Source organism: Typopeltis vanoorti, chromosome 3 (assembly GCF_054136105.1).
Source record: "Typopeltis vanoorti isolate ZY-2024b chromosome 3, IOZ_Tvanoo_1.0, whole genome shotgun sequence".
Taxonomy (NCBI): domain Eukaryota; kingdom Metazoa; phylum Arthropoda; class Arachnida; order Uropygi; family Thelyphonidae; genus Typopeltis; species Typopeltis vanoorti.
The window spans coordinates 15,752,391-15,892,787 of NC_143551.1; the positions used below are offsets into that span (position 1 = coordinate 15,752,391).

General features: G+C 35.7%; 1 protein-coding gene and 1 pseudogene across 1 annotated transcript; both read right to left on the minus strand.

Annotated features, from left to right (window-relative positions):
- Nucleotides 1–2,574: 2,574 nt before the first annotated feature.
- LOC150107944 (uncharacterized) lies at nucleotides 2,575–88,941 on the minus strand. Its single transcript, XM_090415476.1, has 4 exons — nucleotides 88,358–88,941; nucleotides 32,032–32,069; nucleotides 15,377–15,631; nucleotides 2,575–4,537 (listed from the first exon to the last, which is right to left on the minus strand). Exons 1-4 carry the CDS (start codon nucleotides 88,643–88,645, stop codon nucleotides 4,498–4,500), a joined length of 621 nt encoding a protein of 206 aa, XP_090271602.1. The 5' UTR covers nucleotides 88,646–88,941; the 3' UTR covers nucleotides 2,575–4,497.
- A 44,977-nt stretch (nucleotides 88,942–133,918) lies between these two features.
- On the minus strand, nucleotides 133,919–134,031 carry LOC150107945 (U4 spliceosomal RNA; annotated as a pseudogene).
- Nucleotides 134,032–140,397: the final 6,366 nt, after the last annotated feature.

Below are 140,397 nucleotides of genomic sequence, written 5' to 3' on the forward strand. Positions count from 1 at the left end.
TTTTCGTCCTGTAAACTCAAGAAAATCGACTGTAGAACCCACATTATTTCAGACATTAAATATATTGTGTTAGGGTTAGGGACCACGAGATGGCGGCACATTTGAGCCGTCTCTCTTCACTGCGTACCTCTTAATTAGCGATAGCCTTGGGCCATCTGTCTCTGATTGGGTACCAGTGGAGATTGAACTGCCCACTCAGTCTCCAAAAAGTTAGATAGGGCTAAATGGCCTCGCCTACTCCTGTATACGGGAATAAAAAGGCGTTAGCTGATTTTTTTTTATTTCAGATGTCAAATTATCTTCACTTATATTATCAATGTTGCAGCGCTTCTGCTCAGCAGAATAAAGATTCTTTTCAACGGCACCTACATGAACTTATCTTTTTGACATGCTGTTCTGATGAATTTTTGTATCATTTTTAAGGCAATCTTAAACTTACAATATTCCTCCAATTATATTACTAAAGAACAATAAATTATAAAAAATTACAATAATATACCAAAAATGCACCAAATGATCTAAGAAAACACTCAAAGAAGTGCCAGTCTTACAGGGGCCTATGTAATAGTTCCTGCAAGACTGGTGTTAGAGACCAGTCCTGCATGAGCTGTTACATATTATATTCTCTATCATCTATTTACTAAACTGTACTAAGCTGGCATCCACATGGAAGAAAGCTTATATACAACCACTTCCCAAATATGAGATAAATGTTTACTATCAAGCTATTGCTTTTGCATCAGTTTTTTCTAAAGTAATGGAGAAAGTTATCATCAGTGAACTGCTATCTAATTAGTTACTACCAGGTATGGATTTTGCCACTCTGGATCCACAGGAGATCTAATGGCCTACGTCACTCACATTTGGACCCATTCCATGGAAATGTTTGGAGAAACCTGTGCTATTGTTCTTGACATCTCCTAGGCTTTTGATATGGTCTGGCATTGAGGGCTTCTCAACAAGTTACCATCATTAAGACTGCCTTCATCCGTGTGTAAATGGATCACCAGTTTTCTCACAGATTGACCCCTACGTTTAATGACGTCTCTCCTCAGACTTTCCTGTCAATGCCATTGTCCCTCAGGGCTGCGTTTCATCCAACCTCTTTCTGATTTACATAAACAACCTGCTTTCATTTACTTCAAAAATTAGTCATAGTTTTGCCGATGACAGCACACTCCACTCGTCATACTCAAATGTTTGCAGTGCTCAAGCTTGAAGATCATCTATAATAAGTGCCCTGAACATTGATCTGCACATACCCTTGATTGCAGTAAAAGCAACATAGTCAACTTCAATGATTCCAAAATGCAGTTTTGCTCATTTTTCCCATAAAGACCTCGGATCTCTACTGATAATGCTCAGCTTAGCAGTCAAGGCCAAATCTCTCTTCTTGGACTGACTCTTACTCCAAATCTTTCCTGGCACAATCATATCACTTCCGTAGCATCATCAGCTTTCAAAAAACTTGCATGCTTTTTCAGTCAAAACGGTACATCTCTACCAAACAGTTATTACTCTGTATAAATCCCAAATTCAGCCAACACTGAATACTGCTCTCATGTATTATGGGGGGGGGGGGGGGTGATGCACCTAGGACCTCTCTAAAAATTCTTGATGTTGTTCAGAAAAGGACAGTCTGGGTGCTAAATGACACTTCCTACAGACTCTCTTCAGCCACTTTCCCATAGATCACTTTCCGCATTATATCTCTTCTACAGATATTTCCACGGCCACTGTTCAGCTGAACTACCATCCATTATGCCTCCCATTTCTGCATTATCTACAGGAACTCATGATACAGATGCTCAACATCCTATTACAAATTACATGCTCACCAAACCTACTACTCCCAGTCATCATTTATTCCTTCTACCTCAATTTTGTGGAACAGCCTTTCCCATGAAGCATTTTCCAAAGGACTTAAATCTTCAACAGTTCAAGTAGAATATCAACAGATTACTCTATTTCTGACCCTGCCATCACATGGCATCTGTTTTTTGCTACAGGCTCTTCTGCCTTGTGTGGGAAAAAATAAATAAAAAAATAGCACTACACCCAACTGTCATTTATTTCAAAGTAGTAGTACTACTACTACTACTATATCAAAATTATTTGTGTATAAATTCTTAACTTTTTTAAGTTCATAGTTTACTTAATTTCTACACTTATTGCTTCTTCATCCTCAACATTTTTTTCAAATTATATAATATCTGGCTCAATAAGTCCTGTACCAAGTATTATGTTGTCCTTGAAATAGTACCATGACATATTTGAGTTGGTATTGTACAAAGGTTTATTGTTATTGTATACAAATTAAGCTAAGAATTTAATAATTTGACTGCAATTTTGACATTTTTATGAAAAGGTGGGAGAAAAATCAGGAAATCAAGATAATGGATCAAAAAAAAGATTAATTTGGTCTTTTGCCCAAATCAGGAGAAATTACAGGTCTTAGAAAGTTTTAGTATAGTTTTGATAACACATAAAATATGCTTCACATTCTAAAAACAAAAGTGGAATAATACATTGAATAATAATCACAACAAAATGAAGCTTACTCTCCAGTTTGCTTCCAAAATTTTATTCAGCAATGGATGTACAAAACTAGACATTCATTTCTGATCTAGTGATGCAACGTTCTTTGCACAATAAGGAAAAAAAAGCATAAAAAGCTTCAGGTACAAAATAAAAAAAAAATCTCACTGTAACTGACCACAGCAGTAACAATAACAAAAATATCCATCACAATGCTTATTAATATAATAATAATTCTATTTATCACTCTAACAACCAGAATTCTACAACTCAGCAATGTAACTCATACGAAAACAACATATTCATCACGTAAGCAGCACTATTGGCAACAAGCAGGTGTGTGTGAGTGTTAAGTTTGTGGTGATAAAATGTGCATCCTATGAGAACTTTACCATTAATTAATATACTGTATATATATATATATTAATGTATATACACACACACACACACAGAAACCAGTGCACAAAATTTTGTGATTACTTTTGAAGTTAAAAGATGTCTAGAATACATTTAACATGTACATAATTTTATCACGATACATCTGCTAAAGACTACTTATCATTTTTAAAAATGTTAATATTTCATAGATATAATATTCGAGCAACCATTATGAACTTTTAAAAAAGTTTCTAAAATTTCAAAATATACACTTTTTTAATCTTTGTATATATCAGAAAATTCTTTAAAAGGAAGAATCAATATAGATACAAAATGGGGCAGTTTTGTTTTTCAATTTCTTATGATATGTAAACCTCTAAAAATGTGTTATTTTAATTTCAATCAATTTTCTGCATTATTAGGATATTTGAATAGTAAATGCAACTATACAAACACTTTTAACAGTCTCATTTTGTTCTCAAACAATTGACCAACACTGCAAACTTGGCATAGTGTGTTTGAAAACATAAACATGCACATCATTTTGAATAACACTGCACTTAATTAGGACCAGTCACAATTTACACCAAATTATTGCTTTATTTTAAGAAATATGTCACCATTATCCTTATAGAGATATTATCAAAAAAAAAAAAAAAAGATTCCCAGGAATATAAAAATTATTTAGTAGTAATTTTCTTTCTAAATCACAACAAATGTAGTCTACAAAACCATCAGAAATCCAAGAATTAAAAATCTTACATTTTTCTTATTACACTTTTTTTTTTTTAACTCATTGATACAATTTTCAGTCTCTTAACTTTACTGAAGTCTTCATAAACTCACACCTTTCCCAGCTGAGATTCTTTCTAGATTTGTATTTGAAACATGGCACCATCTATTGACAGGACATGAGGGAGAGAAAACCCTGAAATCTTAATGTCAATGAAAAACATTCCAAATAATTCAAATGCTTTTACCCTAGTTATCAAGTAACTGCAGTGCATTAGCACAATCAACTCTCTCTCTCTCTCTCTCACTCACACACACACACACACACAAAATAAAAGAGGAGATCCTTTTACTGAATACATATATTTGACATAACACTCAGGTATTATATCCATAAACTTCCCTCAACAAGAAACAAGCTACCCTATATTTTCCCCATTAAACTCTATAAGCAAAACTATAATACAAATTCATAATACAACATATGGGAAAATTGCCTGGAATGTGAGAATGACTGCAAAAAAAAAAAAAAAAAGTCTGTGCAATATACAACAAGAGAAAATGCAACTTAGTCTTTCTTTCCACCATTCACAAAGCATTAATGGTATCCATACCTCTTTGACATATGCTCCAGAAACAGAATAAAATGAGCCAGAGAAAGAGGGAGACTCATGGGATAAAATGGTACAAAATGTGGTAAAAAAGTTCAGCACCAAAAAAGGTAACAGGGATCTAACAGGCACATTAATGAGAGGCCACATAATTGGCTCAGGAGCTGGTACAGTGGTCTTTTTTTTTCTTCTTTCGACTGGAAGTTTACCGGTAGCATAGTTTCCCAAGCAATGAGATTCAAGAGTCCTTGATAATGCACTGGATGTTATTTCGCTCACTACAGAAAGGAAAAAAAAAGTTGCATTAAATTTCTTATATTTTTAAATATGTACACACATGTAAAAAATATATTTTATGTGTATATTGTGATCTGGTGCTCCCCTTCCATATCAATTTGTGAAAGAAAAAAAAAAAAACTATTAATAATAAAATAGGTATCAAGAGTCAAGCTGATAGATTAATTTTATAAAGAGACTTTTATATAATATAATAACTGATGCAAGTAAGATTTCCCTTGCATCATAATTGATGCAAGGGAAATTGTTACAGGGAACATTCTATTGTTATATGCTAATAATTCATATAACAATAGAATGTCCTGATAGGCAGTGATTTCTTGAGAAGCTATTTCTGTTCAAAATGTTGAATATTCTTATCAAACCCTTTTTTGCATATTCTAGAGAAGTTGTATTGCCCAAAAAAAAAGAGTAAAAACTTCTAATGATACATATGACTATAATCTGCCATTTTGTAGGGTACTTTCATTACAAGATTAAAGCATTTTTTTTTTCATCCAGAATTATACATTATCAATAGAATTAGTTATGGCATACTGATTTTAGTACCTCTATAACAACTAGAAATTTGCAACAAAAAAAAAAAACAAACTATTCAAGATGAAGAAATCATATCTAGGGAGTTGCCTGGATAAACAAGATTCCTGCTATTTCTGTCATGTAAACAGCAACCAATCAGCCATTGAAAACAAAACAAAAAATAAACTTCAGCAGAACTAAAGATGTCAACATTTAAATGTCAAGTATATGGTCAATCAACAGAAAAGAGGTGAATACCACATTGACATAACTAGGATTACTGACAGGAAGATGTCAGTGGGCTACAGGCACCAGCATGCTACATGTTCAGCAACCTCTTGTGTGTGAAACTGATATATGTATGCATATATAAATATATACACATGCACAAAGATATGTTTTACTCAGTCCAACATACCAATTGAAAAATAATTATTTGAATACAATGTGGTCATGATCTATGCATCAGATGCCTTCATGGAATGTGCACATAAACAAAGATTGCACAAAGCAAGATCAATTAGCCCATAGAAATATATTAAAATTTGGGAGGAGGATGCAGCATTTGTCACCAACATTTAAACTTCTACATTCTGAATAATAAAGCACTGTCACAGAATTCTGCATTATTACAAACTGTATAGTATGTTTTCACAAAGGTTAAAATAATGCTTAATAACTAGCTTCATATCTTTTTACAATTTCAATTTTCACTTCTTTAAAACATTTCTTGTCTGGGAGCATCATTTGCACACTAGCAGATAGTTTAGAAGCCATATAAAAATATTTTTCGCTTTTATTACAAAGGGCATCGTTACTATCAACTTTGTTACAAGAGTCAATTAACAATATCTAAATTTAAATATGTTAAATTTACTTTATACACATGAGGAAATAGCACAATTTTATAAAAATTTTATTATTATTACACAGGCATCTCCATGGGATCTGAAGTCTCATTATGGAAGGGCCACATCATTATTCACACAAATTTACTGCCAAATGCTTCTGGAAATTCAGTCTATTCATTCACTTCACTGCTCTCTGAGGAAAAAATCCCGTCTTCACATCGAGAGGGGCAATCCCTGAATACAAGGATAAATGAGGGTGTCCTCTCCACTACCTGGAGGATTCACTAATTAATCAACAACTATCAGACCTCTTATCTGATGACAGTGATCACTGGGCATGTGCTATAGAAAGATTTGGAGAAACGTACTGTCATTGTTCAGGCTACCTTCCATCCTCTATAAATGAGTAGTTAGCCTCTAATCGTTCACTGCTTGTCAAGGTGGATGCTATTCTCTCTTTGGGCTTTTAGATCAATACAGAAGTGTTGTAATAATAATCATAATTTATAATTCTGAATCTTTTTACAATTATTGAGGGTTGACGCCAGGAAGGGCATCCAGTTGTAAAACTTCACTGCCAGCTCTAGCTATGATCAAATGAGTCGAAAAGAAAGTGATACAAGGGCTAGAGTGTACCCCCTTAAGCGACGCGCAGCCACATCGCCCTACAGCTGTGAGAAGTGGATGAGGGCTACTGCATCAAGGGCGGGTGCGGTTAAAGAAGCGAGCCCAGCAAGTGGAGAGAATGTTGCGAGTGGGAACATTGAATGTTGGAAGCATGACTGGAAGGGGAAGAGAGGTGGCAGACATGACGAAGAAGTTGGACATTTTATGTGTGCAGGAGACAAAGTAGAAGGGAGGAAAAGGAGAAGGAACTAGGAGATGGATATAAATTGTTCTACTCTGGAGCAAATAAAGAGGGAAGAAATGATGTCCGAATTGTGGTGTGTGGCAGAATGAAGGGCAAATTACTGGAAGTGGGTAGGAGGAACAACAGGATCATGCAAATGAAACTGGGCTTGGAGAAGAGCAACTGGTCATCTTATGTGCATACGCCCCACAAGTTGGCTGTACAGCAGAAGAGAAAGATGAATTCTGGAACATGCTAGATGAAGAAATGAGGGAACGAACTGGAAGAAAACGAGATGGTGATTGCCAGAGGAGACTTGCATGGACACATAGGGAGACAGAACAGGGACTGTGAAAGGGGTACATGGTGGCCATGGAGTGGGAATGATGAACCAGGAAGTAGAGAGGATTTTGAACTTCGCAGTAGCGTTTGATCTGGCAATTGTGAACTCCTTTTTCTGTAAGAGGGAAGAGCATTTGATAACATTTAGAAGTGGCAACAACAGTTCACAGATTGACTACATTTTGACTAGAAGAAAACATCTTAAGACAGTAACAAACTGTAAGTTAATCCTAACAGATCAAGTGGCACAGCAACACTGGCTGCTGTGTGCAGACTTTAAAATAAGGTCGAAGATAAGAACCTTTGGAAGACAATTAAGTGGTTTCACTTAAAAGAAGAGAGTGTGAGGAACCGTTTTAGGGAGAAGGTGTTAGAGTGGATTTCGGATGGATTAGAAAGTGTACAAGATTGGTGGAGACATAATTCAAAAGCAATTCTAAGCTGTGCAATTGAGGTGCTTGGTGAAACATCTGGAAAGATTAGAGAGCAGAAGGAGGGTTGGTGGTGGAATGATAATGTACAAGAAGCAGTGACGGTTAAGAGGAAGGCAAAGCAGAAGTCGAATGAGTCAAGAGTGGAAGAGGACAGAGATGAGTACAGAGAGAAAAAGCAAGAAGCCAAGAGAGTTGTTGCACAGGTGAAGGCCATGGCATATCAAGACCTTTATGATCAATTAAAAACAAAGGAAGGACAGAGAAAGATTTGTTGATTGGCAAAATGTAGAAATAAGGCATCAAAGGACATTGTACATGTCAGGCAGATCAAAGACTCTGGAGGAAGGGTATTAAGGAGGGATGTGGATATAAGAAACAAATGGAGAATATACTTTGAAGAGCTTTTGAATGAAGAAAATGCAAGGACTCGCAGAGAAGATGGGGAGCCTTATGAGGGGATGTGCAGAACATTAGTAGAGTGGAAGTGAAGGGGGCTATAAAGAGGATGAAGAATGGAAAATCGGTGGGCCCTGATAGGATCCCAGTGGAAGCATGGAAAAAGAGGGAATTGACCTGCTGTAGGCCCTGTTAATAAAAGTTTGTCAACAGGAAAATATACTCGAGGAATGGAGAGAAAGTACTCTTGTCTTCATCTACAAGAGTAAAGGGGATGCACAAGACTGTAAGAATTACAGAGGAATAAAGTTGATGTCCCACACAATGAAAATCCTAGAGAGGGTTCTTGATAGAAGACTGAGGAAGGAGGTGGAGACTGCAAAGGAGCAATTTGGCTTCATTCCTGGTCGATCGACGACAGATGCTATCTTTGGATTACGGCAGATGATGGACAAGTTTTGAGAGAGGCAACGGGAGATACATCTGGTATTTATTGATCTGGAGAAAGCATATGATAGAGTGCCAAGGCAAAAAGAAATGTGAAGACAAGAGTTCGGAACCTGCCTGGGAGAGACAAAGTTTTCCAGTGACAGTTGGCTTGCATCAAGGTTCAGCATTAAGTCCGTTCCTGTTTAATATTATGATGGAGGTGGTGACAGAGGAGGTGAGAGAAGACGTGTCTTGGACTATGTTGTACGCAGATGCCATCGTGCTGTGTGCAGAATCAAGAGAAGAAGAAGCAGCTATACTGGAAAGTTGGAGGAAAGTACTGGAAGAGATGGGTATGAGACTGAGCAGAAGTAAGACAAAGTATATGTGTTGCAAAGTGGATGGCAGCCAGGAGACAGATCTGGAGCTGGAAGGAAATGTCATCAGGAAGGTCAGTGACTTTAGATACTTAGGTTCAACAATGAAAAAGGATGGTGAGGCTGAGAAGGAAGTGGGATGCAGGATTGTAGAACTGGAGAGAGATGGCTGGAGTGCTATGCGATAAGAGGGTGTCGATCAATCTAAAGGGCAAAATCTACAGGACAGTAGTGAGACCAGCTATGTTATGGAAACTGTGGCCCTGAGGAAAAATAACTTCAGCAGGATGGAGGTAGAGGAGATGAGAATGCTTGGGTGGATGTGAAGTGTGACCAGAAAGAATCGTCTGAGAAATGACTATGTAAGGGGAACGGTGAAAGTTACGAACTTAGGAGCAAAGATACAAGAGGCAAGGTTGAGATGGTTTGGTCATGTGATGAGGAGGGAGGAAGAATATGTGGGAAGAAAGGTCATGCAGCTAGATGTGCAGGGGAGGAGGAGGAGGAAGTGCAGGGAGCCAAAGAAGAGACAGAGGAGGAGGACTTGAGGATAAAGAACTTGGATGTGGCTATAGCCCAAGACAGGAGGTTGTGAAGGAGACTCACTACAAACAGCGACCCTACTTAAATGGCACTAGTTGCAGAAGAAGTATATTAATAGTTTTGGCTTTGTAATATTGGCACTTTCAATGTGCCCATTATTGATATTGTTATTGCCAAAATGAAACATAAAACATCATATTCTTGTGAGGATTAGATTTTCACTTTACAACAAATAGTTGAGAAATTGTGGGAATATAACAAAGATCTGTATTTAAGTTTTGTAGATCTGCAAAAGACATGACAAGGTGCCAAGAGAGAAGCTATTCAAAAATGCTACAGTTGTAAGTCAGCAGTTAGAATTGAAGGAAGTACAAGAAGATGGTTTTATGTTAAATCTGGTGTCAGACAAGGATGTACATTATCCCCCTCTGTTATTCATTATCTATATCAATCACATTATGAAGGAAAGTGGTATTAAACCTGATATCAAAATTAGAGATGTTAATGTCAGCTCTTTGCTTTATGATGTTATACTTCTAAACAAATCCACTACAAGTCTGCAAGATTCCATGACTAAATTGAATAACTGTTGTAATAGATATGGTATGAAGGTCAGCAATAACAAGACAAAGACAATGAAAATAAACAGACACAGTGTAAATATCAACTGCATTGTGAATGGAGAACCTATAGAAAAGTAAAACATTTCAGTTACTTAGGCATGATTTTTAATGAAGATGGTAAATTAAATATGAAAATAGACAACAGGAATGGTAGGAAGTCAACTGAATAAATTTATATGGAATAAGAGAGAAATTAGTCAAAACATAAAACTAGCTGTATGCAAGATAATGTTCAAACCAATTTTAACTTACGGATCTAAGAGCTGGATTGGAAGTAAAACATTTGACCAAAGACTAGAGACCACAGATAGAGGCATGAACAGATGGCATCAATGGCAATATCATATTAAAAACGAGGATATTAGGAAAGAACTTGATGGTTAGCATCCAGGAATGTGTTAGCAGAGCTAATCTCAGGTGGTATGATCACTTAAACAGAATGGGAGAGGAAAGATTAGCAAAACAAGTGTTCTCTGCCAGGTTGGCAGGAAAAAGACCCAGAGGAAGACCAAGATATAGGTGGATATCACTCCCTACAATCACTTATTTTATTATAGTATGATTAAGATACATTTTTCAGAGGACCTTAAAACTATCAGAAATAGCTATTTCCCTATTTTTAATTAGGATATCTTTTATGTATTCAAGCTGAAAGTTTTAATTCTCTTCATCATTTGTATTTAGCATATGTTCTATCCTTCAAGGTGCTGCTGCATTTCTCTGTGGCACGATGTAGATGCATATATTTTTCATGTTTGTTTCTACATATTGTATATACTAATGTTGGATTCTGAATATATAGAGATTGGAGTAATTATTATTTGCTTCAGAATCCAACATGATCTTCCATCACAAAGGCTAGACTTGTAAATATTATTTAATGTAAACAACTTATACTATGTTAATATTATAAGAGTTTGTATTTGATAATTTAACTGCGCATTAATTGAAATGTAAATATTCTCTATTTATTCTTGTTGGTAGAAGTTTAACGTTATGCAATAGCTCAATTTGATTTTATTTTGTTTTGTTGTCATGGAAACTTATGTTAGATAGCTTGCATGAGTTTGGAACAGAACGTGAGGAGAAGGTTTATTGAAAAGAGTTTTAGATCACGAGAATAATTTAGGCGGGAAGAACGGATATAAAAAGGAAGAACGCTGAAATTATTAAGAGAGAGAAAGGAGAGGATGAGCATTAGGTTGGAATCGGAGCATTCGGCATTCGGGAATCACAGTGCGATAATAGCGAGTCGGCAAGTCACTCAAGCAGCTAAATAAAGTCTACTAGTTGAGAGGCGGTTAGCTAGTAAGTTGTAGAATAACAATTATAGCTACGGAAGACAGCTGAGTGACTACTAAATAGACTAGCAATAATTGAGTTGAGATTTACTTTCAGGGCCGACCTGTCAAGGACACACAGAATCTTGAAATAAAGCATCGAGTAACTAGAGAATAGTAGAGGCTGTAAAGTTGAAGTTTACCGTTAGCTGTGTTTAGAATTATAGTGCCTAAAGAATTATTTGAATGCAGGAGGAATGAACAACTGTGCATATAAAACCTCAAGTTAAGAATTATTGTGTGTTGCCTTAATTCATGAGTGATCAGTAGTACTTCATGCAAGAACGTTTGTTTATGTGTATAGTGACCGATGATTAATTCAGTTATTGCTTAGAAGATTTATTTAATGAGTGCCGTATACTGTTTAAGTGTTTACAGTTATAAAAAGTGTTTACGTATAAGTAGATGAAGAAAAAAAGATTATCGGTAAGATTATTCCAACCTTTAATATTGCCATATAGAGAAGTGTGCGAGTTTCATCCTAGAATTTCCTTATACTAACAGTAACTATTGCGGAGAATTAACTGAAGTGTAAAATTAAAAGTGTTTATTTGTGAAGAGGTGTTACTGTAATTTTTACTGTATTTGGAATTTAAGGAACTGTGAGAAGACTGTACTAGAGATAACAGATTTACCATTGTCTGAAGTTGAATGATTGTACTTATCAGAGAAGCTAAAATGTTTGTGATATCTTAATTACTGATTTGAAGTTAAGTGTAAAATTTGTGATTGTAATATTAAATGTTTGTTTTTGTATCAAAAGTTGTATTTTGCCTGAATCTCTTTTACTGCACCATTCATAAAATATTCGAACCAAAGCGGGTAAATTAAGTAAGTCAAATATACTCACCCAGTATATATAATAACAACATATAAAGGAAAGGTAGTTGAGAGTTGGTTTTTACTTCAATTCTTGAACTAATTCAGATATAAAGTGGCGCAGTCTTAAAATATAAATTTTCTCTATATTTGCATTAGAAATCAACTAGCAACTATTTTTTTAGGTTAAGAGCATCGTAATAACTAAATGTTGGATCCAAAGTATAGATTGAGACGAAGTAGGATCCAACACTAACCTAGTTGAATTGGAGGCAGCATGTAAGCAATAAGTTCGAATCCCACTGTGGCACAGATGTTTGTGAAAGTTTTTAAGTAGTAGATGATTTTTGTTGTCTAATACGAGACCTTCACTCTGCTTATTAGAGAGTTGATATGGCTTGAAAAAAGTGAATACTGTTTTCTTCCAAGAAAGATTTTGGATTATCTAATCCTTAGTCAATTAGTAGTACTGTTGTGTCCTGAATAATCAAATTATAAGTGGGACAAAACATTAATTTATTCAGGAACAACTATCTTTAATTGTAAGTAGAGAATGTTGTGTTTTGACAATGAACGGCGTTTATATATATATATAAATAACAGAAAGATAGAAGTGAAGAAATAATTAATATGAAAAATATGTGAGACTTAACCTGTTTTGTAGGAAGTCTAATAGAGAAATTTATTTAAAGTATCCCATTTCATGTAGTATAAGAAAGCAAATTGTATAAGCTATGGTCCAAGGGTCACACTTTAGCCGTCCAGAATAATGTATGGCTGGAAGGAAAGTGAAGTTATATGAAAAGGAAGCTAGAATGATTTCTAGGAAAAAGCACCGCACGCACGTGGAAGAGTGCACATAGCACGATAAACAACGTGGTAAAATGCACGACACTCCGAGATTGAAGCGGGCAATATAAACGCCAATCCTCCCCCACACAAGGCTTTTTGGTTCCTGTTTCCTGACCTCGTGGATGTTGGCTCTCGGTCTCCGCCAGCGGAGAAGAGGTCTAGGCTGGCCATAGAAGTTATGAGTCGTCTGCCATACCATGCGAGCTAGGGCTAGCTATTTCCTCAGATCAGGATAGCTATGCTATATCGTGCAACGGTAATCCAGAAGTGTGCCTGCGATACTAGTGAAAGTCCTGAGGCATCACATAGCCTTTCCAATGCGGAGAATCTGGCCGTGCAGCTATTGTATGTGACCCAGAGAATTGTAAACCGTAAAGAAGCCTTGATGTCCAGACAAGGCTGAAGAAAGAACTGAAAGTCATTCCAGGAACGGTAATGTAGATTGTTATATTCTGATTTCCAGTTGAAGATTTGTGTATGAATTCATTAGGATATTTTGTGTAATGGACATATTGTAAAGAACTTTAGGAACTATCCCTATTTTGGCATTGACCTCTCCCTGTTTAAGAAATGTCTCCCTAGAAGGGATTTGTATAAGAGATGATTGTGATATGTTGTGAGATATAACTAGTGACCACGTGAGCGATAAAAGATAGGCTACACAAGCCAGAAGTTTGTTAAATTATATATAGAAGTGATCCAAGTAATTTGTTCTTGTATTGTAATGCTAATATTGAGTTTGAGATCTTGCTAGCAATGCGATATAGTTAACCATGCATTTATATTTTCTCATGTATAAGTTTTTTGATTTAATAAATATGTTTCATAGCATTTGCCTGAGTCCAGCTTGATATACGAATTCAAATAGCCACTCATAAAATTACCACCAAACCTAGCGGGGAGGGACCCACGAGTGTAAGTTAATATTTAGAGCCACGACTGCATGCTAAGATAAAGAGAACAGGAATTAGTCTATTTATTGTTGGAAGTTTATTACTGTGTATTACTCTGAGAGAGCCACCTTGGATAAGAGTCTCGTCTATCCTCAGTATTGGCTGGCGCAGTTAAAAAATAAATTTGTCAATATTCGTCAGGTGAACTGTCTCAGAGGATATGTTTATTGGCAGCGTCCCATACTTGGACAAAGCCCTAATCATAAATTAAATTACACGTGACTAAACTTAAGAGTGGCCTAAATTTAGCTTGTTTAAAGATACAGAAAATTTGTATGAGTGAGTAGGGCATACATAACTAACAAGAGTAGATAAAAATATAAAGGTAAAGGGTTAAAGAATATGATAAAAACATAGAGGGCAGGTACATAACAGTACTAATGTATAATAGGGTGCAACCTTTCCTAGATGGGATTTCTCATAAAAAGAATAAATTTGTTTGTCATTGACATCTTACAAAAGACACACACAGAGAGGAATTGAAGAAAATCCTAAATGGATTTCCTCCACTCTTCTAAACACCATTTTAAAAAAACGTCAAAGCCACTTTATCTGTTGTAAAAGATAGGCGTTTACAGGATATATGGTAGTACATTGTATTTGTCATATAGACTAGATGGTCTACTCAGAATGGATGGAGGAAATATTACAGATGTTCAGAAAAAGAGAGCACATAAATCTGCTTTAATCCTCCACACAAACAGAGAAGAACAACATTATTTGGTAGCAAACCAAACTGTTTTACATCTCATATAACAGTTACCTCTGGGTCAAAAAAATTTCAGTAATTATTTATGTCCACACAATAAGAATCAAAGTTTAATACTCAACTAGTTGTTCACTCTTATAAAACAGTTTAAAGCTAAGATGGGATTATGAAAAGGCGATGCATCAACAATGACAAATGTGTTTGACATTATATATATCAAGTATAATGTATTTTTATAGAGCCTGTGAAACTGGCTGATATAAATTAATTTTGTCGAGATAGCTACTTTACTATGTATATGCAGTGTGATCTCACATTAATGGAAAACAACTCCCAGTAGTTTGTAAATGTTAATAGTTGTTCAGGGGTAAATAAAGATAATAAAGTGTACAATTTCTCTTTACCTAAAATAAAAAAAAAACAAGCCTAGCTTCGGATGCTGAATAGGCATAAGCAATACAATATGCGAAGACCATTTGGAAATTATCTTTTTCAGAAATTGTCAGTATTCTAAAGTAGCATTTCTTAAGCTGTGGTTCAGAGATCACCATTTCATGGACTTGCAACTTTTTAGGAAATTGCATAATTTTTCCAGCAGATTAATAAAGTATATATATATATTCAAACCAGAGAAATGACAAAGGTCTACAGCTTCCACTAGCAATTCAGTGAGGATCTGCAGAAGTTGCAAGGTTAAAAACTGTTGTTCTAGAGATTATCTGTAATTATTAATAATCACATGACAGTTCAAATATTAAACTATATTATAAATATGATTCTCACTTTCTGTCTTGGCGTGAATTATCAGTAGTTACAAGATTGTCCCTACAATGGGGACACCTCACAGAGGTTACTACTGTACAGTTGTTCTGGCATGGTATATTGAGAAGCACAGCTTCTTCATAACTGGGTGGAGGGTCCTCTCTATCACAGGTTTCTTGTTCTTGCTCTTCCACTAGAAGGCGAGTACTCTGTTGGGCACAGTTACTTCCAACCACAGAATCATATGAAGGAGGGAGGGTCATATTACTGGAATTCCTGAAAATAAAGAACTCAATGTCAGTAATTTGAAAGAAATGTTTCCCTATAGGTTTTTTTTTTTTTTTTCAATTATGTTTTGATAGTCTAAGACTGTTGGGTAGCTATTACTAAAATTAGTTATTACTGGTATTAGCTTCAATAAGTAAAAACAGGTGAATAATATGCAATGTTATTCATAATACACAAACTTACATAATCAAATTGCATATGACAAAAGTTAATGTTTTTTGAAGCTATATGACATCTGTTTCATTCCTATGACATTCTGTATATCATGTCCTTTGTGGTATGTCAAAGGCTGATCTTTTTTTTTGTATGCTGTGATATGAAACAAATTCATATCTCACAGAACTAAGGTAGAAAACTACATACTATTAAATATAAGACAAACGTTCTGATGAAACACCTTATGGTCTTTTCACTTTAACAGCTTTCTCAAAAACACAATCGATACAGTAGATGCACTACTATAATGAACTATGGGGACCAAGTCCAGGATCAATGCTACTGCACACAGTAAAAGCACAAAGCCATCATGATAGTGAACTGAATTTTGGAATTTCCTCACAAATAAAATCACAATAAGCATCAAAAAATACAGCTGTGGGAAGTACTACAAAAAATCATTAACATTTTGTATTAGAACTAGCAATAAAAGAAAGAATACTACTGGCTTATCCAGTCATTTGGTATTTCATTATTTCGATAAAAAAAAATTCAAAATTTACCCTTATTTTCAAACACTGCCGTTAACAGAAGCTAGATGAAATTCATATTATGAATAAACTGTAAAGACTTCGATGAGACCAACAAAATTTTTCATTATAACTGACTAATAATGGAATAAAAATAAAAGGGATGAAGACCACTATCAACAGACCATGCTATCCACCAATCAAGAGGTTGAGGAGAGAAGAAAGAATAAAGGAATCACATTATTACTACTTTAAATCTTTTTATTTGTAGAATTTTTAGCTTGTAAGTTTTATTTGTAGAATTTCCTATAATTCTATTTTCAATATAATTATAGGAAAACAATCACAAAAAAGAGAACACAAATTGAATTGAAAGCAGGTGATATTATATGTACTAACGGTTGCAAAATATCTACATCTGTATTAATAGATATCAAAAAATAATAACAATAAAATAAATTAGTTAAATACTAAATGTTATATTCAGGTAATGACAATCAAGTAAAATAAGGAGTAGCTATAGTATTCAACATTAAAGACGAGGATTAAATATTATTGAATGGCAGGCAGTCTCAAAGTACAGTGATGTGGGCAAATATGAGAATGGGGAACTGGACAATGAGATTTATTTGTGTCGGTCCCACAGAAGTTCTACTAAGGTAGAAGTGGAGGAATTTTTTGAGGTTTTAGAGAAAGCAACTGACACAATGAAAAAGGAAAAGTTGGTCCTTGTTGGGGATCTAAATAGCAGATTAGGAAATGACTATCAGACATACAAAAATATTTTGGGAAACTTTGAAGAAAAGAGCAAAGCTAATAATAATGGCAAACACCTGTTGGATTTCTGCTCAGGACATGAACTGGTTATTACTAACACCGTGTTCCAACATAAAAATGTGCACAAATTCACATGGAGAGAAGAGGGAAAGAATAAGAAAAGTCTCATTTACTATGTTATTGTTGATAGTGATGTTTTCTCCCTGGTGCAGGACACCAGAGTGTACAGAGGAATTTTTAGTTTGAAATTGGAAGTGATCACTATTTAGTCTTGAGAAGGATAAAATCGAGTTTCATATTGAAAAGAATAACATGTAAGAAAGTTTTAAAGTGAATAAAAGTTGAGCAGCTCTCAGATGTGAACTGTAGACTAAAATACACAAAGATTATTGAAGAAAAAATGAAAGAGTTTGAGAACAGGAACCAAACCTTGAAGCAACCCTGATTGATTCAGCCAGAGAGGCATGTAGTAAGGTTGTCTGCAAGGATAGAAAAATAAGAACTCCACGGTGAACACAGGAAGTTAAAAAGGCAGTGAAGGAAAAGAAGAAAGTGTATCAAAAGTTCCTGGCAAACAAGTCAGCTTGTGCTCTTAGAGAATACAGAGACAAATGTAAGTAAGCTAAACACTGTGTGAAACTAGCTAAACAAAAGTTATGGGAGGACTTTGGCCAGAACATAGAAAATAAATATCAAGGGGGCAAAATATTCTGGAGGCTGTTGAAGAAGCTCAGAAATGGAGGAAAGAGTGCTGTAAAAGGAGTTAGAGACGATAAAGGTGACATGAAAACGTGAGAAAAAGATATCCTTAAAGTATGGAGTAATTACTTCGAAAAATTGCTAAATGAAACAAGCATCAACGGTAAAAAACACTCAACAGGCATACAGTCAGGAATACATATCTATACTTGAAGTAGAAAAAGCCGTGAAAAGCCTGAAATGTGGAAAGGCAACAGGAGTAGATGATATTCAACCAGAAATGCTCAAGTATGGAGGTATAAAAGTCTTACAGTGGCTGCACTGCATAGTTCAGAAGGCCTGGACGGAGGGACGAATTCCCAAAGATTGGAGTAGAGCTCTCATGGTACCCATATATAAAAAAGGGAAATAAAACTGAATGTGAGAATTACAGATTTATTTCCCTATTGAGTGTTCCTGGTAAGATTTATGCTAGTATACTTGAGAAACGGTTGAGAATTGTGGAAGAAAAGCTTGATGAAGAACAAGCTGGATTTAGGCCAAATAGAGGCTGTCAGGATCAGATCTTCACTTTACAACAAATAGTCAAGAAATCATGGGAATATAACAAAGATCTGTATTTAAGTTTTGTCGATCTGGAAAAGGCATATAACAAGGTGCCAAGAGAGAAGCTATTCAATATACTACAGTTATATGATGTAAATGGGGCATTATATCAAGCAATACTTAGTCTTTATTTGAGTTGTAAATCAGCTCTTAGGATTGAAGGAAGTACAAGAAGATGGTTTAATGTTAAATCTGGTGTGAGACAAGGATGTACATTATCCCCTCTTTTATTCATTATCTATATGGATCATATTATGAAGGAAAGTGGTATTAAACCTGATATCAAAATTGGAGATGTCAATGTCAGCTCTTTGCTTTATGCAGACAAAGTTATACTTCTAAATAAATCCGCTACAAGTTTGCAAGATTCCCTGACTAAATTGAATAACTGTTGTAATAGACATGGTATGAAAGTCATCAATAAAAATAAGCAGAATCGTTGAAAATGTCAACTGCATTGTGAACGGAGAACTTGTGGAACAAATAAAACATTTCAGCTACTTAGGCACGATTTTTAGTGAAGATGGTAAATTAAATATGGAAATAGACAACAGAATCAACAAAGCTGGTATGGTAGGAAGTCAATTGAATAAATTCATATGGAATAAGAGAGAAATTAGTCGGAACACTAAATTAGCTGTATAGAAGCCGGTGTTCAAATCAGTTTTAACTTATCGATCTGAGAGCTGGGTCAGAAGTAAAACACTTGACCAAAGACTAGAGAACACAGATATGAAAGTTCTGAGAAAGATTAGAGGTGTGAACAGATGGCATCAATGGCAATATCATATTTAAAATAAGGATATTAGGAAAGAACCTGACATTGTCAGCATCCAGGAATGCATTAGCAGAGCTAATGCATTCCTGAGGTGCTATGGATTTAAGTGACCATACATTCTCAGGTGGTATGGTCACTTAAACAGAATAGGCGAGGAAAGATTAGCGAAACAAGTGTTCTCCACCAGGTTTGCAGGAAAACGACCTGAAGGAAGACCAAGATATAGATGGATTGATACTGTACAAAGTGCCTTAGATGATAGAAATATAAGATCTGATAATGTTGGAGTCTTGATAAGTAACAGACTGATTTGGCGGAAAATTGTAGATAGGGAGTTAGTAATGATGTAAATTTTTCATGTAGTACTATCATATATTGTACACTCCTTGAGGGTACATGGCAGGAATTTGATGATGATGAAAATCCAGAATCGATACTTAAATTTCAAAATTTCACTGGTGTCCAAAACCTAAAGACGAACACTATATCTGAAGATTACAACCACAAATTGAGACAATCAGCTTGTGGTAATTTGTATAACTGATTTTGAGTAGAAAGCAGGTACACATTCAGATTTTTATATTACGTGCAAAGGGATCACATGGTAGCACTCAACAGAATAAAAGGCAAAAGGCTGCACTAAGTGAACTGTGTTTGAAGGAAGCTTTTTCATGAAGGAATAAAGTTGCTAAGTTGGATGTCTTGTAACGTCTCAAAGATGTCATCTAGATCAGGGCTGTCCAAACTTAGGTAATCCGAGGGCTGCATCACAATGCGTATCTAATAATTTAGTGAGCAGCAGCGACCAACCTCAATAGTTGACTAAACAAACAACACTAATCGCATGCTCACATTCTCCGTGAGAGTCCGGAGCATGCCCGTTGGAACAAAACAGTGTAAGAACGCTTCTTTGACACATCTAATATTTGAAGAACACGTGGGTATATAGTGATGTAAAAACATGAAATAAAATTACCAGCATCAAAATTATTGATTAGTGATAGAATTAAAATATCTAATATACGAATTCAATTCAAACTGTTATTTTATTTTTTTTGCTTGTAAAAATCAAAACCCACAGGAGGGCAGCACAAAATGCACCGTGGGCTGCATGCGGTCCACGGGCAGTGCTTTGAACAGTCCTGATCTAGATGATTTCATGCTAAGAAGAATTATTGGAAAGCTTGAAGAAGGCTGCAGAATTACTAACATTACCAGAGAGTTTGGTATCTCATATAGTGTTGTATCCAGGCTCTGGGCAGCATTTCAAACCAATGGAATGTGTTCCAGACATTTGCTAAGAGGTTGCCCTCACTTTACCATGGAGCATGAATACAGATTTTCATTTATAACAGCAAAACATAATGAACGCACCATGGCAGGTCAGCTTGAAAGTCAGCTCCATTCAAGCTCAGGTATGTGGATATCTCGACAAGCAGTTGCAAGATATCTGTAACAAGTAAGTCTATATGCCCAAAGGCCTGTAGTCTGAGTCCCTTTATCCACAGCTCATCATAGACTATGTTTTCAGTGGTGTTGTATCCATAAAAATTGGACAAGACACCAATAGGCTAATGTACTCTTGATGGATGAGAGTCGTTTTAGGCTTTCTTCCGATCTAGATGCCACTTGATTTGGCATCTTACCATCAACAAGAATGTTCTTGAAAGGGATAGATACAGCAATGCTGAGATCGTGGTATGGGGAGACATTATGCTTAATGGATGCACCAAGCTACAAGTGCTGGAAAAAGGGACTATGACTGGTGAACAATATTGCAAAGAAATTCTTCAACATCATAATAAAATTAGTTTAATCCTTTATCCAAGTGTGAGCAAACAAAGTTTGCGCCTGAAGTATCTTCAGGACTAGGGTAAAGTGATACAACACCAGGGCAACTCGTTGTAAAGGTGGAGAAAGCTACCAACACTCCTAACTCAGTATCTCCTATAATGCAAAACACATCTCCTTGCGGATATGTCTAATGTTATGCATTAAAGGAAGGGCCACTACCCAGACTAGGGCCCTTCCTTTAATGCATAACATTAGACATATCCGCAAGGAGATGTGTTTTGCATTATAGGAGATACTGAGTTAGGAGTGTTGGTAGCTTTCTCCACCTTTACAACGAGTTGCCCTGGTGTTGTATCACTTTACCCTAGTCCTGAAGATACTTCAGGCACAAACTTTGTTTGCTCACACTTGGATAAAGGATTAAACTAATTTTATTATACTCTAACCAAGTGAAAAAATAAACTTTCAACATCTTCAACATCATGTTCGATTGTTCTCTGGTCCTGTAGGTGAAAAATTCATTTTTATGGATGATAATGCCACACCACATCTTACATGAGCAGTGGAGATACTTCTGGAGACCGAGGATATTAATCAAATTGAATGGCCAGCATGCTCTTCAGATCTCAATCCCATAAGAGTCTGGGATGCAATAGGGAGATGCACTGCTGCTTAAAATTCCCCTCCAGAAATCACACAAGGCCTTATCCTTGCTCTGAAGGAGGAATGGGCCAGTTTGTCTCAAGAACTTGTGAATCATTTGGTGCTAACATGATATGATGTTGAAGAGCATTGCAGTTCACGATGGACATATTCTATACTGAATGTCCCTCCGCATAGTTTTCTGTTAGCACCGTACATTAATTCCTTAACCACATTCTTAGGAATTTTGTAACTTTTGCCAAAAATGTATGTAATTTAATTTTTATGAAATTAATAACACATTTTTTGTGTAATATAATTTATTAGTACTGGCAATAAATTTATGTCCACGTTTGGCTGTAGTCATGAAAATATTTTCATATAGAGGTAAAAATGTAGTTTGTCCTTAGCTTTTGGACACCAGTGTATTTATTATGTTTGCTTAAATTAATGTTATTTACTTGAAATATTCATAATGAACTAAATATGTTCAGTCTATACCATTAAAATCACAAATAACCTGAAAACTTCAGTCAGTCAATTTTATAATTGTCCACTGCCAATGACGAGGAAGTAGACAGAAATGACGAACAGCTAACCTGCAACTTAAGGGAGGGAAAAAAGTGATTGGCACTGCTGACCTGGATCTAAATATCCCTTAAGCCCAAATCAGCTTCCTAATTGGACAGAGATCTAATGATGATGGATAACTGGCATAAGTTGATGCTGTTCTTTTAAAACCATAAATTAAACGGTACAGCATGATATACAGTACTTCTTCAATTTGAAGTTTAATTAAAGTTATGAAGTTTGTGATGATAAGATCTCATTTTGTGTTTGGAAAGTTATTTTTTACCTTATGGCTATTAATTTTCCACACTTCATAACTTAATCATTTAAACTTCTAACTTGATTGCCTAACAAAATGCAATGGCCTAATACAGATTGTCTACCCACTAGAACATTGAATAATCCTCACTATCTTCCCAATACGTTTGTTCTTTTTTTTTTTTTTTTTAAATTAAACAAATCTCCTTCACATATATGAATGTTAGTACAAATGAGATGATTTCTGATTATATTCAAAATACCTGATTAGACTGAAATAAATGTTGCTGAAATGAACATTTTCATCCTCATTCCACTCCTAATCCTCTAACCATCCCAGCTTTGTTTCTCTAACAAGTGTTGTAAGGTAGTCAAAAAAAAAAGCACAGCAGAAGCAATTCAAAAAAATAGCAGTTTTGTACTCAGCATAAACCACAGTATACAAAAGCTGTAAAAATACAATAAACGTTACACTTTGAAGGTACAAATGTAGAAAACTTGCCTCCTGTTGAAATCACGGATATGTTGTGATCTCTTGCAAAGTCTACTGGTGAAATTTCTGTCCATTCAAACCTATGCCACTCTGACATCATGATAGCATCCTCCTGCTCTTTCAATTCCTGCATAAATGCCCCAAGGCAAATTTCCTCCTACTATAAAGAACAGTCAATCACATCTTCCTCCCCCTTTTTGACAGAAATACATCAGAATCCTGAATAGTTTGGAGGATACCACTAAGTATTCAGGTTTAATGGTTTCTCTCCAACTGTGTCTAGAATTAACACTAATTCTATAATCAACTTATTATCTACTTCTCTAGAGCAGGGAGTATGTCAATCCATTGCAAAACAAAGGGTAATAAAGCTATCATCTCACTGCTCTCGCTATGGTTCTCTCAAAAATCATTGATAGGTTATCAATAGCCAACTTTTTCACAACTTAGAGGCTTACCAATTAATCAGTGACCACCAGTATGAATTCCACTACTCTCATTCCACAGCAGATATCCTAGGTAACATTACCCATCTTTGGACACAGGCTATGGAAAGGTTTAAAATATCTATGGTTGCTCTTGACATTTCAAAAGACTGTTTGGCAAAGAGGCCTATTATTAAACTGCTATCTTATGATGGTCTGCCTTCCATATTTGTAGCTGAATTACCAATTTCATTTCAGGTCATTCAGTAAGTGTTATGACAGACAGCTTCCTCTTTTCAGCTTTCCCCACTAATGCTGGACTGCACTAAGATGCCATTCTTTTGTAACCCCCCCCCCCCCACACACACATTTCTTTCTGTACATAAATGATCTCATATTAACCTTAAAATCCTATCCATACATCACTGGTAAAAATGCTAGTACATCAGCTGAAAAACTTCCAATGATGGTTTTCAGTAGATGTAGAGTAAGGTGTTGTGAACCAATTAGTTGGACCATATGATGGTTAATAATTAATAATCTTCTCAGTAGGGAAACATACCTTAATTTTTTGGAATGAAAAAATAAACTGGGGACCTTTGGAGAGTGCTCCTTTACTGACATGTCATATTTCCATCATAATGAAGTTCACTGCATTTTTCCAATGTTTCTAGTTATACTGACTGTCACTATCTTGCAGAGATAGTGACAGTCTGAAGAGATCCTTTATCCTTGACCAGACAGAGCTCCTGACCTTAATCCTTTAGATCAAGTTCCCAAACTATTCACTGCAGAATGTTAAGATGCTGCGGCACACAGTTTGGGATTATTAATTAATAATAATAAACAGTTTTGTTTATTGAGTCCTAATAAACAGAACTGCTTGCATTTCTTTTGGCCTAGAGATGCCATGAAAAAATTACTGACACACTAAGGGCACTGTGAACCAAGAAAGTTCAAGAACCTCTAATTCAGACAGTGCAACTGGAGAGGGGGAGGGAAGAGGGGGAAGTGGAGGATGATAATGTTTGTTTTAAAGATTTTCTAACTTAACCATGCTACCGGCCAAGATGTCTATAGACGTCAAAGTTATTATGGATGCGAAGTGCATATTAAAATTATAATACCATTGATATTACATTGAAATATATGATGGATACGAATCATATTAGGATGTGTATTTGATCCATTACGGCCAGTGAAAAACAATATCTTATCAAAAGTCATGGTTAAAAGTAACTTTTAAGATGATATTAAAACACTGCACACTATATTCTCATTTTTTCCCTTTAAACCTAATCTTGATACCACTTAGAAATCACTCATGTCAATATATATATATATATATATATATATTTTTTTTTTTTTGCTAAAAAGCACTCAAGGAATTAAACTCTGAAGTTTGGAAGATTCCTCCTAAGGCACTCTGTATATCAGAGAAATCAGAAAGTGTGAGCATAATATCTTAATGGTCTGGTTTTTATGAATGAGAGTAGTGAATGATGAATGAAGCAGCCAAAGGAAAGCTTAGTTTTTGAGTGATGGTGGACAGAATAGAGATCCAGTAAGATAGAGTGAATAAAGGTAGACAAATGAATGTGATTAATGGGATAAGAGCTGGAAGTGGAGCTGGTGTATTTGAAACATGCAGTAAGAAATAGGATAAATGGTGAATAAAAATAAAAGAGCACAAAAGGATCACAAGAAAGAGGTCATGAATGATTTGAAGGTGGCATTGTATGATAAATCCATTATTATAGATGTGGTGAATAAGAGGACACACAAAATTTGTTTTTCAGGAGAGGAAAACTAATAGAATGATTAAAATTCTGAGAATAAGGAATAAATAAATATGTTAATAGTTGGGATGAAGAAAATGTGAAAATGGATATTAGAAGGTTACTGAGAAGAGCAAAAGAAAATGGTGTGAGAGAAAAAATGATCGGTGCTACCTAATCCAAGTATGATAGTGATATGACTTTAAAAGTGATGGGTTGCATCTCATTGTATTTGGTGAATTATATGTTATGATGGAAGAGTTAAATATGAATGAATGATCTGATGAAGTAAGAGGAAATATAAAAGAAAAATAAAGTGAGAGAGGTGACCATGAAGGAGTGACTGTGAATAAATGTTAAGAACAGAGAGAGAGAGAGAGAGAGAGATCAGTGGGAGGAGCAAGAAGTAGGAATGAGAGAATAAGAATAATGGAATAAATACACCACATATAAATAATTAAACATACATTTAACTAATTCTATATTTTGTCTGAGTCACTGAGACATTATCAGGGAAACAATAGTAAACTTGCACAAAACAATAGGTGGAAAAATTAGACAAAGCTTGAAGTACTATAAGGAGCACCCTCTATGACTGCTGTTGGCCAGCCTTAGCTGCTGAGCAGGAGGCCTAAGAATTACAGTTTCCCAAATCTTGTGCAGTTTAATACAACCGAATTTATTAAGATTACGTTGATTTTTTTTTTTTTTAAACTGCTGCTGATTCTAAAAAAAGTCTTTCAAATTTATATTTGTTGTGGTGAAGGATAGCAGTTTTCTTCCACTTGATTCTGTGCAAAGTATCCATGGAATATACAGCTCATGACTGACCCTACTTATGGTGGCATATATAGGTCTTATGTTGTAGGCAGATGTTACCAGATCTCCCAGTTTGACCATAAGTTGCAAGAACAAGGAACTTTGTAAATACCTAGAGCAGATGAAAGCAGCCAGCTTCAATGAGGTTTGAATGCAGTGGAGAGATTGTACTTTTTTAGAGTTCTATTTTTTCTGAGGTGCCCCAGACATAAAGAACAATGACAGTATTACTATAGTCAGTATGTTGAGAAGGATGTGGAGAGAGGGAGGGAAAAAATTTTTTTTTCTATAGTGAACTGGATTCTGGGGTGCTGTTTGTTGAGATGAAGGGGGAAAGAGCCTAATATATCTGAGCCATGTGGCAAATTAATTTGTTGATCTTCTTTTTGGCACTGTTACCATTGGACAAGAAGATCTGGCAAATAAAAGAGATTTCAGCTGTAAGTTCAGTTTGAGTAGAACAGAGATTGGAGGTGCTATTAATAAGGGTTTTGAATAAGGGAAGATGGGAAAGTTTATGTATGTATTTACCTGTGTGAAAACCTGTTTACAGAAAACCTGTGTGGTTTTCTGTAAACAGAGAAAGAAAGTGTGCCATTGGGTAGGTGTGTGATCAGAGTATCTAGAAAAGGCAGGTTATTATTATTTTCTTTTTCTATAGTGAACTGGATTCTGGGGTGCTATTTGTTAAGATGAAGGGGGAAGAAGTCTAATATGTCTGAGCCATGTGGCAAATAGAGCACACATCATTGATGTATCTTAGATAGAAGGTTTAGCAATATCAAGAGCATGTTTTTCAAAATGCTCCATATAAATGGCTAGAGGAGGAGCCCATGGCTGTACCCTCAATCTGTTTATAAATGGTATCTTTCCAAGTGAAGTAGTTACAATGAATGGTAAAATTAAATAGATCAATGATATTGATTAAAAGAGAGATGACATCACAGCTTACCATGATATCATTATTATCTAAAACTAAATTTTGGATTAAAGATTTGAAATGAGTGGAATTTTTTAAATAAAATGCAAAATGATCTGTAAGCTTCTACCCTCTTAAGAAGATGGTAGAAGAGAGCTGGCATGAAGAAATGAACCTCAACTTTACCAGATCAAGCTGTAAAGCTTGGTCACTATTCTGCTAACTGGGAGGCACAGGCACTCCAAACAGAATTCAAGGAAAAGCAAACCCTAACAATACTGAAAAAAATCTTAACACAAAAAGCTAAATCCAAAATTCCCATAGATACCGAACAAGCGATTCATCATCTTTACAAAAACGTTTTCTTATAATGTCCTACATCTATAGCAAGCTCCAATCCAGTAACTCTAGATGAAATTGATGCAGTATTCAAACTAAAACACGTAAAACTCCTGGTGCTGATAGCATCCTTCCAGACTTTCTTACTCACCTTGGCCTAATGGCAAAATCCGGCTATCTAATTTCTTCTCCTCAATAATAAATGATCAACAGCTCCCAAAACTTTGACATGAATCAAAGATAATAACCTTGCCAAAACCCAAAAAGTCAACTAATAATCCTAATAACTACTGCTTCATAGCATTACTCTACACTCAGAAAGTTTTTGAAAGGATTATCCTCTATAGCAGTGGTTCCCAACCTTTTTCCACTTGTGTACCCCTTTTAAACCCATTTCTATAAATTGTAACCCTTGTTTTTAAAATAGATGTTTTTAAATACTAGCACTTTTGTTCAGTGCCTATCTTAATGTAAAATAGTGGAAATGATGTAATGATTGGTAGAAGAGTGGTTTGGGAGAGGGGTTCATAGCCACACCCTCACCAATCATCATTTGCTAATGTGAGCTAGTTTTGAAGTGTCTCCATTAGAGGTGATTCAAACTTAACATTTGTTGTTCCATAACTAACATTTTAAATTTTGTTTACTTTACTTGTTTTTCCACCATTACTGATTATTTTTCGTGTGTCCCTGAACGGCTCACCATGTACCCCCAGGGGTACGCGTACCACCGGTTGGGAACCGATGCTCTATAGCAGTGGTGGCGAGCCTTTTTATGTGCACGTGCCAAAAATTTACAAATTGAGTTCTTGACGTGCCGGCACATGCCCAAAATTTATCAATCGATTTGCTGACGTGCAGGGAAGTTTTTAATAGGAGAAAAATTAATAGAAAATTAATCTAACTTAAATTATTAATTAATTTATTTATAATGTATATATATAAATTTATAATGTTATTCAGTGTAAAATTGATTATTGTATTATTAAATTGATTTTCATTATGTTCGTTTGAAAAAAAAAAAACCTTAGTGAGGAAAATATTTATGCATTGTAACTTACCATTGATGTTAGCTGCAAGGGATGCAGCAGAAGGATATCTACTTATCGGCGAAACACTTACCATATTTACTCGAAAATAACTTGCCCTCTCGTATAACTGGCATCCCTGATTTTACTTTATGAAAAAATACATTAAAAAGTTTTGCATATGTCTCGCACATGAAAAATGTTTAAACATGTTTATGTCGAGGCGATAGTAACTCGCTCCATGCGGTTAACAACACGCCCTCCCCAACAGCATTATACTGCAGATGCAAGAAAACAGTAGTTTTATTGTATCCCTGATTAAGGTATGGAGGCTTTTACAGTCTGTGTAATATATTTCTCAACAAATAGTGCAGTTAGAGACAGCTTTAATAAAAACGGCGCTAACTAATGAATCACGTCTCCTCTCACAGAAACTACGCTGTACAGACTCAAGCAAAACCATATGTTACACTGAAAACACGGTATATAACTAAAAATTTCTGTCCAATTTTTCAATTACATGAAATAAGTTTGTTTTATTGCATTTGAAATTCTCGATGTCATTATGACAGATCACAAAGGCTAACTTCAAATAAAATTCTACCACGAATTGAAATATGCCATATAATGCATGTGTGAGTTCTTGTGCCAGCTCAAACGAGATAGCTGCTCAAATGAGAGCAGCTGTCTTCATAGCTGCTCTCTGGTGTAAAACTAAATTTAACTTGCACTTATTGTAACAATTAAAAAAAAAAGGTTGAATAATTTATAAGCATATAAGAAGGATATCACCTATAAATTGTTGATGTGCCACCTTTGGCACGGGTGCCATAGGTTCGCCATCTATGTTCTATAGAATTTCTCCAAAAATACAAGCCATCTTACTCAGTGAACAGGCTAGATTTATACCTGGCAAAAGCTGCTGCAACCAGATCTTAGCTCTAACAACCCAAATTTGTTACAACTGTTATTCAGTTTACTTAAGAGAATCCTGGAGACTTTCACTAGATGAATGTAGAAGTATATTATCATCAAGAAAACTGCTAGATTTGATTTTTCTGATTCTAATAATTACTTTGAAAGACTGTTAAACAAATCAAGCAGAGAAGAACTGTACTAGAAAATTTTCAAGAGTAATAAATATCAATACATGAGGTAGAAAAAGCCATCAAAAACTTGAAATGTGGAAAGGCAGCTAGAGTAGATCATATTTGCCCAGAAATACTTAACTGTGGAGGTATAAACATTTTGCAGAGGACCAGGACAGAAGGTCAAATTCCCAATGACTGGAGTAGAGCTCTCATAGTACAGATCTATAAAAAAAAAAGGGAATAAAACTGAATGTGAGAATTTCAGAGGAATTTCTCTACTATGTGTTCCAAGTAAGATTTATGCAAGCATATTTGAAATGATGTTGAGAAGGATTATGGAAGAGAAATTTGGAGAACAAGCTGAGTTCAGGCCAAATAGAGGTTGTCAAGACCAGATTTTCAGTTTAAGACAAATAAATGAGAAATCGTGGGAATATAACAAAAATCTGTACTAAAGTTATACAAATTAAATGGATATTGAATCCAACGTTATTTCAAAGCCGAATATAGAAACTATACATTTTCGGCGGATCCACGCGTAAGCAACTTTTTAGGACAGGGGCAACTCGTGGTAAAGGTGGAGTAAGTTCTGATCACTTTCCTTAGTATTTTCCCTAATGCAAAGCACATCTCCCTGCGAACATATATGATGCTGTGCATTATAGGAAGGGGCCATTACCCAGACTGGTTTCGACCTTTGTTGAGGTCTCGTCAGTAAGAGCCAGACCCAGATGTAAAATACTCAGGTTGAAGTGATGCAGAAGTCATCCTTTTCTATACGAGTTGCCAAAAGGTGTCACATTTTAAAAGGTACCAAGAATTACTGAAATAAAGTAATTCTTGGTACTTTTTAAAATTACTTTATTTCAGTACCTTGGTACCTTTTAAAATGTGACACCTTTTGGCAACTCGTATAGAAAAGGATGACTTCTGCATCACTTCAACCTGAGTATTTTACATCTGGGCCTGGCTCCCACTGACGAGACCTCAACAAAGGTCAAAACAGATCTGGGTAGTGGCCCCTTCCCATGATGCACAGCATCATACATGTCTGCAAGGAGATGTGCTTTGCATTAGGGAAAATACCAAGGAAAGTGATCAGAATTTACTCCACCTTTACCACAAGTTACCCCTGTCCTAAAAGGTTGCTTACGCTTGGATCCGCTGAAACTTTATAGTTTCTATATTCAGCATGAAACTCTTGTAGTTTCTATATATTCGGCTTTGAAATAATAAATAATGTTGAATTCAATATCCACTTAACTTGTATAATTTTGCATCACTGAAGTGGTGATGCAAACGTTTTGCATCACCACTTCATATTTATTTCTGTACTTAAGTTTTGTAGATCTGGAAAAGGCATATGAAGAGGTGACCAGAGAAAAGCTTTTCAAAACACTACAATTATATGGGGTAAATGAAACATTATACAGAGCAATACATAGTCAATATTTATGTTGTCAGACAGCAGTTAGAATTTAAGGAAACACACGAAGATGCTTTGATGTAAAATCAGGGGAAAGACAAGGATGCACATCATCATCTTATTCATCATCTATATGGATAACATTATGAAAGAAAGTGGCACCAAGCCCAATATTAGAATTGGAGATGTCAAATTTAGCTTTTTGGTTTATGCAGATGATGTTGTACTCCTAAACACATCTAGTGCAAGTTTCCAGGATTCACTAACTAAATTGAATAACAGCTGTAACAAATTTGGCATGAAAACCATCCATAAAAAGACCAAAACTATGAAAGAAGTCAGGAGCACAGAAATCTTCAGCTGCATTTGGAATGGAGATCCTATAGAACAATATTTTAGCTATTTAGGCATGGTTTTTAGTGAAGAAGAGGTTGAATCTGGAAATACAAAACAGAATAAGCAAAGCTGGTATGGTAGTAGGTAGCTGAATAACTTTATATGGAATAAGAGAGAAATTAGCCAAAACCCCAATCTAGCACTATACAAGACAGTGTTCAAGTTTTAAGTAAGCATCTGAGAGTTGGGTTATAAATAAAGCACTTGTTCAAAGACTAGAGACTACAGATATGACTGGGGTTCTGAGAAAAATTAGGAGAGTGAACCGGTGGCATCACTGGCAGAACCAGATTAAAAAATGAAGATATTAGAAAGAAACTTGACATTATTATCATTCAAGAATGTGTCAGCAGAGCTAATATAAGTACACTAATATAAATAAGGCCACTTAAATACAATAGATGAAAGGTCAGAAAAATAAGTGTTTGATGCCAAGATGGCAGGAAAGAGACCCAGAGGAAGACCAAGGTCTAGGTGGATTGATTCAGTCAGAAGTATCTTAGAAGCATGAAATGTTAGATATGACAATATTGGAGTACTTACAAGTGACAGACTAATTTGGAGGAAAATTGTGGACAGGAGATTAATAATAATGTAAACTTAATCAAACCTAAACAACCCTTCGGTGTTTAGGTTTGATTAAGTATTGATGATGTTATTAATCCACAAAACTTCAGAAATAAATTAATACATAAAAAAAAAGAAAAAGAAAACACAACTTTCAATTATAATTATCAAATCAGTTTGGGAATTTAAAAAAGTTTATAAAATTATATAAATAATGAAGAACAAATATATAAATAAATAAACAACATAAAATAAAACACACACACACACACACGTGTATATATACATACACCTTACCTTGGAAATGCTATATCCAAAGAAGGATATTGGAGATCCTGAAAAAAAAAAACACTGATAAATAATGACATCCATTTTTAAGGTTTCATGTTTGATCATTAAATATTAATCTTTATAAAAATGCATGTGTGTTTCTCATTAAATAGAATAAACACTAAATATCAAATATTAATAAAAAAATTTTGTGATGCTGATGAATAAAGTAAATTGCATACAAACTGCAGTTTTTCAGTATAGTTATTTTTCTTTCGAGATTATCCAAAATTATTTAGCGCTATTTTTCAAATCTCTAGATCCCGTTACCAAGTTGGAAAAGACTTATTCCCTCCACACACACACTTCAAAATTATTATGCAATTTATGGATAAGTCCTAATTACGTGATTAACATTGTTTATAATGTTTATATACTGCGCACTGGCAGACCTAATTGACTGGAGAGCATCTCTACTTTCCAACCAACTTTGTAATCTGCATGACCAAGCTGAACAACTTTCAGATCCCTGTTTATTAAAGCTTCACTTATACAAACATCTTTGAACATACTTAATAAGTTCAAGCCAGATGAGCACACAATCATTCTAGATTCTCACCATTCCTCCCATCAAAATCTATATAAGCATTACTGATCTCAAAAAAACTTTAATGTATTCATATGGAAAGGCTGTAAAGGAACCTATGAAAGATAGTAAGCTTAGAGAACAGTAGTATCATGGGCAGACTAAATATCAAATAATTTGGCAGCCCTGCTCTAGAGACCAATTATTATTATTATTATTATTCAGGACTCCATGGAGTCAAAAGATTCATTGCAGACGGTCCTTCCTAGGAAACACAAAGTCTATCATACCACTCCTTAAACTCATTGCCTGTCTCGTTCTCACGGTTCAACCACCCTCCATGCAAAGAAACCACTTCTCACCCTCTTGCTCACAGCTTCCTTTCTTAACTACCAGGGATGGCTCCTTGTCATCACTCCTTCCTGCTGTTCAACCAAGAGAAAGAATTTCCCAGTGTCAACCCTGTAACCACCTCTCAACAGTTTAAAAATCTCAATCATATCACCTCTCCTTCTATCTACCAAACCCTGCAGTCCACATTCCCTCAGCCAATCCTCATAACTAACATTGTACAGTCCTAAAACCATCTTTGTTATCCGCCTCTGTACCCTTTCCACAGTTAATTTATCTCCTTCAAATCCTGGGGACCAAATCTGAGAACAATAGTCAAGTGTGGTCTACCACCTCATATTGCATCTCCCATGCAGCAGTTTCTCATCAGCACATTTAATCAAGAATGACTCATCAGCCATAATTGCAATGCTGCATGGCACCCTCAGCCCTGAACTTCACACCAGTAGATTTTTGGTTATGGGGCTATTTAAAAATGTACCCGCATAGCCCATCTTCCTTAGTGGATTTAAAAGATGCCATTCACCGTGAAGTTGCTTGCAACAGCCCGGATATGCTCCACACTTCTGTAAATGGCATTCTCACCTGCTTGCAGCACGTAATTGCTTGTGCCAGCAGACACTTTAACAATTACTGTAGTGATATGTAATGGGTTTCTTGCATATCAATAAATAAGTTTTCAATGCCATTCTGACTGTCATCATTGGGGTCACCCATCAGTGAAATTTTGAACTAAAAAATTTTCCACCAAAAAAATACCCCTCCTTGCAATTCACTTTCATGCAAACCACATTCTAATATCCCAATTTTTCCGATTTTAATGAATTATTGAAATATTTATAAATTTATGGAACACCCTGTATATCAACCGGTGTATGCATTAAGATAATTACTGCTTTGACGCTATTAGGTGTAGAAAGAGGAGACAGAAGTATGTTGACAACAGGAGAAAGTAATTTGCTGATAATAGTCGTCATCTGATTTAGAGCAGCAATACTAAGCTGGATAATGTTGTTGAGAGAGACAACATCTCCAGGCAGGAAAATGAAAATTAGATGGTAGAATTGTCAATTAAACAAATGGGAGAGGTGTGATATGGTGGTATCAGGACTACAGGGGTTACTTTGACTGGAGCAGCAGTCTTGTCGGAAGGAAAGGAGAGGACCAAGGGCAAATTGGTCTCCCTCTCCTTTCCAGAGTGAGATGTGTTAGGAATAAAGGGGCAAAGTCTATGGAAAATGATAAAACTGCCAGCATGTTTGGCTGAGTGGATAGCATATTCACTCTCCAACTCACAGGATGTGAGTTCGAATACACCTGGGACATGAATATTTTTAGGTGGTAGAAAAATTTTGTTGCATATGAGATAATGACCCTACTTAATGGAGGCCTGATATGACTTGTAAATGTTTGGCTTTTGGTCTCTGGAGCAGGATGAATATGGATAATGTAACCTTAACCCACTCACAGTACTAATACTAACGTATTATAGGTTTACAGCCTTTCACTGGTGAGTTACATAAGTTTCTCCCAAAATCCCTTGCATCAGTAAGATGCGATTAACAAAAAATGATATACTGACAGAATGAGAAAATAGGGATATTATTAATGCTCTCTGAAGTGTTGCATCCTATCCACATGGAAAAGTTACTGAAGCAGTAGTAGTGATGACTGTTGCTTTTTTTTTTTAGGCTGTTTGATGTGAGGTTCAGGTAAGCAGGATTTTAGATATTTAATCAGGTGGTGCTACATGTCAGACAATGGAGAGAGAGAGAGAGATGGAAGTGATTCTGAACTATTCAGGATGAGATTGGCAAGTGACAAGCAGATAATTATTGTGAGTGACATTATGCAAGAAGTGATTGAAAGACATGTATGAGAAAGAAAAAATTTCTCAAGTTCTCTAAGAAAGGGTGGAAGGTGGCTAGAAGGTGCAAGTTCAAATGGGGGAAGGGCAACTATTGGACAAGAGACACATAATCAAGGAAAGACACTGTTCACCTAACATGACAACTGAAAGGAAGGAATCAGTAACGGGCAGATCTTGGTTTGAGATCAATTACTGATGGCAATGTCAAACAGTATTCTTAAAATCAGGTGGATAAATAGTTATGGTGAAATAGATGAATCAAAAGAATACTGAAACTGTGGAGGAAGTGATGTTATGGAGGAAGTTTATAAAGCAGGAAGGTGATGCGAGGAGAAATTGGTATATGAAAGGTAACTGGTTGAGGAAGTAAAGCAAAATCTGCCAATCCAAAGCAAAATATAGAGAACTCTACAGTTATTACATGGCTGACAGAAGAAAGGAGGGTATGGAATGAACGTAGCTGCTAGAAATGGCACATGGGTCACATCCATTGAAGATGTACAAGAAATATCCAGAAAGTATTTGGGATTAGAGTGCTGTTGATTGAAAACTGGGAAAGAAGAGGATAGAACAGCAGTTCATGATAGTGAAATGCTCAAAAGTGTACATACGATGTCACCATATATGTTAAGGGTGAATGTGCAAAGAAACACTAACAAATTAAATTTCCTGTGATATTGTTGTTCAATCAAAGTCTAACAAAAGAAATCCCTGAAGAGTGAAACAGTACCGCTGTATAAGAAATGATATAGGCAAATTTGTATATCAGGTGTGTAAAGCAAAAATGGAAGTAAAAGATTCAGAGGAAGACCAAAGATATTTAGTGTAACTGGTCTATTATTTGTCAGAGATCCAGCAAATAAATTTGAAAGTGAGCTGTTAATCGGAAACTAGCCATGCATTTAAGAAGTGTCATACTGTTATAATATCTAATATTATAACAGTATGTACACTAGAAATGATATTTGTTGTTTTTGAAAGAATTACCATGATATCTGAGCATCCAGGATATAAAATCTAACAGATGCTTATTATGTTTTGCAAATGTACCTAAGTTAATTAAACTATAATAACTTCTATATAAAAAAAAAAAAACTGAGTGCATCAAAAATACCATAATTTGATAACTCTCTTTGGAATTCTGTAAATGTGTTGCAAACATGGTAATTCTAAAGAAATATACAGACAGCTCAAACTTAGTCATACTGAGTTATAAATCAACAAAAACCTATCATGCACGTTACCAAACATATACAATAATGTTTATAATGTGACAGTTCTGATGTGCAGTAATTTTCATTGTTACAAATGGCAATAGTGCCTTCTATTCCTCTGCAAAGGCCATCAAGCATAACCACTGCTCATCTGCTGCTTCCACTTCCTTCTTACCTAGATTGCACTACAATAACACCTATAGGTAAAGCAGACTTTCTAGTATCGTTCTTCTCCTAAAACCTCTACATAAACAACCAAGACAAATCACCACCTTCCATAGCAGAAACAGTGCACCACACACCTCCTATGGTACTTTTCTAAAAAGACATCAGAAGAAGAATCTTAACCTAGATACCAAAAAGTCCTCTGGTGGTGCCAATGCCATCTCCTCAGTTATACTCAAAAGTTGTCAGAATTAACCTGTCCTATGTTGTTTCTACTCTTTTATATGCAGCTGGCATCTACCCTAAAAAATGAAAGCAGCCTATATTCACAGTCCATTCCAAATAATAATCAGGGAAATATAAAAGTCTGTCATCAAAGGACCTGCTTTATTTTTTTATTAATCCACTTGTCATATCAGTCCTATCTAAAATGGAGAAAGTCATCAACAGTTAACTTTTTCACTACCAAGCAACTCATCAGTTAATCAATGACTGCCATTCAAGATTCAAGGCAGAAGATCCCCCAACCTTTCCATGCATGTCCTGGATAGGTTGGGGGATCTTTTGAGAAACCTACACTGTTGCTCGACTGACATTTCTAGAGAATTTGATGACAGAATTATAACTTCAAAAAATCAATAGGATCCTTCTATTTAACATCCACCTAAACATGGCAATGGGTGATACTGGCTCATCAAGGACTGCTTGGTAGTTTGCCATCCTCTGGTTTACTTCACCACTATTTGTAACTGGATAACCAGTTTTCTTTCTGGCTGATCACTGCACATCACAACAGATGGCTTCCTCTCTTCAGCTTTCTCTACCAATGCAGGAGTAGTATCCGAGGGCTCTGTTCCATCACCTACTCTCTTTCTCTTATACATAAATGATCATCCCTTATTTTTGCTGATCACAGTACATTAATGCTTCATGCCCATTTTGATAAACTTTGCAGCACCTAAACCTCCCAAACTTCAAGAGCTTAAGTATTAATACAGATCTTCATGCTATTCTCTGAATGGGCAATAATAATAATCTATACACTTTTAATGCCACCAAAGTGCAGTCCTGCCTTTTTCATTCAAAAAGGATCTTCAATTCTCATTTACTCTTGATAATGCACAAATCTCTAGAAAGGATCATTTTCTTCTAAGAATGACATTTACCCCTGACAAAAATACATCACATTCAGTCTTCTCTAAAAAGCCTTTGCATTCTTTTCTATTCAGGATGCTGATTTCATCTACCCATCTACTACCTCTTGTACAAATCTCAAATCTGTTCATCCTTTGAATACTATTCTCATCTTTGGCACAGTGTACTGGCCCAATGAAAGGGCAGCTATCATTCCTCTGGCCCAATAAGTCCAACTTCAGATCCAACAAACATGTTTCCCTTCTTCCTCTTTCATTCCAGCTGCCTTTATTCTCTGGAAAAGCCTTCCTCACAAAGTGTTTGTTAATAATTATAACTTCAAAAAATCAATAGGATCCTTCTATTTAACATTCACCTACACATGGCAATAAGTGATACTGGCTCGTAAGTTCAGCTCTCACATCTAGAGTTTATATATAGAATATCATTACAAACAAGAAAGAATTATCTAAAAACATCTCATGAAATATTTTTTTTAAATAAAATGGATAAACTATAAACCTTAGGGAACTAGCCAAGCTTAATCAAATCATGATTTTACAGACATCCAGGCCATAAGCAGGATGTGAACCTGCAGCCTTTGCAGCAAACACGTAGTGATTTTTACCTACTGAGCAAGTGAGACAGGCATTCAGTGAAGGAGCTAGTGCAGTAAGAGAAATTTAATGAAACATACCTTTTCTTAAAGAGATCAAACAATCTCAAAGCAAAATATAACAAAAGATAAAACTTTTTTCTTTTTTTTTAATTCCATTTTCAAAATCAGTTACTAATATGAAAGTTGCATGCTTGACATATCTTGAACAAGTACCATTCTTGGTCAACTGAGAAGGTGCTCTGCATTATCTAACCTTTAGTAGCACACTCATACTGCTAACATATTATAGGTTTACAACTGCCTTACATGGATGGTATTAAATAAAAAAAAAGTATTTTTTTTATTATTAGGAAAGAAAAAAATGTATTCAGAATAAATAATGCTATTTGTAGTGGACACTCAAGTTTATGGAATTAAAAAAATGAAATAAAGTCTAACATCCCTGATTATATAATAGTGCAAATTATTAAACCAGAAAGTCCAGTTTACATCAGAAGGAGTCAATCAACTACAGAGCCATCAAACCAATTACTAAAAAAAAAAGAAAGACAACAGAAAAGATTAAAGATAATAATACAAATTTGAGGGAAACAGCACTCAGGGACAAATATATTACTTGCACCAACAGAACTCTAGGACAAGGTCTACCTTTTTGTTTGACAATGAACAGGTACTTCAAGGCTAACTGGGATGCAGTAATGCATGTAACATTGCAACATATGGATAGTAATAAAGTATGCTGCTATCAAAAGAAGAACAAAGCTTGATGACTAAGCAGAAAACACTGAGTTGAAAATACTTTCTATAAAACCATATAAGTGAAATTTTAAAGGAGACATTTAAACAAAAAACTATTTTTTTTTCAGTTAATTTATTTTTTTATCAATTATAACAAACTTTTTTTTTAGAAATTTAAGCTCATTTAAATATCTTACATCTTAAAACATTTTACTTTTTATAAACTACAATAAATATTGTACCTAAAATGTCCTGAATGTGAAACTAAAATCAAAAATGAGTTACAAAAAAATAATAATAATAATAATGAAATAAGTAAATAATAATAATCATCAATATCGCTCCATACAGCTGAGAAAGTTTTGGTTAATTTTGAGAAAAGAGGCTTTGCAATATACTTCATACTGCATTTTGGAGTGCAGAAGACTGTGTACCATATTGATGGCACTGCATTAGAAAAAATGGATGAGATTTAAGATCTGGGAGTGAGGCCGAAAGTGTTACAAAGACTGCACATCATAGTGCTGCTATGATAAGCAGTACATTAACATGTGGTGATAAGAAGGTGGATGTGCCACTGTATAAAGCACTGATCAGACTACACTTAAACTATCTTACTTGGATTTGGTCACCTGCTTTTCAATTTGTTTTCGAAACAATGGAAAGAACTAGAAGAAATCTCTAGAATTCATATAGGAAACCATAAAACTGTGGGTGAATAGAATGCATTACCAGAATATGTTGTTAATGAAGGGAGTGTTAAGAATTTTAAGATTCAGTATGATAATCGACTATGTAGACTTATGTACTGGTTCGAACTCAATGTTTAATGAAATAATAAGTAATTAAAGTTTAACAAAGCCTATATTTCTTCTAAGTTATTGAGACACTATCAGGGAAACAATATTAAAACTGCAGAAACACACACAAAAAATGCACAAAACAATAAGTAGAAAAAATAAACCAGAAGGCATAAAGTCTTATGAGGGACACCAGCTACAGGTGCTGTTTGGCTAACCTTAGATGTTGGGTAGTAGGCCTAAGAATTAAAGTTTTCCCAATCTTGAAAAGTTTAATACAACTACATTTATTGAGATTTGGCTTTTTTTTTTTTTTTTTTTAAATCTTACATGGAATCAGTCCTGCTAATGGATGACTTCAATGCACATGTTGGAACAAATGACCAGACATGGAGGGATGTGGTTGGGAAGAACGGCGCCCCAGACCTTAACACGAATGGATTGAAATTATTGGACTTCTGCTGTACTAACAGCTTGTCCATAATGAATACTTTCTTCCAGCACCGAAAAGTCCATAAGTATACCTGGTACAGGTATACTTATGGACTTCAGGGATACACTAGAACAAAGGTTCTCTGATTGACTTCTTTATAGTTTCAGCACCTATTTTCCTCAGTGTTGGACGTTCGTGTGAAAAGAGGAGCAGAACTGTCAACTGACCACCACCTTGTTGTGTGCACTCTATGGCTTCAGAAACCAGATCCTACCATCAATGCTGGTAAGCCTAAGCAGCTATACCGCGTGAAATGGAGGGCATTGGAAAATGAGCCGTGAAAAAGAATTTTCCAGATGACATTTCCTCCAGGATCAAAGAGATTCCCAAGCATACTGCAGATGTTGAGGAGGAGTGGAAGCTGTTCAGAACAGATGGCACTGCCTCTGCACTCTCATGCTGTGGCAGAAAGCAGCTCGGCATGGCAATGGGCAATGAGAAAAGGACACCTTGGTGGAACCAAGAAGTCCAAAAAAATGTCCGGGCAAAAAAGGAGTCCTACCTAACATGGCTTAGGGTCAGGTCACCTGAGATGCGTTTGCAGTATGCTGAGGCAGTAAAGACAGCAAAGCAGAAGGCTTGGGAATCCTTTGGAGAAAGTTTAGACTCATCCTATCCTATGCAAATGTAAACAAAGTATTCTGGCAGACCATCCGCCACCTTCTAGGGAGGAAATTGTGCACAGCAAGGGCAATTAAGGCCTCTGATGGTGCATTTTTAACAACAGAGAAGGATATCCTCCACAGATGGAGGAAATACTTTGAGAGCCTTCTTAACTGGGGTGGCCCATCAGTTGTGGACATCCAAGAGGTGCAGATCAGGGCAATGACTAGTCTCACAGCAGAAGAGGTCCATTTAGCAATAAAATCGCTAAAATCGGGCAAGGCTGCTGGCGATGATGAAATTTAGCCTGAAATACTAAAAGCCTTAAATTGAGATGGTGTTCTCTGGCTGACTCGAGTGTGTCAGGCTGCTTGGATATCTGGGCGAGCACCAAAGCAATGGCAGACAGGCATATTAATAGCAGTCTTCAAGAAGGGAGACCAGAAGGATTGCAGCAACTATCGTGGCATCTCTCTGCTCAGCCTGCCTGGGAAAGTGTGTGCTTGGAAAGACAGTGCAGGAGTATAGTTGAGTCAAAGTTCCAGGACGAACAATATGGCTTTCGTCCTGGTAGAAGCACAACTGACCAAATCTTTACTTTAAGGCAAGTCTTTGAGAAATCTTGAGAATATGCCAAGAATGTCTACACATGTTTTGTGGACTTGGAGAAGGCATATGACCGGGTTCCTCGGGATAAGCTTTGGCAAGTAGTACATGAGTATGGAGTGGATGGCCAACTATTAGCTGCCATCAAGTCCTTGTATGAATGCCCAGAGTTTTGTGTCAGGGTAAACAGCACAAAGTCTGAACTTTTCACAGTCTCTGTTGGCCTCCGCCATGGGTGTGTTCTGTCACCCCTCCTTTTCATAATATTTATGGACTGGATTGATAGGCACAGCCGAGGCAGTGAGTGTGTCAGAATTGGAAGATGTAGCATTGGACGTCTGCTTTTTGCAGATGACCTAGTTCTGCTTAGCTCTTCCACAGATGTGGAAGAGCTAAGACTTTCCACTGGACAGGTTTGTAGCTGTTTGTGCAGATGCCGGAATGAAGATCAGTGTGGCCATGAAACATTTGTGGTCTCAAGACAACCATCCCAGTGCACTCTACATGTAAGTGGAGTCCCAATGAGGCAGATGGAGAAGTTTAAATACCTTGGGTCCATATTCACGAATGATGGAAAATGGGACGTAGAGCTGGATACTTGAATTGGCTTAGCAAGCTCAATATTGTGGGAGCTTGGCCGTTCGGTAGTATTGAAGCGGGAGTTAAGCCAGAAGGCAAAGCTGACTGTCTTCAATACAGTCTATGTCCCCGTCCTCACCTATGGTCATGAGAGTTGGGTAATGACCGAAAGAATGCAGACACGAATCCAAGCGGCTGAAATGAGGTTCCTTCGAGGGGTTGCGGGGCTGACATCACTCAATAGGGTCAGAAGCTCTGCAATTCAAGAAACCCTCAATACTCAACCGCTGCTTCTCCATGTTGAGAGATCACAATTACGTTGGTACGGGCACCTGGTCAGAATGCCACAAGAGGCTCCCTCAGCAGGCCCTCTTTGCCAAGCCAGAGGATGGGAGGCCAAGGACTAACTGGATAGATTATATCCAAAACCTTGGGTAGACACGTTTGGGAATCCCACCAGAACACCTGAGCTTGGTGGCAGAGGATCGTGACCACTGGAAATTCCTCTTGCAGCTGTTGCCCCCACAACCCAATTAGGAAAGGTGGGCCTTGAAGATGTATGTATGTATGTAAATCTGCTGCTGATTCTAAAAAAAAAGCTTTTAAGGTTGTATTTCTTGTGGTGAAGCATAGTAGTTTTCTTATATTTGATTCTTTGCAAGATATCCATACTTATGGTGGTGGCAGATGCATTTCTTATGTTCTACGCAGATTTAGCAGATCTCCCCCATTTGACCATAATATGATAAGTTGAAAGAATAAGGAATTTTGTAAACACCCAAAACAGAGTTGAGGTAGAGGATCCATGGGAGAGTGGATGAGGGCAGCCAGCTTCAGATGAGGTTTGAATGAATTTGCAGAGATTGTACCTTTTTTTTTGTTGTTGTTGTTTTAATTTGTTGATCTTTTTGACAGTAATCATTGGAAATGAAGGTCTATCTAGAGAATAAAGGAGAGTTCAGCTGTAATTTCAGCCTGAGTAGAACAGAGCTTGGATGATAGGTTTGGTTTGGTTGGTTTGTTTTATTGGCACGAAGACTACAGCAATCATACTGAATCAGAACAAAAGTTTGCAGCAGTACACAAGATTTACAGAGTTACAAAAAAATTAAGCAAAAGAATATTTACACAGACAAAATGACAACAAGGCTATAGCTGCACACAGATAGTCAAAGATACATTAGTAAATAAAAATTAAATAAAGATATATACTAAAATATGCAAAGTTAAGTTATACAGTGTCTTCATATAAATAAAATTACAGCAAAAGTAACAGCTGCACATTAGGTCAGAGGCCACAGCAACACACAAAATAATCAAAAATACATCAGTACATAAAAGTATAAATGAAAATATGCATGGTTAAACAATACATTATCTGCACATAAATAAAATTACAGCAAGGGTTACAACAATACACAGGGTTAAAATGTTACAGCTATTCACAGGTAATCAAGGATAAAATCAATGTGTATGTACAAAAGTCAAGTTAAACAATGTGGCTTCCACATATAAACAAAGAAACTACAGCAAAGGGCACAGCAGTTACAACAGTCAAGGTCAATTAGTAGATAATATGCACAAGATTAAATTAAACAATGTGGTATTTACATATGAAGAGAAGTACAGTAGAGGCTACAGCAGCATACAAGTAATTGAGGACAACTTAGTATATATGTACAATTGTATGTACAAAGATTAAGTTAAGCAGTGTAGCATTCACATATAAATAAAGCCACCGTACACAAGGTTGGAGGTTACAGCAGCAGCATATAAATAGTTAAGGTGATTTATTAAATAATATATATATACTAAAACTTAATTGAACAATGTAGTATCTACTTATGAGTAAAATTACAACAAAGTTGTAGCAGTAGATAGTCAAGGATAAGTAATAAGATTATGTGCATGCACAAAATTGATCTACTTATAGATAAATTTACAGTCAAATGTGCTTGTACAGGTTAACTTTTTATAGAAATTTAAAAAATCATACAATTTGTGCAAGTCTGACAGTATTTGGCTGATTGTATAGGTTTCAGCCAGATGAGTAAAGATGTTATTTCTTTCTTGTGTGAAGTGCCAGCCAGCATTCCGCCATAATATGATCAACAGTGAGACAAGTGTTGCATCCCTCGCACATAGATGGGTTATCAGCCCTCAGTAAATATGAGTGGGTCAGATGACTGTAGCCTATACAAAGCCTAGCTAGAACTACTACTACTTCTCTTCTGTTCCTACGTTGACTAGACTGCCAGTGCCTAATTTCAGGTTTAATCTCATGCAGTTTGTTTGTTAGTGCTTCCTGACAGGAGTACTGCCATTAGGCTTTTAACTTTAATTTTTATTATTTGTGTGTAGTCTGTGTATAGAATGGTCAAACAAGATGTTGAGAAGGAATGTCATTTCCCTTAATTCCAATGTGGCTAGGAATCCAGCAAAACTGAACATTGAAATTAAAGATCTTTATTTTTCTTTATTTTGTATAACAGTTGTAACACCTCGCCAAGCACTGGTTGTGGATTATACACCACAGAAGAGATAACATGTAAAGAGTTTAAAGTCTGTATAAATTATGCACTTTTGGTAGGCGTTTTCTATGTGTAATGTATAAGTGTGAGCTGAAGGCATGTAAGTCTGCTGTATAATTACTGCAATAGGATGAAATTTGGATGGAGATCATGATATTAGGAAACACAGCAGCACTGCCAACAGAGATCTCTGATCTTGAACCATCAGTTAGATGAGCAAGAAATCAGAGTTAACTGCTCTGTGGGCATTAAACAGTTGAAGGTAGTCAGATTGGGGTGTATGAGACGTCCGTAGCTGACTGAGTGAGAGGTTGCAAGATGGGGTGTAAGCCTGCAAAGGTGGGAGATGCTGTTTTGTTTCATTCAGGTAGTGTTAATGTTAATGCATATAGCTTCTATAACTTCTTTGATGCTCATACAATGGCAGTCTAATGTATGTGATATTGAGCCTTGTGATGTAGAGAAAAGAGACTGTAGGGTGATCAAGGAATGGACTTTATTTTTAGACTATACAAATATTTTCATCTGAGTGATAAAGGGGGTTCATTTGATTCTACATAAAGACTTTGAATGGGCGATGTGCAAAAGGCACCAGTAGCTATTTGGATACCCTGATGATGGATAAGGTCCAACCACTGGAGTGCGCTCTTCCTTGAGAACTATAAACCTGGGATCCATAATTGAGTTTTGAGCTCACAAGTTCATGATAAAGGTGTAGTAAAGAACTTCGATCGCCAACCCATTCAGTAGAGCAGGGTTTCCCAAACTGTGTTCTGCAGAACACTAGTGTTCCACAGAAGGTGAATAAGTGTTCTGCGAGAAGTTCTGGAATTTGTCATTTTGGTTTTCTAAGCATTATTCATGAATAAATATTTTATAGTGGAAATATTCTAAGGATAATAATATTCATGAATATGTCGAAAAGTTCAGACCCAGAATGCCTAATAACACCTGTGTATCATTAAATTTCACACATCAAACCTTTCAACATTTGGGATATACCGCTGTTTATGACCAGTCATAAAAATGGCCTGCAAGCAGATTATAACAATGGGCAGAGTATCCACTGTTCTCAAAACTGAAGGAAATGACATCTGTGTAGCAAATGTCAGTGACTAAGAGGCATATTTTTAAACATGGAAATATTTGAATTATCGTTAATTTTCACACATCGAAATCTTTCAACAATCGGGAAAGAGAATACCGCTGTTTATGACTGATCATAAATATTGCCTGCAAGCCGATTACAACAATGGGCAGTGTATTCTCTGTTCTCAAAATTGAAAGAAATAACATGTTTTGCAAATGTTAGTGACCAATCAGCAAGGAAGTATAAAGAAAATTTTTCCAGTGAAATTGAAGATCAAGGTAGTCTGTATCTGGTTCTCAAATCTATTAATGCTGAATACTTTCTTCACAAGTTCATATTGCAGTGTGTAAATGCTTGTTCTGAAACCAGAGTGCCGTGATTTTTTTTTAAAGTAATAGGAATACAGATTTAAATTCTAATATGAATAAGAGACAAGCCACTTTGTTTAATTTTAGTGTTAGGAAATCTCTTATTGAAGGTGTTTGTGATGGTACAGATAGTAAGTCATCCACCTCAAGCCTACAAAGATCTCCAGGATGTACAAAAGGAGGGGAAAACTACCAGCACACATATGAAAAAGTCTGCATTCACTAGTAAGTACTTATAATAATATTATAAATATATTTGGTGATCAGAATGGGATATGTCAATGAAAATCAGCACAAATTAATTTAATGATGTTGGCCTGGGAAACTGCAATATGCTACAAGATTTCATTAGTCCAGTGATTCATAACTAATTTAAATGTAATTTTATATTTTTCAACATGCCACACCATATACATAAGTGTACTAATACTCTTTATGATTAGGCCATAATTAATTATTAATACTTATGTTAATGTATGAACTTTAAAAAAAATTGGAAAGGTATTTATGAGTAAATTTGTTGGGATCAGACCCTCGTCTTTTAAAAAAGAATTCTTCTTACTCTTTTAACTAATTTTATAATTAATATATCTGATTTATTTAGAACTGTTTATTTTTTGTTACTGAACATTGCTTTTACATTATTTGACATGGTTCAGGGCCAGTCCGAGAGTAACTGATGCCCCTAGGCAAGCAAATTTAGGTGCCCCTATACGTTGTCTCTCTATATATATTTTGTCATACTCATACAAGCATATTTACACCTACACATGTGGATATTTATAAAAATAAATAATTGCCCCTAGGCGATTGCCTAGGTTCACCTAATGATAAAACCAGTCCTGACATGGTTTAGTACTTTTCTTACAAGTATTGTTACAATTCATATTTACTTTTGTGTTTTGCAGTATTTTTTTACTATTTTGCATTATTCATTTACTTTTATATTATTCGACATTTCTTATTTATGATCTTATTATTTTTCATACTAAAGTTACCTTTACAACACAATTATGTTTGTTTTTATTATAGATCTGACAAATATTGGAATTTGAATATTATTCAAAAATTACCCATGGATACTTGTTTAAAGACAGGAACTTGAACACAAGAGGAGCAAGTACCTCTGCTGACACATCTACTCGTATGATTGGAGAAGATATGGAATTACAAACTGTAGTTTCTTCAAAAGCTAATATTAAAGAACAACAGTCATCTAAGAACAGACCAAAGCAGAAGTACGATGAAAGTTATTTAAATTATGGATTTACGTGTATTGGCAATACACATGCTCCTGATGCAATGCGTGTTTTATGTAATAAAATACTGGTAAACAGTTCTTTGGCTCCAGCTAAACTTCGTAGGCACTTCGAAATGAAACACGCTGATTACAAAGGAAAAGATATACATTTTTTTAAAAGACGATGTGACTAGCTAGAAAAATCTAAACTTCAAATGGTTACAATTGCTACAACTGAAAATGCAACAGAGGCATCTTTTCGCGTGAGTTACTGCATTGCACTTCATGATGAAACTAATACAATTAGTGAGACGCTCATTAAGCCTTGTGTGAAAGTCATTGTATCGTGCATATTAAATGAGCAGGTCGCAAAAAAAAATGGATGCAGTACAATTATCAAATAATACTGTTTCACGCCACATCGAAGATCTTTCTGCTGACATAGAGAGTGCTAATTCATCGACTTAGACTTTGTAGTGAATATTCATTGCAAATGGATGAATCTACAGATGTTGCAGGACTCGCTGTATTACTAGTGTTTGTTCATTACATATTTGATAAAAGTATTGAAGATTTACTCATGTGCAAATATCAAGAAAAAACTACTGGAGAAGATATATTCAAATGTATTAATAATTATATTACAAAACAGGAAATCGGTTGGGAGAAGTGTATTGATATTTGTACAGATGGTGCTCAAGCAATGGTAGGAAAGATGAAGATAGTTGTAACACGTATCCTGCAAGTAGCTGCAAGAGCCACCAAAAATCATTGTGTTTTGCATAGACAAGCACTAGTAACAAAAAGAATTCCTACATATTTAAAAACTATTTTGGATGAAGCCGTAAAAATGATCAACTATGTAAAATCTCAACTACTTCAATCCAGATTATTTAAAATTTTGTGGGGTGAAATGGGTAGCACACATAACGCACTTTTATTACATACTAAAGTGAGATGGCTATTCAAAGGAAAAGCATTATTGAGGCTTTTTGAACTTCATAGTGAGTTAATGGCCTTCTTGGCATCACATAATTTGGGACAAAATTTTATTGAATTATTAAGAAATTCTTCATGGTTGATGAGTCTTGCGTATCTGGCAGATATTTTTACAAAGTGCAATGAAATTAACTTATCATTACAAGGAAAGAATATTACAATTTTTAATACAAGAGATAAAATTGCATCTTTTGATAGGAAGTTGCAATTCTGGATTTCTACAGTTGAACAAAATAAATTTGGTTGTTTTTCCACCTTGCATGAATATTTGACTGAAATAAATTCTAAAGTAAATGTAGTTTCTAACGTAATTTTAGAAAACACTTGCATGACTTACAATCAACCCTTTTGCAATATTTTCCAAAATCCAGTGAGGACAATTCCTAGGTTCTGAATCCATTCACAGTGACAGCTAAGCCAGCAGGCTTCAGCACAAGTGATTATGAAAATCTAATTGACTTAATTAGTGACTCTGATTTAAAACAAAAATACAAGGAACTGCCAATAAATGATTTCTGGACAAATTTAACAGAAGAGTACCCCAGTGTGTCAAAACTAGCTATTCTTGTTTTACTTCCTTTTACAACGACATATTTATGCAAGGCAGGATTTTCATATTATGCTACAACCAAATCAAAGTCCAGGAACAGACTTGATGCTACACCAAATATGAGAATTCAACTTTCTAATATTGTGCCTGATATCAAAAGAATTTGTAATTCAAAGACCCAAAAACATCGGAGTCATTAAGAACTTAATTTGCAATAAACATGTACATACCCTAGTTTATTTTACTATTTTTATGTGTTTTGTTTTTAATAATTAACATTTGAGAATGAATGTTTGTTTAGATTTACTCATTTATTTTACTAATTATATGAAGAGCTAAAGGCTTCAATTTGGCAACATAACTTATTTAAGTTAAAGGGATATTACATCCCATATTGTTTCTTAGCCAAATAAGAAACAATATGGGATGTAATATCCCTTTAACTTAAATAAAAAAAAACATTTATTTTATTTATTATTTATATTTACCTACCCTACAAAACAACCAAGATGTTACATTAAAATTTCAGGATTTGTGAAGTGTTCCGTCGTAGGAAAAGATAAAGAAAATTTTTCCACTAAAATTGAAGATCAAGGTAGTCTGTATCTGGTTCTCAAATCTATTGTAGTAATACTGAATAGTTTCTTCACAAGTTCTTATTGTAGGGTGAAACTTTCAAAACTGTAGTGCCGTGATTTTTTAAAAGTACGGCACTACAGTTTTGAAAGTTTCACCCTACAATAAGAACTTGTGAAGAAACTATTCAGTATTACTACAATAGATTTGAGAACCAGATACAGACTACCTTGACCTTCAATTTTAGTGGAAAAATTTTCTTTATCTTTTCCTACGACGGAACACTTCACAAATCCTGAAATTTTAACGTAACATCTTGGTTGTTTTGTAGGGTAGGTAAATAAAAGGAACACTTCGCAAATATAAATTTTAATATGAATAAGAGACAAGGGACTTTGTTAAATTTTGATATTAAGAAATCTCTTATTGAAGGTGTTTGTGGCACAACAGGTAGTGAGTCATCCACCACCAGCCTATAAAGTGATCTCCAGGATGTACAAAAGGAGGGGAAAACTACCAGCACACAGAGGAGAAAAAGTCTGCATTCACTTGTAAGTACTTATAATAATATAAATTTTTGGTGATCAGAATGGGATATGTCAATGAAAATCAGCACAAATTAATTTAATAATGTTTAATTAATAATTAACGATCAATTATTAATTAATAATAAAAATCAGCTAAATTAACAATTAATTATTAATTAATACATTACAAAATAACCAAGGTGTTCCATGAAAATTTCTGGATTTGTGAAGTGTTCCGTCGTAGAAAAAGTTTGGGAAACCCTGCAGTAGAGGATAGGGTGCAGAGGATATTCAATGTTTTTTTTTGCACTTTTCTCGAAGATGATGAATGTGCGTAGAGAATGTTAGTTTTCTGTCAAAGATGAGTAACAGAAATTTGGCCTCTGTGCTACTGGGATATTAGTTTGTCCCATTCTAAAATCAGGATCAGGGAGCGTTTCTGGCAGAAGTGCACATAGATGGTGGGACAGTCTTCTCTGACAGGAAGAAATGATTGATTGCTTGTTGGAGTTGTTTTTTAATGACTCTCATATTGCAAGAATGACAATAAATTGTGAAGTCATTGACATAAAGGCAATTGCTTATTGTAGGAGGAAGCTGTTCAGTGATTCAGTTCACTTTAACAGCAAAGATGGTCACACTTAAGACCATGAGGAACAGCCTCTTTTTGGCAATATAGCTGAGATAACATACTTCCCACTGACTTGGAAGAATCAGCTGCAAAGAAAGTTTTTAATAAAAATGGGTAGGTGTGTTCCCTCAGATCTAGATTGAACAGTTATTTTAATATACCATATCTCCAGACTGTGTCATAAGCTTTTTCAATGTCAAAGAACACTGAAATCGCATGTTTCAGTAAAGCATCTCTTATACATGTTTCTAAGCAAATCAAATGGCCCAAGGTTCATTGGTGTTTATGAAAGCTACATTGTGTGTTGGAAAGAAGTTTGTTGCTTTCTAGGTACCAGAGAAGCCTTGCATTTACCATTTTTTCCAAGATCTTACATAAACAGCTAGTCAGAGTGAGTGGGTGATAATTATTAGCCTATGTTGAATCCTTACCTGGTTTTGGGATAGCAATGATAACTGACTTATGCCAAGAGTCCAGAAACTCTTCCTCTGTAAATATTGTTATATAATAAGAGTAGGAGATCCATAGAAAATGATGGGAGGTGCTTTATCATCGGGCCTACTGCGCTAAGATGAGATAACAAAAGAGCTCTTTTGAGTTCCTCTTGAATTAATGGTTTGTTATATGGCACTATGTTTTTGGTACAGAAGCTTAATCATTGTTTCACTTGTTGTTCTTTTAGTATAGTTTTGGGATCAGCGATGATACATCCATTATGTTCCAAGATAGACAGCTGATGTGTTCTGTATTTACCTTTCATCTTCTGGATTTATCCCATACATTTTTTGGAATAAATCATTCAATTTGTTTGATTGATCGATGATGAAAATTGGATCCAAGATTGTTTTTGGCTCTGACGTCACACATAACATGCTTTGGCCCATAAAAGCTATTAAGTTTGATGTGGTGGGGTATCTACAAAATATATCCCATGCTCTGTGTTGATCCTTTTCCACTGTCTGGCATTCTGGGTTCCGCTAAGGCTTTTGATAGAGTGGAAATTGAGATGATGTTCTCAGGATGGAGGCTGTTGATGCCTGGACAATACATTCTGTTATATACTTTACTGCTTCGTTGATAGGTGTTGGACTGATGGTATCAGCATTAAATTTTGCAAGATGAGAAAAAGTGTTCCAGTAAGTCTGGTCCATTTTTCATATGGGCACCGATGTCTTCACAGGAACCATGTTCACTGGTTCCTGTGAAGACATTGTGCAAAGAACAGGAAAGTAATCACTTCTATATATCTTCTATATATGTTTTCTTTGATATCCCATGTGAGCAGTGGAAGAATGGAAGGGGAGCAGATTGTAAGACCAAGTGCAGAATATTAGTGGGTAGGCAAATAGAAGAAAGTATTGGATTTATTATTCAAAAGGGAGGTCATCATTGTCAAGGATTCATTGACAATGATTTGACCTCGTCTATTTGTGTTGGTGCTACCCGACAAAGAATTGTGACCATTAAAGTCGCCCATCAGAAGTATGGGTTTAGGTAATTGCAAGATAAGGTTATCAAGATCAATTTCATTTAACTCAGCACTCAGTGGTAAAAAAAAAAAGTGCTGAACATACTGTAATAAAAAATCCCATGGATAAGTGAATCATTACAGCTTCCAGAGCAGTATTAAGTTGGACATTACAGAAAGGAGTATGACTGCTGCCCACTAGGATAGCTGCTCCTCCATAAGCAGGACCACGTCCAGTTCTGTCCTTGTGTACAAAATTTTCCTATTGTTTTGGCTTTACAGACTTGTCAGATTTTCAGAAGGTTGAAGGGTTACCTTTGCCAAGTTTATATTTATCAACTGTTTTTGGAAAGAATGGATGCAGTGTTCATCGCTTCCTCTGGTAAAATATTCAATATGTGTGATATGTAAGGATTAGTTAGCAAATTTAATTTACTTTCAGTGGATACCAAAGTATAAATGTTTTCTGTGGGGATGTCTGGTGGGTTATCTTTAAGTAATATCTTTGCCATAATTTCTTTGACAAGTGGGTTCTCACCAAATAGAGCTATTTTTTGGAGTTGTCTCTGAAGTAAGACCATATATCATGCGATTGATGTACTCAACAGAGCAGCACTTACGATCATAAATATTCAGATATGGGGAAATTATCAGATGGTGGAATAGACATACAGTTTGAGTAGCTGTTGACATTTTCTTAATTGTTACCTTCTCAGCATACGAGGATCTCAGAGCAGGTGTGGTGGTGGCTAGATTCCTTTTTGCATCCTGATATATGTTTTGCTCTGTTTTAAGTTTTTGTATTTCTTTTTCATCTTTCCACTTCTGACATGCACAAGAGTAAGTTAAATGATCTTCCTGACAGTTGACACATTTAGCTTTTTTTTGCAGAGCAAAATTTGTTACTTTACTACCTATGCTCTTTACTGCCACATTGGACACAGGTAGTAGAGCCATGATAGGCAGTTTGAACATACTCATATTTCTGACATTTAAAGCATCTCAGCAGATTAGGGATGTACACTCTAACAGGACAGCTGAGATACCCTGCTTTTACAGATTTTGGAGGCTTAGGCATATCAAAAGTAAGAATGATGTTCCTGGTTGGAATCAGGTAACCATCCCTATGTATCAAGATGCACCTCACACCTGTCAAGCTCTGAACATATTTCCTCATCACGAACATCAAAAAATCCCATTCTGATATCACTCTTTTAGAGGAATTGAGTGCTTTATGGGATGTTACTGTGATTGGTATGCCACCCATTGATGCTGCTCCTAGTAGTTTCTTGGAATGTTACTGACACAATGCTTCCACAAGGATATCACTGAACGTAATTTCTTAACAGTTATGGGAGGTCCTGCAGTCCTTCTAAACCCTATTGAATAAAGAAGGATGACATTTTTCCTATTGGCTTTTCAGCTCTTGCATGGATGATCAAAAAACACTGGTACATTTATATTAGTATCATATATCTTTTGTATTAGTATCATATATCTTTTGTTTCTTACTTCTGATACCAAATACTGTATCTAGGATACCAGTACTTGGTTGGGACTTGTTAGGGCCTCCTAAAACATTTCAGGGTGAAGAAGACATGCTCAAGGAGTTTTTGGTTTGGCACTAGAGCTCCCCACCAACCATGGAGCCACACATGGACACCCACTGACCAGCAAGCAATGACTGTACTTGGATGTGGAACACCAGGGCTACCCTGGATGCTATACGAGCACTACGGCAAGCCTTGGATCCCAACCCCCAGACCATGGGGGTGAGAGACTTACTGCAACACCATTGATCTTTGCAGGCAAGCAGCCAACTAGCTGATTGCTCCTGGCCAGGCCATCCAGGACTGCCCAACTTGCCGAAGCAGAGGCCAAAGTAGTGCAAGACTACCAGGATTCCCCTTTCCGAATTTCCATGGATCGCACTGTATGGCAAACATGGTGGCAGGGTGTTGAATCCCAGTGATGGTGGTCTGGAAAAAAAGATAGTAAAAAAAGATTCAGGAGAAGTAGAGCAAAGAATACAGGAAGAAAAGTAAAGAAAAAGAGGAAGAATGAAAAGGACCAGTACTATCACTAGGAGGTACCCTACCACGAATAGGTGCCCCCACATGAAAGAGAGGGGGTATGATGGGAAAAAAAACTTTTTCTATAGTGAACTGGATTCTGGGGTGCTGTCTGTTCAGATGGCGGAAAAAGGAGCCTATACTTCGACCACAGGTGAGTGAACCCTCGGCACTTCTGTGCTGCGCATGGAAGAAGATGACAAATCCATTCTTATAATAGAGCAATCAATCCATTTCGTGGGATCAGTGTTCATTACAAGTCAGAAAATTTGATTTTCTTTTATGAACATTCTAGGTTTTGAAGTGGTTACTATTTTGCTTATATAACAGTTGGAAAATTTTATGTATAAAGCACGTGATTTTGCATGATGGTAATTAATTAATACATCCCTTATTCCTTTCTCCCCCCTTCAACATGAATTGACTCTTCTTAGCACTCTGCCAGCTACAGTTCTCTCAACTTTGGGTACACTATAAAGTATCTGAGCTATGTCGCCAAAAGACAACATATCATCCAGGGGGCGAATATTCTGGGTGTGCTAGGTGTGTGGTGCTCATCTATGAAATATCAGACCAATATTATATTTTTGTGTTTTATGAAGCATTAATGCTTCATAAAGGGGACACTTTTCAATGTGTAAACATTGCATCACATTCACGTTAATAGCTTGTGTGTGCTTTCAAAACACATACACCTTTGAGCCCTTTGAAAAGATGTAAAGAGCGCATAGTGGGTCAAATTCTTAACGTTCTACTATTTTTAAACCACTCAGAAGGCAGGGCTGGGTGGGCTCAGAGACAATAGCACCTAGAGGCTGTGACTGGTTATTGTGTCAACTAATCCAAGTGAACCCCTTCATAACAAAGATTACACTAAATCTATCACCATTCCCTATATCAGGGGCACTTCTGAAAAGTTAACCAAAATCTTAAATGACCTGACTTCTTGTTACAAACCATATAAAAAAGTGATTTATATTATTTGCATACTTATATATTTTGCATGAAGAATTGCAAATGAAAAAGCTTCGTGCAAGATGGGTGCTGCGCTTGTTCACAGCAGATCAAAAACTTAGTAGCATGAAAATCTCTGAACAGTGCTTGGAGCATTTTAACAAGAATAAAACTGATTTTGTGTGTCAATTTATTACTATGGATGAGACTTGGATTCACCATTACACACCAGAATCCAAACAGTAGTCAAAACAGTGGATAGAAGCCAGTTGTTCAGTGCCAAAGTACCATTACACACCAGAATCCAAACAGTAGTCAAAACAGTGGATAGAAGCCAGTTGTTCAGTGCCAAAGAAGACAAAGTCGGTTCCATCAGCAGGAAAGGTCATGGCATCGGTGTTTTGGGATGCTAAAGCCATATTAATTATCTTGAAGAGGGTCAAACAATAACCAGGGAATATTATTCCGATCTTTTAACCAGGCTAGATGAAAAAATTCGTGAGAAAAGACCCGGTTTGCAGAAGAAAAAAATCATCTTTCATCAGGACAATGCACCTGCCCACAAAAGTGTTTTGGCAATGGGGAAAATTAAGGGATCTGCACTATGAATTGTTGGAACATCCTCCCTATTCCCCAGATTTGGCTCCCTCTGACTTCTATCTCTTCCCAAAACTAAAACTCTTCCTCGCTGGTCAGCGTTTTTCTTCAAATCAAGAGGTGACTGTAGCTGCAGAGAGATATTTTGCAGATCTTACTGAGAACCACTACAGGGATGGGATAATGGCACTGAAGCATCACTGGAATAAATGTATTAGTCTTAAGGGAGATTATGCTTAAAAATAAAAATAATTTCGAAATTATAAATTCGTTTTTCATTGTTAGGCCGAGAACTTTTCACACCACCCTCGTATTATTTTTGAGCACCCCAATATTGTCATATCTAACATTTAGTTCTTCTAAGGCATTTCTGACCAAATCAATCCACCTAGACCTTGGTCTTTGTCTGGGTCTCTTTCCTGCCATCTTGGCATCAAACACTTGAACCTTTCTTCACCCATTCTATTTAAGTGGCCATACCACCTTAGATTTGCTCTGCTGACACATTCTTGAATGCTAATAATGTCGAGTTCCTTTCTAATATCTTCATTTTTAATATGATTCTGCCATTGATACAATTGACAAAATTGCATCAATGGCAGAATTCACTCCCCTAATTTTTCTCAGAACCCTCATATCTGTGGTCCCTAGTCTTTGATCAAGTACTTTATATCTAATCCAATTCTCTGATGCATAACTTACAATGGTTTGAACACTGTCTATGGTATATACTGCTAGTTTGGTGTTTTGGCTAATTTGTTCTGGCTACCCACCATACTAGCTTTGCTTATTCTGTTTCTATTTCCAGATTTAAACTCATCTTCATTAAAAACTGTGCCTAAATAGCTGAAATATTTTACTTGTTCTATAGGATCTCTATTCAGAATGTCAAGTTGAAATTTTCTATACTCCTGCCTATTTTCATAGTTTTGGTCTTTGTATTGCTGATTTTATGCCAAATTTGTTACAGCTGTTATTCAGTTTAGTTAGTGAATCCTGGAGACTTACACTAGATGTGTTTAGGAGTACAACACATCTAGTGTAAGATTTGCATAAAGCAAAGAACTAAGTTTGACATCTCCAATTCTAATATCAAGCTTGATGCCACTTTCATTCATAATGTGATCCATATAGATAATGAATAAGAGTGGAGATAATGTATCTTTGTCTTCCCCCTATATTGACATCAAACCATCTTCCCGTATTTCTTTCAATTCTAACTGCTGACTGGCAACTGAAATATAGACTAGTATTGCCATTCATTCCATATAATTGTACTGTTTTGAAAAGCTTTTCTCTAGGCACCTCTTCATATGCCTTTTCCAGATATACAAAACTTAAATCTCCTTTTCAAGTATGCTTGCATAAATCTTCAGTCATTGGGAATTTGACCTTCTGTCCTGGTCCTCTGCAAAACTTTTATACCTCCATAGTTAAGCATTTCTGGTCGAATATCATCTACTCCAACTGCCTTTCCATATTTCAAGTTTTTGATGGCTTTTTCTACCTGAAGTATTCATACGTACTCCTCTTTGCATTCCTGATGAAAATGTTCTAGTGTGGTTCTGTTAATGCTTGGTTCATTTAAGTCTTTCAATGTAATTACTCCAGACATCTAGGATATTAAACTGATATTAGAATCAAAAATATCAAATCTAGATGTTTTCTTGATGACAATATACTCCTAAATTCATCTAGTGAAAGTTTCCAGGATTCTCTTAACTAAACTGAATAACAGCTGTAACAAATTTGGCATGAGAATTAGCAATAAAAAGACCAAAACTATGAAAATAGGTAGGAACATAGAAAATTTCAGCTGTATTCTCGATGGAGAAACCCATAAAATGTGAAAATATTTCAGCTGTTTAGGTGCAGTTTTTAATAAAGATGGCAAATGAAAGATGGAAATAGACAAAATAAGCAAAGATGATATGGCAGGGCACCTGTTGAATAAATTTATATGAAATAAGAGAGAAATTAGCCAAAACACTAAACTAGCAATAAACAAACTAGTGTTCAAACTAGTTTTAACTTATGGATCTGAGAGTTGGGTTAAAAAAAAAAAAAAAAAAAAAAAAAAAAAAAAAAAAAAACCCACTTGATCAAAGACTAGAGACCACAGATATGAGAGTTCATAGAAAAATTAGGAGAGTGAACATATGAAAGAATCATATTAAAAATGAAGATACAGAAACTTGACATTTGTTAGCATTCAAGAATATGTAAGCAGATCTAATCTAAGATGGTATGATCACTTAAAATAATAAGAGAGGAAAGGTTTAGCAGAGTAGGTGTTTGATGACAAGATTGCAGAAAAAGACCTAGAAGACTAAAATATAGGTAGACTAATTCAGTGAGAAATGTCTTTAAGACCAAAAATGTTAGATATGACAATATTGAAGTGAGTGCTAATAAATAACAGATTAATCTGATGCAAAATTGTTGATAATGGATTATTAATAAATAAACTTAATCATGTACTAACTGTCATTGTTGCTCATACATCCCTTGAGGGTACATATCAAGAAAATGATGACAAATTATATATCTACAACACAAACGTCAAAATGGGATCCCAGACTACATCACGATTCACTATATTAAGCTACATTATTACTCCTCTGGTCAACTGCTAATCCTATATAGATTAGGGCTAATAGAAAAGATAAAAATAACCATAATTATTGAAGTTTTTTTTACTTGATTATGCTATAAATTAAAGATACCAAGAACTTGTATCCTTGGTTTAATCCTTTATCCAAGTATAAGCAAACAAAGTTTGCACCTTAAGTATTTTCAGGACTGGGAAAACTTGTACACAGAAGTTAATGACTTCATCATTTGCCTTAGTATCCCATAATGCAAAGTACATATCCTTATGGGTATGTATAATGCTATGTATTATGGGATGAGTCACTACTCAGACTGGTTTACCTTTATTGAGGTCTCTTCAGTGGGGGTTAGTCATTAGCTTCTATATACCAGTTGCCCCAGTCCTGAAAATACTTCAGGTGCAAACTTTGTTTGCTTACGTTTGGATAAAGAATTAAATTAAGTATATAATTTCTTGGTATCTTTAATTTATAGCATAATCAAGTGAAAAAATTTCCAACATCTTTCTCTAATTCAGAGTAATTTAATAATAAGGTGTGACACCTTTTGGCAACTAGTACATGAAAATGACCTCTGCATTACTTCAACCTTAGTGTCACCTCTGGGTCTGGCTCCCACTGAAGAGACCTCAATAAAGGTTGAAACTGGTTGGTGGTTTGATTCCGGGGGAGCAGAGTTTTTGCTCCCTTAAGGTTTTTGCCTTATGGAGCTTTTGAGCATCCAAGGATTTGGATCCATTGGGGTAGCCTGTATTAGGGCTTACTTGGCTGATGCTTTTCCTGGAATATGCGGTTCTGCTTGGTGGTAGGGGAGCCTGTCACTGAGCAGAGCCACCACTGAGTTAAATGGTTGCTCATTGTTGAGTGATCACACAAGTTTTTGGAGAGGTAACCCCTGCACTTAAACAGGGAAACCGATCTGGGTAGTGACCCTTCCCATAATGCATAGCATTATACATACCCATAAGCAGCGGTGAGCTATAAGGGGCTCGCCCGAGCCCTTTGTTAAATTTTTCTCAAATTTGCTAGCCCCTTCTTCTTGTTTACTTTTTTATTTTTTCAAAAAAAACATCATTTTTTGAAATATATTAAGCGACAAACTCATACGGTAACCTAACAAAGTGATTTTATTAAATAAAATATTATAGTTACTGTTACTACCATTTTACAAATAAGAATTCACTTTTGGTAATCACATATAAATAAATAGGACTCTGAACTAATGCCCCTTGATTGGTACCATTGCTTATCACTTGAAGTATAAAAACTAAAGAGAAATATAACATACTTCAATATTATTGTGTTTAGATAATATTTATTTATTATTTATAGATTGTCATAAAAACTTCTATCGCAAACAAAAGAAATTTATTTTGTTTATAAAAAATGTGGACTATTTCATATGTGCGATTATAAAAGATTTTATTCTTATTATATTTTGATAGTAAAAAATGTTTTTCTTATGTAAGATAAATTAACACAGATGATTGTGTGCAAATATTTCATGTTTAGATCATGAAATATAGGTTTAAAAATGACAGTCTTTATAGGTTGTCCCTTCATATTTTTTGATTGGCATTTGTACACTAGTTGTATTAATAAAAGTTTTTGTGTGAAATACGCCTTTTTTTGGCTCGACGATGCGAGCCCTTTGTTAAAATTTCCATAGCTCACCACTGCCCATAAGGATATGTGCTTTGCATTATGGGATAATAAGGCAAGTGATGTGAAGTCATTAGCTTCTATATAAGAGTTGTCCCAGTCCTGAAAATACTTCAGGCGCAAACTTTGTTTGCTTACACTTGGATAAATGATTAAACCAAGTATATAATTTCTTGGTATCTTTAATTTATAATCATAATTAATTATGATAATCTTTGACAGGTTGCTCATATAAAATATGAGCAAGTAGACTTTGCTAACACATTTCACAGGACACTACATGAGAGGTTGCATCATAAACTGGAGGATATAGCATTGGAATATAAACTATTGAATTAGATAAGAAGATAGAGAGTTTACTGGCCACACTGCTAAACTGATTAAGTTTCTGAATCCATCAGCCACACTGTTAAAGATAACTTGTAGAATAACAAAGTTATTTCCTGAGTTTACAAGGCACTGATAAGGCTACATCTGAACTACTATGCACAAGTAAAGTCATCTGGGTTTTAAAGAAATGAGGAGACAGCTGAAAATATCTCTTTTCAGCTGAATGACACAATCACATCCCATCTTTGCTTCCCAAATTTCAAAATCATATACTATGCAACACAGAACTGGCAAAACCCATTTGCTTGTCCATTCATCCAGTCCATTTGAGTGCTCTAAAGCCACAATATCTACTCTACTCCTCAGTTCTATCCAACTTTGCATCATCTGCAAACAATTGCATATTGCTATTCAAACCCAATGCCATTAACTTAAAAGAGTTAAACAGCATTAGTGCCAAAACAGATGCTTGGGAAATTTGCTATTTATTTCTCACTGAGATACTGCTCCCCCATTCACAACTTGCTGATACATATGACAGCCAAACTCCAATCCAGAGAACTAATCTATTAACCAATCCCATCCTTTCCAATTTAATTACCAGCATGTCATATGGCAATCTGTCAAAGACCTTTGCAAAATCTCTATATAACACTGTACATGCATCTCCCTTGTCTAATTCATTTGCCACCCTGTTATAATAAATAAGTTGATCACTAAAATATGATCTTCCTTTATCACATCTATGCTGTCCATCAAAGAAAATTTTGCTGCTGTCAACCTAATTCTGAATCTTGGCCCTCACTAACCTTTCCAATACTTTAAGCACAACTCCAGATGCATACTGGTCATATAATTCAAAGCCTCAGTCTTATCACTTCCCTAATAAAGTGAACACTTTTGCCCTCTTTCCACTCCTATGGAAGTTGGTCCAATGTAAGACTCATGTTAAACAAATACATGAAAATAGATGTTAACTCCTTGGAACATTCCATCAAAACACATGGCAATATCATCAAGTCCTATGGCCTTATTAACATTTACTTTAATCGATTCCACATATACTTTCTACTCGCTCACCATTAGTCTCTCCTTTTCCCCTTCCCACTGATTGCAAACTCTGGCATGTCACATTCATGAAGACGAAATACCTTTATGAACTTCTCACATAATATCTCAACTAGTTTCTGGAGCAGGGGTTCCCAACCCTATGCCCGTAGGCACCATGGCACCCGTCAACCAATTTGTGTTTGCCCACCGCTGTTCAACCGTGTGCCGAATAGTTTGAAATAATCATGCAACAATTCATGGAATGCTATATGACGCATGTGTTAATGACACATGACGAGTATTAAACGCATACAATGTAAAGTAGACGCACATTCGAAGTTGTTCATTCCAGTTTAAGAACTTGAATATCATCATATTCTCCTAATTATGAAGCACTGGCCAATGAAACGCAATGCCAAAGATCACACTAACTTACATATATATATATATATATATATATATATATACAGGGTGTTCGGGATAAATTTGACATATTTATAATTAATTATATTTTTCCGTAAGTTACATGTATTAACACACACTTCTCTTCATTTAAAAGTTTGGACCCTTCTTCATTCATATACAAGATGTCAGAAAGGATGGATAGCTGGAACCCACCTGAATCATGGAAGAGAATAACTTGTATCATGATGATTCGTGCCCGCCATCAAAATAAGGATATTACGACTGCTTCCCAATGCTCCCTGAATACAGTAAAAACAATCAGGCATGAACTAGAGACTTGCAATGGTGACTACGAGGATGTAGCAAGAAGAAAGATCCCTAGCAGACGATCTGATTGCGTTCGTACAGCAGAATTCCTCGCAAATCTGCAGGAACAGGCATTGAAGAACCCTGGCATTGGAATTCGGGCTTTGTTCGTGGAGTTGCTAACTGTAGTCAAGCCCTGGATAACAAGGGTAGCCAATGGTAGGCCGTATGTATGGCAGCAGGATTCGGCCCCTTGCCACACCTCTGGGAAAAGTCAAAAATGGTTGGCTGAAAATTTCTACGACTTCACCAGTCCAAATGTTTGGCCTCCAAACTCCCCAGACCTTAACCCCATGGATTATTTTGTATGGGGCGCAGTTGAAAAAGACACCAATCGCACTTCCAGTAATACAAAAGCCCAGTTAATGGATAAAATTAAAACAGTTTTGGCGGCCCTTCCCAGGGAGACTGTAGCATCAGCTTGTTCGAGGTTCCGAAGCAGAATTGAAGCTGTGATCGATGCTAATGGTGGTTATTTTGAGTAAATCTTGTTGATAGTATTGTAATTAACTCTGCCTGTAATGTTTTTTTGTCAATTCATTAAATTTAATAGATACAAAGAAGATTTTCTTTTTCCTTACGAAACTGTCAAATTTATCCCGAACACCCTGTATATATTTAAATTTTTATATAATGTAAACTTTTAAGTAATAAAACATTTGATTATAATGTAAACTTTGTATGTATTCATTTAACAAAAGAATTCAAAAAAATTGCTTGAAAAAATAGATGGTGCCCGTCACCCTACCAGTATTTTAGAATGTGCTCTAGGAAACAAAAAGGTTGGGAACTCTGTTCTGGAGTATCATTATACCATTTCTACTAACAATATCATTCTTTTTTCTACTGGCACCACTTATCAAACGTACTCCTGCTTTTGTTTTTTTTTTTTGGCCTCATTAACTAACTACTGCTTATTCTGAACTTTTGCTACTCTTACATTATCTTCCATGCATACTCTTTGTACTCCTAATACTACTGATCATTTCCACTAATCTTAGGCTGCTTCCATAATGCCGCTGCCTTTTTGCAGACTGCATGCTTAACCTTCATTCATTTATTTATCCATTTCACCCCAACCTCATTTATTCTCCTGACCCTTGGTAGCACTAAGAAGGCTCAAACAGCAGTGACCTCCTTTCCATCCAATTCCAAATTTCATGATATGGATACAAACTGTCTCCTGGACTTTCATAATCACCTCCACAGAAGTCCTCATATAGGATCTCCACTACTCAGGTGATCAGCTAGGTTTGGTGGTCACTCTCACCATCTGGAGGTGGATTTGACATCCCATTTATAACAGCATCCTCTGATGAAATGATCAAACTCAAATCCTTCATTCTCGTGTGCCCTCTGTTATATGTTACTGAGGATAGTTGACTCAAAAACTTGAGAAATTAATTCAATCATAATTATCCTTCTTATTAACTAGGATAATTTGTCTATACATTCCCTTCTCATTATCCTCAACATTACTAGATCTATAGCAACCTCAAATTAAACATTTCGTTCTGTCCACCTCTACCTAACACCATACTGCCTAAAGCCACTGCTACTGTTTCTTCCTTGCATCTCCACCTTGGATGGGTATAATTCCTCTACTTCAACAAAACTCCCACTTGTATCTTCATGAAAAACATCATACCTCTCCATCTCTATTCTTTCAGGATGTTGTTCTCATCCAACCACATCTCACTTATTCTGATAATTTTTGGAAAAATGAACGTGACCAATGCAACAATTTCATTCCCATTATGTCATATACTTCTGGCATTTGTGTGTGTGAAAGAGAAGAAAATCAGAGATTTTTCAAAGTCTGTTTTTTTTTTTTTTTTTTTTTTTTTCACCAGAGGTCAAGCTAGGAGCAATGGTTGACTAAAATTAGTAATGCTCTACTTAGTTATGGAAAAGAACTGAACTTACAGCTGCTGTTGGCATGCCTACCATAAATGTAATTTTATTATTATTATTATTATCTAAGACCTCCATGGAGTCAAGGACTCATCAAGAAAGGCTATAAATAAGGGAATTTAAGGGAAGGTATTCACACTAGATACACTCATTATCCCTAAAGGCAAACTATTCCACTCACTCATTGCTCTGTGAGAGAATTTTGCCATTAAAATGGTCCAAATTATAGTGGGCTGTGGAGATTGTTCCTCAGTGTTGAAACTAGGACTAGTTTAAACTAAACTTAGTGTTCAAGTGCATAAACATATGGCTAGACAAACAATTAGGCTCAGCTGGCTCTTATAACTTTCTACATACAACAGTTCAAAATTGTTCAGAAATGTTAATTTTTAATTTTGATATTTCTGTTGTTTTTTTTTGTACAAAATCCAAAAACAGTCTCTGCAAAAATTATGTCATCCAAATGAACTCTTGATTGGTAGTACGTTTCTAAAAATCAAATCAAGCTAATCAGAAAGAAGAAAGCATCTGCAAGAGTGAGAGAGAGAGTGTGAGTAATTGTTTGGCTTATACACTCTACATGAAGAGATGCTAGAAAGGGTCCAGAGGTGACTGACTAAGGTAGTTTTTGATCTCTGGAATATTGAATATGAGGAAAGGTTGAGAAGATGCAATTTACAGAGTGTAGTGGATAGGAGTGATATGATAGAAATATACAAGTTAGTAAAGTATTGTTATAGGATCAATGTTGAAGAGGTTTTACAGAAAACAGTGGGAGAACCAGAGGTTGTCCCTGTAAGCTGTATAAGGAGAGCGCGGGGGGGGCAAGAAGCAGGTTTTTTTGCCTGCAGAGTTGTGAATGATTGGAATGCCTTGCCTGAGAGTGTGGTGTCTGCAGAAAATTTGAGTGTATTTAAGGCGTGGTATGATGAACTATGTGTATGACAAAAGGACCTCCTAGCCTTTGACTCTATGAGGTCTTGAGATAATGATAATAGACAATTTTGTTTTGCCCAATTTTGCCATTACAAATGGTCTAATTCAAATCAAACTTGAAACAATTCAACAAATTAACTGGGATCCTATATACCAAATTTTATTAAATTCTATCCAGCCAGTGTGTCATTATTAATCAGTTTGGATCGTTTGCCATATTTCACAAAAAAAAAATTATTTTAACTGAAACTAAAAAATCGTATCACATAAATACTTTCATATGTTTGTGCCCTAAAATACAAAAGTTTTATTGAATTCCATTCACACATGCAGTTAGTGCAACTGCAATATTTAATTCTGATATATATATATATATATATTGGTCAAATAGTCTAAACCAAAAACTGTCATGCTTGTTTTGTATGGATTTCAAATAATGAATTTCAGCAACATCCATATAGCATGAGTCCTGGAATAACTTGTTTATGGATGCAGAAATAAAACAAATCTAATAGGTTCTTACTTTGCAAATAGACCTAACAACTAAAGCAAAAATGCTTTGTCTTAAAAATTAAGTTTTCCTAGAAAACCAACTTTCTACATCTATCGTCAACTTTCACCTGGATTGTAGATCCAGGTGAAAGTAGACTATGCTGGAAAATGCCTTTAAGAGAATATTATCAATTGAAAACAAATAGCAAGTTGTAAAACAAAAAGGACCATATAACACCATCGCAGAACTGTAACAGACTAAGATGAAGCCTGAAGATGTGGTCACGACAAACAAGAATTACTCATTCAGAATTCTAGAGCTTCTAATTTACCTATCTAATAGATAGGCTTATGTGCTGAATGTTATTCATAACTTATTTTAATGGTATTACAACACCAAACCAACTAAATATAATTATAAGAAAGATATTTATTAACTGACTTATATTTCACTGGAATTTCACCAAGAACTTCATATATAAAGAACAATGATGCTAACTGGTGCTAAGAGTTATGAAGAGATAAAAAGAAGGTCAGGATGTTGTGATGTGCTGCTATATTTACCAATCTTCAGATTGATGCACCAAAGAAGAAGAAGAAGATTTCACTGGATTTCAAACCAGCATCTTCAGAGCAGCACATTACATGTTACAGTTAACATGCAACAATGAGTAAGTGAAACAATTCAAATTGTAACAGACAAAAGATTAAAACTCCTCATTTGGTGCACTCTAATGTAAAAAAGAAGTATTACAGCTATGTAGGAGTTCATCTTAAGATAATTCTCCCAAGTGTTTGTCAAATTAATGCAACCATACTTATTAAGCTTATGAGAATACTTCAGCCATGACTAACTCTAAAAATAATCTTTTTGATCTGTAACCACTTCTATAAAGCATATTAGTTTTCTACCATATAATCCTGTGTGAAGGGGTGGGTGTCCAAAGTGTGGTCTGCCATTTCAGACTTGCCATAATATGGTAGCAAATGTATTTTTTTTTATGTTCTCCAAGGTGGATGTTAACAGATCATCCTGTCTGCCCATAACAGAAGTCGCAGTCACATGGAACTTCATACATTCCAGGGGATGGTGTTTATCCTTAGGAGAGCAGATCAGAGTTGCTAATTTAATACGTGGTTTGGATGTGGTATGAAGGTTTATATTTTATTAGTATGTTGGCATCTTTTCAGATGTACTTTGGACATAGAGAATAGGAATAGTGGTTTTGTTCTTGTGTATTTGAGGAGGGAGAAGTAAAGGGCTATGTATTGGGTTGGCAAATAAGTTCGTTCGGTTTTTCAGAGTGGAATGAAACACATTTTATTTAATATATATAATACATACTAGTCAGTTATATATTGACCCTCTTTATCAATGACCTCTTGCCATCTGTCCACCAACTTCATTATGCCGCATTCATAAAACTCCTGAGGTTTACTGGCAAAAAACTGATTCAGTTGTCTTCTGACAGCCTCCTCATTAGCAAAGGTTTTCCCGTTCAGAGAATTATGCAAATATTGGAATAAGTGGTAATCAGAAGGTGCCAGGTCCAGTGAATACGGAGGATGTGGCAAAACATCCCAGCCAAGACGTAACAATTTACTCAGGGTTGCTAACAATGTGGGGGGGGGTCTGGCGTTGTCGTGGTGAAAGTCAACTCCTTTCCGATTTGCCAATTCAGGACGTTTTGTGCTAATTGCATGGGCCAGTCGTGTTAACTGTGAGAAATAGACAGTTGAATCAATCGTTCTGCATGATGGTAACATCTCGTAGGGACAAGACCTTTATAATCCCACCACACAGAGAGTATGATCTTCTTTGGGTGCAATCCCGTTTTCGAGGTTGTTTGTGGCGGTTCGCTCTTGTGCCCCCATGATCTTTTACATACCACATTATCGTACATGACCCATTTTTCATCTCCCGTAATCATCTGCTTCAAAAATGGATAATTTCTTGGCGACGTTGCAGAAAATCACAGATGGATATGCGAGCAGTCATATTGGCCTCAGTCAATTCATGCGGTACCCAAACATTGAGTTTTGAAACATATCCCAGCTTGTGCAAGTGGTTTTCAATGCTTGTATGGGATATGTTTGGTACTGCAGCAATCTCCTGCACTGTTTGTGACGGATTTTTGTCGACAATATCCTTCACAACACTTGAATCAACCTCGGTTGGGAGACTGGCATATGCGTTCTTTTAAAGGCACCATCCCCATACGCTGCATATTTTTTTATGGGCCTCTGCAGCTCATATGCCTTTTTTGAAATAAAAAATCAAAATATGCTGGTAATGCATGTTATTTCCTTCCATTTCTAAGAAATGTTATACACAAGCAACTGAAGTAGGTCGAACAAAAATTCACTGAAAGGTTATGTGAAATGTCACCTTTCAACTGCGCAACAGCGGTGCGCGGCAGCGCAACAATAGCAACAGAAGAAGCACTGTACACTTGTACTAATGCATAAACCAAACGAACTTATTTGCCAACCCAATAGTATTTAACTATTTTGTAGGAGCTGTAGCCATTGGCCAGGAAAGTATGCAAAAGATATTTAAGTTCGGTGGAAAGAGCTGCTTCATTAGAATGAACAGCCCTAGCCCTGTGGGTAAGTATTTTAAGAATACCATACTGTTGGGCTGGAAAAACACACACACACACAGAGAGGGGGGGGGGAGCCTGCATATACAATCATATCATCATCATCATCATCGTCATCCAGTCATTGCATGTTAACTGTAACATGTGATGTGCTCTGAAGATGCTGGTTTGAAATCCAGTGAAATATAGGCTAGTTAATGATCAACTTTTTTTTTTATAATTTAGTTGATTTGGTGTTGTAATGTCATTACATTAAGTTCTAATTTACCTGTTACTCCAACCACAAAGAACCGTGGACTGATCATGCAATTTTCAAAAATTAGTTTCAACTTATATATTTGTAGTACAAGCAGTAAAATTAGGCATGGGAGTACACATGATACAGAAACAAGCAACAATATTAGGGAAGCTAAGAAAAATCCAAAAGCATTCATAATGGACAATTTCAAAACTGGTGATGCCAAATAGAATGAAACAGTTGGAAATAAAACATGTAGCAAATGCTTAGAGTTGTGAAAGCTTCCCAAAAAACATAAATGGATTCATTAATAACAAAGGAATTAAGAAGAGACATATTTACCTAGAACCATCATCATCATCTTCAGTCATTTTCTGTTCACTGCTGGATAAGACTTCCCCCAAAGTCCTCCATTCAGTCCTATCAACCACTGTCACTTAACCTTGAAAAAGGAACAAATCAACAGAGGCAATGATGCAAAAGCAACAAGGCTTAAATTTTATGGCAATTTTGAGGGTACAGCAACCGGGAATTTAATGGAAGGAATATTAATAGTTAATAGGGTGCAATTTAATATAATTAATATTATTTTCTAAGAATTAAATTTAAAAACATGGCTGGAATTGGTTGGATAAAGAATCCATAAGAAAAATACTGGAAATAACACAGAACAGAAAAATCAGCTAACAAGTATGATAACAAATAAAAATTATTAACCAAATTGTTAAGTAATGATTGTAAATTTTAATTTAAACTACTGAGAAAGTAAAAAAACTAAGATCCACTGTAAAACTTTTTGAAAATATGAACATAGAATCAAATTTAATGTAATGGACTCCATGAGGATGACTTTAAAAGTTTCTAATGAAGTGGAGAAATGATTTTGTTTACAGAGATGAAGGCAACACACTGAATGAGAGAAAGGGTGAGAAGTGTCATGTGCTTTATTACATATTATAGGAGAAATTCTGATATTTTAAAACATCTGGTGACTCATAAGGCTGGTGGCAGAGATAACACATCACAATAAATAAATAAAACTACTCAATTATTTTTAATGAGCCATTAAGATAAGAAATCATCCTTCTAACTGAAAATCTGCAAGAATTATGAAACTTTATAAAGGAAGGTTCACATGCAATACTGCCTTTACATCTAGAAAAGAGGGCCCTACACATCACAAACACATAAAAAATAAATAAAATTTAAATAAGAGGTAAACAATGAAATATTCAGAATCAAACTTATGGAAAAATAAATTTTATGGAATCTGAACATTGATGGCTCATTGATAGAACACCCAGATGTGCAATAATAATTATCTTCAGTCGCTTTCATCTTTTGCCAACTTTCAGTCATAAAAACCATAGCTTTACAACCTATACACATTTTTCAAGTTTTTGTCATTATGAAGGTATATTTGTCCATTGTACACATACAAATATCAGAGAGAGCCTGTTCATGTGAAATGGAGAACTATATTCCAGTTGTTCTTATAAGTGTTATTCACAAAGAAAAAGAAAAATTATTTTTCTTTTTATTTTAATTATAATATATATCATCATCATCATCATCAAATTCTGGAAATGTACCCTCAAATGGGTATACAGGATATTAGGATAGTACTACATGAAAATTTTACATCATTAATAACTTCCTATCAACAATTTTCCTCCAAATCAATCTGTTATCTGTCAAGACTCCAACATTATTATTATATTTCTGTCTTCTTAGGCACTTTTTACTGTATAAATACATCTATATCTTGGTCTTCCTCTCGGTTTTTTCTCTACCAACCTGGCAGAGAACACTTGTTTTGCTAATCTTTATTCTCCCATTCTGTTTAAGTGACCATACCACCTGAGATTAGCTCCACTAAAGTATTCCTGGATGCTGACAACGTCAAGTTCTTTCCTAATATCCTCATTTTTAATATGATATTGTCATTGATGCCATCTGTTCATGCCCCTAATCATTCTCAGGACTCTTATATCTGTGGTCTCTAGTCTCTGGTCAAGTGTTTTGTTTCTAACCCAGCTCTCAGATCCATTAGTTAGAACATGTCTTGTATTACAGCTAATTTAGTGTTCTAATTTCTCTCTTATTCTATATAAATTTATTCACTTGACTTCCTACCATACTGGCTTTGTTGATTCTGTTGTCTAATTCCATATTTAATTTATGATCTTCACTAAAAATTGTGCCTAAGTAGCTGAAATGTTTTACTTGTTCTATAGGTTCTCCATTCACGATGCAGTTGATATTTTCAATTTTTCTACCTATTTTCATTGTCTTTGTTTTGTTATTGCTGATTTTCATACCAAATATATTACAACAGTTATTCGATTTAGTCAGGGAATCTTGCAGACTTGTACTGGATTTATTTAAAATCTAACATCATCCGCATAAAGTAAAGAGTTCAATTAACATCTCAAATTTTGATATTATTATTATTACACCCTCCATGGAGTCGACAGACTCATCATGGAAGGTTCATTCAACTGACAAACATATTTATCATATCGAATCTTCAAGTCCTTAACACTCCTTGCATTAACAACACATTCAGGCATTGTATTCCATTCACTGGCAATTCTCCATGTAAATAATCTACTCCTCACACCCTTCTTCACCACACATTTATATAACTTCCAGGAATGACCTCTGGTTCTTCCCCTCTCACCTTCTACTCTTTTTATAATTCCTCTGGATTAATCTGATAAAATCCTCTCTCTAACTTAAATGTCTCTATCATATCACCTCTCTTCCACCTAACCACCAAACTCTGCAATCCACATCTCTTCAACTTCTCTCTGTAGCCAGCATTCCAAACTCCTGATATTTTCTTAGTCACTCGTCTCTGGGCCCTCTCCAATGTCTCCACATCACACTGAAAACCACGTGACCAGATCAGAGCACAACAGTCCAAGTGTGGTCTGACCAGTGCCTTATACAGTAGCACAATCACTTTCTTACCTCTTATCACAGCAGCACTATGATGTGCAACCTTTGCAACCCTAGCAATATGCCCTCTAAACTTCAGTCTACTATCAACCATCGCTCAAAAATCCCTAATCTTATCCACTTCCTACAGCACAACATCATCAATATAGTACACAGCCTTATATTTCTGCACTCCAAAATTGCACTTATTGATATTAAAACTAACCCCACTCTTTTGCCCAAGTAAAAAGTCTATTTAAATCTTCCTGAAGGTTTTCAGCATCAGCAGTGCTACTTATAATTATCTCAACTTGGCATCATCATCAAATAACTGATCCCCAGTCAGTCCACATGATATATCAGATTAATACTGCTTTCCTTCATAATGTGATCCATATAGATAATGAATAATAGAGGGCAAAATTAATATCCTTGTCTGACACCAGATTTAACATCAAATCATTTTCCTGTACTTCCTTCAATTCTAACTGCTGATTTACAACTCAAATAAAGGTTAAGTATTGCTTGATATAATGCCCCACTGAAAGCATATAATTCTAGCATTTTGAATAGCGTATTTTAGTCTAGTTCACATCTAACAGCTGCACAACTTTTATTTACTTTAAAACTTTCTTACGTGGTCTTCTTTTCAATATGAAATTTAATTTTATCCATTTAATTTGGGATTTATCTGACCAAATTGTATTCTTATTAGCTTAAACCAAAATACAAAATGATGGTACAACATGACAGAATTTCATGATGGTTGGGGCATTGCCCGGTTACACAAGGCCCCTGTTGTTTTCGCCAGGGAACCAGGGCAAACAGCGAAAAGTCAGCTACTTGAATAAATCTGAAAACACATCCCAATTCAACATCACCAGAGTTAAAGATAGGTACTATCAACATAAGAAGCCTGAATGGCAAAGAAATAGAGCTAGCTGAAGAGTTAGATAAGTACCAGATTGACATAATATGGGTGACTGAAACAAAAAAGACAAAACTGGTGAGATCTTTCTGAGCAATAAATACAAACTGTTATATTCAAGCAATGACAATCAAGGAAAAGAAGAAGTAGCCATAGTATTCAACATTAAATACGAGGCTAATCTTCTTGAATGGCAGGCAATTTGAAGTACAGTGATGTGGGTAAATATCAGAATGAGGAACTGGACAATGAAACTTATTTGTGCCTATGGTCCCACAGAAGTTCTACTAAGATAGAAGTGGAGTAATTTTTTGAGGCTTTACAGAAAGCAACTGACACAATGAAAAAGAAAAGTTAGTCCTCGCTGGGGATCTAAATAGCAGAGTAGGAAATGACTGTCAGACATACAAAAATATTTTGGAAAACTTTAGAGAAAAGAGCAAAGCTAATAATAATGGCAAATATCTGTTGGATTTCTGCTCAGGACATGGACTGGTTATTACTAACACAATATTCCAACATAAAAATGTGCACAAATTCACATGGAGAGAAGAGGCAAGAAATAAGAAAAGTCTCATTGACTATGTTATTGTTGATAGTCATGTTTTCTCCCTGGTACAGAGGATTTGAAATTGGAAGTGATCACCATTTAGTCTTGAGCAGGATAAAATTGAACCTCATATTAACAGAAGGACATGTAAGAAAGTTTTAAAGAAAATAAAAGTTGAGAAGCTCTCAGATGTGAACTATAGACTAAAATACACAAACATTATTATGTGACAGCTCCAGGGAGTCCAAAGACTCATTGAGGGAGAATGTACCATTTTGCGAGCGATTAATAGCAGAGGCTCTACCAATCGATCAACCTTCGCTGAAATGAAACAGTTTAAGAACAGGAACCAAACCTTGGAGATTCAGTGAATCTCCAAGAAGAAAAGTGAAGAAAGTGAATTCAGTGAATCGCCTTGAAGAAAACCCTGATAGATTCAGGCAGAAAGGCATGTGGTGAGGTTGTCTGCAAAGGTAGAAAAATCAGAACTCCATGGTGGACACAGGAAGTTAAAGAGGCAGTGAAGGAAAAGAAGAAAGCATATCAAAAGTTCCTGGCAAATAAGTCAGCTATGCTATTAGGTTTTAAAAGAGGTATACTGTGAGTAGACATATCGATACAAAATTAATAATGGAAAAAACTCACGTACAAAGATTATTTAATAGTATAATTTTCAAAAAAAAAAAAAAAATCAATACAATAAAAAGTTAGGAAAGATTAGCTGATTTGTAAAGTACCATCTCCCATAAAGGGGATGGACGTAAGCGGTCATATCTGTTTAAGTTAGGAGAATGAAGTAGAGTTTCACATGTTTCTTTATAAAGGCGTTCCATGAGGAACTGACTTTTGTGAAGAACTCTTGTCTTTCTCCAATTTGTTTTTCTCCTTTCTCTATTCGGCTAGAAGAACACCAATCTTATATTGAACCTGAAAAGTCTGGACTTGCAGAACATGCCATCTTCACTAGACATAGAGTTCACTGGAGAAAGACAAGAGTTCATCACAAAAGTCAGTTCCTCAAGGAACGCCTTTATAAAGAAACATGCGAAACTCTACTTCATTCTCCTAACTTAAACAGATCCGACGACTTACATCTATCCCCTTTATGGGAGATAGTACTTTCCAAATCAGCTAATCTTTCTTAACTTTTTATTGCATTGATTTTTTTTTTTTTAAGGAAATTTATTGACCTTTTGTAGTATCTTACACCAGCTACTTAGGTGGTGCTTTTTGGAATTATCAGTGATTGTTTAATTTGAGCTTAATATGTACTGAAGATGCCTGTGACACACAGACGAAAATTATACTATTAAATAATCTATGTACATGAGTTTTTTCTGTTATTAATTTTGTATAGCTATACTATTAGAGAATACAGAGACAAATGTAAGAAAACTAAACACTGTGTAACACTGGCTAAACAAAAGTAATAGGGAGACTTTGGTACGAACAAAGAAAATAAATATCAAGAAGGTGGCAAGATATTCTGGAGGTTTTTTAAGAAGCTCAGAAATGGAGGAAAAAGTGTTGTATAAGGAATTAGAAATGATAAAGTTGACATGAAAACTTGAGAAAAATATATCCTTGAAGTATGGAGTAATTATTTCGAAAAATTGCTAGAAACAAGCAGTGATAGCACATTGGTAAGAAACACTCAACAGGCATACAGTCAGGAATAAATATCCATACTTGAAGTAGAAAAAGCCAAAGGTTTAAAATGTGGAAAGGCAGCAGGAGTAGATGATATTCGACCAGAAATGCTGAAGTATGGAGGTATAAAAGTCTTACAGTGGCTGCACTACATAGGTCAAAAGGCCTGGACAGAGGGACAAATTCCCGATGATTGGAGTACAGCTCTCATAGCACCAATATATAAAAAGAGAAATAAAACTGAATGCGAAAATTACAGAGGTATTTCCTGACTGAGTATTCCTGGTAAGATTTATGAAAGTGTAATTGAGAAATGGTTGAGAAGAATTGTGGAAGAAAAGCTTGGTGATGAACAAGCTGGATTCAGGCCAAATAGAGGATGTCAGGATCAGATCTTCACTTTACAACAAATAATTAAGAAATCATGGGAATATATAGCAAAGATCTTTCTTTAAGTTTTGTAGATCTGGAAAAGGCATATGACAAGGTGCCAAGGGAGAAGCTATTCAATACGCTAGTTATATGGTGTCAATGGGGCATTAAAGCAAGCAATACTTAGCTTTATTTGAGTTGTAAGTCAGCAGTTAGAATTGAAGGAAGTACAGGAAGATGGTTTACTGTTAAATCTGGTGTCAGACAAGGATGTACATTAACCCCTCTGTTATTCATTACGTATATGGATCACATTATGCAGGAAAGTGGTATTAAACCTAATATCAAAATTGGAGATGTTAATGTCAGCTCTTTGCTTTATGTGGACGATGTTATACTTCTAAATAAATCTGCTACAAGTCTGCAAGATTCCCTGACTACATTGAATAACTATTTGTAATAAATATGGTATCAAGGTCAGCAATAACAAGACAAAGACAATCTGGCATTTTAGGAAGGCAACTGAATAAATTAATATGGAATAAGAGAGAAATTAGTCAGAACACTAAATTAGCTATATACAAGACAGTGTTCAAAACAATTTTAACTTATGGATCTGAGATTTGGGTCAGAAGTAAAATACTTGACCAAAGACTAGAGACTGCAGATATGAGATTCCTGAGAAAGATTAGGGGCACGAAAAAATGGCATCAATGGCAATATCATATTAAAAACAAGGATATTAGGTAAGAAGTTGACATTGTCAGCATCCAGGAATGCGTTAGCAGAGTTAATCTCAGGTGGTATGGTCACTTAAACAGAATGGGTGAGGAAAGATTATTATTATTCTTATTATTCTTCATGACACCTCCAAGGAATCCGAAGACTCATCACGGGAGGACACCTACTATTTATACAACTGTCTCAACCACCACACCAAACCTCCACTGCTAATCATCTCCATCAATGCCATCTACCACTTACCTCCACAACTAGTATTTTTTTGTCTGTAAATTGCGGGTGTTCTGATCATCCTGCATACAGATTTGTCTGTATGCAGGATGAAAAACCCGAGTTTCCTGGAGAAAAAACCCTTCTATCTCCATATGAGATCGGCTAACTCGCCTTCGATTGAAAATCGTCCATATAAAGATTCCTCCCATCGCGACAAGAATCGAACTTAGGCCTACTCCAATCGAAGGGCGCACTGTATCGTCGTTCTTCCGATTGCGCTAAGGAGGTGCTTAAGATTAGCAAAACAAGTGCTCTCCAGCAGGTTGGCAGGAAAACGACGGAGAGGAAGACTAAGATATAGGTGGAATGATATGGTAAAAAGTGCCTTAGATGATAGAAATATAGAATCTGATAATGATAAGGTGGAGCCTTGAAAAGTAACAGACTGATTTGAAGTTAAATTGTAGATAGGAAGTTAGTAACAATGTAAATTTTTCATGTAGTACTATTATATCCTGAACACTCCCTTGAGAGTACATGGTAGGAATTTGATGATGATAATGATTTTATCCTTCTCAAGATGAAATGATGATCCCTTCCAATTTCAAATCCTCCAGTGTTCTGCACTAGAAAGAAAACATGATTATCAATAATAACATTGTCAATGAGACTTTTCTTATTTCTTGCCTCCTCTCTCCATGTGAATTTGTGCACATTTTTATGTTGGAATATTGTGTTAGTAATAACCAGTCAATGTTCTGAGGAGCCTTCCAACAGGTATTTGCCATTATTATTAGCTTTGATCTTTTCTCCAAATTTCCCCAAAATATTTCTGTATGTCTGCCATATTGACGGTATAATACATATACCGTCCCTATACTCAAAAAGGGCAGTCTTAATAGAATGGAATAACTACAGAGGCATTACTTTGCTATCAACCACAGTTAAAATCTAAAATAGGACGATACTCAATAGAATAGAACCTTACTTAATGCCACTTTTAAGAAAAAACCAAGCTGAATTTCTAAAAAAACAATGTATAATAGAACAGCCATATTGCATCAGAAGAATCATAGAAGGTTCACGTGATAAAAACTTTCCACTTATTTTAACCTTTATAGACTTCTTCTTCTTCTTCTTATTGTGCTATCTTCTATCGAAGGTCAGCGACCATCTTGGCGAACAAACTGCGCTCTTGTGCTAATCTGAGCAGTTGTGCACTGCTCTTTCCTGTCCACGTCTTGATGTTGTCAAACCATGATATTCTTTTTCTTCCTCTAGTTCCTTTGCCATCAATTCTTCTTACCAAAATAGTTTGTAGAAGTTGGTATTTGCTGTTTCTCATGATGTGTCCAAGATATGATGTTTTTCGTTTCTTGATTATTTGTACAAGATGTTTAGCTTTGCCAATGGATTTTAAGACATCTTCATTGGTAATTTTTTCTGTCCATGATATCTTTAGCATTCTTCTGTATAGCCACATCTCAAAGGCTTCGATTTTCTTGATGGTTGTCGCCTTCAATGTCCATGTTTCAACTTCATAGAGCAGAATAGACCACACGTAACATTTCAGCATTCGGCATCTGACTTCCATGTTTAGGTCTTTATTGCAGAATAGTGTTCTCATTTTCATGAAGGACTGCCGTGCAACTTCAATCCTTGTCTTTATATCTATTTCTGGATCCCACCGTTCATTAAGCCAGCAACCAAGATATTTATATCTTGACACTTGATCAATATTTTTCCCATTGAGTGTCAGTTTCATTGATGAGGCTGGATGTTTGCTGATGATCATGTATTTTGTCTTGTTGATGTTTATATTTATTCCCATTCTTTGGCTTTCTATGTATACTCTGTCAGCGAGTTTTTGGAGATCCATAATGTTATCTGCAATTAGCACGGTGTCATCTGCATATCGTAGGTTGTTAGCAATCTTTCCATTTATTGTGATTCCCTCTGGACATTCTTCCAATGCTTTTTTAAAGATTACCTCTGCATATGTGTTGAACAGGAGTGGTGAGAGCACACATCCTTGTCTCACTCCTCTTTTGATGTTAATATCACTGGTGGTAATGTTGTCTAATTGAACGGTAGCTGACTGATTCCAATACAGATTTGTTATTAGTCTTATGTCTTGTTCGTCTAGCCTTATTTGTTGAAGGATTTCTATTAAGTTAGTGTGTCTGACCTTTGTCGAATGTTTTTTCAAAATCTATGAAACACATAAAGACAGATTTCTGTTTTTCTATGCATTTTTGTATCAATATTTGGGTACAGAAAAGGGCCTCTCTAGTACCAAAACCATTCCGAAAGCCGAATTGTGTTTCACTTAGAGTTTCTTCACTTTTTCTATAAATGCGATTCTGAATTACTTTCAAAAATATTTTTAATGTTTGGCTCATTAGACTAATAAGTCTGAAGTCACCACAGGAATTCGCTTTGGGTTTCTTTGGGATAGTGATAAATGTAGATTTGAGCCAATCTGATGGAAATTCATCACTTTCATATATCTTATTAAATAGTTTTTCAAGAAGTTTGATGTTATCTGGTTCGATTAATTTTAAAAATTCTGTTTGCACACCATCTGGTCCACTGGCTTTTCCTGTTTTACTTGTTTGTATAGCATTCTCTATTTCGCATTTCATGATTGCTGGTCCTTGAATGTTATCTTTTATATGTATTATATTTTATATTTTATTATAGACTTCAAAAAAGCCTTTGACTCCATTAATAGAGAAACAATGTTTAAAATACTCAGCTTCTATGGTCTACCCTCAAAACTCATACAAGCAATCTCAGCACCTTATAAAGATTAGAATGCTACCGTAATCTTTAAAAAAGAAACATCTGAATCATTTCCAGTGACAACAGGAGTCCTGCAAGGTGATGTACTAGCACCTTATTTGTTTTTAATATGCTTGGACTACATCTTCCGGACCATCAACACATAAAATCTTGGTTTTAACATTAAAACATCCATCTACACCATGCAAATAACTGATCTTAGCTTTGCTGACGATGTCGTACTTATTGATACAGAACCAACAAATGCACAAAAACATCTCAGTCTACTAGAGGCACAGGCTAAACTTATTGGTCTGCAGATCAACATCCAAAAGTCCAAAGTATTCTCAATAGGTTATGAAAACTTTATACTTCATATCAACAATAAACCCTTAGAAAGAGTAAAGGAAAATTTCAATACCTTGGATCGTACATCAGTAATACAGAAAATGATATCAGAAAATGTAAACAGCTGGCTTTAGTCTTCCATAACAAACTCTGCCCTCTGGAAATCATCATTAGTATCATTAAAGACAAAATTAAGACTACACCATGCAACCAGTAGATCCATCTTCTTGTATGGTTCTCAAACCTGGACAATAAGCACCAAAAAAACTACAGATCTAATTAACTCCTTTGGAACTACATGTCTCAGACTGATCCTTGGATATATCTGGATGGACAACGTCACTAACTCTGCTGTGCTAAATCTGGCTAAGCAAGAATCACTTGTCAGTATAGTAAAAAAACTACAATTCGGATGGCTTGGGCATCAACTCAGACATCCTGAAGTCTCGCCCTTTTTGGAATCCCTCATTCTGTACAAACCAGAAAATGGCAAATGCAGTAGAGGAAAACCATACAAACAATTTTGGCAATACATATGTGAAACCATTAGTAGGCTGAACTGCAAAATTTCATCTGACATCTACCAGTTAGCTCAAGATAAAAAGATTTGGAAGACCATAATTTGCAATATTTAATTTTTAATATAAATCTCTTTTCCCTTTTCACATTGTATCATATTGTGAATAAACTATGTATGTATGTATGTATGTATGTCAGTTAATCATTTCCTACTCTGCTCTTTAGATCTCCAACAAAGACCAACTTTTCATTTTTCATTGTGTCAGTTTGCTTTCTCTAAAGTCTCAAAAAATTTCTCCTAGAATCTTCTGTGGGATCATAGGCACAAATAAGTCTCATTGTCCTGTTCCTTATTCTGCTTATTGCTTAGAAAGATGTCACCAGTTTTTGTTTCAGTCATCCCTATTATGTCAATCTTATACTTACCCAATCTTCTGTTAGTTCCATTTCTTTTCCATTCAAGCTTCTTATGTTGACAGATTATAATACATATTATAATATTATAATTATTATTTATTATATATTATTTAATCAGATTTAATTAATTTCCATACAGAGTATCCTTCATAAGAATCACATATTGCCAACATACAAGATGGTTTCATTAAGGGGCAATCAACTTTGATAAATCTATTAATCTTTTGTGTAAAGGTAATAAGAGATATCAATTATAGCAATGGTTATGATGCAATTTATTTAGATTTCAGCAAAGCCTGACAATGTTTTTGCAGGTGAACTTGCTCATTATAGATTTAGTGAAATGGATAAGGTTGATAGGAAGACTTCTAACAGTCAATGCATTAATTGCAAAATATTCCAAGGTTTGGTTTTAAGGGACGTGTTTATTATATTCATTAACCACAGTACTGGTCTTGACATGCTTACACATCAATAAATGCATGGATGCAAGATATACATAAAAGTAAAAAAAAAAAAAATTTTTCATTTTTTAAAATCTGCTAATGCCTTTTTATTCCTGTATAGGCAAGGCCATTTTAGCCCTATCTAACTTTCTGAGACTAGTGAGCAGTTCAATCTCCACTGGTAGCTATCCGAGATAACTGGCCCAAGACTATCACTTATTAAGCAGCCCACAGTGAAAATACAGCTCAGCAAGTGCTGCCATCTTGTGGTACCTAACCCTAACACAATATTTTTAATGTCTGAAATAGTGTGGGTTCTAAGGTTAATTTTCTTGAGTTTATGGGATGAAAAACCCATATGTCTGTTCCAGAGATCGACTAACTCAGGAACCAGTTGAAAAATGACTTATTAAAAGTTCCTCTAGTGGGTGACTAGACTTGAACTTAAAGTCTATCTTTGGGTGGTTTACTGCTAAGGAGTGTAAATGCCACTTCTACTGAGGTACATAGGCTCTTCCCAAAATTCCCATTAAAACTGAAATAACATTTGGATAGTACTGTGGACAGGAAGCATAAATTCATATCTTTCATCCACATGGCTTTGGATGAGATTGGGATTTAGGTTTAAATATTAAGAGCAAATCTTTCTTTCTCTCTCTCTTTTTGATGATGCTGTGAAACTGATTAAAGTCTTGATTCAATACACTTCAGGATGCTTTTTAAACATTTGGAAAGCTGAACAGAAAAGTGAGGATTAAAATTTAATGTGAAGAAATGTATATGAGATGTGGTAGAATAGATGGCAAGGTGAATGGAAAGAGCCACTGAATACAAAAATTTAGTTGATTCTAAACTGAGGAATCACAATGGAAAAACAAACTAGTTAAGCTCAGAACATTTATTCAATTAAAAGAAACTTCACTTGCAAAAAGGAAAGAAGTTTTGATGCCCTTATATATGTCAATTCTATTGATGTAATACTGTAAAATTAGTTTGCTTGGTAATGCTCATAGGTTAAGGGCTAGATATTCTAGAAATTACTCAGGATATCAAAAATGAAGCTTTCTTTAAGTTATTTTAAGAGAATTGCAAGGATGGTAATTTCAAAGTGGGTAATGAAAATCATCTATCAGATAAATTGCTTGTCAAGGCAATTTTTTTTTTTTTTTTTTTTTTTTATTATAACTATCAGATTTAGTTACTGGAGCTTACCTAGCAGTAGAAAGAGTGAAGAGTTAATTGTATTTTATAAAATTAATTAAAAAGTCAAAATTAATAAATTAATTTCTGATTACGTACTGATCATCCATATTATAGTTATTATTTACCATAATTACCTCCATCCATAACATTTTTTATGTCAATCTCACTGATGAAACATTACAAACCTATCATACAAGACTCCATGTAACTAGTTTCCCCACTCTAGCAGAGCAATTACAGATTATATGACAAAGACAGCCAAATACTAAGAAGATGTAATAAGAAGTTCACAAAGATGGAGTGGATGGGTTAGAAATTATGGAAAGAGTCCACTTTTTAGAGTGGGGGAATATGTGGAATAACCTTCAACAAAATATTTTGGATGCTGATGTTTCAAACAGTTTGAAGAACAGATTAGAGTTTACCAGCTCTGCTGGATAAGTAATGCCTCCACCTGTCCAAATATCAAACTGTAGGATTTGAATCCTACTGTGGCATGGTTATATGTAAATAACTTTAGGTGGTGTGATTTTTATATGCTCAATGTGAGAAGACCATTCTGCTTATTGGAGAGCTGAAGTGGCTTGAAAAAGTGCCTTGTTTCTTATTGCTCTGCTAGAGTAGTGGAAATTAGTTACAGTGGAGTACTGTATGATAGGTTTGTAATGTTTCATCAGTGAGATTCACATAAAAAATGTTATGGATGAAAGTAATTATGGTAAATAATAACTACAATATGGATGATCAGTACATAATCAGAAATTAATTTATTAACTTTGATTTAACAGATTTATTTTAGTCTATCATAAGCTTGTAAATGTAGTCCTTCATATTTATAGATTTAGGGACGCAAAAACACGTGTGTTGAAAAGATTATTTTATTAATTATTAATAAAATACCACTTAACGTTTTAACCCCTGTATTGAAGTTATCATCAGAAGGATACATGCATATAGGGAAGCAAGCTACATGTTCTAGCCTTGTATACCGGTAAACTGAATCTACGTTGTTAATTAATCTTTTTTCTAGCCTGACCTCTAGCGATAATTAAATAAAATAACATCAAAAATAAAATAATTAAATAAAATAACATCAAAAATAAAATAAATAAATAAAAATAAATAAAAATAAAAAATACAATTAAAAAAATAAATGAATAAAAAATTATAAAAAATAAAAATAAGTAAATAAATAATAAAATAAAATACAACTACAATAAACTGCTAAAGTCCTCGTGTATTAATATTCTTCTGGATTCGTACAGTTCTGATTGTTATAATATGATTTCCTTCAGCTACTGTTGAATGTTAAAAAGAAAAAAAAAACACTTCACCAAGAATTCTTGTAGTGGGATTTTTCTTCGGCTTGTTTTGGTTGTTATACAGGTTGTAGATGGGTCCTCCACATTCTTGGAATGATTAGGCCATCATTTTTGTTTAGATTTGGGTTATGTTTGAACATTTCACAAGCTTCTTTAAAATTTCCTCTCGAACCAGGTTTTGGTGCAGTGTAGGGACTTGGTATTTTTCCAATCAATTCTGTGGTATGTTTGGAGCGCGTGGTCAGAAAGGCCGGTTTTTTCAAAATGGAGGTATTTAATGTGTTGTTTGTGTTCATCTTTCCTAATTGGGATAGTTCGTCCTGTTTCCCCTATGTATGGTATGTTACACGTGCACTGTATTTTGTATACCCCTGGGTGGGCTAGGTGTGGAAGAGGATCTTTAGAAGAACTGAGTAGGTGTCTCAACTTAGTCGGGGGTTTAAAGGTGGTTTTGATGTATTTGTGTAGTGTTCTGTCTATATTTTCAGAAATGCCTCTAACATAAGGAATGGCAATAGCATTCTTGGAATCTTTTTTGTTCTTATTGGTATCTCTGTGGTGGATCTTGTGAATAGTTTTTTTGCTGTATCCATTTTTTATAAATGTTTGGTTGATGATCTTGTATTCCTGGTTTAGAGTACTGGCCTGTCTGTGTGTGTGTAGGTCTGCAGTAGATTGAGAAGGAGAGACGGTCAGAGGGATGAGGTATGATGAGTGTGTCTAGGAAAGGAAGAGAGGTGTTTTTTTTCCATTTCAATGGTGAATTGGATAGGTGTGTGTTGTTTGTTTAGGTGGCTAAGGAATGTATTTAGTGCTTTGCGGCCGTGGGGCCAAATGGCAAAAATATTGTCGATGTATCTGAGCCAAATTTTGGGCTTTAGACATGCTGCCTCTACAGCACGTTGCTCAAAGTCTTCCATATAAAAGCTAGCTATTGGGAGAGAAAGTGGTGAGCCCATGGCTGTACCCTGTTTTTGAAGGTAAAAATAGTTTTGCCACACGAAATATCCGGAGCAGAGTACATGGGCAAAGAGGGTCATTGTCGTGTGGAAATATGTTCTGTAAGAGCAAGATAGTATCGTTGATCGGGACACTGGTGAAAAGGGAAGTTATGTCAAAGCTGACTAATAAATCTTGGTCGTTGAGTGTGATGTTTTTAATTTTATTTATGAAATGTTGTGTATTTTTTATGTAGGAAGAGGATTGACCTACCAGTTCTTTGAGTGTGGCTGCTAATTTTTTTGACTAAGTGATAATTTGGGCTGTCGATTCCTTCAACAATCGGACTTAATAGTGTGTCTGCTTTGTGTATTTTTGGCAGGTCATAAATTCTGGGCGTGCAGGCATAATGAGGTATTAATTTTTTTTGTTTAAATTATACAGTTTTGGTCATTTTATAATAGAAATAAAATTTTATTAATACAGACCAGTTTACAATAAAAACATTTATTAAAACCTACCAGTTTCACCAGCAAACTGTCTGGCTTTTTCAAGGCGTTACGGAGATATGAAAGCTAGTAAATGCAAATTAAAAGGAACCATAAAAAAGTTGTAAACCAAACTAGTAGCTATGGTTACACGCTTCGCGTGACAGAGATGACTTATTGTTCTTATTCATTATCACGCATGCGTGTTTGTTGTAGACTTGTAATGTGATTACTGGCTAGCTGTAGTTCAGATTGATTGAGAGAGAGGATCAAGTTTTTCCACGAACTGTTTAGAATTGCACCCTGATTTCTGTTGAGGTTTCTGCTGGTTATTAATTCTATCGTGTGGTTAGACGTGCAGAAATGATGTGCTAAGCCGGAAGATATGCTTCTGTTGTGGTTTACATCACCAACATGTTCTTTTTGTCTAATTTCTAAACTTCGTGAAGTTTGTCCGATGTAGGCAAGACCACAGGAGCAGGGAATGTAATATACTCCTGGATATTTGTAGAACGGAACTTTATCTTTCGGAGATCCTAAAACTTGTCTGATGTCGGTGGTTGGTTTGAAGACCACTCTGATGTTGTGGGCTCTTAGTATTCTTGCTATTTGATAAGAAATTGACTTGATGAAAGGTATCACTACTGTAGAAATGTGCTGACAGCGGGATTCTTCTTGTCTGGGGTTGTCACTGTATAGATATTTTTTCATGATGTTTTGAGGATATCCATTATCCTCAAAACACGCATGCGTGATAATGAATAAGACAAGAAGAATCCCACTGTCAGCACATTTCTACAGTAGTGATACCGTTCATCAAGTCAATTTCTTATCAAATAGCAAGAATACTAAGAGCCCACAACATCAGAGTGGTCTTCAAACCAACCACCGACATCAGACAAGTTTTAGGATCTCCAAAAGATAAAGTTCCATTCTACAAATATCCAGGAGTATATTACATTCCCTGCTCCTGTGGTCTTGCCTACATCAGACAAACTTCACGAAGTTTAGAAATTAGACAAAAAGAACATGTTGGTGATGTAAACCACAACAGAAGCATATCTTCCGGCTTAGCACATCATTTCTGCACGTCTAACCACACGATAGAATTAATAACCAGCAGAAACCTCAACAGAAATCAGGATGCAATTCTAAACAGTTCGTGGAAAAACTTGATCCTCTCTCTCAATCAATCTGAACTACAGCTAGCCAGTAATCACATTACAAGTCTACAACAAACACGCATGCGTGATAATGAATAAGAACAATAAGTCATCTCTGTCACGCGAAACGTGTAACCATAACTACTAGTTTGGTTTACAACGTTTTTTATGTTCCTTTTAATTTGCATTTACTAGCTTTCATATCTCCGTAACGCCTTGAAAATGCCAGACAGTTTGCTGGCGAAACTGGTAGGTTTTAATAAATGTTTTTATTGTAAACTGGTCTGTATTAATAAAATTGTACTTCAATTTTTTTTTGTTGTTTCTTCTGGCCAAGTGCGAACGGATTTTATTAATTCAATTGTTTTCTTTTTTATACGTTTTGTGGGGTTGTAGTTTACCATTTGGTAGGTGTCGCAGTCTGATATCAAATGGTTTATTTTTTCTATGTATGTTATCTAGTCTAAAACGACAGTGGCATTACCTTTATCTGCTTTGGTGATTATAATGTCTTGGTTATTTTTTAAGGATTTATGGGCCAGATTTTCAATTTTGTTTAGGTTGCTGCTTAGTTTTTTGTTTGAATTTAGTATACACGATGTTTCCATGCGTATTTTATCGGCTAGATTGGTGGGGAGGGATCTTAAATCTCTCTCGATGTGATAAATGATATCGAGTTTGTTCACCGACCTCGGAGCAATGGCATAGTTTGGCCCATTCTTCAGCAGTGAGAGTTCACCTTGGGTGAAATTGTGGTTTGATTGGTTGATAACCAAGCCGTGATCTGATGGTGGTTGGTTGCTCCTAACTTCATTTGTAGGCTTGGCTGCTCCTTGTGATGTCGGTTTGTGATTGGCTGTTCCTTTTGTTATAGCGTCCCGATTGTCTTGTGCTTTTCCGTTGTTGGAATTTCATTATTAGTTTTTTTTCTTTGTTTTCCAGTAATCGTTGCTTGGCCGAGTCGTCTGTGATCCTGTCTAAAATCTAATCTCCCAAATTTCTGGATTAACGTAGTCAGATAGCTCTAATTTAAGTTGTAGAACTTTGGCGGTAGATGCTAGGTTTTTTCGTGCCTCGTAGATTTGTTCTCTTAACAAAGCTTTTTCCAACCAGGCATTAATACGGAGTGCTTTAGCTGATTTAAACTGCTTCTTTAGTTTAATGCAGTTGGGTATAAAGTTGCTGTCTCTACATCATTTCAAAAAGGCTAGTCGATTTGTTAACAAGGAAACACGTATCTTTGGCTTACTGTAGAGGCTGCACTGTTTGTTGGTCACATCTCCATGCATTATGATGATTCTTTCTTTTAAGGTTACACGGTGATCAGCATTCATATTTATAGATATTTATAGAATGCTATTGCCATTCCTTATGTTAGAGGCATTTCTGAAAAAACAGACGGAACACTACACAAATACAACATCAAAACCACCTTTAAATCCCCGACTAAGTTAAGATGCCTACTCAGTTCTTCTAAAGATCCTCTTCCACAGCTAGCCCACCCAGGGGTATACAAAATACAGTGCACATGTAACATACCATACATAGGAGAAACAGGGTGAACTATCCCAATTAGGAAAGACGAACACAAACGACACATTAAATACCTCCATTTTGGAAAAACCGGCCTTTCTGACCATGCACTCCAAACATACCACAGAAGTGATTAGAAAAATACCAAGTCCCTACACCGCACCAAAACCTGGTTCGAGACGAAATTTAAAGAAGCTTGTGAAATGCTCAAACATAACCCAAATCTAAACAAAAATGATGGCCTAACCATTCCAAGAATGTGGAGGACCCATCTACAACCTGTATAACAACCAAAACAAGCTGAAGAAAAATCCCACTACAAGAATTCTTGGCAAAGTGATTTTTTTCTTCTTAACATTCAACAGCAGCTGAAGGAAATCATATTATAACAATCAGAACTGTACATATCCAGAAGAATATTAATACATGAGGCCTTTAGCAGTTTATTGTAGTTGCATTTTATTTTTATTATTTATTTATTTATTTTTATTTTTTTATGATTTTTTTATTCATTTATTTTTTTAATTGTGTTTTTTTTAAATATTTATTTTTATTTATTTATTTTATTTTTGATGTTATTTTATTTAATTATCGCTAGAGGTCAGGCTAGAAAAAAGATTAATTAACAACATAGATTCAGTTTACTGGTATACAAGGCTTGTATACATGTAGCTTGGTTCCCTATATGCATGCATCCTGATGACCTCAATACAGGGGTCGAAACGTCAAGTGGTATTGTATTAATAATTAATAAAATAATCTTTTCAACACGTGTTTTTGTGTCCCTAAATCTATAAATATGAATGCTGATCACCATGTAACCTTAAAAAAAAAGAATCATCATAATCCTTGTAAATGTAGTGATTAAAGTAAGCCTGAGAGCAGTAACTGCATTTTGATGATGGCAAACAGGAAAATGTTGACTATTCATAACATTAAGGAACTTGAATATGCCTACAGCACCAACATATTATAGATGTGTGGATCAGAATGTCTTTTATAAAACTTTCAGATGATGGCACAAATAGTAGACAAATTTAAGTATGTTACCTGAATTAAGTTAAACAGTCAACTGAATAAATAAAGAGTACAGAATATGTACGCACACGTGTATAAACACAGACACACAATTAGACTAGCAGTAATGTACTTACATGACAGAATGGTAGTAAATGTGCACCTCTACACATTTTGTGCCCATTCAAACATGCTGCCATTACTCAAAGAATCAAATCAAGTTTAACACATCTTATTACAAAAGTCTACTATATATTGTACTGTTTTTGACCAGTAATATAAATTATTAACATCAGAGACTTCGGGACTCATCAACATAGGTCACATATCACCCACACCAGCTGTCATCTCTGAGTTCATTTCTACTAACTGCACTCATTACCCCCAAAGGCATGCCATTCTAATCGCACATCACTCTATGAGAAAAATGTGTTATCCGTATCAACATCGTTTTGTTGTTCTGCAAGATTAACCTTCAAGATTTAAAACATATGAATTTGCTATATACTCAGATAATTGGTTTCCAGGTGTTAATCAAGTGGTTCAAGTTTTATTTGTACGTAAATCCGTAGAAGAAATGAATCTAAATATGTAATTTAAAAAAGCGCATAAGGAGACCAACATTTTTGTAAGAATCCAACAACGCTAGTTTTACACGATAAGATGCAAATATTCATGAATTGAGAGGTAACTGCTTGTGTGTGATAGCACAAATTAATAACTCTATGGCTTCATGAAATTAACAGCTAACATCAGGAAAACATATGCAAGACACTAGACTATCAACATTAAATCACGATGCACTTACTCTGAGAAGGGACCGCTGTCTTGCCAAGAATGCAATCATCGTTTCTCTACGAAGGTAAATTATTGTTTTCACCGCAACCATTAATCCAGAACTTATGAAAATTGGCCCTACCAACCACATATGGCCCAAACTTGAAAACATGTTATCACTGTCATCCAAAGCTAAAATAGTAATAACTGTACCAACGGAGAATAACACAATCGCTAGAGTAAAATAACAATAGGAGGTACAGTTACAAGCTAAAACTCTGTTCGTGTCATCTTGCTCGTTCTGTCTGTTGTGCTCCATAATTTCAACAAAAAAGCTTATAACGAATTAACATTATGCATCAAAAAAATTTCCCCACGAAGATTTCACCATTTTACTAACTAACACATCTAATGGTAATACCATTTCAAAGCCATCGTGCACAAATGACGTTACTAGTAACAAACCAAAAGCTGCCACTTCGTAAACATAACAGTCAATATCAACAACACCTATTCACATGCGCCATTATTCTGCGACAAGCGCCTCCTTGATTCATGACAGAGATATAAATATCTCGAATTTCCTTATAGTCAGTATAAGACACTAAAATTCGTCACACGCAGTTGATTGAAAGGTTGCACGTGTGTGTTTGCGTGTGCACACGGAAATCGCAATTTAAGAGAGAATTGAAAGTGTTCTCATACTATGAAGGCGAAAGATAATGTAAACCACTGGATTTCAGAAAAGAAATGTATAAAATAATGTAAATAAGAATACCATTTGGCTATCAAGAAAATGTTGAATGAGATAAAATATCCAAAATGGCTGATGATCAAGTAATTAAATCAGAAATTATTTCACGATAAGTATTTTTGCAATGAATAATTCGATAAGTCATGCATTCTACACGGAATACTTCGTATATTTATGGTACTTTGCGCTCAGAATTTCAAAGCTGGTTGATTTACTGAGTAATATTTTAATTTTCGGCTATAAAACCGTGCATTATATGCGTCCTCCAAATACTTTATAAGACCATGTTGCTATAAGTTGCTGGATTATTATAGAAATTATGCAAATACTTTCTTTACATAAATAACTGATCGTAAATGATGGTGGTGTTGGGAAAGTTAGTTCAAATAACTGCTTCCATTGTGAGGTCATTTACTAAACAAATTCATTTTCAGAACACTTTCATCACTGCTGTAACATTTTCTGAATATATTTAGTGAATCCAAAACAATAGAGCTTCCATAGCGTAGTTGCAATGACGTTCCGACATTTCCTGGTCTGTGAGAAAGACTAAGGTTCGAATCCTTAAATGTGAGGAATTTAAGGGCTTTTAAACTGAGTTAAGCGATCGAATTACGGTGGTGAACTGTTTCTATTCTCAGAAAGTCTGGATTTTTCTTATCCATCAGATGCAAACTAGCAGATAACAAACGCAGGTAACATACATAATGGCCTCGCTTCCTTTATTTCGGAAGTACAGTAATTCCAACTAAATCTAGTTAATTTACTGTTTCATGTTTCCGAACATGAAAAGCAATGCTGGGGAGAAAAAAAATATATGATACATAGTTTTTGTCAGAAATTGTTTTATAATAATAATAATAATAATAATAATAATAATAATAATAATAATAATAATAATTCCTAGAAAAGAAAAACTGATTTGGGGAGAAATGTTGCGCATTTATATATACGAGTCTTGGTTCACCCACTGTACGAATATACTATACCAGGGGTCTTCAACCTTTCAGTCAGTGCTGGCGGCATTAAAAATTTCAATAAAGTTTGCGGTCCACTAAGCTATACTTCGGTATTTAGAATTGTAAGATGCTTTCCAGATTCACAAGTAACGCTATGCATTTGATACTTTACATAAAATCCCGGAGTATTCTCGAGATGCTGGTCCGTAATCTGAGTTCTTCTCTTGGACTTCACTGTGGAGAAGAACTGCTTACATAAGTATGTGCTTCATAACAAAGCGCACATCGCCAAAGCATGCCGGCGAAGATTAGGGAATGCGTCCTCAGAAATGCAGTCTTTGTAAAATGTAAGCAAGGGCACATTAAATAATTTTTCTCTTAAAGTATAGTTGTTTTGGCGTTCAAGCAGCTTTGTTTGTACTGAGTCTGGCATTTTAGAAGCATTGACACTGCATGCATTGAAAATAAATCTAAAGGAGACTGTTGATTACAAAAATCACTAAATCTCTCTTCGATCTCACTTCGTAACACTGCTAATTCTGTAGCGTATTCATCAAGAGACGAACAGTTGGACTCAGCGAGAAGCTGAAAATGAGTTAAGACTTTTTTTTTGCGAGTTGTGCCTCCCAAACTTTGAGCTTGGCCACAAAAGCTGTGATGTGATCAAACAGAGTGTGAACCAGTTGATCTTTGGTAGCCGCGTATTTAGGTCATATGCAACGAGATGTCGGTCACAAAGCAAAGTCCATCATCTACTTCGGATTGTTAAATTCGGATTCCCCTTGGTTTGCATGAACTGCTGTATTTCGCTCCTTAAGTCAAAAACTCTTTTAAGAACCTTCCTCTGCTTAACCAACGCACATCACTATGATAAACCACATCGCCGTGATCCGCTTCGCACCCTTGGGTCAGAAACTCTTGGAATTGAAGATGATTCAATCCTCTTGCCCTAATTATGTTGACGATAGTCACAATAACTTTCATCACTTTCTCAAATCCAATAGTTTCGAGCACAAATTCTCCTGGTCGAATAAACAGTAGTAATGGACGAAATCTTTTCCTTCTAGTTCCTGTTCTTTCCATAGCAGCGCAACAAACCCTTCGTTCTTTCCCACCATAGCAGGGGCACCATCAATTACCACAACCTCAAGGTTGGTAAAGCTAAGGTCGAAATGCTGGAGTGGTTTCTTGGCGGCTTCATGAATATCAGTGCCTTTCGTCGTTCCCTTCATGGGTACGAGCGCTAGTAGTTCTTCTGTCATATTTGAATTGATGATCAATGCCAGGACAAAGATTGCCAGTTGCATTGTATCTTTCACATCTCTGCTCTTATTTAAGCAAGTGAATATGACGTAAATTGGGACGACCATTATTTTAAAGTTCCTTCAATGACATTGGCAAGTTCTGCAACACGTCATGCTACAGTTTCCCCAGACAAACTCGTTATTTTTAACACCTCATTATTTGAGCACAGAATATCCCCAGTAGCGATGAGTCACTCTTTCACAAACTCGCCATCCAAGAAGGTTTTTGATTTTTTAGCAATTTTTTCGAGCCTGTGTAGCTCAGTGGATGTGGCGTTTGCACACCACAGCGCTTGACCACACGAAGGAAGACTAGCTTTCGAATCTAGTCGGCGACTAGAGGAAATTTTTCTAAGCCTTTTTTCGACCGGTTCCCGAGTTAGTCGATTTCTAGCACAGGCAAGCGATTTTTTACTCCTGGAAAGTCGGGTTTTTGTCCAGTAAACTCAGGAAAATCGCCCGTAGAATCCACATTATTTCAGACATTAAATATATTGTGTTAAGGTCAGTGACCACGAGATGGCGGCACTTGTTGAGCTGTCTCTCTTCACTGCGCCGCTTAATTAGTGATAGCCTTGGGCCAGCTATCTCTGATTGGGTACCAGAGGAGATTGAACTGCTCACTCAGTCTACAAAAGTTAGATAGGGCTAAAACTGCCTCACCTACTCCCTATACGGGAATAAAAAGGCGTTAGCTGATTTTTAAAGCAATTTTTTCAGCTATTACATAATGTACTTTGACGTACCCTTCGCTCTCTTCCCTCAGCCATTTAAACGTACCCTGCTGGCATTTTAAATCAATTTGGAGACGGTTCACTTTGGATTACTAAACTGCCCTTGATGGTGATCGAAATTGGACGCATGCTTTGTCTCATAGTGTCCTTTTGTATTGTATTCTTTTGATACTGACACTGACTCACGACAAATTAAGCACACTGGCTTATCGTTGTTCGGCACAAAAAAGTACAAATTTGTCCACTTTTCATAAAAAACCGACAAGAATCACTTGATTTACACTTTTTACTAGTAGATGCCACAGTGATGGAAGGTGAACCAAAAAATGATCCAAAATAGTCGTGTAACGGTTATTATCCACTGAATATGTCTCACACTAATGAAAAAAGTCTGGTATATAAAACCACAATAGGCTATGGCTGACAGGACGAACTTGCGTGCCCTTATACACGAATGTCACACTGTTCACAACTGACTGACTGACTGAGGATGAGATCCTCTTTTATTTATATTATTATTATTATTATTGTTCCGGGAAACTCCAAGGAGTCGACAGACTCATTGAGGGAGGCCCTAACATCATGTCAGGAACAACTATTCAACATTCACACAGTATCTATCATACCTTGCCTTGAACTCATTCACGGTCGTGGCACCCACAACAGACTCTGGAAACTTATTCCACTCATTTACCACTCTCCAAGTAAAGAACCTAGCTCTAACACCCTTGTCAACCATGCTCTTGCCCAGCTTCCATGCATGGCCCCTAGTCCTCCCACCACCAGTCATATTTTCAAAAATATCTTCTGGATCAATCTTATAAAAACCCTTCAGTAATTTGAATGTCTCAATCATATCACCCCTCCTTCGCCTATCGTCCAATTTCTGCAACCCACAAATCTTCAACCTATTCTCATAAGGTTCATTCCACAGACTTGCTATCATCTTGGTCACTCGTCTCTGGACCCTCTCCACTTCCTCCCCATCACGAAGAAACCCTGGTGCCCATAGCTGGGTACAGAAGTCCAGATGGGGTCTTATCAAGGCTCGATACAGAGGAACAACAATTTGTTTGTCTCTGCATGTTAAAGTATTTTTCAGAAGCCAAGTGATTTGGTGAGCTGTTTTAGTCACTTTTGCAATGTTCCCCCTAAACTTCAATTTCCTATCCACCAACACTCCCAAATCCCTAGCCTCATCATTCTCCTGGAGTACGGTTCCACCAATGCGATATACTGCTGCTATTCTTTTCACCCCAAAGTGCATAACCTTACACTTTGCCACATTAAATTGACATCCATTTTTCCTAGCCCAGTCCCCCAAACTATCCAAATCTTTTGATTTGGATAGTTTGGAGGACTGGGATTATCTTCATTATATGAAATTATCTTAATTATATGAAAATAATGAAACATCGAGAAACTGCGAGATGTATTTGGAAGGCACTAGACAGTGCACTCGAACGAACTACTGTTTCAGCCATCTACCTGCGACATTAGTACAAGTACTTAGATACCGCTTGGCGCTGGTAGAAGACTGAAGAAGCATGTCTATTTAATATTTATTTTTATAGGATTTTATGTAAAGTATCAAATGTACAGTGTTCCTTGTGAATCTGGAAAGCATCTTTCAATTCTAAATACCGCAGTATAGCTTAGTGGCCCGCGGGCTTCGTTGAAATTATTTTTTATTTAATCGCGTTTTAATGTTAAGTAGTTATTTTTTCAAAATGGTAGGTGGGCCACAACAAAGAGCTCTGCGGGCCACAGTTGGCCCACAGGTAATGCGTTGAAATCCCCTGTACTATAGGTTTATAGGTTTACAAAAATACTTTTGTGGGTGGTAGCCACATAAAAACAAAAGTGTTGTCTGAATCTTTTTACTAGGCTGAAGGGTCTTTGTATTTTTTTTTTTTTTAGTCATCAAATGCTCTGCCATGAGTTTCAAAAATCTGCAGATTGCTCGATTGCTTAGTTATAGGAGAGAAACAAATGCGTAATGAAACCTTTATTCAATCTGGATGACTATGTTTTTCAAATTCGATAATTAACAAAGGGGTAAATTTTTAATTTCCATAAAATATTTACCCAAGTATGAAAAAAATTTTCAGTAAACAATCAAGTGATAAAGCGGAGATTCGATGATGAGAAAATGTGTGCTAAACATAAATTACACAGCAGACACAGTCTGGAGTACTTATATAGGTTCAAACGATAATTCTTTAAAAGAAATATGAATAAACTCTAGGGAATGCATGGATGTATGAAGATTCCCACAAGAGATTCTATTTTACTAATAATACTAATAACTTTAATTTTTCTGTTGTTGATGATGATGTGACATGAAACACCAAGTAGCTAACAACACGTTAGGTTGTTGGTTTAAACATATTTCTCTGCAGCCTTAATGTTCTCCACTTCGCAAAATTTGAATATGCGATCATCATATTCATAGTTAAAGATCAGAATCTTTCTTCTGCTGAAACAAGCTACCGGTGGTTATAAGGATGAGATATGCAAAAATCTTCAGATATCAGAATCACACATTATTTTGCACAGATTGTAAATCTTCCTAATGTAAAATAACATTAGTCTTATTTATTTTGGGTGAATCCCACCAAGAAAGTGTAAACGTTTCATAAATTAATAACATGATTATCTAGTTAAGCTCTAGATAATCGGAAAATCATGATCTAAAAACGAAACGCATAACTTTTATAGTAACTTCAGTCCTCTAATATGCAGTGTGGTCGTCACACGCTGGCCGATGTAATTCCCCAGCTAGCAGCAAATATGTGGCATGACTGAAAAACTGCAAGTAGTATTAAGGGCTTCCAAATTTAGGAGTAATCCATTTTCACAGGAAACATTGTAGCTTCAGGTAGGTCACCCAGTGGTATAGTGCATGCTATCCAGAACACAGTTAATCTAATACTGTTCAACTAGTGTGCAATTTTAAATTCTGTGAAAGAATATTCAACCATATGATCACTTAGAGAAAAGTCACTCTCGTGTGCCTGTAGGAATTCATGAAAAGTTTGAGCTTTATGGTGATGGTGCGCTTTATCTTGCAAAAATAGTTCATGAAACCAATAAGCAGTCAGCACAGAGAATTATATGTTGTTGAACATTCGGATGACTTCATCTGAACTCTGTTGAATATATTGGATGCCATGGTGTAAGCATCGAGCCGCGTGTTGTTTTATTTTCAACGCCTCTCACAAATCACATAAGACAGCTTGTGTTCATTAACAGAAACATAAAACATAATTCATAATCCATGTAGAATCGATATCAGACTAATGAAAACAGTTAAAATATCGAAATGAGGGAAGCATAGTACAATTCACAATTCCGCTCAGTACACGTGCATGCTTATATATTTTGTATCACCATAAACACGATAAAAAAGAAGCCTCTCGAAATCAAGTATTTTGTCTTCGTATCGAACTAATTTATACCTTATCTAACTTTTGAAAACTGAGCAGCAGTTCAATCTGTTTTACTCCCTATAAGGGAATAAAAGGCGCTAGCTGTTTTTTTGATCGAATTAATTAATGAAATGATATACGATTAATCCTATCTACACAGTATGCTATATCTGTAGATGTATTTCTAGATCAGGGTATTTATTATACCGATGAAAAACTCGAATTCCCAGAATAAAACACTGATGAGATGTGTATGACAGAGAGGGAGAAGATCGGTTAACTCACCTTCAATACCAGGTTCCTGGCATCCCGGATGGAATTCTTTCCAACGGACATCGCCACTACCCAACACACAGTCATACATGACATGAACGTTTTTCCCATTGTCCTTTGGTAATTAAAATGAGGTCGTATTCTTTTTAGACCAAACTTTTATGGTATCTGTAAATAGTTAATCTGCAAGGTTGAGTGTGATTCCAATTTGCGCGACAGATAAGCGTTCCTAATGTACGAACCAGTATTTATTTTTATATGATCCTGTGTCTCATACAATCGAGTTTACAGAGTTGATGTTTTAAAATAAGAACACAAATGTACTTAATTATCCTATGCCAAAGGTCTTTTAATGGTAATTACACACGGAAAATGTTCAACTTACATATAATGTTAATATTCTGGATGATATTAGAGATGAAATTCAGATCAACCGAGATAATGAAAATATAAATGGCAGCAACAAGTGACCGTTATGTTCAATTTGTGAAAGTCTTCAGGTAATATGTGATTTTTTAACTAAATTTGAAACCAGTATACCTTGTATATCGAAGCTTATAAATTCATCAGGAGAGGTCATTAATCAATTTATTTGCCAAGTTTTGTACCCAGTCAAATGTTTTCAGGGAATTGTCAGGGATTAAATTCCCAAACGGGAGAACAATATTCAATCGTTGAAAAGATTCGTGATTTGTGTAGCGGTAAAAGGTATACAGAGATTTAAAAAAACATTGAACGAAAAAGAAAATTAATTTTTCGGATGCTGAAGGAAAAATATTTCTATATGCAAAGAAAGACTGGGTAAGTTGTTAATTTCCATAAAATTTTGGTGTGATAACGCACCGAAATATTTGGGTACGTTATCACAGGCGACTGGAAGAAACTTTTATTTTTTTTACAAAAAAAAAAAAAAGCATTAAAGTTTGAAATTAATAAAACTTGAACCCCGTCAAAGAATGGCTTGAAGGCCAGAATTAGATCACAGAACTAAAAATTCTCGCAGGTTCCGTGGATTGTACATTGCGAGGTTGTTAAACGAGAAACCAGAGTGTTGTGTATAATATTATACTGTGTCCTGTGGTCCACCATAATAGTTGAAGAGATTTAAAATAAAGATCTATCCACAAACCCACGTTACCTGCAACCAGAAAGAAATCTACAGAAGTCAGAAGAAAGATCATAAGACCGAAGATTCTTTAATAGGCCTGCTTACTAAACTCTTAGATTTATCAAAGACGTACTTGAGTTTTCTCTAAATTTTCTCATAGCATTGGTTTGGAGATGTGGAACAAGCAAGAAGAGCCCTGCTACCAGCAGAAGAATCCAAACTGGTGATCATTAAATTAGCAGAGAGGCTCAAGGTAGCACAGAAAGAGACAGCTCGTTGAGCATAGGCAGGGGCGAATGCTGGTCTTGAAATTCACGCTTGCTCTTGTTATCATTCAGGGAGTGAGAGGTGTGGTTGAAGTCTGATTAGCGGAATGATGAATTACTGACCATTTAAAACTATATATTTAGAAATTTATGTACATTTAATCATACAACTACAACATTTATTTTACAAATGATATTCTACTTTTCAATTTAGCTACTTGAATAGAAATTCTATCCTATGGTTCTTTATGAATTGGTCAATACCATCGTCATAAAAAGTTGGTTGTAACTTAATTTTCCCAAGCAACACGCACACTTGTAAAGGCTGGCTGAAGCTCACTGGTTAGAGCTACGTTGACTGCGTATGGCCTGTGTTTAAGCAACAGAGTGAGACGATGTGAAATGGCTATGCGGGGGCATGAAATCACAATGCTGCTGCGATAAAAATAGATTGAAATAAATTCAATCTATTTTGATCTGATAATATTATACACAACACTCTGGTTTCTCGTTTAACAACCTCGCAATGTACAATCCACGGAACTGCGAGAATTTTGACTAGACGAGCAATCATCGGCCTTCGATACACAACGCAAAGCTCAATTATTGCCGCGCAAGCTTAAGACGTCTTCTGTCTACAAAAATAAAAGCTTAAATGGAATGATTATAAATGCATGCATTTATTAACAAATAAATATTACTTCTTTCTCAATTAATGAACTTGTACAGCAAGCATGGAGAATTCCCCCTGGAGTATAGTTCATTTCTCTGTTACTTTAGAATGAACTGAAGTGAGATCAGTTGGATCGCAATTTGAGCAAAAAGATTTGTCGTCTTTCTTAGAAACAGACCGACTATATAAAGTGGAACTGGTCAGTTTTGGATGTTTGACTTTTAAGATCTGATGAAATTAAGAGAAACATGGAACACACTTTTGCATAACACGAAAATTTTTGCCTAACTTCTCTGTGAACTACCGCCCTCGGAAGTTCATTTTCTAAATACGACTATTTAGCTTCCTTCAAGACACACACGGGAAAGAATAATGGCAGTAAGATAACTCGCGAACTTACCTAGAAACTTTCTAAAACTTTACCATTAGTTTCAGTCCAGTATATTGTGTAACAGTTGATTTACGAAATCATTTTAAAGCTATGCCCTAGAAAGGAAGAATTTCTGAGTTTCTCCATGATACCTGATGAAACTCTGAAAAGATCACATATATAATCATGGCAAAGAAATTAAGAGAATCTTTGTAACTCGGTGGGTTTCGACGATGCCCTCTGATTTGAAAGACCTGGGTTCTAATTTCGTCCAGGACGCGAAGAACTTTTATTAGCGCTTTTCAACTGAAGGTTATCTAGTTTCAAATGGAAGTAGCAGGGATTTTGCTCCAGGAAACTCGAATTTTCGGCCCCCCAAACAGGCAAATCGGCCAGAAGAATATACGCAATTTACAGGCAGTATTAGAATAAAGATTAACCGCCTATTCCATTGGATCTGGTTTAGAATGCATGCATGTTTTCTTGTTTTACACTTCTGTGCAGAAGTGTAAAACAGGAAGGAAAGAGGGTAACGAAATAGAGAAAACACGAGAATGGAATCTAAACATGGTTTTGACCACATCAAGCTTCTACTAAGAAAATCGGTTGGTTTTTATTACGCTGGTCGATGGAACTCATCTTTTGCTAGTAGTGCCCAGGACCACTGAGGTTTGGCCTTTCCAGTTAGGCATGCGACATTATCCACTGGCTCCTGCCAATGTTGATTCGCTCAAAGATATTTCATTCAGTTTGATGGGTTAATGCTTGCTGGTGGATGTATATATCAAGGGCTTGTTTTTTAGAGAAACTTGTGCCATAATTATATTACTCATTTATGCATAAACACGAGGTAGTCTACGTAATTATATTTATTTGTTTAGGAGGCTAGATATTTCGGTCTGAATCTTACAGACCATCTTCGGTGGTAGTGACAGTTGATTACAAGGCAGAGCACAAACAATGGATTGATTGGAAACAGATAGAGTTGGGTGATGCTATACTTACAACAGCGTAATATTATAAATGAGAAAACATAGGTTAATCATAGCTGTAAAATAAATAAAAAAATGTAATGATGTGTGATTCTAATAAGACCTTCCCATATTTTAGATAAAGATAGGCAGTCGTTCCGATTCAAGTTTTAGCAGTGAAGCAAGGCTTCAGCACCGAAGATCCATAAGGACACTTCACTCCATTGTCCATTTGTAGACTGTCTAGATTCTCCTACTTATCGCATAGCCAAATTTTTAGCAAACCTACTGAAATCTCATACTGGCAAGTCCTGCTCGTTTATAAAATATTCTTCGCATTTCCTAAATAAATTGAAAAATGTTTCCATACAACTCATTGATCTTATGATGAGCTTCGATATAGAATCCCTATTTTACAATATGCCTCTTAAATAGACATTGCAGCTACTTTCTGAATCATTTCCATAGGATATAGTAAAACTATTCGTAAAATAAGTTCCACAGCCACGTAAAAGGAACCTCCATGGGAAGTGCACTCTCCCATGCTCTATCGCCAACTTTTATTTAAAGCAGAGCTTCCCAAACTTATAAATGTAAAGGCCCCCTTGGAAAAATGAAAATATTTCACGGCCCCCATCGAAAAAAAAAAATCTTAATACAGACATATATTACTATAATATTTATTGTATTTATATTCAATACAAAACATACACAGCGAATATTGCAAAAATCAAATGCAAATATTACATTTTTTACATCTTACATACTCATTTGACATGGCACATATTTCATATTTTTATATAGATAGATATATTGTTATTGTACATTTGCAGTACAAGCACATGAAACGTAAAACGCACCAATGTGTGCTTTTTTTCCATTAAAATATAAAAAATAACAAAAAAGAAATAATAAAAATTAAATACGTTTCATTTAAGATAAAAAAATCTACTTAGTCTTAAAATATTTTAAATTTGTTTTCATTATTTCACAGGCCCCAGTTTGGGAAGCGCTGATTTAGAGCATCCAGAAGACCTTTTCTCATCCATACATCCTCAACCTTCTTTTTGGATTCGGTATATTGGCGACATTTTTGCTGTGTGGCCTCACAGTAAGGAAACTTTACTAACGTTTTTAGCTATTATAAATACTTTGCATCCACATATTAAATTCACCGTGGAAATTGAAAGAGACAACAAATTATCCTTTCTAGACATTCTTTTTATCCGCTGATCATCAGGTGATTTAACTACATCAGTGTATAGAAAGCCAACTTTCATTGGACGCTACATTCTTCAGAAATCGGAGCACCATCCTTCTCAAAACACAGGAATTATAAAATCTTTATTTCGACGTGCTAACAGTATTTGTTCGACTCCTCATCAAACGATATATGAAATTAAATGGCTATTCAGAAAGGACTACACAATATCTGTTTGACTCTTACAAACTTGACCTAAATAACACGGAAACCTTACTTCGAGTTCCAATCCCGTTTCAGAACCGATTTCCAGAATTCTGAAGAAATATGATTTCGTAGCTACTTTTATACCTATTAATAAACTCTCAACTTGTTTCCCCCTCTTCAAAATACAGCATTGCGTATTGTATGTATAACATCACACGGCTTTTTTGTTACAAACAATCCATTGTTCACGTTCTGCCTTGTAATCAACTGTCATTACCACCGAAGTTGGTCTGTAAGTTTCAGACCGAAATATCTGATCTTCTAAACCAATAAATATCATTACCTATATCTTGTGTTTTCGTGTAAATGAGTAATATTAAAGGCTAACAGGTACAGTGTGAAGATGTAAGCAGATCATTTGGTTACCACACACACACACACACACACACACACACACACACACACACACACACACACCAGACTTTACCGAAAGTCATTCTATACCTACACTATGGTGACCTGACCATCAGTTCTCATCCTTTTAGACTTCCTAGAGTTAGCCTGGACAGGGACAGGCTTCCAAATCGTACATTCTATCCAATTATCTCAAAATAATATCTACATTCCACTTCAGACCCAATAAATTGGGTTTGAAATAAGAATTAAAAACTTGATTATTCTTTTTACATTCTTTGTTGGCAGGGTTTTTTTAGAATGTAAAAGTCGAATTTCTGTGGATGGGGGATTTTTGCCTCCTTATCATATTGATTAACTGGTCTTCACTAAATAAATAAATACATAAATAAACAACACAGTCATTACTGTTGACTGAGTTATAGAAGTGAAATTATTTATAAGGCGTTCTTTTCTGATAGAAATATTGACGAAGAATGGGGTGGAAGTCAATGACCAACCAGAATTTCGGAGGAAAAGGAAGGAATAAAATACAAAACACCTGCCAATTTTAATTAAGTTAATTGATCAACCATTATCCTCGAGTATCCTAAAATAACAAATAACAACCGGAATAATTTGTATGAGAATAAACAGAGAAGCAAATCGAGAAAATACTCAAAACAAAGCCGCGTAATTTGTTTCGGAAAAAATACAGTGTGTAAGCTTTAAGAGGACATTGCAAGGATTTGGATCCCCTCTTTTGAGAACCATCCAACCGTGCAGTCATTTGTCCGGTAGATCACGAATGCGTAAAATCGTCATCGTCTATAAGTAGTAATTTAAACGTTAAACTCAGTAAAGCATAAAAAAAAAATATAATAACAAGAAGAATCCGTTAACGCCTTTTATTCCCCTATCGCCTATGATTGGAATTAGGAAAGAATTGTAGTTTATTTCGCAAGAGTAAAAGTACATTCAGTAGCTATCCTGAACTATAATAACTTTTTTTTCTTCAGAAACTATCTGAACAATTTTAATAAGTAACAATATTTATGATTTTATGAATGTAAAAGTTACGAAATTTTTATAATTTAATTAATTGATTGACTTTTGTGTTATATTTAATATTAGAGTAAATCGGTGTTCAACAATATTTTTAAATTAAAAAAAAAAGAAATCCTCTAGCAACACCCCTTTTATTCCTCAAAGGAAGTAGATGGTGTTGTTTTAGCCTCGAAAACGTTATTATTATACTCTAATAATATAAGACATAAAGTGGATTATTTCAAATAATTACTGCATACGATTTTCCTCTTGTCTTTTCATAAATATCTGGTTATGTAGTTTGTTTATTATACGAAAACATAGTTTGAACAGGAGGGGGAGTCTGAAAACGTTTTTGTTTTGCAATGCTGTCTGTTATGCGCTATGTTAGCACCATGTTTACAAGAATGAAGACGGAATTTGTTTAATAATGACTCAGTAACCACAAAATAAGTGAAATATTATACTTTATTTGATATCACCTGCTGTTTTCTCAATAGCAAAACAAGATATAATTAACATAAAAATCCAGTTGTGCATTACATTATTCCAGCTAATCAACATACGCCGCTAGTTGTACTTCAGTTAATTAGATGCAAAGAAAAACTGACGAAATACATCGATTAAAAACAACTGCTGTTATTATTACAGTTTTAATTGGGCAGAAAGCATACACGAAAAATTTATGAAACATTTTTGTACTGATTTATACTGATTGCCAAATATGCTAAACGACTAATTAATTACTCCATTCAGATAAATAATAATGATAAATTAAAAATACACTAAATTCCAAAATAGGTATACATCTTTTGATATACAACTTTGCTTTGTTTTTTAACAAGTCACAAACTCCAACAAGTAAGAGTTTGCAGTTCATAAAATTTTTTCGGCAATTTAAGTTTTACCACGAATGATAAATTTTTGGTTGTTAATCTTAATCTGTACGCGTTTTTATTAGGAACAAAAACGATAGTGATGTTTACGTTTCAATTGAAAATAATGCATATATAACAGCAGGACCGTTGTTAGGGTATATTCAGCTTCTAGACAAGCGCTATTTTGCTGCCACTAAAATATAATTATAAAATATATATTATAAAATATAAAATAAAAATATTTTATAAAATATTTATAATTATAAATTTATAATTATATAAATCAGAACTTTACCCACCTTTGCAACGAGTTGCCCGAGATTGTACTACGTACTAGGACTACTTGCATTTGCTCACGCTAGTAATCGCCGATACTTTTATAGTTTACTATATTCGGCACGAAACTCTCTGATTCCAATCTTTGAGTTTCTTATTCGGTTTTAAAACAATGTGGGATTAATATCCCCTTAATTTTAATAATGTTTATATCGCCGAAATGAAGCCTATTGGCTCTTTATATTTAAGTAACTAATGTTTCCATTTTGTCTAGGTAGTTGACAAACTAGGCTTAAGTTTATCAGTTCAGTTTGTTTATTATTATTTTAAAAAGTATCTTTTTTTTTTCCCCCATATCTTTTTTGGCTTCAGCATTTTAATTTGTTTTCAACGTCTTTTTGTGGATAATATATTTTGACTTGTCACTTTGATAAGCACTTGCATTCGATAGTGAGCCATTGTTATTCTTTATTATATGACGTATTTGTTTTGTACAGAATAATAATAGACAGCGATCATTTCTCTACGGTTGAATTCCTTTCACCTTTGCAGAAAATTATGTATGCGAAATATAAACAACATAAAGAGAAAATGTATGTGTAATTTGCAAGCCACGTGATATAATAACAGTCGATATCAGTATTTTTTTTATTGCAAAAAAAAAAAAAACCATCTCAGCAACGCAATTTCATAGAAAACAAATTTATAGAATTAAATTTTATTGTATGTTTTTTTTTAACCCTCCAAATTAGGAATTCTCGTGCGTAACTGGCTCTTATTTCCACCCAGGTTTATTTTGCGTGGTTCCGAAAACAGCTTTTAGGAATTTTTACTTTGGCCTTCCTGTTGACATTGCGGCAAGCTGCGTTCGAAAAAATGATCGCATTACTTTAGCGAGAAAACGTATAAAAACCTTTGTTTATCACAGAAACTTGAAATGATCAATAAAAAAAAGTATTAAGAAAAATATTTCACTGGAAAACCTAATGCTGATATTGCCACTATCAACGACTGCGTTGTATTACATTCAAAAAAGAAGAAAAATATATAGCGTATAGTTAATGTAAAAATTAAAAAAAAAAAAAGTATTCAATTAGAACACTTGCTCAGTATTTGAATCTTCACTTTTTAATTAGTTTCTAAGTTAGTCTAATTTGGAATAAATTAATTTTAATTACGGTTTAAAGCGGGTTTTGAATTAAAATAAAAAACACATTAATTTCCTGTTGGTGCTTTTTTGATGTTTTTGTTATTTGATTTCCTATTTTCATGTATATTTCTTTTCTTTCTTTTTTTTTGACTAATAAAATGTGCGTCGGAGATAAAGTCTTCGCTATTCTCTGGATGACATAGAAGTTTCATAAAATGATAAGTTGGTGATAATTTCATGTATGGATGAGTTCATACTCTATGGAGACAATACTTTGTTTTCCTTCTTTTTTTTAAGAAAAGGGGGGGGGGAAGTAATAGTGAGTAAAAGGAAAGAAAATTCTACAAATAATATATAAATAATCCAAAGAAATGTTTCCAATGTATAAATATGCAATGCTGTGTTTGTACATAGACAATATAAACAATTGCCTACGCCATTAAAATGTGTAATGGCAAAATGCTTGTCTTCTTAATTCGCAATTTAAAAATAATATTAAATTAAATTAAATGTAAACTTGAATTTAATTTTAATACTTTTAAATTTAAGATTAAATAAAATTTAAATTTAATTTCTGATAAATATGTAAGAGGTGCTAAATGATAAATTTAATTGAATATCATGTCTAAGAAATGTCACTATATTATTCTAAATGGCGACAAATAGATATATATACAATAGATATAAATATACTCCCATATATACACTCGATAAATGAGTCATTTTAGGCGCATTTGACGAAACACTGGAATGTCCCATAAATACCGTACAGAGGAGCACGGTAAATGTGGCATCCTCTGTGTTACAACTTTTATTGCTCATATAAATGCATCACATTTTCTACACTTGTTATTATGAAATAATAACAAGTGTAGAAAATAAGTGCCTTACGCGATGGAACTATTTTATGATTACACCAGTTATGTCATCGCAATCGAACATATACTGCAAGACATGTTTATTGTGTCTAATTTTTTTATTGAAATTGTCCAACTGAAATGAAAAAAAAAATTGTAATTATAATAATAATATAATTCGCAATACTTACTAGCTTTTTGAGGCCCAACACCTTCGTAACCATAATTTTAAGGTAAAGTGCTTTCGTTCTTAAACTTATGTTTCATCTTGTCCGGTTTGCCGGTTGCAAGATGAAAAACCCGGCATTCCGGAAGGAAATCCTCCACCACCGTCTGAGACTGGCTACCTCACCATCATTTGTAAAAGCTCTGAAAAAGATTCTTCGCGTCTAAGACAGGATTCGAAACCAGGTCTTCCAACCAAAGGACTTCTTTCAATCGACACACTACGAAAGCCCTGATTCTAAATATCACCTATCACTAGGACTGTACTTACACTTTTCCTAAGGCGAGTGGGGTCCGACTACCCACGGTAGAGTACTTCAGAACCTCTCTCATTGTTTGGGACCCTTAAACTGGCCCTGATTTTTCTGGGTCTCCAGTTAGAGTCTCGTGCGCCTGTGCATAAGTACGATCCCTGGCTATCACGAAATCCCATCATTCATTGGAGGAATTTTAATCATGATTGTTAATCGTTATTATTATTATTATTATTATTATATAAGGTGCCTCCATGGAGTCAAAAGACTCATCGCGGGAGACCCAACATTGACATACTAACCGTTATTCTCACAATACCTGTCATACTTTCCCTTAAACTCATTCACAGATGAAGCATTCGCAACCACCTCTGGCAACGCATTCCACCCATTTACAACCCCCAAACAAAATATCTAGTCCTAACACCCTTGTTAACCCCACTCTTACACAATCTCCAGGGATCACCCCTTGTTCTCTTCCTTCCTGCACTGGGCTTAAAAAGGTTATAGTATCAATCCTATAAAACCCTTTTAATAATTTATATGCCTCTATCTCCTCTCCTACGTCTATCAACTAGTTTTTGAAGCCCACAGACCTTCAATCTATCCTCGTAGGAGACATCCCAAAGACCTGCAACAATTTTCGTAATCCGTCTCTGAATCCTTTCCACCATTTCCACATCACCAAGAAATCCAGGTGACCAGATCTGTGCACAATAGTCCAGATGAGGTCTTATTAATGCCTTATAAAGTGGGACAATCACTTCCTTATCCCTGCTTGTCAGTGTGTTCCTCAATAACCATGTAATCTGATGTGAAGTTTTGGCAACCTTTGCAATATGCCCTCGAAACTTAAGTTCTCTGTCCACAATAACTCCCAAGTCCCTAACCTCATCAACCTCCTACAGTTCAGTTCCATCAATTTAGTAAACAGCATGTGATCGCATCCTTCCGAAGTGCATATGCAAATAAAAATACTTTAATTAAAGATAGAATATCATTATCAGCTGAAATCGCTTCGTGGAATCATACGGAAAACTGTGCTGTTGATCCTAAAACTGGTTTTAAAAAAGCTGAAATTTAGCGTGCAGATCATGATAGTATAGTTAAATAAACACTGTAGTATCAATATCGTTTTGTTTAATTGTTTACAGAAAATATAATCTGAAATTGTTCCAAGTTGAATTTTTTTGCTGTTAATGTTTTCGCAAGAACTATCATAAGCATCTGTGGCACATGTACATTATTTCAGTGTCGAGTGGTGGTCCTTTCATTTAAATTCGATGAATATGTTGAAATATCTAGTGTGTTTATTACACATCAAACCATTTTTGGGTCAAGTACTCGAGATGTATAACTGATTGTTACTGACATATGTTAGGTCTCCAGTTGGTGAGAGTGATCACGTAATGTTGACTTTAGGGAGAGAGGAGGTTGCACGGAAGAGTTTAAAGAGAAAAGGGACTTGTGTGGAATTACTAGCAGGTGATTATATATAGTAGACTTAGGAAGCAGCTTGAAGAAATAGGGGAGGAATTTAAAGGTAAAGGGATAGCGCATGGCAGCCAGTTAAGGAACATTAGTTATAAGCAATGGCAAACTGAATTTTAAAATGGATGACTAAGGAAATGGAGCACGAAGTTCAGAGGAAAAAGAAATTATGGGGAAAACATTGTGCGTGATATATTGAGTTAGCAGGTCCCAGTCAGTCGCAAAGATTTAAGTTATTTTAATTACTATATTTCATGTTTAATTCTGGGATAATAAGAACATTTTTATTATTATTATTATTATTATTATTATTATTATTATTATTATTATTATTATTATTATTATTATTATTATTATTATTATTATTATTATTATTATTTTAAACGACGTTATAACGGATTTCTACTGTGTCTGATGTTGATGACTATTAGCAGGAGACTCGATGCTAATAATAATAATAATTTGTTATTGTTAAGACACCAGCAAGCGATAGGAGACACACGGGCTCGCCCTAAATTATAAAAACAAACACTCAGAAGAGTCCATTATTTTCTATATATTTTAATAGTTATACAAAAACTTTTAAAAGTAACTTTGTCTGCTAAATTATTATTATTTTAAATTGGATATCTCCATGGAGTCCAATGACTTGTTGCGAGAAGCTCACGTCAACTTTAAAGGTTAATTAATGAACAAATTAAACTGTGAACAACCACTCCTCAAGACACTCTAACGGTCACCTGCCTTCTCCTTGATTCTGCTCTGCTCCATCCACTCTTCGATATCTGTCTGTCAGGCACCCTCTTATTCATGTCAACACTTTCATATCCATCCCCATTTACTCAAAATGATACAGGATGCGATATAGATCGCTATGTTGGATCCAATGGAATTATCTTATCCTTCTTCCACGCTCTTGGGATCTTGCAAGTACTGAGATTTAAATAAACAGCCTTGTCAGAAGGCGACCAATTATTCATATACTTGTATATTATTGTAATCCACAGGCCATTATCTTATAGCCTTATTATCTTGATCATAGCGGTTTCTCATATCCCATAGCCTTATTTGGATTGATATCTACCTCAATTCTTACATCGGTACCTGCCGCATTATCTGTACCCAAATGAATGAATACACCCCCATATAGTACTCGCAACTGAATAATTCTTTGGGTTGTGTTGCTCTCATACTGGATTGATTAAATATGCTATCCTTCCATAATTCTTCTTCTTTTTATTTGCAAAAAAAAACTTTCGTTAAGGGTCAAGCACCCACTCATTCACCCACATTATTATTATTATTACGTGACACCTCCAAGGAGTCTAAGGAGTCATCGCGGGAGGACACACAACTCAGTGGTTAAATTCAGCCGGGGCCCTCCGGGGTTCTGCCCTGGAAATTTTTTATGCACCAGGCCCAGACCCAGAACATTTTTCTGTTTTGTGACTTTTCCCTCTTTACGGTAATTATCCCTATATTATTGTGTTATTATTCAACAATTGTTTACAGTTTTCAATGTGTATATAAAGTCGATATCAACAGTCGCCTGATTACGAACGCGTGATGAAAGGGACGGAGAGGTTTGAAGCTTCCTGTAATGCGTTATCTTGCAGCGAACATTATTGCAGCCGAATTTTGACATACTCGTAGCGATATTTTGTCTTTTATAGTTGACAACACCATCAGCAATAGTCACTGACCAACAACAGAACAGTAGATTAGCAGTTGTTTATCAGAGCTCGTGATTGTGAGAAGCACAAAGAAAATCGTGTAATATTTTTGTGTTTATGTAGGTGTACGATTTCAATTATGGATAAGTACATTGGTACCTTCTTTAAACGGAAAAATAGGTAGGATGACAGTGACAATACAAAAGGAGTTTGTAATGACAGTTTGTGTGTAGTTTCTGAAGAGAGAGAAATCTGTAAAGAATCCACAGAAACACAGGATTCCTATCAGTTGCAATGCGATAATATTAATACGTTGAACGCAAGGAAGGATTTGCCGACTTGCTGGACACTCGACCAGTGTCATCTAAAACCCAAACCCAAACCTCCATCCTTATTCTCTAAGGATGGAGGTTTGGGATGTATAAGAGGTGCAGAGGAACAGAGCCTAGGCGAAAATTCTTCACATCAGGGTAGTCACTTAGCATCAGAGTGGATCAATGGATTAATACGTATTAAAGGAGAAGAAGGGTCTAAACAATGCCAACAAAAGCAACTCAGAAAGAAAATTTACAAACATAGAAATACCAAATCTCACAAAAGTGCAAAAGCATAAATAAATAAATAAATAAAATTTTTAAAAATGTTGCAACAATCCAGCAATAGCCTCAATTTTTTGATCCTTACTTTAATGGCCTAGGAGTTTATTCGTTTAGAATTTAACCACTGACTCAACTCTACTCCGCTACATGCACATCTCTCCATCCTCTCATTACTTAATCCTCCAGCTATACACACAACGCCACTACTATCATCAACATCACCACCAACAACAGTAAATTTTTGTTACTGTTGTTGGTGACTGGAGGAAAAAAAACTCTGCTACAACCGTACGAGATCGGATTCCTCTCGTCACGACTAGAATCGAATCCAGCACAATGTTCTTCCAATTGCTCTACAGAATTGCATTTACCATGGCGAAAGAACTCTTTGGGATTTCATTTTGCCTGTTGGTTAAATTATAGATTTAATTTACCATATAAATTTGTCTTATAAAGCATAGAGACATAATACAGCATGTAATATTATGTAATGCAGAAATTTACGTAAACATATCCATTCAAACCTGTACACAACAACAAAAAGAAGAATACACAGTAGTTTCCAATAACATTAATTTTTGTATTAGCATTTTCGTTTTCTAATGAATGTTCAGAGAGAAAAAGAGTTTAATTCACCCTTGCGTTCAAGGTGGTTGTTCGTGAAAGTGTGGCCGGAAACTATTGCTAATGGGTAGGCATTGAACGATTAATGGCTCGGATATTTGAATGGTTTCTCGGTGAGGCGTGAACCACAACAGCTATTAGTAGATCATGAGTAGGTTTTCGTAGTAAAGAATTCATTGAGTAGATACTTTTCCGATGTAGGGATTTGCGAAACATTTATGTACCCAATGGGTTTCCCCCCTATCTTTTTATTTATATTTAAATGCATAGAAGCAGTCGTAAAAAAAAAAAAAGGTTCGCTTTCCTCTTTCTTTTGTTTGGTTACTGGAACCATACACCTTGTGTACGGCAGCTTATGAAGATAAACGTTAAAAATCATGCATTTCTAGTTATTTCAGATGATTTCTTAGTTCGAACTATAGTTTTCTTTAATATACGGTGGTAATGTGAATACAGTAATCTTTAAAAAGATCAGTGAAAAGAAATATGAACTGAACCATCGTCTTTTTTGATGCCAACTGTCAATGAATGACGCACTTCGATTGTATCAAGGAAAGTACTACATGTAAGGCATTGATAGATCTTAAGCGTTTGGGCTTCTGAAATAGGACAATGCAGCACTTTATTATTATTATTAAAAACAAATCATCTAACGCGTTTTATTCCTTAAAGGAAATAGACGGAACTCCTTTAGCACTGCCTAACAACTGAAAATTGGCATCTCCACTTTTACACATCACTGGTAGCTGAGTTCGCAACTACCGACGATTTGTGGACTTAGTACGCAAAGGAAACTGTGACCCTCATCTTGCGTTCCTAATCCTAACTAGTATTATTGTCGAAAATAATGCGAGTTCTGTTGTCGATTTTTCTAAGTTGCGGGGATTAAAAACACAAATTTTGGGGTGGAAAAAAAAATACTTTCCTGCGTCGATTCCACTCATTGGCTATACAAGAACGAGAAAGTTTTGACCGTCCGGAAAGCGAACTACTGGTATCTAACTCACCACGAATTTCATGATTTCTTAAAAACTCATCTGAAAAACTGCCATTGTTAATAGTTTTTCAGATGACGTCCCTGTTGAACTATTTTTTTATTGCCTTGGCCGAACATCTGCGAACGTTTTTAATAAAGTGGAGGAAGACAAAATATATTTTAGTATAGCTGTTAGAATCCTAATGCGAGCCATGTGGATTAAATGACTTTTTATTTTAGGATACTTAAAATCAAGTGAAAAAAAATGAGGGTATGCGTTTCGATATTAAAAAAAATGTTTTTTTTTTTTTTTACATTTTTTTTCTTTCTTTCTAATATTATTAAATAAGCGCCTACCAAGTCAGTACAATGCCATATAATAATAGACTGTACAATACTATATCATAAGCTAATAGTCTTTGTGAAATATGATTCACATTTGAAAAAGTAATTTCCATAGAATTAAATTTTGACATATATATTTTCATAAATTTTGATGAATTCAATCCTATTGTTTGTTTATTAAATTTAAATGCCAGTTTTCTTTGGTTGCACTCCGAAGTTTAGCGGAAGTGTACTGGTTGTTCTTGATTATTTTTCGCTTGAAATCTCGTTCCCATGCCCTGAAGAAAACTGGATATTATCGTGTTAGTCAAACTCAACAGGCAGGGGGGGGGGAGAATTCAAGGAAGAGAATGGATATCTAAAAACACGTAGTTTCAATGAAGTATTCCAAGCCTATGAAATTGACTGATTTTCAGACGTGCATCAAAAGAAAGAAAGAAAAAAAGTTAGTATTTGTTACAAGAATACTAAATTGAAAAGCTTCAATCACCATTTACTGGTAGAGCAAACCTTGATGTCCCACATAACGTCACTTGTAAGGATCACGACGCTACCCTACAGATATCAAACCTGAAAGAAAACTAGGTTAAGATTCCATTTAGGACGTTAAGTTACAGAAGAAGGAAAGAAGGAAGTCATCGACAGTCATAAAATAAAAATAACACAATAAAACATTGATATTCTCCTAATTAAAATGGTACGCATGTTTTCGATATATACATGGAAAAAAAAATTTAATTTTAAATATATACTCTCTATGACTTTCTATAAAAGCAAACAGAACTTTATTTCAAACAAAACACACCACGATTTGTATTTTTACCGACGGGTGTTCCGAACAACTGAATTCTGGGTTTTGTAATAATAATATTACAATAATTTGAATTGCAACTGCGCACCTTTGCTGCGCATTATCGTCGGTTGATTGGATTTGATTCAAAGATAAAGGCTACACGAATCTGGTTCCAGTGCAGCAGTCCTACTATTCCCATTGCAGTAATAAATACCACATTGGCATGTCGTGTCATTTTATTTTCGCCTTAATGTGTTAGACTCATCCTGTCATATCCAAGTAATTTGATTTCGTCCATACTTCCATGAGCAGTTGACTGTTTCGATTGGGAAAGATCTAAGTTCAATTCTTGTCAGGACAAGAGGAATTCATATATGGCTACTTTCAGATTGCTAGATTTTTCTTTCTGAAAATCGAGTTTTTCGTACCGCAAAACTGGCCAGTCGGTCAGAGAATGCACACAATTAAGGGCCGAAAATATTTCTGTAGTAGATGGTAGAGAATACAACGAAAGCGGTGGATTGTGCAGTGTTGTGTAATGTACAGTGGCTTCCCGCAATGAGTTCTCTGACTCCATGGAAGTGTCATGCAATTAGAATTATAATAATAAGATGCGGGATGGTACCTGCTGCCTCCATGTGAGACTACCTAACTTAAATTGAGTTGAAACCCATTACAAATATTTCTGTACATTTCAGTATTTTACACCACATAGAAATTTATTTGAAAATTATCTGAGACACACGACGAGAGTTCACTATTTTTTTTTTTTTTAATAGCACCTATCAGTTTACCAAATTTCATTTATTTTGTTTTAAGACGTGGAAGGTCGTCCTCTTCTGATATCACCACCAAGGTTTTCTTGATCTTTTTTCAAAACATTTTATAGAAAAAGAAAAAAAAAAGGTGTAATAAAAACATCAACTAGTGTCTGATCTAATTTTTTTAAACTTGAAACACATACTCCTACTCTTGGACTAAATGGGGATAAAGAGAGAAAACAAAACGATCATATGAAAATAAAAAAAAAAAACTGCGTAATTAAATTGTATAGATAACGATGAAGACTAATGAAAAAATGATAGAATACTCATGAGCGAAAGGTAGAGGATTAATCCATGTAAATGATATTGTTAAACAAATTATAATTTCTAAGAAAAAAGAAGGCATCAATTACATATCGACCTTTCCCCAGAGCTATAGGACTTCTCGCGGGTGGTCACTCTACACTGCATTACAACACAATCCTTCAGTCAAATATCAAATTGCTCAAATATCGAAACTCTGAAGATCAGTTCTAGCGAACTTAAAGTTTATAACATTATCTGACATTATAAACTGGATTTATAGCACTTTGCATGCAGTAATAGATTACATGCTTTATGCACTGCGCATATTTTATATAAATATTTTTGAATATCCCAAAAGGCATTCTGCAGAAGAATGTTTCGGTGAAACAATGCATTAATAAAACGAAATCTGATCTGTATATGTTATTGTTAGTTTTAAGGTATACATTTTTGGTCGTTTTTATAGATATAAATATACTATTATTAATACAGACCAGTATTTTACAAATAAACATTTATTAAAACCTACCAGTTTCGCCAGCAAACTGTTGGCTTTTTCAAGGTATTACGGAGATATGAAAGTAAATGCAAATTAAAAGGAACATAAAAAACGTTGTAAACCAAACTAGTATCTATAGTTACACGTTTCGCGTGACAAAGATGGCTTATTGTTCTTATTCATTATCACGCATGCGTGTTTGTTGTAGACTTGTAATGTGATTACTGGCTAGCTGTAGTTCAGATTGATTGAGAGAGAGGATCAAGTTTTTCCACGAACTGTTGAGAATTATACCCTGATTTCTGTTGAGGTTTCCGCCGGTTATTAGTACTATTGTGGCTTCCTTAAATACACGATGCCTGTAGTCGTCATCGAGATATGGCATGGAGCTGTTTTGCCAATCTATCGTGTGGTTAGACGTGCAGAAATGATGTGCTAAGCCGGAAGAAATGCTTCTGTTGTGGTTTACATCACCAACATGTTCTTTTTGTCTAATTTCTAAACTTCGTGAAGTTTGTCCGATGTAGGCAAGACCACAGGAGCAGGGAATGTAATATACTCCTGGATATTTGTAGAACGGAACTTTATCTTTTGGAGATCCTAAAACTTGTCTGATGTTGGTGGTTGGTTTGAAGACCACTCTGATGTTGTGGGCTCTTAGTATTCTTGCTATTTGATAAGAAATTGACTTGATGAAAGGTATCACTACAGTAGAAACGTGCTGACGGCGGGATTCTTCTTGTCTGGGGTTGTCATTGTATAGATATTTTTTGATGATGTTTTGAGGGTATCCATTTTGTGATAGTGTGTTGGCTTTAGAAATTTAGAAATTAGACAAAAAGAACATGTTGGTGATGTAAACCACAACAGAAGCATTTCTTCCGGCTTAGCACATCATTTCTGCACGTCTAACCACACGATAGATTGGCAAAACAGCTCCATGCCATATCTCGATGACGACTACAGGCATCGTGTATTTAAGGAAGCCACAATAGTACTAATAACCGGCGGAAACCTCAACAGAAATCAGGGTATAATTCTCAACAGTTCGTGGAAAAACTTGATCCTCTCTCTCAATCAATCTGAACTACAGCTAGCCAGTAATCACATTACAAGTCTACAACAAACACGCATGCGTGATAATGAATAAGAACAATAAGCCATCTTTGTCACGCGAAACGTGTAACCACAGATACTAGTTTGGTTTACAACGTTTTTTATGTTCCTTTTAATTTGCATTTACTTTCATATCTCCGTAATACCTTGAAAAAGCCAGACAGTTTGCTGGCGAAACTGGTAGGTTTTAATAAATGTTCATTTGTAAAATACTGGTCTGTATTAATAATAGTATATTTCTATTGTTAGTTTTATTAGTTTATTATTAGTAATAATTTCGTTAATTACAAACTCATATCACCTTTAAAATTATCGCAACGAAAGTGGATAAAGTATTAATACAACTTAGGTATGGGAATCTATTCAGTTTTCCCCGTTATAATAATAATAATAATAATAATAATAATAATAATAATAATAATAATAATAATAATAATAATAATTTTTTTTAAACATTTTATTGTCTCAGATAAATTACATACATAGATACAATAATAGTTTTATATACACGTATATATATATATACATAATATTTATAATACATTACAATTGTGAATAACAAATACTGGAGAGTTATTAGTATTTTTAAATTATAATAATTTTTTTTTTAAATAAATAATATTTTTGTTCACTGCTAAAATATTTACACATACATATATACAATAGTTATCTTGAGTATAATAGTAATAATTTTTTATTTTTATTTATTTATTTTTTTAAAAAAAACAAAAAAAAACAATTTATTATGTCTCAGTATAAGTTACATACAATATTTACAGTAATTACTATAAGGATTATACAGAATTTTTGATTTTAGAATATACATAATAATAATAATAATAATAATAATAATAATAATAATAATAATAATAATAATAATAATAATAATAATAATAATAATAATAATAATTTATTTATTTTATTCATTTATTTATTATTATCATTATTTATTTTTTTTATGTCTCAGATGAATTGCATACATAGTTGCTGTAGTAATTATGTATACAGTATATAATATTTATAACGCATTACAAGTGTGTATAACAGATTCTTGCAAGTTAGTAATTTTCTTCCTCGAAGCTTAACTGAGCTTATCTGAGGAAGATAATAGATGACAGAGGGGGGTGGTTTCATGGTTGTGTTCCTATACTGGTCACAAGCCAGGTGTTGATTTTACTGTTTGTTGGTACCTGCTTGAAAGACTTTGACTGCTATTACAGTTTAACTTTTTTTTTTTTTTTGTGCAAATAGGGTTGGATTTAGACGTGGTGTGTTTGTTTCTTTGTGTTCTTGTGGTGATAGTTTTGAGAGGGGGGTTGTCATGGGTTTGTGTGTGTGTGTGCATGTGTGGTGGGGGAGAGAGAAACAGGAATTGCTCTAATTTTCATTCTCGCTATAATATTTATATAGTGCCTGTTTCAGCTCTCTGTATGTTCCAAGGTTTCTGTTGTCGAATGGCAGTTTGTTTATCATGTCAGGTACGTAGAAGTTTCGGGTGGCTTTGCCGTCATGATTGTTGTACTTATATGTTATGTAGTTTGTTGACTGTGGTCTTGTTATTTGATATATTGTTCTAGTTACTCTATATGTTGGGCTGTAGTAGTGTTTTAACATGACTGTGTAGTGGCATAAGTGTTTCACCTTAAATATTTTGTATTTTGTCCGTGCTTCCTGCATAAGAGTGGGCTGTTCCCAGAATATCAGTTTTATCATTTTATCTTGCAACCATTGTAGCCTGTTAAGTCTGTTGTCTACACAGAATGCGTATGATGTGATTGCATATCTTAAAATGTTTTCACATAATGCTTTATAGATTAGTATTTTTATGTGGGTTGGGGCAATGTCTTTTAATCTGTATAGTTTGCTTACTATTATCCTAAGCTTGGTATGTAGGTAGTTTGTATGGCTATTCCAACTTTTAATTAAAAATTGTTGTGAGGGGTGGTGGTGGGAGAGTTTGTGAATGTATCTGCCTGTGTGTGTGTGTGGGTTTTCTGTATAAAGTGAAGGCAAGTGTATCATTAGGCAGGCGTGTGACTAAGGTGTCTAGGAAGGGTAATGATATTCCTAGGCTATTGAGATGACTCCTTCCTCAGTCATCTCAATAGCCTACATCCAAGAATACAGTTTACTATGGAAAAGGAAAAGAACAATTGCTTACCCTTCCTAGACACCTTAGTCACACGCCTGCCTAATGATACACTCGCCTTCACTGTATACAGAAAACCCACACACACATACAGGCAGATACATTCACAAACTCTCCCACCACCACCACCCCTCTCAACAATTTGGCATTATTAAAACTCTTACCAAGAGAGCCCACAATCTCTCTTGGTAAGAGAGATTGTGGGCACAAACCACAAACCTCCCTCACTACTGAGCTTAACCACATACACAACACTTTCCTCTCCAATGGCTACAGTGATCACAGTATCAAAAAAATAATCAACTCCTCCCCCATTCTCCGTCCTTCTCGTCAACAAGAATTTAAAAATGCCATCGCCATACCCTACATCCGTGGCACATCCGAAAAAATAGCCAAGATACTAAAAAAGTACAACCTACACACAGCATATAAGCCCCACTGCAAACTTGCTACCCTTATCCGTTCTACGAAAGATCAGCTCCCTCCTCTCTCTCTCTACCTGGAGTTTACAAAGTGCCCTGTTCCTGCAAGCTGGCGTACTTTGGACAGACAGGCAGATCAGCATCCATCCGCTTAGAGGAACACAGGTCTTACATCTGCAAACACAACTATGGCCATTCAGGCTTGGCTGACCATGTTTTGGATACCACCCACAGGGTATCTTGGAAGAAAACCACCATGCTCCACCACAGCAAATTCAAGAAAGAGAGACTTTTCTTGGAAGCAGCATTAGCTCTCAAAAACCAACCAAATCTGAATAAATACGGTTGTATTAAGCTTCCGAAGATTTGGGAAACACTCATCACCAGAGGTCCCACCTTACATTCCAGGCCACCTACTACTGCCCTTAGAGGGCGCTCCAACTAGATAGGACTTTAGTGTCACCCACGTGGTTGGGCTCAGTATTGTTTATTATTTGTGTGTATGTTACATTAACTGTTTTCGTAATCCCCGTAGATGTCCTAGTGACTAGGACGAAATATACGAAGTATTAAATTCTATTTTAATTCTTTTTGAGTGTTGTAAAAAATCCATTAAGCCTCCAACATGATGTCCTCACAGCACTTAAGCCTCTACACACGAATTTTGGGTGCTTGTTTCTTGTTTATAGTATGTCCTTAAAGCTCTTTTCAGGCTATTGTAGTCTGTAAGGTTTCTGTATTCAAAAGGTTTATCATGTCTGGGATGTAGAAGTTTTGCATGGCCTTTCCGTAGTGATTATTGTATTTATATGTGATATAATTAGTAGTCTGAGGTCTTGTTATACGGTATGTATTTCTAACTGTCCTGTAGTTGGCATCCAAATAATGTTTTAGCAGAGCTGCATAGTGACATAAATGTTTTGCTGTCAGTATTCTGTGTTCTGACACTGCAGCGTATATAAAGTCGTTTTTGTCTCTTTGTTCCCAAAAGATCAGTTTTATCATTTTGTACTGTGACGACATTAATCTATTTAGTTTGTAGGGTGCACCGAAAGCACACGTTGTTATAGCGTATCTTAGTATATTTTGGCATAGTGCTTTGTATATTAGTGTTTTTAGGCGTGTGGGAACTATATCTTTGAACCTGTAGAGTTTGCCAGTTATTGTTCGGAGTTTGTTGTGTAGATGGTTCATGTGGCTATTCCAGTTCAAATCTGCATCGAAGTAAATTCCAAGGTATCGTATTGTTTCAACCTGAGTGGTTGTAGTGGTTTTGCTGTTCTCTGTGTGTTTTTATGTTGGAAAGTGGATGTTGGATGGTTATATATTTGTTATCAACTGGTCGAGTCAGTGGATTTCTAAATATCATTAATTTTGTCTTTTCTGAGTTTGGGTGTATGGAGTTTTTCGTGAGCCAGTCTATGATCAGATTTATGTCATGTTACATATTTATTTGGGCTATGCTTGCGTTATTATGGATGGATATTATTGCTGTATCGTCTGCGTATTGGAATATCTTACCTTTGAGTGGTAGCTGATTAATATCGTGCGTGTAAATGTTGAATAGAGTTTGGGAGAGTACAGCTCCCTGTGGTATTCCACAGGTTACTAGTAGCTCTCTGCTTCGGTTTGACCCGATACATGTGATATGCTTTCTATTTTGAAGGTAGTTTGTAAACCACCTGTGAAGATGCCCATCTATTCCAACATGCCTCAGCTTTTCTAACACAGTTTCATGTGTGAGTGTATCGAATGCTTTAGTTAGATCAATAAAGACTACCATGGCAATTTTATTTTGTCTAGGGCGGTATTAATTACGCCTGTAAAGTCTTCCAAGAGAGATATCGTTCCCTTAATTTTTCTGAAAACCATATTGTGTTTTGGGGATAATATGAAAGATCTCAGTGTATGCTGTGAGTTTCTTCAGTATGATCACTCCATAATTTGATTGATAATTATTAATGTTGCTATGGGTCTGTAATTGCTGATTAAATTTCTTTTTCCATGTTTGTATATGGGTGTGATTATGTATCTGGTATCTTTCCTGTTTTAAATATTTTATTTATTAATTTTAGTGATAGACATGGGCCAGCTATCTCTGATTGGCTACCGGTGGAGATTGAACTGCCCACTCAGTCTCCAAAAGCTAGATAGAGGTAAAAGGCTTCGCCTACTCCCTATAAGGGAATAAAAGGCGTTAGCTGATTTATTATTTATTTTATTATTAATTTTAGTAGGATAAGGCTTAAGCTAGTTGCATGTTGCTTAATATCTTTCGGTCTTATACCATCAATTCCTGGGCCTTTATAATAATAATAATATTTTTTATTGATCTCAAAATATTTGCATATATGTATACAGTAATCATCTTAAGTGACATTCCAACATGTTAATTTATAAAGTACTGCAATTAAGTGCTGGAGGTTAAAGTTCATTTTCCACGTTTGATTTCTATTAAAAAAATGCAATAATTTTTATTATTAAAATTATGATTATATATTATGCGTTTACAAGAGCCTGTGTAGCTCAGTCGATGTGGCGTTTGCCAACCATCGCACTTGGCCCACGAAGGAAGACTTGGTTTCGAGTCTAGTCGGCGACTAGAGAAAATTTTTCTAAGCCTTTTTTCGACCGGTTCCCGAGTTAGTCGATCTCTGGCACGGGCAAGCGGGTTTTTCGTCCTGTAAACTCAAGAAAATCGACCGTAGAACCCACATTATTTCAGACATTAAATATATTGTGTTAGGGTTAGGGACCACAAGATGGCGGCACATTTATGCCGTCTCTCTTCACTGAGTACCGCTTAATTAGTGATAGCCTTGGGCCATCTATCTCTGATTGGTACCAGTGGAGATTGAACTGCCCACTCACTCTCCGAAAGTTAGATAGGGCTAAATGGCCTCGCCTACTCCCCGTATACGGGAATAAAAAGGCGTTAGCTGATTTTTTTTTTTTTTTATTATGCGTTTACAAAACATATTGTTCTTTTTTAACAATGAAATTCATACAAATTTTCCAGTTGAGTAAGATAACATTTTTACAGTATTTATACAATAACAGTAAATTAACCCAACCACTGGGGAGGGCAAGTTAGCACATCTCAGTGCCGGTCCCAAGCCCAGTTAAATGGGAAGGGTTGGCGTCAGAAAGGGCATCCGGCCTATAAAACATGCCAAAACCAGGGATGAAATGTCGAATAACAGAGAAAGGACAACGGCAAGGGCGTCCCCCGTAAGCGACGCGCATTTCTGTTGCGCGAGGACTGTGAGAAGTGGGCTTGGGCTAACCCAGGACGGGTTCGGCTAAAGAAGCGAGTCCAACAGAAAGAGAGAGAGTGTGTAAAGTAAGAATCGGGTCACTTAATGTGGGTACAATGAATGAGAAGCGTAGGGAGATAGTAGACATGATGAGAAGAAGGAAGCTGAAGATCTTGTGCATGCAGAAGACAAGGTGGAAGGGCAATAAAGCAAAGGAGCTGGCTGAAGGATATAAACTGTTTTACAGCGGGATGAATGAGAATGGAAGAAACGGAATTGGAATCATCATCGACAAGGAACTGAAGGGGTGTGCCGGAAGAACGATCGGATTATGAGTGTTAAACTTGAGATTGGAGGAAGCATGGCTGTGATAGTGTGTGGATACGCTCCAGAAGTAGGTTGTGATGAGGAGGAGAAAGAGGCATGCTGGAGAGAACTAGACCAGGTAGTAAGGGGAATCTCTGATGGTGAGAGAGTAATCGTCGGAGCAGACCTGAATGGGCATGTAGGAAGGCGACGAATCGGTGCAGAAAGGGTGCACGGGGGTTGGAGTAGTGGTGAAAGAAATGAAGAAGGTAAAAGAATCGTAGAGCATGCTGTGGCCTTCGACCTGGCTATAACTAACACGTGGTTTAAGAAGAGAGTTGGACACCTGATAACTTATAAGAGCTGGGATAGGATGAGTCAGATTGACTATATTATATGCAGAAGGAAACATCTGAAGGAGGTGAAAAACTGTAAAGTGATTAACGGAGAAGGTGTAGCGGCACAGCACAGATTGGTTGTGGTAGACTGTGATATAAAAGGGGAAAAGAAGAATAGACGGAAGTGGCGGAAAGATAGGAAAATAAAGTGGTGGAAATTGGAAGAGGAAGGTCCAAGGAATAAGTTTAAAGAAAAGGTATTAGAAGGAATGAAGTTACCAGAGGATGTGGAAGAATGGTGGGACGTTAATAGTCGGAATATTAGAAAAATTGGAGAAGAGGTGCTCGGTATAACATCAGGAAAGGGGTCGCCTGAGGATAAGGAGGCATGGTGGTGGAATGAGGAGGTGTAGTTGGAGATCAGGGAAGAGAAAGAGGCAAAGAAAAAATGGGACATGGCTGTAACCAGAGCCGACAAGGAGGCATATAGATTAGCGAAGAAAAATGCAAAGAGAGCTGTGGGAAGGGCGAAAGCGAGGGCAGTTGATGAGGTTTATGAAGAACTGGAGAGAAACGGTGGTGAAGCTCAGTTGTTGAGAATAGCGAAAGCTAGAGATAAGGCCTCGAAATACATAACATCAGTTAAGCAGATAAAGGACGCCACAGGAGTAGTACTACAAGAGGAGGACAAAATCAGAGGAAGGTGGGAAGAATTTTTTCGGAACCTGCTAAATAAGGAGAATCCAAGAGAGAGGTGTGAGGATGGAGAGGCAAACAAAGGATCGGTGCAGGACATAAGCAGAGAGGAAGTGTATTGGACACTGAGAAAAACGAAAAATAGAAAGGCTGTGGGGGCGGACCTGATACCTGGAGAAGTGTGGAGAAGCTTGGGCAGCGAGGGCGTAGACATGTTATGGGATCTGATGGGAAAAATAGCCCATCAGGAAAAGATACCAGATGAATGGAAGGAAAGCATTCTCGTCCCAATATACAAGGAAAAAGGAGATGTTCAAGATTGTGGCAACTATAGAGGGATCACACTGATGTCACACAGGTTGAAGATATGGGAAAGAGTAATTGAAGGAAGGATACGGCGGGAAACAAAAATTGGTGAGGAGCAGTTTGGATCTATGCCAGGAAGAGGGACAACGGATGCAATATTTGCACTAAGGCGATTGATGGGGAAATATAGAGAAATGCAGGTGGAACTACATATGATGTTAAAAGACTTAGAAAAGGCGTACGACAGAGTGGCCAGACAGGAGGTATGGAGGTGTATGAGGAAGAAGGGGTGTCGAAAAAGTACGTGAGGTTGATGAAGGAGATGTATGAGGAAGCGAAAACTCAGGTCAGGTCTAGTGTTGGCATGACAGAGGAGTTCCCCATTGTCGTAGGGCTCCATCAGGGATCAGCTCTGAGTCCTTACCTGTTTGATCTGGTCATGGATGTACTAGTGGAGGACATCAAGAAGGAGGCGCCAGGGAGCATGATGTTTGCTGATGATATTGTTCTCTGCGAATCATCCCGAGAGAAGCTTGAAAAGACCCTGAAAGAGTGGAGAAAGGTATTGGAGGAGAGAGAGAGACATGAGAATTAACCGGGTGGAGACCGAAAATATATCAACGGGGAGTGACGAGGTTATGATCATACGACTCCAGGGTGAAAGGTTAACTTCAGGGAAGAAATTCAAGTACCTTGGATCGGTCGTCGAGAGGAATGGTGACCTGGATGAGGAAATACAGCACCGAATAACATGCGGCTGGATGAACTGAAGAAAGATGAGCGGGATCCTGTGCGATGAGACAGTACGTTGTAAGATGAAAAGAAAGCTGTATAAGATGGTAGTGAGGCCGGCGATGCTCCATGGCGCGGAGACGTGGCCTATAACCAAGGCACAGGAGAGGAAGATGGAGGTGGCGGAGATGCGGATGTTGAGATGGATGAAGACGGACAGGATAGGAATGACTACATCATAGGGACGATCAAGGTGGACCGATCGGTAAGAAGGTACAAGAAAGCAGGCTGATGTGGTTCGGTCATGTAGAGAGGAGTGAGGAGTATGTTGGTAAACGAGTGGAGTGTATGGAGGTGGAGGTAAGGAGGAAAAGAGGCAGGCCCAAATTCAGATGGAGGGATAAGGTGGCAGAGGATCTTAGGGAGAAAGGATGGAGTCGGGAAGATGCCATGGACCGGAGAATCTGGAAGAAGAAGAAGATTAAACATGGGAACGCCGACTCCGTCTAACACGAGATAAGGCAAAGCGAAAGAAGAAGAAGATACAATAACAGTAAATTATATATATTTACAATTTTTGCTTTAATGTAAGGTTAAAGTTTTTTCATCAATTCATACGATGGTGTCAGGGTTTTTCCTTTCGGAAACTAGCGTTTTGCATTTCGCAAAAGACAAACTGTCCAGAAGAACATACAATTTAGAGACATAATACACTGGCCTCATAGCCTTACCCACTTTTGGACATAATTTCAAAATAATTACAGCCTCTCATCTACTTGTATATCTCAATCGTCTAATATCTTGTCCTTCTATGTGCCAAACATGCTTTGGAGCAGATTTTCGTAATCGCTACTCGTACTCAACATTCCAGAGTCCTTTTCTTTTTTTTATGTTGACCCCATACACGAGAAGTTGGTTGATCAACCTATAGCGCATTAGTACCGTGTATGCAGAGGCATAGCTAGAGGGGTGGAGGAGGTGGGCGATCTTCCCCGGGTGGCACTTTGAACATTTTTGAACTTTTGCAGTTAATTCTAAAATACAGTCTCGAGAACTCAGTTCCAACTATTGTAATACTGCAGCGAATTTTCTTCACAATTGCTGTAACTGTTGCTAGTTGTGAGAGGAGTTTTGTAAATAAAATTGATTAGGAATTACCTACATTACTATAAATTCGACGATTTTGCTAACAGAAAAGCAAGAAAAATAGCATTTTAGAATGATGAAATTAAAGTTTTACTTCAAAAATAAATATAGTGTTTTAATTTATTTCCCTATACGTCGTTTTGATTTTATGTAGTATTTTTGGTGTGTATTGAGAGGAGCGGCAAACTCAGGGACCGCCCGGGGAGACAAAAGCCCTAGCTACACCACTGCGTGTATGGATACTAATACTAGTACTAATGTCCTTAGTCACTAGCCTATACTCTCTCTCATGTTACGTTTCCTTATCATATAGTTATCCAAGCAACTAGATTGTGTGTGTGTGTGTGTGTGTGTGTGTGTGTGTGTGTGTGTGTGTGTGTGTGTGTGTGTGTGTGTGTGTGTGTGTGTGTGTGTGTGTGTGTGTGTGTGTGTGTGTGTGTGTGTGTGTGTGTGTGTGTGTGTGTGTGTGTGTGTGTGTGCGTGTGTAAATCAAGATATGGCCTGATTAAGGTTACACAATGGAATTATTATATCTTTATTCCTACTTGGTAATCTCGGTGACAATCTCTGGGCAAATTTGTAAATTTTGCAATGCGTTCCTGAATTTCAATGTCCTGTTTCATAACACTGATAATTTATTGCCTCCTCTCGTGTGCGAAGTTCCTCCAATGCATTACATATCGTCTAGCCAAAATGCATTTATCAAAAATGACTTGTCATTCCCATTCATTTGCAGATATTACCAAATATTCAAATCTTCTTGTAACAGACCTCAGAGCTTTCTGAAATTGTACTTCTCAATTTAGCATCATCAGCACACAACTGAATATTTCCTCTCAAAGCTGGAACAATATAGAGTTGACATATTGATTAAACAAGAATGGTCCTAGAACAGAATTCGTCTTGTCACCTTTCCTCTCGAGACATTTTACCACCGCACACAAAGCATTGGCTCCTTTTGACCAACGAATCGTATAACTAGGATGCCAACTGACAATCCGTCCCCTCCATTTCATGTGATATCCTATCAAATACACTTCGCATTGTATCGGTAAATGTAACCAGTCACTAACACAACCTCCCCTTATCATCCAAAATTACTGTTTTTCTTATTGAAAAACGAAGTCAGAGGCACTGTCATCTACTTATCACAGTCTCTTAATACATGTGGTGATATCCCATTGTGGTCCAACAGCCTTGTTACTATGCAGTTTACTTAAATTTCAAACACTTCAGTTTTCTCAATTGCTGGTATCCCACTCTTTTTGAGATTGTAGAGCCAGTCTGAAGGCAAGGCTTTTTTTTCCCCTTTCCTTTAAATATTTTTACACCAAACAAACAAAACCTGTTACTAAAATACGAAAGTTATAAATTTTAAAGTGATATTATAGGTGGCGCTTATAGTGATCTATAATTAGCGTGTGTGTGTGTGTGAAGTTGCGAATTATTATTATTATCACAACAGTGTTTCCATGGAGTCAGAAGACTCTTCGTGGGAGACCCTAATTGACATACACCGACCATTATTCACGCAGTACCTGTCATACTTCTTCAACTCATTCACAGACGAAGCACTCACAACCATCTCTGGTAACGCATTCCACACATTCAACACCCTCCAAGCAAAATATCTAGCCGTAAACACCTTTGTTAACCACACTTTAGTAACTTATATGCCTATCATATTTCCTCTCTTACCTATCAGATAGTTTTTGGAGTCCATAGACTTTCAATCTGTTCTCATTGGAAGCATTCCACAGGCCAGCAACAATCTTTGTCACTGGCCTCTGGATCTCTCCATCACCAATGAATCCAGTTGACCAGATCTGCCCATAATAGTTCAGATGTAGCCTTATTAATGCCTTATTAAAGTGGAACAAAAATTTCCCTATCCCTGTTTGCTTGTCAGTGTGTTCTTCGACAACCATGCAATTTGATCTGATGTTTTGGCAATCTTTGCAATATGCCCTTTAAATTTAAGTTCCCTGTCCACAATAACTTCCAAGTTCCCTGCCTTGTCAACTTCTTGCAGTTCATTTGCATTAATATAGTAAACAGCATGTGATCCCAGCCTCCTGAAGTGCATCACCTTACACTTAGCCACGTTAAATTGACAGCCATTTCCCTTAGAACATACCGTCAGCCTGCTTAAGTCATCCTGCAAGATATTACATCACTTGAATTGACTACCGTTCTTCCTAGTTTTGCATCATCGGCAAACAAGTGGATATTTCCTGTCAAATTATCTTCCAATATCATTAATGTACAAATTAAACAGAAGACCAAGTATATTGAGCCTTAGGGTACACCACCACCAGTCACCTGCCTTCTCCTGGACCCAGCTCCTCCATAAACCACTTTTTGATATCTGTCCATCAGCCACCCTCTAATCCAAATTATTAGCTTCGGATCAGTTCCCATTTACTCCAATTTATGCAACAGAGTTCCATGTGGAATCCTAATCCACGTTATACACAATATACATCTAACCCACGATTTATACGATACATTTGTTCAGCAAAAATACTGTGTAAATGTAAATAATTTAAATCGAGACTGAGATATGTATAGAAAATGAGAGGATAGGTTTTGTAACACTCAATTAAATATTTACTTATTTTTTTTTAAAAAAAATTGAATGCTATTTTATAGATAGATACACAACAAAAATACAAGGATAATAAAACGAATACTTTAATATAAACAATTTATAATTAAATAATACACTAGCAATTACATTCATTGGTGGGTCAGTTATATACTTATATTAATAGAACATTTAAATCCGCATTGTACAGAACATAAAATAGGGAGTAGGCGAGGCCTTTATACCCTGTCTAGCTTTTGGAGACTGATTAGGCAGTTCAATCTTCACCGGTAGCCAATCAGAGATAGCTGGCCCATGTCTATCACTAATTATAGCAGCCACCGATGAAGAGGCTGGCAAACAAGTGCTGCCATCTCTCGGTACCTAACCCTAAGAAGATATGCTACTGTCTGAATTAATGCGGGTACTGCGGTCGGTTTTCTTGAGTTTACGGGATAGAAAACCCGAATTTCCAGGAGGAAAAACCCGCTTGCCCGTGCCAGAGATCGACTAACTCGGGAATCGGTCGAAGAAAGGCTTAGAAAAAGTTCCTCCAGTCGGCCACTAGACTTGAACTTAAGTCTGACTTCAAGCGACCAAGCGCAGAGGACGCAAGCGCCACTTCCACTGAGCTACACAGGCCTCTCAATACGTTACCAATGGATACAAAAACCATAACAATGGGTACAGGACACTTGCATAGCTTTTTAAAAAAACGTGTTTTGTTTTGTTTTTTTGTTATTCTTAAACTGTGACAGACAGAAATCGGTTTGACACAGTACGTGTCAAACGACAATTTGTATAATTTTTTTTTTTGAACAGTACAAAACCGAAATCGTGCAGTTCGTGTACGTGTAAATCGAGGGTTGAGATTGTATAGAATCATCATCTTCATAACGAAGCTAATTATGGATATAGACCATATTGGTCTGTTCCAGTCTCATTATCCATCCAATATCCTTTTTTGAGGTCTACCCTACGTTCTCTTTCCAATTGGTTGATATTTTATTATTTGTTTAGGATGTCGGGTGCTGGCCATTCGGTTTACACGTTCTATCCATTTTTGTTTATAATTGTTTAGTTTTTATTCTATTGGTTTTGTTTTTAGTTCTTTTAAAATGTCCTCGTTCCTTTTTTGATCTAATAATGTGTATTTTGCAGTTCTTCTCATAAATCTCATTTCACTTGTTTTTATTCTTTGTTTATCTTGTTTGTTTATTGCCCAAATTTCACTACCATATAATAATGTGGGCACTGTTAAAGTATTGTATATTTTCAAGTGTGTTTCTTTTTGTACTTTATGTGGGTTGAGTGTTCTATTTATCAGGCTTATAATCTGTAAAAATTTTGAAGTTTTTAATTTTATGTCTTTTTCTCCTTCATATGATATTTCACATCCAAGATAACTGAAAGTATTTATCTGTTCTATTATTTTATTATAAATAACTATTTTACTTCTAACTGTAGTTTGTCCATAAAATGCCATTGTTTTAATTTTATCTATGGATATTTTCATTCCAAACTGTTTTACTATAACATTTAAATTATATATTGCTCTTTGTAAATTGTCTTCCTTATCTGATATTATTACCTGATCAATAGCGTATTTATTTTAATTTTATTTTGTTATCCCGGGAACTTTCTATACCTGGATTGTTTAAGGTGTTCCACTGTATGAATATTTCATTAATATAAATATTGGAAGTATGCATAAATAATTTTAACAGGTGGTGGTATCAAACTGAAATGCCTTTTACATATAATAAACACAAAAATATAAAATGTACAGCTAATTATATCTACATCTGTTAGGAAACCACAAGATACCGTCTGCTACATCGTGCTACTTCTATAATTTCCTCGTGACCGCATGTCTCATTTTATTGGCTCCCCATGGAAGAACTGCTTCATCATCCTCACGCTATACGTGACTTCAGCCTTTGCTTGCAATGCTGTTAAGTAGGGCTATATAGTGGAGATAGAATCTACTTGTCATGGCACTTAATTAGCATTATACCTCATGGCACTTACCTCCGCTGGACCTTGTCCATTCACCTTGACTATCGCCATCAAAGGGATATAAAAAAGACGTCAGGAATATTTTGTAGATAATTTCACTAACTTAAGCTATCCCGAAGCTATTATATGAATAATGGGAGGATAATGTTTTAATCTTTTTAATATTATGTACTGAATGTAGATTCGATAGTTTTCTGCTTTCGTGGCTTTTATTATCATTCTGAACCATGAAATTTATAGAATGCTGCTGTTATATTATCATTGACTTGTTATCCTTTGTGTTTCGTTCCAGTGCTCACTGCTTATTAGCATGGCCTGAATGTGAAGCATTGAATTATGATCCGAAATATGAGCTTCGAATTATGAGTTATGACGATAGTAGAAATTCAAAATCAAAGTTTAAAAACCCATATTTTTGATGTATACTTTTTTGTGGTTATATAATATTATATTTATAAAAAGAACTACCATAGCGTTCACTTGATGAACTTGAATTAAATAATAAACTGTAGAATTTTGAAACAATCGACATTAGCAGATTGCATCCAATTATGCCATTATCATTCTACATGGATCGCCAACTGATTACATCTGATTGTTATTCGCAACATCATCATGAATGAGTTGTTCTTTTTTTTTTTTTTTTTTATTAGCAAAGCGTTATACCCTCGCTAACAATTTCCACTTTAAAGAAAATTTACCATTTGTAAAATGTATAGAAAACTACCGAGAACCTTTTGAAAACACTTAGCAGCAAATGATCCTATGGAAGCCAAAAAGTGAGTGGAAGAAAATTTTTGTAAGATTCCAATTATCGAATTTCAAAAGACTGCAGACATATGAATCTGATAATGGCTTATACAATTTGCGAAAAACACATAACATACTTTGACAAAATAATGGTATATCGAAAATAAATCCCATAAATTCATCTTTAGAACTTTTCATGCAGCAAATGTCCATCTCAATGAAGCCATTTTAAATAAAATAAAACAAAATAATGTTCGATGCATGTTAGACTCAATACATTCTCAAAACATATTTTAAAATTTATAACATGAGCATAGAGAAACAACTTATTACTATGAAATTAACATTGTTGATTTCATCAGTAATAATTAATTTGTAACTGAAATCGATTTCATTTAATAAGGCTTAATTAGTAATTAATACTTTGCTAATTAATTATTAGTACATAATCAATTTTTAATTTCATTACAATTCTTTAACATAAAGAAAACAATTCTAGAAAATATTGTCTTAAAAAAATTATTTCTAAAGAATGTTAAAAAAATCCGCTAACGTCTTTTGAGCAGGAAAGGCCGTTCAAGCCTATTTACTTTCGGAGACTGAGGTAACAGATCTTGAACTCTCCAAATATCGAAACTATGTCACTTTATTAGGTAATTCATTTATTCAATTTTTCTTCTTTATACAATACCTATGATGATAACAACTTTTTCCTACGATATTTTAGTTATTTCGTCTCAATGCTCTACTGCCATCTAGTGGACAGAAGGTAACTAACTACATGTACTGTACTGTCCTTTATTTCGTCATGTGCTTCGCATCATTATCTTTAAAAAAATATAATGATGTGAAGCACATAGTAACCACAAACTGCATTACCATCTGGTGGATGGAAATTACACCACTACTACTAATGATAATGTTGTCGAATAAATTTCTTTTGCAGCGATTCAAAGATTCATTTTAAGAATACAGTACTTGCATCAACCCAAACTATTCTTCCATCTAATGAACTGAATTTTAACCTACATATTTAAAATAAATAAATAAATATTCCTTTTTTGTTATTAGACAGTTAACTTTTTTGTAAGTTTAAATGGGTTCAAAGATTAAGAGATGAATAGATTACAATTTGCCTCATTACAGGCAAATTCAAAATGTCTGATTTTCCTTGGTACAGTGCGTAACTTAAAAACCATGGACTTTGTCCTAGAGGCTGTATACATTTCCGTTTATTAGGGTTTTTGATTAAGTATTTTTCTCTAGCCTGAGAGTTGTTTCCAAGTGTGCATTTTCATTAGAGACTAGGCACAACTTAGAATACTAATTTACCATTAATTAATTCTTGAAAGATGTGAAATTAAAATTTATGGGCTCCTGCCGAGTCCGTATATTTCTACGTGCAATACCATAACTTATGTGGGAAGCTGTATTATCTTAAGCATACGTATTTTGCAAAAGTTATTGAAAAAAACACACACACAATAATATATTTTTATTATCATTTCTTTTATTAATTTCAATGACGGATTCAAGCATTATTTGAAATATTTTTTAAATGTTTACAAGTGCTTATTTCGAGGAACATATTACTAATTTAGAATTCGATTACACTATTGAAATATAAAGTCGCTGGAAGAAACAGTAATGCATACAGGATTTAGTATTAATAAGCAATTAGCATATATTTGCTATCATATGAGTCGTATGTTGTAACCGGTATAAATTGGACAAATGCAATGCCCCCAAGTCACAGCTACTGTGTCTGGGTGAAATCTCTGCGAGAGAAAAAATGACAGGGTTTGAAAGAGGCGTTGCAAATGAATGCGATGTACTGGCCTATCTGTTTGCATATTGTTGAAGAATTGGGCCATCCCAGGTCAATGATACCACACCTTAATTAATGCGTATGGAGTCGACTGCAAGTGCTACACACAGTGGACTTCATCGCAGAAGCAGCGAATATGACAGTAGGATGCTACGAAGGATAACATGCAAGCTACCATTGCTACCGACGAATGCTACCATTCGTCGGCGGACACGTTGATTATGGAGTTCTGGGCAATGACTTGAACTCGAATCTGCACAAAAAAGAGAAATGAGGGTCACAACATGGGTTGTTCTATACTAGGACCGCAACATGCAAGCCCCACATTACCCGAATCTATATGCAGCGTTATCTTCAGTGGTGCAAAGAATGTAGAGAGGGTAGAAGCTTGGAAAGCTGTGTTATAGAAAGATGAATCACACTACACCCTCTGCCAATATGGACAGGTGTGGGTGTGGTGGATGACTGGTGAACGTCTCTTACCAGAGTGCATAACCGGAACCATGAAATTCTGAGGTGGCCGTGTAATGGTATGGTTCGCTTTTTCCTGCTTTAGCCTTGGACCTTTTGTAGTGCCTCTGGACAATGCAATGCTTCCTACTTTGTGGCATTTCTAAAGAAGTGACCTTTGTCTCTTACAGCAAGAGATTGCACCAAGTCATTAGTCTGCTGCTGTAACCGCGTGGTTTGTGGACATGAACGTCATCACACTTGAATGGCCTCCACAGAGACCTCATCTCAATCAAATTTAACATCTGTGATATGAACTCGATGATTGAGTGATGTCAAGGGACGTCCGCAACAGACATTCCAGGACCTTATCACATGCCTAAAAGAAGAATGGCTCAAAATTCCAATTGATCACTATCGTACGCTTGTGTTAAACATGTCTCGTTTGATTGCTGCAGTCGTCACAGCAAAAGAAGGAAGTCCTACATCTTGTTAAGGAGGCGTCATAGCTGTTTCTTTCTCAAACTATGGTGTCCATTGACTTCTTCCCAAGACTTGCGCATGCATATACGCTGACCTGGTTGGCCGAGTGATTAACATATGCACTTTTCAGCCAAGAGGCTGCAGGTTCGAATCCTGCGTAGGCATGAATGTTTGTGATTGTCTCAACCTTCACATATTCATTCACCCAAGTACAGATACACTCTCCCAATATGGACTGGGTCACCATGGGAGTAGTAGACCCAAATTGCCCTCAATGTGAGAGACCTTCACCTTGATGTGGGTAGAAAAATAGCCTGTTCATCATCGTGTATATATATATATATATATATATATATAAGGTGGCCAGCCCTATGCCTCCTGGTGTATCCAATGTCTGTAAAAGCATTAAGTTCTGAATGCCAGTTTTCCAGCTTGTGGGATGAAAACCCCCAGATAAACTGGAGGAAATCCCTGCAGTCCACGCCGAAGACCGGCTAACTTGGCTATGCCAGAGAAAGATCCTAAGCTCCTCAAGTCAGCGATGGAAATCGAACGAAGGGCACACCTATCCCAAGAATATGGTTGCGAAGCGCATAGATACTCGGCATCCACACAAACATATATATCATCATCGTTGTTGTCATCAGCCATTGTCGATCCACTGCTGGATGAAGGCCTTTCCAAGATTACTCCAAAAGTGTCTGTCCATGGCTCTCCTTTTCCACATCACTCCTGCAAATATGATGATATATTCAATCCACTGTGATTTAGGTCAGCGTCATGGTCTTTTTTCCTCTCATGGAATTCAATCCAGTACTTCTTTTGTACATCGTTGATCTTGTCTTCGAGCAATGTGCCCAGCCCATTGCCACTTCAGATGTTTCACTCTTCCTATGATGTCAGAGGCTTGGGTTTGATTTCTTATCCATGATTAATTTAAAATAAGGAATAACATTGGGTATATTTTTAAATCTCTCATCTATTTGTTCAATAACAGTATCAATCACAACGTTGAAAAAGTGACATCTAAATTCCTCTACCGAGTTTAGTAAAACTTCATCTTCTGCTAGTTTGGAAAATAATCTTTTTCTTTAAGTTAAGGGATATTACATCCCATATTGTTTCATAGCCGAATAAGACAATCAAAGAGTTTCATGCCAAATATAGTAAATATATAAAGTTCGGCAAGTCCAAGCGTAAGCAAATACCTGGATAGTGTTACAATTGATCCTCTAGGGAGTGCAACACTGAGGCAACTCATGGTATGGGTGGAGCAAGCTCCGATCACTATTCTTGATATTTCTCCATATTGTGAAACCCAGCTCCTAGGAGCTGTATTACTGTTTTACATTATGAGTGAGAGAAGGTCATTACCCAGACCGGTTTCAACCTTATGAATAAGTAAATAAGTATAAGTAAAGCCGTCTCTAAAAAAATCGGACGATCCCTAGACCACTCAATAGTGGGCGAAAGACCGTTCATCTCAGCGTTGGCTCCACTCAGTGATGGCCTTCCACCCACCACCACCACCGAGCAGAACCGCTCATATTCCGGAGAAAAGCAGTCACCGATAAAGCCCCTCGCTAGGCCGTACCAGAAAACACTTTCCCCGGAGACTCAAATTGCTCCCTTAAGGCTAAACCTTAAGAGAGCGAACTCATATTAGCAATAGCCGAGCCTCAGTTAAACTTCATTGGCTACAGCATTGCCAGACCGGTTTCTCATAATGTAAAACGCAGCTCCTAGGAGATGCATTGCTGTTTCACATTATCAGAGAAGGTCACTACCCAGACCGGTTTCAACCTTTATTGAGGTCTCGTCAGTGAGTAGCTAGACCTAGAAATATCAAGTTTGTAGCAAACAGAACTTACATATACCCTACTATGAGAATTGCCAAGAAGGTGTCCTAATAAATTATTAATTATATGAAGAGCCAAAGTCTTCAATTCGGCGACATGAACTTCTTTAAGTTAAAGGATATTGCATCCCATATTGTTTCATAGCCGAATAAGCCAATCAAAGAGTTTCATGCCAAATATAGTAAATATATAAAGTTCGGCAAGTCCAAGCGTAAGCAAATACCTGGATAGTGTTACAACTGATCCTCTAGGGAGTGCAACACTGAGGCAACTCATGGTATGGGTGAAGCAAGCTCCGATCACTATTCTTGATATTTCTCCATATTGTGAAACCCAGCTCCTAGGAGCTGTATTACTGTTTTACATTATGAGTGAGAGAAGGTCACTACCCAGACCGGATTCAACCTTTATTGAGGTCTCGTCAGTGAGTAGGTAGACCTAGAAATACCAAGTTTGTAGCAAACAGAACTTACATATACCCTACTATGAGAATTGCCAAGAAGGTGTCCTAATAAATTATTAATTATATGAAGAGCCAAAGGATTCAATTGGGCAACATAATGCGGAAATATCAAGAATAGTGATCGGAGCTTGCTCCATCCATACTATGAGTTGCCTCAGTGTTGCACTCCCTAAAGGGTCGGTTGTAACACTATCCAGGTATTTGCTTACGCTTGGACTCACCGAACTTTATATACTGTATTTACTATATTCGGCATGAAACTCTTTGAGTTTCTTATTCGGCTAAGAAACAATATGGGATGTAATATCCCTTAACTGAAATAAGTTCATGTCGCCGAACTGAAGCCTTTGGCTCTTCATATAATTAATAATCTTTTTCTTTTTCGAATTCTTTTTTCAGGGAAGTCTTCGGAAATATTCAAGTTTCGTGCTATCATTTTTGCGTCGTCTAAAAATGTGTTAAATTTTGGATTTCATTTTTAATTTTATTCACTAAATTAAAAGCAGAGTCAAGAACAATTGTTTTTGCGTGAAGTAGTTTGTTGATACTTTTGATTTTTGACAATATTGTAAACCACACCGATAAGCTTAAAATAAATGGCATTTCTTGTAATGAATCTAGTAGACTTTTAGCTTCGGATACTGCTGTGTTATCGTTAATTGCACCAATAAATTCTTCTAAGGCATTATAAATTTGTTCAAACTGTGTATATGTTACGGTTAAAGTGATAAATCCGGTTATTATTAATAATTACCGGTTAAAGTGAATAATTGCTAGAGGAGTCTGGTAAATGCAATAAAAACATGTTTACATGTTTAATATATAGGTTTTCATTAAATTTCTTTGCCTAGGGGTATGAATAATCTCGGACCCTCCTCTAGGGGCATCAATACTCTCGGACCGGTCCTATAGATAACCATAATTGACAAGCCCTGGAAGAAGTAGTGATTACTACGAATAGGAGAGGTTGTTTGTTTTCTTATTTACATCCGTGGCTACTAAGTGTGTAGATTTCTTCACATTTTCATTGATTTTATGTAACCATAAGCATAATGGGAGATTTAGAAATAATGAGAACACGATTTAACGAGCAAGTTAATATATTGAGATCGAAAAAAGGGACAAATAATCAGTTATTTACAAGAGAAGAGTATTATTCGTTTTCAGCGAAAGTTAGAAAGAACAAAGATAAGGTTTCCAGCAAAACACCCGAAGATTATCAACGATTATCAAGATTTGATATCGTAAAAATTAGAAATGTTGAAAAACTCGTCGTACCTGTTAAAAATGAAAGAGATCCGATTATGTATTACACTTTCTTCAAGGAAAGGTTTAAGTTAATTCATGACATTCATATTGCCATCGGCCATGGAGGATGAAACAGAATGATGAAAGAGCTTAAAGAGAAGTATAAGAACATCACAGTTGAAATTGTTATGATATATTTGAATCTTTGTGAACCCTGCCAAAAGAAATTTAGCATTCCAAAAACAGGGCTCGTTGTTAAACCAATTAAAAGCAGCGAATTTGATTGTAGATATCAGATTGATTTAATTGATATGCAGTCACAAGCTGATGGCGATTATAAATTTATAATGGTTTATCAAGACCATCTTACGAAATTTGTTCAACTTAGAGCTTTGAAAACAAAACGAGCTGCAGAAGTTGCACATAATCTATTGGGTGTATTCACAATATTTGGAGCCCCATGCATCTTGAAAAGTGACAATGCCCGGGAATTCGCGATTCAAATTATTGAAGAAGTCTGCGGAATGTGGAATGAGCTTAAGATTGTTCATGGAAAACCACGGCAAAGTCAATTACAAGGCTCGGTTGAAAGAGCAAACCAAGACATTGAAAAAATGTTATCCACATGGCTTGAAACAAATAAAACAACAAAATGGTCGCAAGGGATAAAATTTATTCAGTTTATGAAAAACAGAGCAAATCACTCCGGAATAGATCGCAGTCCCTATGAAGCTATGTTTGGCTGTAAAGCTAAGGTAGGTTTGAAAACATACTTACCAGTCGATACCTTGTCAGAAATCACGAGTGAAGAAGATTTCGAGATGATATTGGAGAGGGTCCAGAGAGGAGTGACTAAGATGATAACAGGTCTGTGGAATGAACCTTATGAGAATAGGTTGAAGATTTGTGGGTTGCAGAAATTGGACGATAGGCGAAGGAGGGGTGATATGATTGAGACATTCAAATTACTGAGGGGTTTTTATAAGATTGATCCAGAAGATATTTTTGAAAATATGACTGGTGGTGGGAGGACTAGGGGCCATGCATGGAAGCTGGGCAAGAGCGTGGTTGACAAGGGTGTTAGAGCTAGGTTCTTTACTTGGAGAGTGGTAAATGAGTGGAATAAGCTTCCAGTCTGTTGTGGGTGCTACGACCGTGAATGAGTTCAAGGCAAGGTATGATAGATACTATGCGAATGTTGAATAGTTGTTCTTGACATGATGTTAGGGCTTCCCTCGATGAGTCTGTCGACTCCTTGGAGTTTCCCGGAACAATAATAATAATAATATTAAAAGATCAAACTGATAAGGATGTTGAATGCGAAAAGATAATCTCAGAGAGGGAAAGCAGTATTAGGACAGAAAACGGTGACAACGTGGAAGTGGAAATAGATGATACGAGTGATGACTTATCTTTTGAAGATCCAAACAAAAACAGAAATAAGAGTGTTAGCCAAAGAAAACAGCATTTTTCTGAAACAGGAACGATCGACAATGAAGATAACAAAATAAAAATATATAACTAATGTTTAATTAGAAAGTAATGAAAAAAGAAAGGAAAGTACTTCTTTTGCACTCAATGAAATCACAGAAAAAATTCAAGAATCTCGAAACTCTGCTAAGCAGTCACTTAAGAAGCAAGCTGAAAAAATGTTAAGGCTTTCAATGACTGAGATTCCAATTGCAAATGTAGGAGAAAATGTTCGGATAAGAATTCCAGGAGTAGACAGGGCTATGACCGATAACCGGAATATTATAGCTGTTATAATTTCTATTGATAATGAAAACCTATATAAAGTAGGTACAAAATATGGTATTTTAAACTAACTCTATTCCAGGAACGAATTTACCGTTTGTAAGAAATTTTATTTCAGTTAATGAAGTTCCTGATATTGAAATAAATTTAAGAGAATGTGCGCGCAAGAATTCTAATTTAGGTGGTCAAGGTTTCCAATATTGCAATTGTACAGCCCATTGTAACTTAAATCGCTGCAAATGTAAAAATTCCGAAATCGAGGTCTTTCCTGCAAAAATAAGTAATTTGTTTTTTTACAAGACAACAATATAATAATGTGTTTATCTCCTTTTTTCTCTGTTAAATAATATGTTTTAATTACATTTACCAGACTCCTCTAGGAATTATTCACTTTAACCGGTTAAAGTGATTAATTCTAATTATTCACTTTAACCGGTAATTATTAATAATAACCGGATTTTGTCTAATTTGGCTTCCCATCGAGTATCACATAATGGTGTAAGCGTAATATATTTAAATGCTTTTGTATAATTTCCCACCTTTTTTCGTAGATGCAGAAAATACGCAGTATAAACGTTACAATATGCCGAAAATGTTTTTGCTATATATACTGCTGGAAGCAGCATCACAAATTATCAAATTAAAAGAATGTGATAAGCATGGTACCTAAATTGCATGAGGGTTTAAACTAATTATTCCAGATTGTACGCCTTTATATGTTCCCTTCATATTGCTCCCGTTATCGTATGCTTGCCTTTTACAATTCATAATATCTAAATCAAGCTCACCTATTCTTTTTAAAAGCGAATTTGCTAGTCCTTCGCCAGTCACATCAGTTACTTCAATAAATCCTATAAATAACTCGTTTATAATTAATTTTTTGTCTACAAAATTTACATATCTAATAATTACTGAAGTTTGTTCCTTGTGAGAAATATCAGGAGTACAATTAATTTGGATACTATAATATATGGCTGCTTTTATATCGTTCTTTAATTTTATTAAGGACTTCATTACCTAATGCAGCAATAATTTCCTGTTGAAATCTATGCGCCAAATGATGTACAATTCTTTTTTTCGTATTTTTAATTCTGTTTACATGATCCATTAGCACAGGATCATATTAGCTTAATAATTCTATTAAACTTCAAAAATTTCCATTATTCGGCGTTCCTATTGTTTCATGGGATCCTCGAAATGACAGATTATTACTTGCTAAAAATAGAATTACGTCTACAATTCTTTGGAATAGTAATTTTAGACGTTCCATTTTCTTTATTTATATTAATTTGATTTGTTCTGTCAACAGTGGAACATAAATTAAGCCTTTTTAATAATTCTTGCCAAGCAATAAAAGAATTAAAGTGACCAACAGGAAGCTCAGCAAAAAAAAAAAAAAAATCAGCTAACGCCTTTTTATTCCCGTATATACGGAAGTAGGCGAGGCCATTTAGCCCTATCTAACTTTTGGAGACTGAGTGGGCAGTTCAATCTCCACTGGTACCCAATCAGAGACAGATGGCCCAAGGCTATCACTAATTAAGCGGTACGCAGTGAAGAGAGACGGCTCAAATGTGCCGCCATCTCGTGGTCTCTAACCCTAACACAATATATTTAATGTCTGAAATAATGTGGGTTCTACGGTCGATTTTCTTGAGTTTACAGGACGAAAAACCCGAGTTTCCGGGAGGAAAAACCTGCTTGCCCGTGCCAGAGATCGACTAACTCGGGAACCGGTCGAAAAAAGGCTTAGAAAAAATTTCCTCTGGTCGCCGACTAGACTCGAAACCAAGACTTCCTTCGTGCGGCCTAGTGCGGTGGTGTGCAAACGCCACATCCACTGTGTGGATGTGGCGTTTAACTTTCTGTATAAACGACCAACAGGAAGCTCATGATCTCGAATTACAGATGACAGTTTTCTCCATTTATTAAAACCGTGTTGATTAAACATAAATCGTGTTGATTCATCTTTTCCTCTTCTTTTGGAAAATAATACTCAACAAAAGCAGAAGACTGTGTCTCGAGCTTTTTAGTAAACTAACCAACTGCGAAGCTGAGTTTCACCATTTGGCGTTTTCTTTAAATAGTACGATGTAGAAAATGATCTACCTTCAACATTCTTAACGAATGCGTCTTGATCATGTTGTTTAGTTTTAACATGAAAAAAAATCTAAATTTATCAGTTATAATATTTGGCCACAAACCCGGATCATTTATATTCACTTGGTCACCGTCGTTATTATTGTTTTCGTCGTTATTTGCTGTATCCAAAATGTTTGTATAATCAGACGCGCCTTTTTCGACGAATCCCTCAGTTTCTACATTTTCGTTGAAAAGTTGTGTAGCTTGTTTGGAGTTTTCTTCTTTAGTTGAAGTTTGAATCGCAACTGCTGAAGTCGTAGCAATTTCGTTCTCAGATTTATTTTGTAGCCATGAAAACAAATCTACTTGTGACTTTTTGAGATTTTGCTTTTCTTTTTTCTTTTCTGCTGATTTCCTTTTTTGACACACATCGGGCGTGGACATTATGGGTTAGGCTTTGCCTATCAAAAAAGTAATATTAAATATTTTTATCCCATGAATTAACAGAAAGTTAAATATGTACATACTTTTTACAATGTTACAAAATTTTAGAAACACTCAAGGAATGTGTTTATTTTTTTCGTTTGTTTACTTCAGTATATCAGTTTCATCCTTATCTATCAATATTAACTGAGTTGAAATTAACGTAGTTCAGATCTAATCACGTGCAGACAACAC

Excerpts from the sequence above, each read along its gene's own strand:
- LOC150107944 (XM_090415476.1), bottom strand. The coding sequence starts at position 88,645 with ATGGAGCACAACAGACAGAACGAGCAAGATGACACGAACAGAGTTTTA. Across the intron at positions 32,070-88,357 it reads GACAGCGGTCCCTTCTCAGA|GATCTCCAATATCCTTCTTT; the intron begins GTAAGTGCATCG and ends TTTTTTTTTCAG. Across the intron at positions 15,632-32,031 it reads TTGGATATAGCATTTCCAAG|GAATTCCAGTAATATGACCC; the intron begins GTAAGGTGTATG and ends CTTTATTTTCAG.